This window comes from Symphodus melops, assembly GCF_947650265.1.
Source record: "Symphodus melops genome assembly, chromosome: 10".
NCBI classification, from domain to species: Eukaryota; Metazoa; Chordata; class Actinopteri; order Labriformes; family Labridae; genus Symphodus; species Symphodus melops.
The window spans coordinates 21,809,613-21,926,271 of NC_136700.1; the positions used below are offsets into that span (position 1 = coordinate 21,809,613).

General features: G+C 39.2%; 5 protein-coding genes across 7 annotated transcripts; 2 read left to right on the plus strand and 3 right to left on the minus strand.

Annotated features, from left to right (window-relative positions):
• Positions 1-974: 974 nt before the first annotated feature.
• On the plus strand, positions 975-5,526 carry atf5b (activating transcription factor 5b). 3 transcript variants are annotated; one of them, XM_079353546.1, is made up of 4 exons: positions 975-1,217; positions 1,915-2,139; positions 2,486-3,671; positions 4,266-5,526. In XM_079353546.1, the coding sequence occupies exons 2-4, from the start codon at positions 1,998-2,000 to the stop codon at positions 4,450-4,452; spliced, it is 1,515 nt and encodes a 504-aa protein (XP_079209672.1). In that variant the 5' UTR covers positions 975-1,217; positions 1,915-1,997; the 3' UTR covers positions 4,453-5,526. The 3 variants fall into 3 exon arrangements, with proteins under 3 accessions (XP_079209672.1, XP_079209674.1, XP_079209673.1); XM_079353548.1 differs by lacking the exons at positions 975-1,217; positions 1,915-2,139 and adding an exon at positions 2,181-2,220; XM_079353547.1 differs by lacking the exons at positions 975-1,217; positions 1,915-2,139 and adding an exon at positions 2,200-2,286.
• Positions 5,527-13,130: 7,604 nt separating this feature from the next.
• pou2af1 (POU class 2 homeobox associating factor 1) lies at positions 13,131-51,728 on the plus strand (the record flags this gene model as incomplete). Its single annotated transcript, XM_079353249.1, has 5 exons — positions 13,131-13,171; positions 44,747-44,874; positions 50,407-50,446; positions 50,551-50,843; positions 51,309-51,728. The coding sequence occupies exons 1-5, from the start codon at positions 13,153-13,155 to the stop codon at positions 51,726-51,728; spliced, it is 900 nt and encodes a 299-aa protein (XP_079209375.1). The 5' UTR covers positions 13,131-13,152.
• On the minus strand, positions 15,761-26,448 carry LOC306829920 (uncharacterized protein; the record flags this gene model as incomplete). The annotated part of the gene is made up of 11 exons (XM_079353138.1): positions 15,761-17,260; positions 18,819-18,982; positions 19,579-19,639; positions 22,633-22,779; positions 23,362-23,467; positions 23,598-23,910; positions 24,232-24,379; positions 24,508-24,554; positions 25,318-25,342; positions 25,806-25,927; positions 26,286-26,448. The coding sequence occupies 11 exons, from the start codon at positions 26,446-26,448 to the stop codon at positions 17,228-17,230; spliced, it is 1,329 nt and encodes a 442-aa protein (XP_079209264.1). The 3' UTR covers positions 15,761-17,227.
• A 15,097-nt stretch (positions 51,729-66,825) lies between the features above and the next one.
• Positions 66,826-71,675, minus strand: linc.pou2af1 (lnc RNA pou2af1; the record flags this gene model as incomplete). Its single annotated transcript, XM_079353250.1, has 5 exons — positions 66,826-67,455; positions 68,356-68,724; positions 69,284-69,352; positions 69,605-69,705; positions 71,669-71,675. The coding sequence occupies 5 exons, from the start codon at positions 71,673-71,675 to the stop codon at positions 67,099-67,101; spliced, it is 903 nt and encodes a 300-aa protein (XP_079209376.1). The 3' UTR covers positions 66,826-67,098.
• A 3,207-nt stretch (positions 71,676-74,882) lies between these two features.
• On the minus strand, positions 74,883-88,870 carry pou2af2 (POU class 2 homeobox associating factor 2; the record flags this gene model as incomplete). The annotated part of the gene is given in 7 exon segments (XM_079354452.1): positions 74,883-75,314; positions 77,527-77,828; positions 78,253-78,292; positions 87,145-87,245; positions 88,674-88,731; positions 88,734-88,817; positions 88,820-88,870. Coding segments are annotated over 7 exon segments (1,068 nt in total).
• Between the last annotated feature and the right edge of the window lie 27,789 nt (positions 88,871-116,659).

Sequence of the window (116,659 nt, forward strand, 5' to 3'; positions counted from 1 at the left end):
ATGGCCTCAGCTGCAGTTCATTCATGAGTTTATTTCCAGCCCACGTCTCTGCTTCGAACATACAGTAAACCGGTCCCAGGTCGGTGATAATGTGTAATGATTAGCAATCAGTGTGAGAATGATAGCAGGCCAATGGAAAAGGGAAAAGTTCCCCGGATAAACCAATGGTGTGGCCACATTGTTACGGCGCACAGCGAATCCCCTGCGGATCTGATGCAACAGGGCTGCAACTAAAGTTACACCTTCGAACTGCAACAGCGTGTCCTTCCGCCGATGCACTCCGAGAACTAGTGCCAGCTAGACCGTCTGTTGAGTTTTTACCAAAAAGCTACCGGCGATTTTGTTTTACAAAGCTATCTTGTGTTTTAATAACATTTTTTATTTGAATCATGTTAAATAAATGTTTTTCTGTCACTTACTTTCCTACATGTGTTAACTTTTTAGATGTAATATTTTATTTAATGTGTCAATTTCTGCAGCACCCCACTACAGCAGAAATGCTTCTTAAACGATTAAAGATTCAATTCTATTTTATTTGTTTGCTAAAAATAAGGCTCGTAATTTTAGTTTTAGAAGCCTATAAAAAAGTACGAGAATAACATTTTTTTCAAGACGGACTTTTCATCACAAAGTCTCTGAGTGCATCAGACAAATATGGAAAATGAAATTAATCTTAACAATTTTTGAATAGGCTATACATTGTTTTAAAATAAAATAATGAGCAAGTAACAGAAAGAGAAGAAAACTCTTAAACATAAGAGTTTTCTTTTAGAAGATATACTTTAGAAGATATACTGATGTGAGTTTTTATACTAAAATATATGAAAACATGACAGGTTCAATGAGCGTGTGCTGGTTTAACACACACCATCACACAAACACACACACACACACACACACGCGTGCGCTCTCAGGTCTCTGGATAATGGGAAAGTCCCCAGGTTCATGACGTAACGGCCGGCTGAACTCTGTAAACCGCGGAGTGATCTCGTCTGCTGTGATCCGGCACGGGCATTAAGAGTTGCAGAAGTAGCGGACTTTAAAACTTTCTGTCTGCAAGTCTGTTCGTCGCGAAATAACACTTCATGAAGAGTCCCTGACCGGCAAAAGGGGGAAATATGGCTTTTTAAATCAGTGACAGTCTCCGTCTTCTCCGTAAAGCTCCGTGTGCTTTGCTTCAGCAACGCACTTTTACCAGACTACTCAGAAACTATGGGGTAAGTAGAGCTGCTGTCTCCTGTTAAGTGAACTGTGTGGGATCAGAGGAAAGTTTATTTATTATTTTAAATGATAATAAAAAAAAACAGCAAAGAAAATGTTCAAACTAACGTAACCATGTAAAAAAAAATTTCTTCCTGCAAATGCTCTTTACTCCACATGTCCATCATGTGTTCAGTACTATTTATATCCTCCATGTGAAGATTACTTTCAATGTATAAAACTGTTTTTTTTACATTCTGTTTTTATTTTCAAGTTTCAAATGCAGAATTAGAGGGTTGCTTTTGACTTATTTTGTTTAATAATCATTTGTACATTTATGTATGTTAAGTCTGTAATTATGTAAGTTTTACATATGATATTATTATTGTTTACTTTCTATTTCAGTTTTCACATGGTTTATTTTTTGAGTTTACTTTCTGTTTTGGATTGTTATTGCTTGATAATTAATCTATGGTGACAATCAATAATTGCCTCTCTGGTAAGGTATAAGGTGACAGGAGAAGTGGAAGGTAATTTTTAAGTTAATGCAACTTTAAGATGAATTATTTTCATGAATTTCTACTTTTGAATATTAAAAACATGATGTATTTTTTCCCCCCAGAAAACTAGAGCCAATTGACACAAATGAGTTTGTGGATTTAAAGGCCATCTATAAATTTTGAGATTTTTTTATTATTTTTTTTTTTCCAAAAGGTCTTCAGGTGTTTTCACAACCTATTCATCCAGCCAGTGCGCCGTTTTTGCTTTTGAACAATTTAATCGGAGCAGAAGACACGATGGCGGCATCGATCCTTCGCAGGAAAATCCTTCCTCCAATTTCCACAGGCGAGCTCGGCGCTCCCCATCTCCGACAGGCTAGCCGTAGCCAATCACGGCCAAGGACAGGGGCGGAGCCAGCAGAGAGGCAGCACTTAATTGGTGAGTTTTGCCAAGACGCTTTTTTATTTTTCCACATCCCGAGGTCGGAGCCGCAGTGCAGCACGGGGCTAATGTCGTACAGTGAGTACAGCTAAGTGGATATTTATCGAATGCAGACGATGCTGTTCAATCATTTTCAGATGATCGGTTAGTTGTTCACTTGGATCTGTCCGATCTTTTGCTTGCTTTTAGCTTCTTTTTTTATGTATTTATATTCTCTTATCTTGCGTGAATTTTTTTTTTTTTGCTGAATTTCAAATTTTTTATTTGTAATTTTTCAAAAAAAGCTGAATGAAAAAAAGGATTGCTTAACTGAATATATGATGATTTTTTTGTATTTTCATAGGTGATGGTCATTCAGATTGGATGACAGAAAAAGTTGATTTGTCTTCGTTTGTGTCGACGACCGAGTCCTCTCCCAGCTCATCCCTTCCACCCTCGCCGTTAGAACAAGATGTCAAGGTGCCCTCGGATCTGGAGGTCATGACCTCTTTACTGCAGGAGGAGCTGGCTCAGCTGGAGGACTACTTCCGCTCCGAGTCCACATCCGCAAACAAGTTGGAGAAATCCTCAAAATGTGACAAGGGTGCTCAAGGCATGGGCTCCCAGTCTTATTACCAGTTACCCTATGGCTCATATGGGACCAGCCAATCAGAAACCAGCCCTGTGGTTGTTACCTTGGCAACAGGGGAACTGGACCTGGCCAGCTTCTGCGGTGGTCCCATCAGCAGATCCAAAATAGCGCGACCCGCTCCGTACAACTACCACCACCGCTACCACCACCACAACAATGGACGAAGAATCCTCAGCGAGTCGGTGAAAGTCAGCGAAGAAGTTGGGCTGGATTCGTGGGGCTCCAGGGGAAGTTACTCAGGAAGCACAGAGCTGTCTGTGAACCACTACTCCACGCTGAAGACTGTGAGCAAGAGCAGCCTAGGTGGCGTCAAGAAGGTGAGAGAATGTGCTTTATCGTTGAAGGAAGAGGAGAGTTACTGTTTCTCAGAGGGAATGTTTTGCAGCGAAGAGATTGCTCGAGGTTTTTGTCTTGGTGGCTCGTACGACAGCCACCACAAGCGAGAGGGACAATTGATGCACAATGTGAAGGTTAATGTAAGTTACGACAGTACGGGGCTGGAGGTCTTGCACTGCAGCAAAGATGGAGGACTTTCCGGGGGTATTCCCCAAGAGACAATGGTGGCCGGTGACGGCTACTTCCACCAGTCAATGGCCGGCACGGAGCCTTACCATAGCTTTATTGGAGACCTCGATCAGCCGACACAAGCACAGGCTGTAGAACCCCAACATGGCCACTACCTCTATCCAGAATGCCTTGCAGACCAAAGCTACGAATGTCTGTCCAGAGGGGAGGCAGAGGGGACACTGCTGGGCGCCCCCATCCACCGCCCAACCCAGAGGCTAAAGGATGACCACTGCTCCGTCAAACCGGCTCTGGTGATGGGCGCCTCTCTGGAGTCTGGCACTGGAGAGAGGAAGCAGAAGAAGAGAGACCAGAACAAAACTGCTGCTCACAGGTAGGCATTGAGCTCTTTCTTGATTCGCCCAGCTTAGACTTTCGAAATCCTTCTGAAATGAGTGTGACGATGGAACAAATATTGCATGAAAATAGTCAGATCGGATTCATAATAAATCGCAGCTAAGTAAGGTTTTTTCTTAAATCTCCAAAACTGGAGTGAATATGAACAGTGTAACCATTGCAGAAGTGTTACATAAAGCAGCCCCCCCCCCCCCCCCCCCAAGAGCTTTAAATGTCCTGCAGAGTGTATGAGGGAAATGGAAAGTCCCTCACACTCTGCCAAATTCAGCCCCACCTAACCTCTGTACGTCTGTGGGTTTTTTTTTTTGTCTAGGCATTTGTGTCAGAAAAATCTGAAAGTGAGGGAAAATAAAAGTAAGAAAATTCTAAAGGATTGAGTGACGCAGGAGTGGAAGTCAACATCATGTAATCTCAGGGGAGGGTTGACTGAGTCGTGTGTGTAATCCACCCAATGCAGCTCAAAGGTCACACTCGCTTTGACTTATAAATAAAGATGCAAGGCAGCAAAAAAAAACAAAAAAACCTGCGAACCTACACACCTTTTTTTAACCTGCGCCTTTTTTAATCACAGGTACAGGCTGCGTAAGAGGGCGGAGCTGGACTCTCTGGAGGAGGAGCTGCATGGCCTGGAGGGACAGAACCGGGAGCTCCGTGACAAGGCGGAGTCGGTAGAGCGAGAAATCCAGTACGTCAAAGACTTACTGATTGAGGTGTACAAGGCTCGCAGTCAGCGGCTCAAACAAGACGGCAGTGCCTAAAAGAAAGGGGGAAAAAAAAAAAAAACACCCATCTCCAAAAACTGACAGCACCGAGAGAAACATCAAGTCAAGAGCACCAACTGGTTTTTGTCTCACAAAAATGAAATGGTAGTTGCATGATTTTGGTAGTTCTTTTCTAAAAAAAAAAAAGAAAGAAAAATATATTTGTTCCCAGAGGATGGCCGAACAAAAACACGCTTTTCCTCCCGATTCCGAACAAGGGTGACTAAACTCTAACCAGCCTTAGCGAGGTGGCTTCCAGAGGAGATGCTGAACTTGTCCGTGACCACTGTGATCCGAACTGCACTCACAGCCTTGTGATGACTGCGCTTTTGACGATTGATCGTTTACAAAATGCTCTTTGAATTACTAGTAGTGATTGAATTTTTGCTTGTGGTTTTTGTGACACACTCTCACACACACACGCACACACCGAGGCAGATCCATAACTAAATATATATTTTATTTTATATTTGTATTTTTACTTAATATATTCATTTATTATCATTTTGCTTTAAATCGAATGAATAAAGGGATTGCTGGAAAAAAAACCGTGTGTAACATGCTCTACGAAATATTCGTTATCAGACACATTTAGAAGATTTGTATTGCTAAAAATGTCGACTATTTACACTTCTTTACCCCCACTGAGATACCCAATGCATGTTTGATTTTGGAATAAAGCATGTGCGAGTGTTATTTGAAGGCAATATTCTGTTAAATGCATGGCTTCAAGATATCCTCCAAGTTATTCTTCATACAGCCGGCGACATCTCCCCCCCCCTTGCCGCCGGTTAGACTCATGCTCAGGATTTGGTTTTCTGCTCTGACAAATACAGAAACATTGCTTCTTTTCTTCTTCTCTCTCGGCTGTATTTTTGCGAACAAACAATCATCTTGTTGACACGACAATAAATCATTGTTGGGTAACGGTACGACTTCATGGGAATTTTCTTTTCAACTGATCAATTTGATGTATCTGAAATTCAGGTCCTTTGAATAATGGATGTCAATGTCAGGAAATTATTACATCAGGAAAATCACAGCCAAATAAAACACTTCTGTAGAATCCTTCATCTCTGCCGTTTCGATTGTTTTTCACTGCATGCTTCACATTTTAAAGATGCCTTTTACACCAAATTTCATGAGCTGCTGTCAGAGAAGCACACACACAGAATAAGAAGAGGGTGGGATTAAGAGATAAAGAAGGATAAAGAATCTGCCCCTCCTTTTCTATTCTGCGCCCAACCCCAAAACTCCTGCACAGTCCAGCCCTCTTCTTTTGGCTGCAATGCAGTCAGAGTACGAGTTCTTTCCCAGGATCCACCACAGGACAGAAGCTTTGATTGACTCCTTTGAAATTGAATAACTTATTTCACTTTAATTTCAAAAGCCTAAAATCAGTCAACATCCGCTGCACCAAAAGGGAAGGAGTTAAGTAAAACACTAATTGGCACATCTTGTTATTTTTTAAATTTTCTTCCTGCTTTGTGTCCGATCCTCAGGGCGGAAAGCTGAGTGATATCAAGCTCCAGCAGTCAACAACACACAACATAAGTTGACTATCTCATCTCTCAGCTTGTGCGTGCGCGTGTATTGAAGCGTGTGCGTTTGTGTATGTGTGTGTGAAATCTCTTGGTATCTCTCCTAGCAGTTGTAGGCCTTTCAAGTGCATGAGGCAATATCCCACAATACTTGCAGGAGGAGAAGGAGGAGGAGAGAGATGCAAGTGAACTATCAGAATAAAAAAGTAGTTGGTTGACAGAGAATGCTGTTAAGCGTATTGATTCAGTTTCTTGTTTGTTTTGATACGGATGCAATGAAAAAATGGATTGTAACGCTGATTTTTGCAGTGTGTTCAATAAAGTTCTTCCATATGACATATTTATTTATCCGACATGTTTCCATTGGTCCAAATAATGATACATCCCTTCACTCTATGCTGCTTATATTGATCACTAATTTAGAACAGGTTATTAAACTCTAAAATAAGGTCAGAGTACAATTAAACATGGCAAATCAATACACATAATGAATACAAATACAGTGTTAACCCAATGATTGAACATGTCAGTGTTCAGAACATGTTAGGTGCAAGAATGATTTCAAACAACATTTTTAAAAACCTGATTATTACACTTTTATAAGTCCAGAAAGCATATTTGCACAATTTACACACCATCAACAATCTGACCTAGATCATATGATGATTTCACAAGTACCAAGGCTAATATGAGGCTAAAAGCACTAAGCTAAATGTTGGCTAAAATCTATATTTTTACATTTAGTTTTGTACAATATATAAGCTGGAAATGTACATTTCTATCGTTGTCACATGAAAGGCCCTACGATGAGCAATACAATGACACTGTGTACGTTGAAAGTGAATCCATTTCTCGTGAGTGTAGAATATTCCAGTAAGACTAATCCACACAGATCTGCTTCACCACCAGGTGTCCCTCCAAGACCAGAAACAGACGACACAGGAATGACACACGGTTGTGTTTTAAAATCAGATTCATCATCATGAATCCACTTTTGATAACTGGTTAGGCGTTGTGCAAAGCATAGGCCTACAATGTTTGATTTCTAAAAGGAGAACAACAAGGCCCTTAAAATAAGATAGATGCTAATATTCTCATGCAGGCACTGAAAATAGGCAGGGCAGAAATCATAGAAAAATATAAGAACACCATGATGCAATAGCCCAACTCATACAGCCTCTATCGTTTTACTCTAAAGAAACAGAAGACCTCTAGTTTAGGAAGAATAATCACACTATTTATTTGATGGTACAGTCATGTTTTTAAAGGTTCTCATTAAATCGGATTAAGGTAAAAGTACACAACATGACAGTTTATCTACTCTCCGACGTTTAGTTGGGTTTGAATCCTTGAACCATTTTTAATGTCTACAAATCATTTTACAGCTTTGCTGAAGCATCTTTAAAATCATTCATTCAGAGGTGGATTTGTCTTCACCAGAGTGCATGTTAAACTTCCCATGTGTCTTAAACAGCAAAGCAGTATGTGAAACAATGCGAAAATAAATTAAAGGGAGTATGAATGCACACAGATCGCCCTCAAATATAGATGATCATTTGGAAAAGTTAAGACATAAAGAGAGATAATTCTACCCTTGGTAGTAATTTTTGGGATTAAAGGGTGTGTGTGACTTTAAGAAGTGTTTAATAATGTATGTTTTTGACTCCGAAGGTGACTTTCAGGAGGATTTGGGGTTTTTTTGTTGCATGAAGATAGCTTTTTGTGTTTTGAAATGAATGCTATGAAGGTGAGAAAATTATCACACCAATTTCAAAGGTTTTTTTTTTTTTTTTTTTTTTAACATATATTGAACTTCTTCAATCATTTGTCTAAAATTCTGACTTTGCAAAGACAACATGGTTCTCAATCAGTGTAATGAACATTAAGGTAGTATATAATTGCCCAAAACCCTTGAAGGATACCATAGATTATCTCTTTATTCAAGGACTAAAAAATGTTAAAGAGTAATTCTTGGTTGAAGAAGAAGGGGAAATGAATTGAATTTCAAATTTGGGGGAACTAGAGAAATGCTGCTTAAAGCAAAGAGAGAGAGAGAAAAAAAAAAAAACAACAACAAATACACAACATTACAGCCCATAACAGCGTTCATTTACATTTCTTTAAGTGAAAATGTGCAGAAAAAGTTGTTCCAGTAGTGCACTTTTTTTTAACTTCTCCTGACACCTACCCCGTGGCAGCGGTTTCAGGCATGATTTAAAACAATATAGGAATCATTATTCTTGTTGTTAATGTTCTCGTTTGCTTTTGTAGGTCATAAAGAGACATCAGTTTCAATTTCAGTCTGTCACATAACCAGTTAAAAACTCCTCATAGGAGCTTTAAAAAAATGTAATGGCAGACATTGTAACAGGCATGTCTCAAATAACTTCAAGTACTGAAAGGAAAGTCCCAAAGGACCCTTTTAGCTTATTTTATGTTTTTTTTTCTACTGACAGTGATGCCAAACTCCTTTTAGAAACCAGTCCATTTAGATGAGACTTTGAAGAAAACTTCTCGGGCCATTAACAACTGACAGTTTCTTTACAGATGCCACGTTAGCTCTGTTTTCAAACAGATCATAGCTCAATTAAGCATTCACTAAACTACTGTAGGCTAAAACTAGTGTTATACTTTAGTTAATCATGCATACAGAGTTTGGCATGATTGCGAAATAGAGAGGTAAAAATCGAAATAAATTTAGACTTAGTCACTGACTGCATTGAGTCGCAAACTAATAAACATAATTGGCTGTTTGAATACTGTTGTAAAGTAGCAAAGTACAAAAGTAAGAATGTGTTTTGTTAATGTGCTCTGAACCTGATCCGACAACATGCTTGTGTGTGTTTGTGTGTACGTCTGATGTTCCGTTGTCCTCGCATGACCTTGGGCGTTCACAATCCATCAGGTATGAAATGAAGCAGCCAAATGAGGCGTGTTGAGGAGCGTTAAAAAAATCAAACAGGAGGGAACGGAGAGGTTATCTAATGTAACATAAAGTTCTGCCAAAATGTTGCAGTCAACTGTCAGGCTGTTTAGTTGTGACTATTCACCATGTTCACAAGGACATTAGGTAACACTAAACCTAAATAAAACAGAAAACACTGAACTAGGAAACATGAAGATAAAGAAACAAGGAACAAGGGAAACGATCAACACCAGGGAAGAATGAACATGATTTCAGAGCAATGATCAAGCTTAAAAAAAAGAAGTTCTCAGTAAAATAAAAAAGTCATTAAAAGAGTCTGGATAAGCATCGCATTTCATGTTTTGAAAAACTCTGTCAGGAAACATTAAAATGAATGAATCATCATAGTGAAGATGGAATTGGTATTTTGACCTGATGGCAGCGCTTCTTCGACCTCTGAAATAAGCTTTTAAAAAAAAAAAAAGGAAAAAAACAAACAAACTTTTGTACCACAAAAATCACAGTCTGAACCTTATGGCTTATGTCATGGAATATTCATTTTAAAACAAGCCAATTAATATTATGTTTTGACTGAATTAAAATGATGCAATAAGTGCACATGGGGATGTAAATCTAAAAGTAACCTTCGAACAATACGACTAATTATACACCTGATTGGGAAAGGGTAAATAAAGCCTGACGAGTCTCTATTGACCTTGCAAACAGCAGGTGGTAAAACACTCACGGCCCGGTTTACTGAACTCACTTGATTCCGCGTGCAATCTTCATCAGGAGAGACGGCGTTTGATTTGGTTTAAGGGAACTCTGGCTGTTAAATATTTATATCATTCTGAGGCTCCTTTGTTCAGCTAACACTTCAAACAATCACACTTCTCAAGTCACTAGTCAGACGATGGCACAATGCGCCTGAAGCCCTGAAAAATTGGCCGATGGGTTCTGAGATTGGCTCAGCTCTATTGAATGTGAAATAAACAAATGTTTTCTTCTGACACGTGAATGCAAACAAAGGTTTTTCCGTCCTGAAAATAGCTCCTTGTTTTGTGTTTTGCACTGTAATTAAGATATCCTTCATAGCACTCTCAATCATCCAAACCAACAAACAAACGAGCAGCCAATAAATAAAAAGAGAGAGTAAAAGAAGTCGGCCACAGCACAAGCTATGTTCAATTATGTTGTTAATATTCCATAAATGAATAAAGACATGACAAAAAAAATCAAACATCACAAGCTGCAGCTTTGTGTTGATATTTTCAATAAGGTGTTGGCTCAATGAAATTTGAGTAAAGACAAGAGGCAACACAGGATCAAATCAGAGAATGCCAGAGAGGACGATGTGGGAGAGATATGATGCAAGATGGGGAGAAATAGGGGAGGTCGGAGGGGGGTTGAGGGACCGCAGTAAGACTGATGTGTTGGAGAGCAGATGAAGAGCTGGAGCTGAGTGATGCAGAATGGCCTGCAGCTCTGTTTCAGGCTGTGTGTACAAACCAGCGAGAAGCTTTTAAATTCATTATGAGCAGTTGTTGGGTGAGTTTGTGGGAAGAGGAAGGGGAGTGGGAGTGGGAAGGGGGGGATCCCAGGTGGCCAGACGGGATGAAATGCAGAAGACCACACACATAACATTGATCTTTGATTTCTAGGATTAGCTAAAACATGTTATTTCTAAGAAAATACAAGAACCTGCGAAGACATCTTGTGTGCAAAGGTGGTATTTCTGTCCTGAGGGCTGTAAGGAGGAAAATATGTAGAGAGAAAACATGTACAGCCTTGGCAGAATGAACTCAGTGGTTCAGAAAGGCATGGCCTGGATGTTCAAGGTGTTTTGATTGAATAACTTCTGTTTGGATTATTCAAACTAACTGTGTCGCTCAAAACTGAAAAAAAGCATTCATGGGTTTAAGTGGGATTGAAGTGGGTTCCAAACATTCTTGTTATTCGAAACTTTGAGAAGAATCAGGACAACTATGTTTTTAATTTTTTTAAACATGCCAGGCGTCACAAACTAAACGCTCAACTGGTCACACCATATAGCTCCTAATAATAGCTAAGCTAGCACATTCAGTCATCTTGTCTCCCTGTCTTTTATGTACAGTATCTAAATCGAAAACATATTGTTGTATGAGGATGAATAAGAATAATGAATGCATCTTTGCAGAGAGAGTGTCCGGTGTTGTATATTTTTAATGAGAAATAAATAAAGACCTGGAACAACTTGAGATATATTTTGAACGGCATGATTTAACAAGAGAGGCCTCTTGATTTATGGAACATTGTTTATTTATAAATCCTTCCTGTAAATACTTTATTGACGTTGTTTAAGTCAATAATATATTATTCACATGTTATCAGAGGACCTTTATGGTGAAGTCAGTCTTCTTGTGTTTAATGAAACTGTTCATACAACTTTCATGAAGATAAAACTTCACTTCATAAAACTTAACTTTCACTAAAATAAACCAAGAGCTGTGTCTTTTGAATGACACAGTGTCCTTTCTATGACTTCTTTCCTGTCCTGGATTTTCCTGAAACATAACATGAGGGTCGAAATTGAAAAAGTCAGAAATGGGCCAGAAATGCAGTACCTTGAGTGGCCACAGGAGGCTGGCTGCAAAAGGAGTCAATCCCTATTGGGATTACAAATTAACCAGCTTGATAGAGCTTTGTTTCTGTCGGGAAGATGTTATTGTTTTTGAATAAAATGCATTTTAATGCTGCACTTCACTGCAAAACTCCTGAAAATGTCCTAAAAATGTATTTTATTCAGAAGAGACTAAATTAACAATGAACAACTATAGGAGGAGGAGGGTCACAGCGATTACACTGAAATAACAAACTGAGTATGGGAGACAGAGAATAGGTTTTAAAATGTGACCGCGGCTGGATGATTGGTTTAGAAAGGTTATGACAGCGTCCAGTTGGATTATTACTTAAAGAGTAAACGCCCCAAATGATCACTATAGCAGGGAGATGGACAGAGTGGTAGAGAGGGAGTGTCTAAGTTGTTGAATAAAGAAACATAATAAATGTGTGAGAGCAGTGGTGGTGCCTAAAGAAGTGGGTCTAGAGGATAATCTGCCACTGTTATAAACAGTGACATGTAAGACTCCATTTGACTATTTAGAAAGTGTTTATCAGCCATAGAGATAGAGTAGTGATGAGCAAGAGATATCCATTAACCATCCTTGGAAAATTAGCATGAAAATTGTTATTCAATCATTTCTGTGAATCAGAGTAAATTTAGAAGTAGATGTACCCTATGGGGACTGAAAAGTAATTGGGTATACTCTGTATACCTGCACACACATGTCCCCTTCACTAAACCCCTGCTTGAGAGAATACAACCAGTCTTCCTGCTTGAACTTATACTGAGCTCCATGTGTGAACACAGCTGGAACTAGTCATGAAAATGAACCGCGATCAAGAGCAATGGGTTGATGATGTTTATATCCTGCGACCAGCTCACGAACAGAGACTGTCTGCAAATGGTCTTTATTTTGTGTCGTGTCATTCCTTTATATGATATCTTGGCATCTGAGATTTTTGTAATACTTTGGCTTGTTTAGTCACACAGTGAGATGTTGCGATTAGATTTTTATGCTGGTTGATGCTTGGGAGTCAGGATTGATGCCTCGCTCTCAACATGCGTCTTAAGGAAGGAAAAGGTGCAGCCTTGAGCTGCGTCACATCTCAGAGCACACCTACTTCTTTGACGTCCGGGAAGTATTTTTGATCAGCAAACATCATTCTCTTTGATCCATGGGCTGGGTGTGTTTAATAAACCCCCACTCACTTTGGTACGGCGCTCTGAATCAAACGGCTTGTGTTATACAGCATAAAAAAAGATTAAATGATAAACAACAGAAATGACAGACGGCATGGTACAAAAGCTTATACGAGAGTACAGTTCACAAAAACTTACATCAGTTTCACAGTCTGTCTCCTGGTCAATCCTCTCAGCCTTGGCTGTTCTCTTAGTCCTTAGGTGCAGTTCTCCACCTCTCCACCAGAGGCCCTCAGAGAACTTACCTCCTCACCCATCTCCACACCTGTTTGATATTCCAATCAATCCTGTTTTTGCTGACCTTTAGTGCCCACCTGTCTCCACTTCCCTCAGTATTCTAACTTAAAATCTCTTAAACAATTTCCTTTGTTTTTATTTCTATTTTATCTTTATTTTCATGTGTTTTTTGTTATAGTTTTGCTTTGTGCGTTAACCTTGGAATACCAAACATGCCTGCAGGTGCTGTCTGTAAGTTCTCTTTTTTCCCCCACATTTCACAGTATTCACACAGCATCTATCCCTTTTGACATCACACTCACAGTGTAAAGCTCAGATGCAGTCTAATGTTGTTTGGCTGTACTCCAGGTTTTCAAGTTGCACAGAAAGCCAAACAATTGCTGAACTTAAGTAACTCTCTATTGATCAACAACTGAAAAAATATAAGACTGTGGGAATCCAGAGTAACATGTTGGCCATAATTCTCTACTAAAAACAGCATAATTGATAAGACAAGAGTTAAGTAATCATTCAACCACTTTCTACCTTGCGTTGGAAATAGGAGGGAAAGGATTACAGTCAAACAAAACAGCAGTTCAATTGGATCAACTAGTTTCAAAGTCAATCCAAGTACAAAACTTTCAACAGGGAGAATGGTGTTTCTGTCATGCCCAGAGCCCCCCAGCTTGTTTTCCGCACTATCTAACTTTGGCAGTGCTTCCCAGTTTTCTCACAGGCGGTATGAGGCTTTCTCATAACAAGTCATTGCGATTTCTTTTCTCAAGAGCTTGGCCTATTATCTAGCAATTAGATTGGAAAGCACAATCTTTTCTTCACTGTGGCTGACGTTGTGATTGGCTGCTCCACATTGTGATGATTTATTCTTGCATGCATTTGGTAGCTGGCGCCACTGCCATAGACTGACAAGGAAAAAAAAAGTTAATTGAGGAAAGGCATGTTTGGTTTAACAGCGAGAGATATGTGTCATTTGCATGACTCATTTCACGTGAGCGTTGGCAGTCCTTCATTAGTTTCACCTTTTTTGTTTTTTTTTAAAGATCTCAACAATTTTTTCTTGTTATTTCAAGATAACAAAGCTGATTTTGTTGGAGTGATTACAAACATACTTGTCCACTTAGATCTTCTGTAAACCACATATATCACTGGTTTGGTTAAGGGATTAACATGTCAACCATGGTGACCTTTAAGCATTTTTAATGACATAGCATTTTGTATCCACCCTTTATTTTAAATTAATTTGTCTCCCTTAAAAAACCAAGCCGGGTGAAAGCAAAATGCAGAAGTCAAAGCATCAAAAAGACCGTTCAAAGAACATGGATGATGTTATATAGGTCACTTATAATATATTCATGTTAACCTTGGCAGACAGACTGACAAACTGGTTTTGAATTGATCATAAAAATGTAACGTTGATTTGTTATATTTAAAAATATATTGAAACCTTTCAGTTAAATTGATTTTTTTATTTTTTTTAAATGGTGGTATTGTTGTTGTTTTTTTCTGCGATATAAATGTTGTTCTTTCTTCTCAAGCTAAATGCAGTATCTTTACAGTACCTTTCATCAAAGTGAAATATGGAACCGGTCCGATGAGTCACAAACTATTTTCCCCTCCGGTAGTGATACTTTCTGCCCCACCTACTGTCTCTGTCTGTCAGAAAAACATGCAACAAAACATGCAGGAACTCGTGAAAACTCCTTCAACATGACTAAGATGTACTTAGCCAGTTTGTTTGAACAATATTATTGGTCTCAGGTCTGCAGTTCACCTCTACTTTTTGGTTTCTTTGTTTCAAACAGTGATCCAAGACTTTTGCTTATTGTGTTGTGAATCCATTAATACACCTGCCCTCACATGAGTCTGTACATTTTCTTGAGTCAACTGTTGGGGTTTTACTGCACTCTTTCCCAAGCAAACTGCTCACAGCTACTGCCGCTAGTTGTCTACCCACTCTGTCCCTGCAAGCTGCAACAAATCCCACTAATCCTTCAGAAATACATGAAAGAGGCTGTCAGCTCGAGGACTGTGCTCTTCCCCCACTTAAAGGGCTGTTATTCAAGTCAAAGAGATTGATATTTTAAATGATCACTTATGTTCACAGAGTTGTGTCAAATGTAAAACAAGAGTAGTCATCCTTAAGTCCTAATAGCATACTAACATATGGTCATTTAGTAAGATTGGTAAGTCTAAATAAGTACCTGAAGAAATGTAAAGAATTTACCATGGTATTATTGTGGTTATTACTATTGATGTAAGTGTCATGACTACGGAAGCCCTAAGTGGACATGCATATATTTTAAGAATGCTAGTTTTCATAATCGTGACAAGTTAATAAATGAGATCTAAAGAAAATGACTTTAGTATTCATGTTTTTATGGCAAAACCATCAATGTTATTCTGACTCAAGATACTGTACAGAGAGATATAAATTGCAATATTAGAAAAGGACTGAAATGTAAATGGACGGCTGCGGCTCAGTTCGTAGAGTTGATTGCCTTACTCAACTGGAAGATTGGGGGTTCGATCCCCAACTCCGCATTACCCCGAAATAATCCCTCTGCTTTTGTCAGCAGTGTATAGATGTGTATGAAAGGAATTGGTTACTTCTGATAGTGACTTTACTTCGCAGCATCTGCCATGAGGGTGTGAATGTGTAGGTGTGACTACACATTATGTGCTGTGTTAAAGCACTTTGAGTAATCACAAGACTAGAAAAGTACTTTACAAGCTCAAATCCAAAAAACAACAGAGTAAGATCAACAGAACAGATCAACAGAAGATCAATCAGAGTTTATTTATCTTAGTTTGATGCACTTAGTTTAGTACAAAAACATAACATGATGTGGACAACCAACACCCATTCCCAGTGTAAAAGATAATGCATTAAAAAAATAAAAGGTTCACCATAACATGCTCAAACAAATCTCTGTAACACTTCAATAAGCTAGCTGAAACTGTGTTATCATGTCAGCATTGACTTTGAACTCCTTAAAAATAAGAGAGCATGCTTACATAATGCAGACCCAGGGATATTTGAATGCTAGGACTTATACACACATGATTTCTTATCCTATTTGGTAGTGTCCTTATCATAAAAAGTCATCTTGTTGCATCACACTTAGCAACACCAATTTAGTGAGAAAAGTGAGACAAAAGGTGTCTCCCTTCTCTTTTGCCATGGGTAATCTCTTCACCCTTTTTGATGTATGCAAGCTAGCTACACTCAACACATGTTGAAAAGCCTCATTGTGATGCACACACAAAGTTTAAACTTAACTTGCCAAGGTTTTTATGGTAACAAACAAGAACAAAAAATAAAACAATTTAAAATATCAAAAATATTTTGGTTAACTGAAACTAAAATAAAAACAAGGCTTTACTAAAAAAAATAACTGAAACTGTATTATATATTTACAAAGTAACTTTAAAGAATTGTGTTTATCTTTGACCCACTCCTGCTCAGGCACATATAGCCTTTTATTACGATTAGTCTCAAGCACGTCAGTATCTGCTGACTGCACAAGTTCAAACTTTCTCCCCTTAAACAAACATTTGATAGAGTATTTAAAAAAGTCAAGAAAAAATCCTACACTTCTGTAAACTTGCTCCCTGTAGTCCTGGAGGAAGCAAACAAAGAGGAGTGTTTCTAGAACAGGTCTGTAAACAGGTCAAACAGAGCATGTGACATATGACTTGTCAATACATGAAAAGGTGATGCATAAAAAGAACAGAGCAAGCATAGGGTACGATCAAAACGTAGTTTACTCCCCATCACGACAAACATTTGCATGTCCTCTGGTACCAAAGTCTTTAAAGAGACCCAACATGTAAATCCTATGACTCTAACAGGAGGTTATGAACAGTGTTTGGTCTGTATGTAAACATTTATCCACATTTATAAAACCAAACTGGACTATTTACACTCCCATTAATAAACATACAGTTACATACAATAACTACTGTCATAGGGTTTCACATTGAGATCTCCACAGACACACTTACTGAGGACAACTTGTTACTGTAATGTAACAAACAATGGAAGTTTCATAGAAACCACCTAATGGGCACCTGATGTTTCTGTGCAGGCTTCAAAGAAAGTGTCCGGTTGCAAGTCAGACATTTCCACCACACACAGAACCTCAGATGCATTACATAAGAGGCCTCAGACGTCAAGAGAACAGTTACTGTTAACTATGGTCTCTGTCTCTGACAAACTGAAGCCTAAACCAACTCAGAACATTACTGTCGGGGTCCGGAAAGCCCTGCCGGGCCAAGGTGCCACAAAGGTCAGGCAAACCTGGGCTGCAGCACCTGACTTCCCTGAGAAGGAGACAGAACAGTGAGTAAGTTATTGGAGTCTGTGTGAAAATCAGAGTGTTGTTATGTTCCACTTCATATGAGATACATATTATGCTACAAATGAACAATATTGGAGGTTAAGTTATTGGAACTGTTAGTCAGTCTTCCATGAAGTCAGAAACAGTTTCCTCCCATCTCCACCGTCTGTGTTTTGGAACATGTTCATGCTGTTGACAGATCAGTAAAAAATCTTTGTGGAGTGATTACTGACAGAAATAACTTTAGCCTTAAGGAGTGTCCGATAAAATACTTTCATCTTTGATGCTTTCTTTTACTTTAAACAAGGCATTAACTTTCAGTTTGTTTTTCCCTGAAACGGTCGACCTCCATGATATGAGAAACATATGCATTTAATGCACAGGTTCTCTGTCAATCTGCTGTTCTTTATGTTATACCTCTGATGCCTAAATAAATACAATTAACAGTTTGTCTTTGCCACTTCCATAGCTTTATCTTCATCTGACTGCATCCGTTAGCAACCAAGCAACCAGAGCAAAATTAATAAATGATCAAACAAGTGTTTTGATTTCATAGGGTCTTTAAGGTCGTCCACTGTCAGACTCGGCTTACACTAGCATGGCTTATGTCAACACACGTATGTTTCACTTCTTATTAAAGCAAATATTAAATTCATCTGTAAGTTTATTTAAGGCTTCATTGAGTCTAATGGGCTCATGTTAGCAAAACAAAGTCAGGGTTGGTACTGGGGTGTAGTAATGGCAAAGTCAGCTCAAAAAGACAGTAATAATCTGTTCATCTAAACTGCTCATCCCAGAGAGACTCACAGGGGCTGGAACTGACCACAACTATTTTAGGAGGGGGTAAACCCTGGACTGGTCGCCAAGACTTATTCTGACATTGCAGAGTTCAGCACAAATAATTTCATGTAAGTTGTTTAATATAAAAAATAGCAAATTTGTCTGCAGCTCAGTCTCTTAGAAACCAGAACAGAGGTGTGACAAATAATTGAATGGAGTGCTTCTATGAGTTCAATCTGACTTTTGGGGTTTGAAATGAGAAGACAACCCTTCGCTTGTGTAACAATGGTGTGGGCTCTTGTGTTTCACTGGAGGGGACTAACTCGTGTTGACAGCCAGAACACCTAAAAAAAGATGCGTCAAATCAAAGCGAGTTACATGTCTCCAAAGTTAAACCGTTTGAGTCCACTCATCTTCATTTTGCAGAGTTGATGGCACAAATTGCTCTGTGTGACACTTGAAAAGCATACCAGCATTCTTTACAGTAGCTTGGTTTGTTAACTAGCTCTAAGGGAACAGGGAGGGATTTAGACCTACAGGTTCTTAAACACACCAGGAACATGTTTGTTTACAAAGATCTCAGTTAACATTGACTCATTATGAGTTCAGGATCTTTAGGACGTGGGATGAAGCCAACAAGCTGAACTGCAAACAAGGGACTTATCGTCTTTGAGACTGTTTGAATGTCACCAGGCAGTGAGTGTAACTGCACAAAGACCTTCTAGAATACAGAAGTTTAAAGCATTAACACGTTGCCATACCATTGTATGAAGATAGCTGCCCATCTGCAGCAGACACTCCAGGGTCTCCATCATCTGCTCCTGGTGCAGCGTGTGCAGTCTGGTGTAGTTGGGAGATGAACTGGTTTGTAGATCACACATTGTAGCTTTCAGAGCGACTGAAGCACACTGCAGCACACTCATCCCTGGAGACACACACAGACATGTCAAAGTCTAAGGTTCAGGGTATCTATGAGTCTCTAAAAAGTACATTAGTTGTGCAGATGGGAGATTACGGATTCCAAATGTATTTATAAGGAGAAATAAACATCTTGTGTGACTTCTACACCTTGACGAGCTATGAGATGGTGACCTATGAGGAAAATTAGCCAAACTAAATTAGACAACAGACATAAATACAAACAACAGCTGCATCAGCTTTTTACCTAATTCTGTGCAAATTGTATTATGGTTTAAATAATTCTCACAACAGATGCTGAAGGTCATTTAGATAAGTCACCCGGCTTCCTTAAACGCTTTAAATATGCAAATCATTTAGTCGCTTTTTTGAGATTTTTGACACATTATTATTATGCAAATAAAATGCTAATTTGATCTAAAGGAGACTTTTCTAGGTCAGCAATGGTTTGAGATTTCTGAGAGCAGAGCTCACGTATGCACTCACTATGTTTATACTTTTGTGCAGCATTTCTTTTCATAAGGATCATATATTTGTTGCATTTTGGCCTCTACATTAATTTATCATCATCATTCAAGAGATTTGGAACATCACATTACTCACCAGAGTTATCGGTGGCTTCAACGTCGACAAACACACCATCCATCATTGTTTGTTTCAGAACCTTCAGAAACAGAACAAACAGAAAGGTTAAAACAAGTCTAAATACCTACAGTTTGTGCAACACGATTGTAGAAGCAACCTATGTTCCTCTCATCTAGTCATACAGCATACACCCACATACAGAGAGATCAGCAACGACTATAGAGGTGATAAAAGCTGCAATACTTCCAATGGCCACTTGAGGCCAGCTCCACGTTTCAAATCTAAACATTACAGCAGTGTTTACAGCCTGGAACAAACTAACAGCTTCTGTTTTTATAGCTCGTTTTGTCATTCATAACTGTGCCGAATTCTTATACACATCTCATCTTTCAGACATATGAGCGTTAACATAACTAGGGTGGATTTTGCTTTGACTGACAAGTGAGGTAGGGCTGCTTTAGTCACTAAATGTAGCCGCTTGTCCGTGACTGTTAGCACAAATTAATTTGTGCAAATATATGAGAATCTGTATTCATTTTCTGTGCAGCTTAGGGACTGACAGTACTCCCATCAGATCAAAGAGAGAGTAAGGATGTGACTTTATATCTTTAAAATGACAGGATTAATTAGTAGGTGTCTCTGTTTGTTTCCACTGTATTGACATAGCTTGTTTGCTTATTCAGTCTTTGAACTCCTGTCAGCTACCAGAAACCGTGGGAAACTGGTCGGTTGGTTGATTTAAACAACAAAACGTTGCCAATGCAATTTCATGGCATGCAGACGTTGGCCTGGAATTTTTGAAAACAACAAATTACCCATTGTTTGGTGTTTAGGACTTGCTGTGGTATCGATATTGTTTTTACTAGATTCCTATCAAGGTTTTTAAATCTTGTGAGCACCCCTTTGTTGTACAAGGACAGAAGCAACAGGCAGATACAAAGTGGCAGTTCTTTGCTGTCCTGTGTACCATTTTCTAAGTGCCACACCTCGGGTGGTTGCACGCAATTTTAATTGCGTCACACCCGCTTCATTTGGCACGTTGAAGAATGCTTTTGATGTGAATGGAATTCAAAGCACACATACCTGCTGCCTTCAAACGCCTGAATCTAGACAGCTGAAGGTGTGCTCTGACTTTGTTCTCTGATGTGTCAACTGGATTAGAAACGTACAACTAGGGTCGAGTTAAGTACTTTGTATTCAATTGATTGTTTAGCGTGTCAAAGTCAAATACCCTTACAAGGGCGGCTGACCCCAAATTAGTTTGAAATATTTGACATTTTCATTTTAGCAAAGCTAAACGTTGAATCTTTCTAAAACATTGGCCTTTGTGAATATTTTGTAACTTTTTTAAAATGTTTATTTTCTATGAACATATAAAATGGAAAAAAAAATGATTCAGTATTAAAAAATGGATAAAAGTAACAGTATTGTGTCATAAATAAAGATATAAATTATTCCTCTGATTTTGCCAAATAAGCACCAATTAAAGCTTTTGAAATTTAGAAAATAAACAAAATATGTGTTCACAAAGCTACTCAACTACTGCACTATTTCACTTTGACAAAAGTGCTCATTTTTGTTTTTTTCACCCAATACAACATGGCTGCTGCAAAAAATAATCTGAAAATGATGTTTCATCTCCTGGATTGCACTCTTTGGAGCTTACCTTGTTCTTTGACATCCCTTTCTTTCTTGGGCTGCAGAACTAACTGCTCTTTTTCTTGCCTTTGAATGAATGTAATTTAATTGAAGGTACGCCAGGTAGTTTAGTTCTCAGAGTGCCAGCCCTACTGTATACAGCAACACAAGATGTGATAATTGGCCATTTGGTGTATGTCAGCCAAACCCTCTCCTCCCTGTTCATCCCAACTGTCTTTGGTTTTTAAATGAAATCAAGGAAAATATAACAAGAAATGTGTACAATGAGGTTAACTGCACAAAGTCAGGCAGATTTGAATCTGAGGCCAACAAAATGTTCAAAGGCAGATGGTGTAAAAAAAATGTGAAGAGCTAAATTCAATTGCACCGCTCGATTAGCCTTTAACGTCCTCATACTGTGCTTCCACTCTACTGTGACACATGGAGAGTCACAAAAACACACATGTTCTGAGAAACCCCACTGTGCCCTTACTGCTTCAGCCTTTCTAAGAAACACAGTCTGTGCGTGTTTTGACTGCAGCTCATTTCTCCCCAAACTCCAGAAAAACATCTCAGACATGTCAAACATCTGCTGCATGTGTTTACGCTGGGCTATTAAAGTTAAACCAGAAAACTTGGAAGCATAATAACAGGTTGCACAAGTTCAGCCTAACCTGTGAAAACTTGAACCAACAGCTATGTTTCTGCACAGTTATAGTACAAGACGGCCTCCAAAAAAAATAGACCGCCTCATCCCTGTAAATGGTACACAGTGTTCTGTAAAGATCTTATTTGTTTGTCTCTGACTGTATGCGTCACTCATCAGGGAATCATGAAACAAGGTCACTGAACACATAGATCACAGTGAAAAACCACAAACTGACAGTGAATGACACCCAACATGTTTACAAACCGGCTGTGGTGGTTCATGTCAGAGTTTATAATCCGGTTGGTTTGAACATTTAATTAGTTACTCTACCAAAGATAAAAATCCATACTGACATGAGAACTAAAACACAAAACTGAATAACCTGTTGGGTCTAAGCCAACTGTAGGAGCAGATATCTTGTGACGAATGGTTTTGTGTTTGTGTGATTTTTGAGCTACAGAAAAAATATCTGTCGTATGTAGGTAATAAAAAATAGAAGGAAAAGCAAACTGGCTGTCCTGGACGCCATCGTTTCCCGCAGAATCTTTATGTTTAACTTTTAGTCGTCTTTTGAAAATATTTCACATTGTCATCACCATTGCTGTGCCTCCTTTTACTGTTGGTAATTTCTAATTTCGTGCTTCACTGGTATATTTTTCTACAAATTGAAAAATATCATGAGCATTGGTCAGTGGTTTCCGTTACACCACGTGACGTCTAATAAAAACTTAAAAAAAAAAAAAAACCTTCTGTATCTTTAGATGAAGAAAAAAACCATCTCTAACCTCCAGGACTCTGACGTAGCCTTTCTCAGCGCTGAGGTGGAGGCACGACTTTCCTGAGTTGTTGGTCACATTGACGTCGGCCCCCAATCGGATCAGATCTGCCACCATCAGGTGGTGGTTGTACTTTGCTGCGTGGAGCAGGGCAGTCTGTGAACAGTCACGTTAACATTAATCAGGGGAGTCCAATAGTGAGAGATCATGCTAAATAAAAAAAACACGACTTTGAAGAGTTCATATGTTTTTGTAAATCTGTGATAAAAGAAGCAGAGGCTACACCTTTCAGACACTTCAGTACTAAATATTTCAAGATGTGTGTGATTGAAGACATGCTGATAATGAGTTGAGTTTTTAAATAAGAACTTAAGAATGCATTAATCTGATCCAAAAGAATATCTCCAGCAATCACACTGAAACTTCAAACAATTGCATCAAAAAAAACTTAATCAGACATAATAAAATAAGATCAAGCCAAAGAAGCAAATAGCAGACTGCTACAGTGATTGGTTGCTTGTCAGTATTTAATCTACTTTATTTACATGTTGTAATCACATCATTAGAAAAACATTATCTTTGGTCTAAACTTAATTCAAGAAATATACAAGTGATCATTTCAGTACTGTATGTCAGCCGACAACATCCCTTTTAAATCCCACAGATAATAATCACAGAATCTGTATATATAAAGAAACATCCCATGTATGTCTGAAAACTAAAAATGTGGATATTTACCATTCCTTCAGAGTCTTTGAGATCCAGGCTGTTAAGTGCCACCATCCTTTTAGCGATGGCGTATCCCAGCGCCCTCTTTCCAAGACATGCAACTTTGTGGAGAGCTCTGGAGGAACAAGAACCACCTGATGTTTTCAGACAATCTCATGAGATGCTAGTGTGTTTTTGTGTGTAGGTGGTAAAAAAAATACAGGGGGGTACAGAAGCATACAGCGTGATTTTTGCACTCGACTTACGTGCAGCCCTGGTCGTCGGTGGACAGCAGCACAGAGTCAGCGATCTGACTCAGCGCGCTCTCCTCTTTCTGCAGCTGGGTGAAGAAGAAAGCGGAACTGTCCAGGTTCCAGTCCTGGTTCAGGGACTCAAACCAGTCCTCCCCCTGTCCCCTGTCTCTCCCACTGTGACAGTAGCTGGGAGGCTGGAGGCTGGTGTGCATGAAGTCAGGGGGTGACAGGGCCTGTTGGTAGTCTGCTGAGCCAGGAGAGTAGCTCATGTAGGACTGGGGGCTCGGGATCATTTCATCAGACTCATCACTGTTGTATCCTGACCCTTAGGGAGAACATTTTAAATATGAGTGCTAGAACTTGATTCAAAAGTAAAATACATTGGCTAAATACAAGCAGACTATTCATGTATTTTAATGAAAGTTCTTTTGGGAACATGTTCTAAAGTATTGAATGATTATTCATTGTGTATGGGTACTTTAACGCTGCTTTGTCTTTCTCTGTTTGATGTTAGCGTGTCTATTGTTATCGTGCAGGTATCAGCTGGTGGCTGTGTATAACATCAGTCAGAAACTTAACATTCATAATAATACAGCCTGTTGTAGTCTTTCTCAATATAAATGTGGATGTGGTCAGCATGATTTACCGGCTGGGGACCACTCAGGAGACGCGGCAGAGTTAGGGGAGTACAGAGTCGTTGGAGAGGAGCAGTAGTTGTTTCCAGTCTTGAGGTCCTCTTCCAGAACCTCCACTATAATTGCCAACTCCTCCAGGCTTTTTGTGGGGCGTTTCCTCTGAAAGCCAAAGCAGAGTTATTTGAAAGCTGCTCATAACTGACGTGTGATTTACAGAGCTTCCGTGAAGCTACAAAGAGCTCATTAAACCTTCTGAAAGGACCCGGGGTCCGTTTTGAGAAACTCACCTTGGCGGTTCGGCATCCTTTGCGAGTTTTGACTCGTTTCTTTTCTCCTGTGGCAGACAATGTCAAGTTTAAGCTTCGTAGTATTTCCCAGCATATTTGCACTCAATGCAGAACCAGAGTAATTGCATGCTGGTGTGCTGCAGGATTTTAATCCTTCATGATGATTATTTGTTAGCAAAGAATCTACTTTTCCACCATGAATAAGGGCTGCACTGAATTCTGTCAAGCTATTCAATATGAAGCATTAACAAGAGACTGCTAATCTTTTTTTATTCAGCTTAGCATCAGACAATGTGTTAACTGTAAGAAGATCTTTAGTGGTTTTCAATAGTGCTGGTTGTTCTTTGGAAATTAAAACATTTCGTGCTGATGACTTCCTTCATGCTCACATTACATTTTTTAAGTACCCACAGGTGGGAAGGAAGTCCTTCCTGACATCCTACGTCTGCAAAAAGGCATTTGTAAAACTCAGGTTCTTCAAAAGAACCTGCTTGTTCACTGTTTCTACTGGTTTCAATTCTTGTTCTTTAAGTTTTGGTGAGGAAGATGGCTCATTTCATAATCCAGGTCATCCAACTCCTTGGGAATGATGAACACTGCAGAGTCATCATGGGACTGATTTTGTAAAGCTCACAGCTATAAATTCCTGCATTATTTCCGTGTTACTCTTTTCAAACAAAGCTCTTTGACTTTAAGGGTAGCAGCCCTTACATAAACTTTGCTCATTATCTATAAGAGAAGGAAAAAACTACATCACACCACAGACCACAACCACACCAAATGACCAACTTAAATCTGGTTGATACTGACCTGGGACTGTTTTGCCATACCTTTCCTGTTTCAAAAAAATCACACAGTTGCATCAGTGTGATGTGTCTTCATTATGTTGCAAGTATTTCAGACAAACATACATGTGTTACAAAAAGCTATAGGCATAAAAAAAGTTTGGGCTTAATTGATCTTGTTTGAACTGAAACAGCTCATTTAAGTCGGTGAAAACAATGCAGTACAAAATGTCGTATTAAATCTTTACAAAACACATCCTCATTCTTCTTCTGAGGTGCAATTTGTGCTGAGCAACAACTGTTATCAAACAGGAAGGACTGAGATTTGATCTGAATATGGATTAACACACAGATGACTTTTCATATCCAGCAGTTCATCTAACTAGTTTCTCTCTCTCTTATATTATAAGAAAAAAACCAAATATTTCCATGGTTGTTTGCACTATTTTTTTTCCATGTAAACAGTTTTTAATGGATTTTTTTTAAACACAAGTAGAAATATGAAACTGTCACCTTAGCATCTTTAGGATCCACGCCTTGGGCCAGGCGGATGTTTCTTAGAAGATCCCTTACTGGCATTTTAACACGGACTCCCAGGTAGACCTTTTCACCATCATAAATAGAACATCTGGAACCTGTGAAGAAACAAGGGATGATAAGCCATTAGTGATTTATACTATAACCATGTTAAAATAATTTCCACTATTAGAAATACCAGAATCTCTTTAATTGCCTAAATGTTATATTTGAGACTTATACTGGACTGTGGACTTCTAGGATTTATGTTGTGAGAGGTAATGATAACGGGCATCATTATGGCATTTAATAAAAAAATACTACACTTATCTGCACTGTAATAGCAAAAAGTTCCACTTTATATCTTCTTAAAGTCTTGTTAGGCTACAACATTATTTGGTGTTTGAACAACATGTTCCTAAAGAGTTAACAAACCATCACTCAAGTCCGAACACTTATCAGAACAAGTTGTCCTACCTTGTTTACCCCCGCCTACATCCTGGAGAGTTGAAGCCGGAACAGGTGTACATGCATCGGCCAAGGTCGGCGCTGTTTCACCGGACAGAGAAGAGAGTCCGTCAGCCCCGAGATAGGTCGTTTCCTCTCCTCTTTCCCTCTGGTCTCGTCGTTGTCCTCTCATTGTATACTCCTAATGTAACTGTGAAATACAATGTTAAAATGAGCGAAAAGGAGTTTAGCCCTCCAATATAAACAGTGAGAAACTAAATACCAACCCAATGTCAATGGCTGGATGTGAACTCGTCAGGCTCCTCCGCTGTAGAGCTGAGTCGCAGCACTAGTCTGGTTCTCCAGGTGATCACTGACAGCTCTGTCTGTGCCTTATGTTGTATTTGGGTAATGTGACACTGACTGTACCAAAGATGAGCACTACCACGCCTCTGGCTCCAGGTGTTTTTTTTTTGTCAACGCCCACAATGAAGAACAAGACAACTATGCCGAAGTATGCATGTCAACCTTCAGTTCCTATGATGACCTTGGTTAAAGTGTGGAACTAAGCACCATTTTTTTGGCCTCATCTCTGGGGCATAAGACACAAAAAACAGATGGGGTGCCCCCTTTTTCTATTTTGTCTCACACTAAGTCATCAATTAACAATGTAAGCTGTGTCAATAGGCTTTACAAGCTCCTGAAATAAATACAACATTCATATTACTTACAATTATGTCATAAATTTCCTGAATTTCCCTCGGAATCAATAAAGTATCTATCTAAATAAACTATAAATGATTTGTTAAACTTGTTGTTGCAGCTGGCAAAGTATAATGTTTCGTATTGCCACTTTAAAGATAATTAGCAACAATGTCGAATAATGCATTTAGTGTTTTTTTTTTTAATAACAATATTTATATCTGACTTCATAATCAACTTTATATTTGTTTTAACCCCCCCACCAAAGAAAAAATAGTGCTTACCTTGCTCCAGTTCCTAATTTGTCCCCACACATGTTTCTCCTAACCACCCTGTATCATCTCTCTCTCTTCTTCGTCCACACTGTGAAGGCCTTGGAGTAGTTTACTCCTATTGGAGTTCAACACAACTGGAGTTTAAATTAGTTTTCACCACAACCTGTTACAGCTGAGAAGTGTAAGGATGCTTGATACAGTAAGTGGTTTATCAAAACTGTCAAAATCGACGTGGCAACTTCACAGAATTACAAACAGACAAATGCAGGTTTGTCTGTATATAAATATAGCCATTTAACTGGACTTAAAAGAAGCAGCCCTCTAACTCTGAAACCTCTCCATTAATGCAAGTCCATAGAACCGGTTTGTGAATGTGTGCATTTCGGCATATGAGAGTGTAGCATGTTCATTAAACAGAGTGTAAAAACGAATTTCCCCTCAGGGGACATGGGGTGTTTTTAACCAGTTCGAGCACTTCTGCAGACATGTTCAATGTGTCCTTAAGCAAGACATTTAACCCCAAGTTGCTCCTGCTGCTTCATCAACAACGTATGAATGTGTATGGATGGGATTAGTTGATACTGATGGTCACTTTACACAGCATCAGACACACATCAGTTTGTGAATGAGTGTAACCTGCAGCGTAAAAGTACTTTAGTCAGAAGACTAGAAAAGCGCTGTGGAAGCTCAAGTCCTTTTACCTTATTAGTAGTGTGTGACAGTGAACAGATGGACTGACAATTGATTGATCAGAGAGGAAGTCTCTTTGAAAATAACTGAATAGGGTACATGTAGCCCGATTGACCAGTAATAGCCTACCTGGTGACGCACAGGTTAAGTTCATGTGTGGAAAATGCTGCTCATTACCTTGGAATGCTTTTCATGTTGCTGACACAGCGCTTGTTCTGTGGCTGCATCCTGGTTCTCTTATTTGAATTGAGTGTCCTCCAATTTGTCTCCTCCACTTGCGTCTTGTAGCTCTCGTGTCTCTTCGGTCATCGCTCCTCAGATCTCCTTCCTCTCTCCTCGATCCTCTCTCCTCCATTCAGTATAAGAGCTTTAGGATGATCCTTAACATGGAGGGTCTGGAACTAGTTCAGATTCTGCCGAGGACCGAAGTCCTGCAGTAAGATAAATATGAACTCCCTTTTTATTGTACAGTATAAAGGGCCTTAGATATCCTTGTCAACATACATTTCTTTACTTGGAAAACCAAAATAAACTAATTATAGATCCAACCAAAGCCAATGCATTTGTTTTCTATGAGCTAGGAAAGTTTGTATTTATGTGGTATACATTTTGTTAGGTTTCTACTGCTAAAAATATGCAGTTTCCTGATATGAATGTTTCATAATAAAAACACATCAACGAAACATAAACTAGGAACTTGTTTGAATTGGACTAGGTTTATCATTAAATTAACTCAGCTATGGTGGAGCTATACTAAGCAGTTATGTTGAGAACGCTGTCCAGAGTAACAGTGTTTACAGCCGCTCCTTTGCAAGTTTCTTTTAATTTTCAATTTAAACACACTTTCAGCAGGTCTGCTGTGATGATGCAACATTTGTTGGGTGGTGTGCTTAGACGATGGTGTGATGGTATCCATTGCAAATCACTGTAGAAATGATTTATTCTAACAGCCTTACTCCTGAGTGTTAGTCAGGTGTCTCTGATCACCAAAGAGGCACCTGGTCATTCATTTACAAAACCTAATGAAATCAGCCAGTTGAATATCAGAAGGTTTTTTTTTTTTTTTTTTTGTTCCAAATGATTTTGAAAGGACTTTTTTTTAAATAAAGTTTGATGATAGTTAGCAGTGGTTAACATCACCTGTGACAACTATTTTGATTTGACTATTGAACACCAAAGTGGTTTTTCATCTGCAAATATCCTTTACCAGCAGCTGTGTATAATGCAATATGTTAGGAGTTGAAGAATCAGTTGGATCAGTTTCAATATGTTTTTCACAGTGGAATATTAGGGAAGCTAGACGCACCAAAATCAAGTGTGCTCACTCAATCAATCAGAATTCACCTTCAGAGCACATTCAGTTAGTTCAATTCCTTTCAGGACATTGCAGTGTTTTGTTTGTGGCTGTGAATGCTGAATAAACCAATCATGATTTTTTAGTATACATATTGCTGTGTAACAAAAGGCATCATTTAGAAGTCCAGTTGAGCCATCCATAGTCTGTGTGTGTGTGTGTGTGTGTGTGTGTGTGTGTGTGTGTGTGTGTGTGTGTGTGTGTGTGTGTGTGTGTGTGTGTGTGTGTGTGTGTGTGTGTGTGTGTGTGTGTGTGTGTGTGTGTGTGTCATTACTTTTTTTGGTTATAAAACAAATTGACATATGGAGCATGTTGATTGAAACACAACTAAAGAGATAATTTTCTGAATGATGTTTCGCTGGGGACCAGAGTGAAGTTGAAGCCTCTAATCATCAGACGTGTCCATCTATCCACACCGAGACAACTTGTCAGGGAATCTTTAACAGGGGAACTGTTGATTTTAGGAGGCACAGATAAGGTATCACCCTTATGTAATATCATAGGTTACATGAAAGACATGCATTCTTAACATTTACCTGCAGGGGGCGTCTCCCCTCCTTAAAAAGTTTGTTCTTAGACTTGTCTATGTCAAATCATGAACAAAACATTTCTTTAGCCTCCATCATTATTTGAACTCTGGATCGCTTAAAGATATTTTAAATTCTCGGGCCTTCATTTTAGTTTTTCTTAATATGGCAATATAATAATATTCATAACCATTCAAATCTGTACTGAAATGTTACGCAGTGCTCTGACTTCTGTGCCCTTTGTTAGATTATATAAACAGGATTATGCAAACAAGGATCTTCTAAGAGAGGTCTGTTTTTATTTAGTTAAGACAATAATCGCACACCCTGATGTGCAATGGAGGTATTTGTGGTCACTGTAATTGTTTGTCCTTTTCATAAGAGCTGCAGAGAGACAACTTCAGTAAACAAAACACTTGTCATGTCCATCACAGATCTATGATGAGACACATTTAATTATTTTTTGTGGCATTGTAAAGAATGTAGGCATGGAGGTATGTTTTTTTTTTAAATCTTATGAAAACACTTTGTCTGAATGTCTTTTATTGAGTCCATTTTCTTTAAAGGTGTACTCATTATCGAATGTTATGACTCTGTATCATCTGTGTCGTGATGAGCGAAAGCAGACTTGATCGCACGTCACTTTCATTATTTTTCTAAATTCATTTTCATATTGTATTTATTTACTTAAAGCCCTGAGTGTGTGGTATTGGCACGTTTTGTACAAGAGGTGACCATACTCAGTCCTGTCAGTCCTGGAGCAATGTGATTGCAGGCCAGCCGGCGAATGTGGAGGCGTCACAACCAAGCACGGTACAGGATAACTTTGCGAGAGTGAGTGCGCCCTCAGAGAGATTTTTTGCTCCCAGTATGTTGTAGCCTACTGCGGGTTTCCAGCATTGCAAATTAAATGGAAGTACAGAGTAGGCCTACACAATACAGAGACCCGCAGTTCAAACTGAACTCGTTTGTGTCCACCGTTTTTACTGTTACGTTTACTTCTGCTGTCAGAATGGATATTATGCGACCTGATTTGGTTCCAACTCATCCATGAGTGGACACTCCAGGAACTGCAGTTTAGTGTATTTCTGCACTGGCTTCATTTTTTAACACAGATGTTGTCATGTGGTTATAAAATAATGGATGGAGGAGGGGCAATACTATTGGTTTGGCCTCATTTTTAACTATCTATTATTTTTATAGTTTCTGATAACTGAAAGATGAAAGCATTTCATTTCCCAAACTGAGCTTGACATCACAGTACCGCCTGTGTATTTCTTAAAATACAAAGACTTTGAAACATGTTTGTAACTACTTTAAGATTTGGCACTAATCCTCTTCCATAATTATACTTTGATAGACTTCCTTAGACTTTAAAGCTCCTCATATTTAAGCTCTCACTCACTGACTTAAAAATGTGCAAACGTATTTGCCATTTGTCCCTGTTTCTTAATTTCTCATTTCCTTCTCTGCTGTACAATTGACATAAAGACGCAACTTCCAACAGCTTTAAAAGATGTGCTATTAGTCTCTTTGTTGTTAATTAGGCAACACACTGAAACTTAAATCATTCTCCGAGCTGCTCTTATTTCGCTGATCTTTTGAGACCCCTGCATTAAAACGTTGCCTCCACAGGCTGCCTGAACCAAACTTTCAGCCTCACTTGCATCATCTTATTCATATAGAGAGCGGTTAGGCCCTTTGCTGCAGTTTGTTACGAGCTCTCTGGCGCCATCTAGAGCATGAAGATCTCCCTACAAGATGATTATTTGTGTGACTTGTTGTGAGTATTGTCCACCAGGTGGCAGCAGTGTATAAGAATGAAGCCCCACTTCACAGCTGGGATTGGCCTCTGCTCGAGTTTCCCCTTAGATGTCTTGGTTTGTTTCGACTTTTGCAACTTGTTCGTTTATTCTGCATCGGTTTGTGTTCATTTGTCTCTTCCTAACTTTATAATCCAACAAAGAGCTTCCAATTGGTGTAAAAAGATAGTCAGAGGCTTATTTTCAATGAGCCTCATCAAACATTTCTACCACACTGACTTATTAGCCAAACAGATGCCATTTCTCATGCCTTTATTGTAAAAAGGGAACATTGTGTGCACAACTGTGGACTTAAGTAATAGACGTAACCTCAGGGAGAGGGTGTGTGTGGAGAATGAAACCACGGTTCACTTTGTTTCCTACTGTAGAAACTGTACATGCCCTCACTTGCAAAGGTGCAGTCAGGGTTCATGAAAAAAGGTTTCTGTGTAGCTGATGAACACTTTCAATGTTTCTGAGTGGAACACTGGGTAAAAAAGAGAGAGCCAAGATAATTATGGACTCATGGTGTCTCATATCCCCCAAATAAGAAAGAAAAAGGGGTTTGATTGTGTGAAAGCTCTTACACTAATCCTAAACTACTAAATACTGTATCAACCCGGAAATGTCCTCTGAAAAATGAACGCAGTAGCGTTAAGTTACAAAGTTCAGGCTGGAAAACACAACCTATTTCTATTTTAATTGCTCCCCACCCATTTGGTAAATTGTTTTTTAATAGTGATTGTTTGTGTTAATTCCTTAATAAAATGAAGAATATCGAAAATATAAACAAAAAAAGAGGATCAGTTAGATTGACCAGAGAGCATGCACATACTTCTCTTCCAGATCATAAACCAGCCTCTATTGACCTATGAGTCACTTTTACATAAGAAACCTCAATGATTTTCTGTGGCATCTTGTTTCAACATCATGAATGTATGAATCATGTTAAGTTTAATCCATATCCTTCCTCACCTGATGTGACCCGACTGGTAAATCATCTACATTTTTGTTCCAAAATTCCCCCCAATTCTTTTTTTTTTCTCTTATAATAAGATAGCAGGACAGTTTTTTTTTTCTGTGTTAGGACAACATGTGAGTCCGCCCTATTTAATGTGAATGGTTAGTTGCTCTGAGGAAAGCTGATGTTTAACTAAGATAAACTGTAAAAGCACCTGGCACAGTTACCCGCGGCCCTACTTAGAAACTAAAAAGGGAAGTTCCCGAACTTCCTGGTTATCAAAGCTGCAACACTGAGGGAGATTTTTGCAGGATCACTAACTTTGAATTAAATACTATTCTTTGTATTTAAATCTTAATCCTTCAGGTATTGTGTTTCACGAAGCGTAACTTCAGTTTGGCAAAAATGCTTCAGTCGGACAGATGTTGTTTCTGATCCATGTGGCCTGCTGAGATTATTTAGACTCATCACATCTGCAGGACTGACACTATGTGACAATAGGACAATGACTAGTGATGAGGGAGTTATTCAGATCATTAACTCATAAGTAAGACTGTCAGCAATTCAGAGGAATAATCAATTACAAGTAAAAGTGCTGACATCAAAACAACAATAAAAAATAGACTGTTGTTCCTCAGGAGAACCCTTGAAGTCTGGAGAGGTGCTCTTTAAGAACAGAAATATAACCACATTAATTCATTGAAAAGTAAAAGAACACAAATGCTTAAACAAGTGTGTTAAACACATCTTCATGTAATTAAAAATGGGAACATGTGAGTGGGACATTCATCAAGCGTAGAAAACCTTTGAGCTGTCAAGTTCTACATGTCCACAGTCATGAGTACATTCTCCATTTTAACATTAAGATGTTTAACCTTGGGGTAAAATATAACACATATGCGGAATGAAAAACGTTTTAACATCACGTTTAATTGATTTCATTTTACAATGGATTGCTTAGTGTAGCTGAAGTAGCCTGATATTATGGAGTGAGGAAAATCATATTGTTACTCTTTTTTTGATTCTATTGACTGACCTTTAAATATCCAGGAAGTGCCTTATCATTCTCTAAGTTAATATTTGCAGCCAGAAGAGAAAGCCTCGGACCCAGATCTCGGGTTGGAAACCAAAGTAATAAATATAATTTAATGTTTTAAATATTCCTTGAGGGATGCTCTAATAAGTGATCACATGATTATAGTTTTTAGATATTTTTTCAAAGTTATTTAGCAGGAATTCAATATGATACATCATGCATGACGTAAGCATGAAATCACTATAATTAATGCAGTATTAAAACATTATGTAAGTTCACGATTATTACCCTGTAGTAGAGATTGTTCTTTTTAAGAATCTGTTTTTACTTAATTCTTCTCTACATTTTCCATAAACTCAAACAGGAAAGAAGACTCTGTCCATGAATGATTTAATATCAAAAGTTAGAGATCACCTTTTTTTATTATATCTCACTCTACACACCTCATTCTTTCAGTTTGAAGTTATCCTTCAGACAAAACAATCTACAGAAAGCTGGGGTTCATAGTGTTGTTAATATGAACTGTTTTCTGTTAATTACACTTGTGAACTCACAGACTTTCACACTGAGTATGAGGACAGAATGCTAACTTAAGCTGCTTGGTTTTCTCTCACTGTTTGTACACTTATTCAGCAGGAGCAGCTGTGCAAGCACTCTGCAGCTCTCCCCCTTTCTTGCTGTTTATTTCTGACCCTCTGAGCTCAGGTATGGAGCCTCTACACAGGAGAAAGTGCCGGCTCCGTCCTCCCAGCTGACATGCAGGATACACATGTGAAGGTGTGTTTGTGAGAGAAAGTGAGAGTCAGTGAGTGAAAGGTGAAAGTGTAGCCAGAGCCCCCCCACCACCACCAAGCAGGATTTATTTGCACTGCAGGTTGAGGCGTGTTTCAGGCCCATTGCAGCTCGACATGTACACACAGGTCAAGACCAAGCAGCGCTGTTGTCTCACACGCACACAACTACTCAATCATTTTACTCACCCCCTCTTGTAGACTTTTGGGATTACTGAGGTTATCTACCATCACATTCTTTCATTTGAATGTAACAGTGCTTTAATCACAAATTTTCATTGACATTCAAATACACACACACACACACACACACACACACACACGCACACACGCACACACGCACACACACACACACACACACAAAAGCACATCTCAGGACGCCTAGGAACTGTATGAGGGGTCTCACAGGTCGCAGCCACAAGGAGATGCACTGAGGCCATGAGTCCTCGTCGTTCCTCTTAGATAAAATAGAGGTGACCCTAGCCCTCTACATGATGCATAACAGAACATTATGACTACACAGAAGCTGCCGTAATTCAATTTAAATACCCTTTTAATCTCTCCACGAGGAGTTTGTACATAATGTAAGTGCAGGGCCACTGAACTAGATATTGATGGGTTTGTGTCCTTAAACTCAGGGACCTCTAGAGGCTCCCAGGGGAACTGCAGTGTCCTTGCAGTGTCTTTTCTTATTCATACAAAGAGATGTTATCTGACCTGACTCGTTTGCTTTTAAAAGGAATTAGCAATTCCTTTTGTCTTTCCTGAATTGAGTGATGTTCTAGAATGACTCCATTTCGATGTGGAATGTCTGCTATGAAACTCATTTGTTTTGAACATGAAGTTTCAGAGAGCCACAAAGAAGTCAATCCATTAATCTTAAAAGATAAGATAATACGGCTATGTTGGGGATCCTTGGGGCCTTGCAGACACTTGCAGTTGATACAAGACTCCGATAGTTATCTAGTGTTTGTGTGGGTCAGAAGCTTCTGATGGAGTGAAGTGAATGCAGGAGATATGATCAGTGCTGAGACTCAGCTCACAGACTTAATGAGGCTCAGTGTGACAAATGGCTCCTCTGCCTTCATAGGCAAATGTCGGCTTCTCTCTGGTTCTCTCCCTTATTTTGAAAGTTTTTTCTTGCATGCTCTCTTTAGCTCCAAAAGGGGAAGGCATCCAAGCACAGATATGTCAATAGTGTACTTAAAGCTCTCATGAGGAGGTTTTAGCTGGATATCACACATAGTGGAGTATTTGTGCTTACGCCTCTATAAACATCTTCTTCTTTGGACGTCCCTGCTGAAAGGAAATCCATGCTCCCACTGTTTGAACAATAATGTTTCAAAGTAATAAACTAACAGCCAAAGCAAAGACGTGAAACCTTGTGCGTATCTACCATCGGCAATGCTTTCAAACTCTCACTGCTCATATTCAAAGTCCATCCCCACATGTAGCTGGCTCACAGTTAGGAGAACTGTTGCCGGGAATTACCACGAGGCCCCTGTAAAGATGAAAGTGTGGACTTTTTCTCCGCCTTATTGTCAGCTTTTGTCACCTGGTCCACTTTCATCTCCCATCAGGCAGGAATGCCAAGCAGAGGCTTTACTTCTAAGGACGGCTCAACTCCCACAACACCTGCTGATGAACTTTTATTAGACCACTTTTATTTTTAATTAACTTTTTTTGTAGTATAAGCTGCAGAGCTCAGGACAAGATAAAATGACAGCGGGTAGTGCTCATATTCAGGGCCCTGCAGGTAACCAGCTGTATTAAAAGATGGACCCCTCCTACCCTGTAAATGTTCTATTCTACTCCCTTACTGGATACCGGACAACATACAGATATAAATTTGTATCTTTTTTTACTGTTGTGGTGTGTCAGTGTTGCAACTGCCAACTGCTAAACTTTTTCATTAAATATTTTTTTGACAATGACCATAAAGCTCTATCTCAAAAAGCTCAGTGGGTAGCTGTCTGGGGTGATACCACACATTTCTTTCAGACTAACTTAATCTATGTATATATATATGACAAAAAAAAATCCTTTTGACGCTGAAAGATGGAGACGAGATTCTGCTTGTGGTTTTTGTGCATTGCTGGTCAGTGAACCTTGACGCACATGCAGGTGTTTCCCCCCTGCACATCCACAGAGACCAACTCAGGCCAGTTTCAGGCTCAGAATTACAGCCAATCACTGAACTTCGACTACACGTCTGTTGGCTTTGCAGTCGGAATGATAAACAACTGTTTTTGTCTTAAGAGAATGATGCAGCTTAAATAGCTTGCTGAGGTGACAGCTAGCAGCTACAACCTGTTTCTCATAGTGGCCAAACCCTTTTTTTGCCACCAACCATTTCACACTACAAGTCATAGATAATTCACCCTCATTCTTTGTGAATCCAATTTGCTGTTAAGGTGTCGGGGTTAGTGACCCAAACCAGGCTGACATATGTTACTGTGGGCTCAGAGCGCTACTAGAGAACTTGTAGCTAGCAGTATTACATTAGATGAATAGCAAAATATCAGCAATGCAAAACTAGATCAACCTAATTTATATTTAATGTCAATCAACTTGTTTCTGTGCATTTCTTTCTTTAAAGGATAATTGGAGGAGTCTATGTGATTTAATAAAGCCACCCATAGACTACCGAACCCCCAGTTTGTAATCTGTGCTGTGCCTAGCAAAACTGTAAATTCAATTTAATTCCCTTTGGCACTCTGTTATCGTTTGCACTCTGTTAATTTAAGCCAATCAGAGAGCATTGACCAGCATGTGAACCTGCACAAACAAAGTTCACTCTCCTTAATTTTCCCAGCTGAAATATGAAACCAAAGAAAAGCCTGTTTTCTCTTATCAAGATGGTCTGATCAGGCACCATGAAAATGGCGATCTGGATTAATTCTCTCCTTACAAGCCTGAACAGGACGACCCTGGCACACCCTTTTGTTTAAAATGCCACAGCCAGGTATGGCAGCCAGGCAGACCTGCATGGTTGTAAGATATATATCATGCTGGTCTTCCTCTTCAGTGGTGAACAAATTTAAAGGTGGGTTTTAATATAAGATTATTTAATTTTGAATACATTAGGGAGCTTTGAAATCCTATGCAAATGTAGCCTGACATGGTGGCCTGATTTGCACCATCTCTCAAACAAAGGTTTACAAGGCTTTGACATTTGGAACAACCAATCAATAACAAAACCCCCAACAGAACCCAAACAAAAACGCAACCAGAATTCTAGCAACATAATAATACACACATGTCACTGTGTGTCAAAACGATGAAGACTGAAGATGAAGACTTTGATCCATGTTGTGGTATCTAATTGTAGCTTTTCCGGTATCTTTACCATATTAAAAATTCTGCAAAAGGACAAAAGCTACAACGCCATACATTAGCTCATAAATCTCCAAAATTAGCGATATAACTTGCACAAAAATCATCATAAATTCTTATTGCAATGCAAATCAAATCAAATAAAAATACAAATAAGATCAGTTGGCGATGACATCTTATAACTATATATTATTGCACAAGAGGTAGGAGTGAATTGTCCAGTTTATAGGTGTGTTTTGCAATCTACTGGGAGCAGGCTTGGTTAAACAGTCCATAAAGAGCTGTTCCAGATCCCAAACATGAACAGCTGCAGTAATGGATTGATAAAGAAAAGGACCAGCTGCTTTTGTTGCTGTCTTTTTTCTGGCAGCTGATGGTACAATCACACTATGCAATACCAAGCACGGAATGGAAGAATGCAGAGGCCCCTGGCCACAAATACTTGGAGCCCCTCCCCTGCTGTTGACTTCAGCAGGAAGGAAGGACATGAGGTATCTCTTCTTCAGACACTGCAGGTGGCGAAGCCTGTCACTGAAGGAGCTGCCCAGTGCTGTTACAGTACCATGCAGGGGTTGGGAGACATTCTCCATCAGGGATGATAGATTTTTTTCATCCTCCTCCCATCACCTCAACAGGGTCCAGGGGGCAGCCCAGGACAGATCTATGCAGACACACCAACAATCAAGTACAGTCCAGTATGTCCTCACAACGGCATAGACCCCTACCCCGCAGCTAAAGCATAGATTCAATATAAAACAGCTTTAAGAACCTTCTATCCTTTATTTTTTAAGTAAAATCATAGACTGTACAGTCCATAATTAAAATATAGGCTATATAGCCTCTTGTTTTTTCATTGATAGTCACTGCAGTGGTTTCACCTTAAAGTGTTTTGTAGTGGTTCTCAACTTATCCCACCTACAGAAACTCCCTCATTAAAAATTGTGACCTAAATGTACAATGCTTCTTAACCAATCACATGTTTTAGTTACATGTTTTTCCTTCAGACGTTACAAAATGTGACACAACTAAGAGACTGCACAAAAATAGTTTAGAAATTGCTTCTTTTTCATATCCAGATACCCACTGAAAACAGCTCCACGACCCACATTTGGGTCCCAGCTCACTTGTTAACAATCGCTGCCTTAAGCTATTGTTTTCTTCTTTTTTTTTTGTGAATTAAAAACATTTGGCAAAGAGCTTTTCTATGCTTGTTAGTGAATGTGATACATGTGAGTGTGTTTGTAGAAGTCAGGTCACAAAGCCGAACATTTCACTCAGAGGACTTTCATTGAATTTTAATAAAGGTCATTCTGTCTCAACTGGCTACAGAAAACATGTTTTCTATGATTGGAATTTCAATTGAATTGTACATTTTTTTCAATGTTAGAAAACAATAAGATTCTTATTCTTGTAGTTCTTGCCTCTTTATCTCTTCTTGCTGTTCATTAACACTTTAATAGTTTCTCTTCTTCATGCCTTTTATCTCTTGTAGTTATGATTCAGCTCAAGTATACTGAAACTAGCTGCAGGAGGGAGATTTGTGGTTCAAGAACCTGTCACATCTCAAGGGGATATTTAACTGACTTCAGGCCCTTATAAAGAACGTCACTCAGCCCGCCACTTTGATTTGGCTTACTTTGACTATATGAGACAATCCAAATGAGAAATATGCAGTGGGAGAAATGTAAGTACAACACATCTTTTATTTACATGAAGCAGCGTAACTCTAAAATCATGTGGGATTTGCTTACATATCGCAGAAATATGTTGTAAAAGCCAAATGGTTGATTCAAATCTGACTTTTGCATGGAGAAAAGGAACTGCACAGAGGTTTGAAATGAACAATACTTATTTTTATTTATTAATTTTTTTTAAAAGAGTTTTCAACTGTTTTCAATCTTTTGTCAGCTTGGGGAGGAAAAAACGCATTATGGAGACAATATTATGATCACTACAGAGCAATAGAAGAAAATAAGAACAGAACTTTATTTGTCTACAGTGTAAATTGTCTTTGGTGTCACGAGCAAAAATAGGAACATGATGACAAACGAGACAAAACTTCAGCAAGAGATTAGACGAGCGCTCGGAGTCCTCAACAACATCAGCGTCCACTTGGTTAGTTATAAGTTAGTTTAATTTTATTTTTTTTGTATTGTTAGTGCTTTTAAAACAAAACAGGCATTTCATCTAGTTAGAGCCTTTGAAACAGGCATTTTGTATAATCAGAGCTTTTAAAAGTGGGTCAGACCTTGTGGGGCAAGGGAATTTGTTTTGAACTTCAAGAATTTTAAGAAGAATTTAATTGCACTAGGGACAAATATTTCAAAAAAAAAAAAATTGTGACTCATGGCAGTTTGAAGCTTTGACCTGATGGAAGCACTTCAAACTGGGAGTGCAATGGATGGGAGAGGTCACTTGCATGTCGGCCATCTTGGTTATGGTCAACAGTAAATGGACTTGAGCTTGTATAGCACTACCCATTCACATGCTGATTTAAGCAGTTACTATGGAATCATGGTCAATTTATGTGAATTTATGTACATTATGAACATAAGTGAGTTCACCAAGAAATGCTTACATTATCATCTTAAGCAAAGGACAGTTTTGTCTGCTACATGCGCTTAGTGGTGCTTGGAGGTGTGCTGCTCGAGGTGATCGGAGGCTTCCGAATAGCAGAGGTGTCGACAAACAGCAGTTTGTTTTTTGTTTAAAGCTGGTTTATTCCTGCAACAAAACAAGCTCAAGAGCAAACAAAAAATGATTTAATAATATTTAAAGAAATTGAGAAACCTCATCATTAACTTTCATTTGCTCATCAGAAATGGAAAACTAACAGTTGCACCCAGTGCTTACTTAATTTAATTCACAAAGTGATTGTGTTCGGAGTGAGGGTTTTTTTTTCCTTCCAAAACTTCCATAGAAATATTCCAAAGCTTTTCCTGTTTTATTGTTTGTCAAAATCTTTACCGAAGCTGTTGAAAGAGGAAGGTGATCATTTGATAGTTGGCTGAATTTTGCGATCTGGTATCTTAATCTTGATATGCAAAATGGTTTAAGGCCTGCACCACAGTAAAACACTGCACAGCTGGACTGCTTCCTCTTTTCTGTTGTGTCGATGCTGATTGTCTGTCTGTGTGTGTGCTCATGTGTGATTGCTTTGAACAACATCTGCAGCTCATTTGAGTTTCAGTTCAAAGATCTCAGCTGGAGCATTTTTTTTTTCAGGGTTTTTTTTTTACACAGTTTATTTCCTGGTGTTTTGCACTGAGCACAACAAAGTAAGAACAGTTTTTCTATCAAGTGTTTCCTCATATAATGAGACAATGTGAGACAGAAATTCTATCTTATACCCCTGAAATAGTTTTTTTAGTCTCTACATATTTGCACAGGCTCTTCATAGAGTTATACAGATCTGCTTGTCAGTGTAAATAATTACTGAAAAAGGATGAACTGAACTCATTGAAAGGCCACATAGCAGCTCTCTGCTCTATTGCTTTTATAAATCACTTTTAGTGATAAGCACCACGCCTGTGTTTGCTGCACACTTTTCCACATCTTCGCCAGGAGTCTTTATGAATCTTTTTTTTTTTTTAAACTGTTGGCTTTGTAACAACCATTCCCAGCTGCTGCAACGTTCAAGGTGCTCTTCTATATCTTGTACGTACAATGTAAATCAAGGTCAAAGTCTTGACCACTGCCGAAACAATTCACCTGAGGAAAAACTGTGCAGCATCGTTAGAACAATGCAAAATTAAAAGCATGCCAGTAACACGCATGAAAAAAAAAAAAAAACAGTCCCTCAAAAAAGCCAAAATGTGCATTAACATCAAACCTACCATGTTAACAGAGATGGGAGGCCTGGCTGCACAACAATTTAGTACAACTTGAAGATGACTGCAACTTCACTAACCTTGTCGCTTATCTTAATTGGTGTTGGTCACATATGACCATCTCATATTTTCCATTTATTTTACATGTTTATTAAAAAAGAGACGATGCACATTATTGATAATCTGGCACATTTCAATATGCCAGATTATGGCCAGAGTCTAATTTGCATCTATAGTCCCTTGGTAGTTTGATTGTACAAATGTAAACAAAATTACATAAAATCACGATGACAAGCAACACCAATAGAAATAGCAACACAATAACATACTGTACATTAGTTAACAGGACAAACCAGTAAAGTCATCAAAGTGATTTAAGTGCTGCTCAGGGAGGGAACGTGTCAGAGTGCTGCGGAGTATTGCACATAATTAAGAGGTATTGTTGTAAATTGCACCTTTGCCCTCGAGCCTGTAATTGCAGTTGCACATGGCATTATACTGAGTTTGCATACACCTGTACATTTCTACTATCGTCCAGGATTTACAGTTTATGATAGTATATGCATTCACACTTCTGTGTATCCTGTTTGAGCTACAGGTGTTTAACAGCAATGATAGACTACTGAATTGTTTGTGCGTGTGTGTGTGTGTGTGTGTGTGGGGGGGGGGGGATGTTTGGGATCCGGAACGTCTCTTTATGGCCATGAAGAAAAGGCAACTGTTGAGTCCTTTAGGATTTTTTAAACCCCCTGTTGTCGGAGCCCTGCCTGAGGGAGGGGGCGCTTATCAAACAGTCATCTGCTTCCAGTCCCTGTTTTTGTTTCTGTTAAGCATCATTGACCTCTGTTCAGTTAGTCTGTAGACAGACACTTGGCCTGCCTGACCAATAAACAGATCTATCAGCTTCAGATAGTAATCTGGGACAGGGACAGCAGCAGTGTGGACCACAGAGCTCCTTCCCTCCAGTTCAGTGTAGTCCTAATAGCAGACTGGTGCTGGAGGGAACAGTTATTGTGGAGAAAGAGGCAGAGCTCCTCCTGGTTCACTGGAATATATTTGTGTGTGATAAAAGGTCCTTCGCCATTGATTTCACCAAACACGCAGGGCCCATTCAGATAAACAAACTATTAAATTATGTGTGCCAGTCTGATTTTGGACTATAACAGGGAGAGTGAAAATGTTTTTGTTTTGTTTTTTTCTCAATAAAACCTTGTGCAGCTAGGGTGTCATAGTTCAGCACAGATTGATGAGCAAATGGCTATCACTCTACTGAACTCTTGACCTTTATTTTTTATGATTTCTCCTCATGTTCATACTTGCAGGTTCAGTCGAATCTGTCAGGACATTCAATCAACATTCATGTACTGGATGTACTGGAAATAGTATATGATTCAATCAATTCAATAATGTTCTATTTAATGAAACTATTAAATCATTAAAAATGTTTCAGTCACGACATAAAAAAGACTCACAATCACTTTTTTTAGATTTTTACAAAAACACTACTTGGTTAAAGAGAACAGAGCAAATTTAGACAGACCTCTATTTGGTAATACAGATTTTTCTCAATTCCTACCACTCTTTTCCAAATAGAAAAATAATTTCTAATACAGCTACTTCACGTTGGAGGTCATGTGGAATGGAAAAGGTTCATCACCATCATATCTTTTGGAGCTGCCCTAAAGTGTCCCAATTTTGAGAGGAAATTAATCGTAGTTAATCATAATCGGGGTGGGGATTCCTTTGACTTTTGAAACTATGTTCTATGGTAAAAGGCCAGATTGTATGAACATATTTTGTAAAGTGGATCGCTGGAATACTATGCTGACAGCTTGCAAAAAAGTGATCACAAGGATGTCTGATAAACTACCCACACAGGAAGAATGGGTAGAGCTGGTTCAAGAAATTGCTCAGATGGAAAAACTCACATTTACATTGAGCCTTGACCATGATAAATTTGAAGATTGCCGGAAACCTTGGATGGACTTTATAAACGCTTGAAGGTGATTCCACATGTGACACTCTATGTTAGGGAGCTACTCAAATGTTCTTGGCAAAACTGGCAAAACACCCTTTACAGAAAAAATAAACATGTTTACAGCCTGGTACAAAAAACAAAACAGCTGTAATTGTTTTTCGTCATCACTGGCACACACAGGGTCATTTAAAAAAAAAAAAAAAAAAGAGCCTCTGTTTTGATTTTATAAATGATTCTTGTCATCTAGGCACGTAGCTGACATGATTTGCTGGTTGGTGCAATGTAACAGTTTTTCAAGAGGCTTAAAACCCACCTCAGCTCCAGCTCTCAGCCCGTCATTAGGTTGACTGAAAGTGAGGATAAGACAGTATTATCATCATGGTTGCAAGATTCAAGATTCAAGATTTCTTTATTTAGTCCCGAAGGAAATTTGCCTTGAACGTACAGGCAGCGAGCCTCCGGAGCCCCTTGCTGTAACAGATGGCTGACATCACTCAGGCTTCACCCATTAATATTTACAGTCCGGTTTAAGTGCAAAAAACCTCTTTTCTCTGATGACAGCCCTTCTTATCGAATTGACAAAATCACAGCTTGTGAAATGGCATGATTGATTTTTTTTATCACACAAATATCAGTCTTACATTTCAGATGTGCATGCAACTTTAAAACGCATGCAAAGCAGCAATCAGCTCACACAGAGGATGGCTAGAAACTAATATGTAATACTTTCATGATAATAAACATTCAGATGTAGCACAGTGGCTGATAATGAGTATGGTTATGAGATCAGCTGCTGTCCGACTATACACAATTTGGTTAGCGTAGAACAGGTTTTTTTTTTTAAATGAATGCACAATAATGATGTTAATTGTATTTCAAAATAGATTTAAAAAAGCATAGAACAGAATTGTTTTTATTTTTTTATTTTTGCACAACTGAACTTTTTGATATGCATGCATTTTACCTCAAATTAGTGTTATGAACTTGTATTAAAGATGATAATCAAAATAGATACAAATGCAATGAAAAATTCACAGCAAGGAAAAATCCTTCTGAGCCAATGTTCATGAACTCTGTGAACTCATCAGAAAGAACATGTTTTCCTGAAATTTAAGGGGAAATGAAAAAAAATGAGCCTCTCTATTTCTAACACACTTTCTCTCTTTCTCACTCACTCCCTCAGTTAAACTCAATTTTTGTTATCTCTAGCGCCTCCAGCAGCACTGGCCCGGTCCAGGCCGTACCAGGGAGTGAGAGTCAAAGACCCGGTCAAAGAGCTGCTGAGGAGGAAAAGAAGTCTGGAGCCACACAGCACCAAGACAGCAAACCCCACTGTGGTGAGGATCAATAACGGGACAGTTACTTCATGCATTTTAGGAAGAAATTTAAATGAGTCATATGTTTTGTTAACAATTGCACATTTATGAACAGACACATTTGTAAAGAATTTCGCAAAAGTTTTGAGAATAGACGTTGACCCTAAACTGTTTCCAAAGAAATGCCTGTTCCAAAGAGCTTTGCAAAAACTGTCCACATTCCTCCCTTGTATTTATCACAATAGCATTAGTCATTGAATAAATAATGGGTGAAGGATTTCCTGTAGCAGGAGTTGCAGTTTGGAGCAATGTTTTCTCAAGATTATTTTGTTGACTGACTGTTAAACATGTTAAATATCTGAAAGGTTAGAGTCTGCAGAAACATAGAAAAGGACAAATGATTAGTTCTGAAAGCAATATTTCTTGTCAGATTAGTGACAGACAGCTTGCTATTTACATAGAAACTTTTTTGGGGGAAAATGGTTTCCATGACGAAAACAACATGAACAGGTTTCCCTTTGATGTTCATTCACATTAACACGTCCTTTGTCATGCCCAAATGATTTATCGATTAAACTGCAGGCTGACATTTGTCACTCATCGGATCTGTGGTTTAGGAAAAGGGAGTTGATGATCTTCCTAATTTCTGCAGCAGAGAGGCATCTGCAGAGATCAAAAGAGACACACACACGACTGTGCCTCCCCATGCACTATGCAGTGATGGCCATTAAAAAGCTGCTCTGTTGGGAGTCCTGCTGCCAACTATAAAAATTTTCAGCAAATTATAGAGGACAATCCCAGAACCAAGAGGGGGATTTTGTCCTTATATAATCCAGGTGTTTTTCCATGACAGTTACAGCCATTTCGTGCATAGCTCCAGGGCTGGGCACATAGCCCTATGCAAAATAACATGCCGCTTTGCCAAAGAGCCCTCCCACTTGCTATTTATTAACGCCTGCAGAGCAGGAGAGGAGACACACAGCACGTGCTGACACACAACATGTGGAAAGAGCTTTTGAAAATAACAAGTGATCATTATTTTCTCTGCTTGCCTCAGACAGTATGGCCAGACAATAGTTCTCTTCCCTCTTTGGATCTTCAAGTGATCCTCTTGCCTTACATCGAGAGGTTTAAAATCCACTGTACTCAACAATCAAAACAGTTTTTACATTCATCGTTTCACCTTTAAGGAATAATGCACTTCTCAAAATACCTCTTTCCCCTTAAAAGATAGATTTTAATCTTCTTAGTATACTCTACCAAAAGCAGAGTGAAGTGTTTAAACAGAAAGTGGTGGTTTTAATGTGGACAGTTTTTGTGAGATGACACCAGAAACACGGTTGTCTCTCAACTGCACAGTTGCGACAGAACTCCTGGAAGTTATCAGCCCATCCAGGAAAAGAGTTACTGCATGTATCCAAGTAAAGCTCAGCCTATTGTTTTTGCACTTTAGATTAAACAACATAAATCATGTAGCAGGTTCATGGCAGCTTTAGGGATGCTGGCAGGAAAATGTTTTACCTTTGATGCAGCTGTCTGACAGCTTGTTTCATAACTCTGATAATATAGGACTGAAGAAACGCTTCTCTTTACAATCGGCAATGCAAGTTGATTCTAAAAATGAATGATTGCTGACCCATCTTATGTTTTGAGAAACAATTCATGTATTTAGGCTATTATATCACTGTCAGTGCAAATATGAATTGTCACTATGAGAGAGGATCCGTTCAAAGTGTTAAAAAAGCTGTATTCCAGCTCAGCACTGTCACAAACATTAGCAAACAAGAAGAATGGTGCATTTGGACATGCATGATTGAAATATAGATGGGCGCTTATTGTAATTGTATTTAACAGAACAAAACTTTGTAGAAGTTTTTCTTATAGTCTTTTTCCAGGTGTTGTTGAGCCCAGCCCTTCTTCCTTCCACTCCATCACGTCAGTCATAATTATTGGTCTGGTGAATTTATGGCTCTGTGATCACCTATTTTGACACCAGTGACCATCATAACAGATCTAAAAAAGATTGTGTCTGACCTTGGCCTTAGACAGTGTATTGAGCCTGTTTCTCTGGTTAATCTACAGACCTCCCTCTGACAATGTCCATCTTGAACAGGCTCTGGTTACTGTGAGTCATACCAGCTTAATTCCATGCACGGTCATTGTGTTGGAGTGAAGACAGACATTTCAGAAATCTAAAACTAAGCAGGACAAATCATCTGCATGGCCTTTATTTGACCAAACAGTTGTCACTCTTGACTCCTCAAAAACAGCTGCTAGACATGATGCTGTGGGTACCACTCTGGCGATATCTTCTGACCCTAGTGTCTGTTTTGTAATTCATTTGATTTAAAAGAGCTATGGAGACATCACAAGTCTGGTTTGCAGCATCACAAGGTTTGTGCCTACAAAAGAGACGCTAGTGCAGTTTCTCAATTCCTAAACTAACTAACTTGTTGGGTTATTTTGATACGAAAACATAATTACACTGCAACTATTTCACAGCAGGAAGCCCTTATGATAACTACTGCATTTACAAACTATTGGAGATAAAATGTTGCTTGAAAAGCTTTTTAACCTAATTTGTTGTTTGTTTGTTTTTTGTTACTGTATATTTATAATTGCTCCATACTTGCAAAACACATCATATAACTTGTAGTGAGCATGTCTTGGTTTTGGGCTTTTAATTTTCAACATTGTCTTACACAAAATCTAATTTATACTTTTGCAGATGTAATAAGCCTGTGATGTGAAGTGCAGCAGCCTATTGCACAAAGGATTATTGTTTAAACAGAGAGCTTTGGCGGCTTTATGTTTGCACAGTTCCTTGTTACAACGCACATACCTTACAGTTAAACACACCCAGTCAACACTTACTTTAGCAGCACAATTGGTGAAAGCTTTGTTGATATTATTAAGCCCAAACCTACTCTCAGCAGCCAGAGGCAGCACAAGTTACCTGCTGTCCTTTCTTCAACCAAGTCAACAGGATTAAAAGGGATACGTTTCAAAGAAAAAAAACTCTGAGCATTTACAAAATCTGCAGGCTTTTTTTTTTTTACCACCTGTCATGTCATGCTTTTCAAGTTTTGTGAAGAGAAAATAATGTTATTGCCCTTTTTCAATCCACGAAAAACAAATGTTTTGAACAATTTTTGTCTTAATGATACAGTGACATATTCTGCACAACTACTTCAAAATTGTGCTGTTCAATGGATTTTTCACATGTTTTGTTATTTGCCAAGAAATTGACTTATTTCCCCACTTAATGAAATTATGTCTTATAGAGCAAAGCAGTCTGGGAGTTCTCTTATAATTGTTTGGAACATAGGCTGTTTTCAACACTATGTCATCAACCGATTTGGTTTGAATAAATGCCAATAGATTGGCTAAGGAGTGCTGCTTCACTAATGAAGGGATCAAAGACTGGTGCTCTTTGAATACAAGGAAAAATCCTTGTTCGACTCATGTTCTGCTTTATAGGGGGAGCCGGTGACCTTACTGACCTAGCAGTTAGGCCACAATTCAAATACAGAGGCTATCGTCCTCCAAGTGGGTTGTAAAAATTAGTTAGTCTGTAATCTTTTAGCAATCAGTCAACAAAATGAAACAGTTAAACTGAACAAGTGAAAGGTCTGCTACGTTGCATAAGCTGAAAAGCTGGCTCAACATAGCAGAGCTAGCCAAGCATGTTGAAATAATTAAGATTCTTACTGAGGCATAATCCTGACTCCTACTCATGGACAAATCAATATACTGTATGACAAACACTGATAAGCAAACACGACAAAGACACCTGCCTACGAGTACTGACTCATAAATAAAACCACACAAAGATCTCACTTACTGAAACGGTTAAGCAACGGTTTATACATTTAAACGCACAACAAGCTACACAATTGGTCTGAGCACAGTTATTATTCCAAAAATTAAGAACATCTTTAAATAAGCTTTAGAGACCAACATCGATAAGTCTGAAACACGTTTTATTTATTCTATGATGGGGATTTGCTCACTTGCTACTTTAGCATTGTGTGGTTGTTTGAGGAACTGCAGTTTTGGCTCAATTCCTCGGCTACTGCTGCCTTTAATTGTGCCCTGCAGCCTGTCTGCAGGACACAGCTTCTCGCGGCTCTCTCGTGTAGAGGCACCTAAACACTGACAGAAGCTGTCAGTACTGTTACCTTCACTGCATACATTTTAACTGGTATTCTTTCATCATACTTTGGGTATTTCACGCTTCTGATCATGCACTCCTCCATATTGGGACTATAGGCCTACAAGTCAATACATTTCCCCCGTTGAGCACAAAAGGGACACAATGTATGTGGATTTTACACAGTAGACTTTAGGTTCTGCACTTTTAGCCTATAAAGAGGTAACACAGTTAATCCTTAAATGTGAAAATCATCATACTATTGTCAAACTTTAACAAGACGTGTTTTGATACAAGGCAGAGTGACAGATAAGTTAACATTTACGCTAACTGAACTTTGTGGTTAAACGTAATGGTTGCTGTAATTACAATTTGCATACTCTCTGCAGATGCAACATAAAAAGAATATAGCAATATAAAAGATGGCTGACAAAATCCAAAAGTACCATAACATCCTGAATTTTAAGTCTCACTGGTATATAGGAAGCAGTCTGTTTTTGTTTCCCAAATGGAAAAAGTTTTAACTGTCTTCCTGTGTGTTAATTTCTATCATGTTCTGCACATCCTGCAGTTTCTGTGCAGCTGTGTAGCTCTTTCAGTACCAATAGTGTAATCCTGATTGTTGAGCCCTTAGCAAACCAACGGTATATGACCAATTTGTCTGCAGTCATGTTGCTCACCACCTCTGGTCAGTTGTTGTCTTTTGGGGTGTATTTTTTATCAAACCAGCACCTGAAACAGTTTGTTTTCCAAAAAGTACACCATTGCTTTCTCTGAATGCAGGACTATGACCCAATGAGGGAGAAAACATGTTAAAAAGTAACGCCTCCAACCTGGTCAATGTCCCTTTAAGCATCAAAGCACACACTGCAGAGCTTTTTTGGCACAGAGTTTCTGTTATTTCATCCAGAAATGAATAATTTCCCTCTCACCTCTCTCTCACACTCCCTAGTTTCCTTCTCTATCCACTGACATGTCTGAATGAAGGCTGTAAAGCTCAAAGACAGATCTTTAGATGAATGACTAACTGTGGAAGGTTCTTACTTGCACTTTGTGCAGATGTCTTAAATTGCTGAAAATATACAAACAAATGTGTCTATTTTTCACACACACACACACACACACACACACACACACACACACACACACACACACACACACACACACACACACACACACACACACACCTACACACACACACACACAGTTATAGTTATAACCTCCACTCAGCTGCTGTTGACACTTGGACTTGATCGGTACAAGTGTAAATACTTCATATTTAGGTATAAACATTACATGATATGTGCACCATGCGTTTATGATTCTACTGCAAATTACTGACACCTCTTTCGTTTCTTATATTTTCTTTTGTTTCATTGTCGTAATGTGTTTTGTATTAGGATGCGGACGCACACAGCAACCAGTCGTCGTACACTCAAGGTAAGTGTGTATATTCCTGACTGAAACCTCAGTGTCACCACAAACATTTAAGAAACTGATTCCTGTCACGAAAGCCTTTGTCTCTGCATGTCTTTAAAATTCAGGCACCTTCACCTCTGACATTGTTCCATCTGAGATGCCTGCTGTCAGTGATGCAGGGCAGCAGTTTGCGGGTTGGAAAGCTGCAGCTTCTGCGACTACCACCAGCAGCGCCGGCCTGCAGACAGCCGTTAACCCCTGGACTTCATCTGACTTCAACCAGCAGGACCGCTCAGCAGCTCAGACTTTGGCCTATACCTCCACTCCTGCCCTCCCTGCTGATGTGTACATGCAGACTCTGTGTCCCAGCTACACCATGCTGACCTACACACACACACCACTGCTCACTAACTTTGGGGTGAGCTGGAACAAAACTTGTAACAACCTGTTGCAGCACAGCCAAAATAATTAATTTTAACAAAAGTAGCGCCTCTGTCAAGACTAATAGCAAATAATATTTTAGGACCCTGGGGTGACCAAACAGATTTGAACATATCAGGGCCTGAATGTCCTGAAAATGTCAGGAGTTCATGTTGTGAAAAGAGTTAAGGGTGGCTTTGGTAACCTTCAGGGTAAATCTACTCCAAAAAAAAACATTTTCTGACATACTTTGAGTCACATGAAAATGTTTATCCATTTCAGTAGTATGCTGATATACAGAGACACAATGCTATCTTTGATGACTAGAAGAAAACAGTACCGAAGAAAGCTGAAACTGTAGGCACTGTAAGCAGGATGCCATCTGTCCCCTGTGTAATCATAACAATAGCAGTTTGGGGAAAGTAGGTATTATGTTTAACATGGACATTTGTTTTCATTTCAGAACATACCTATGGCTCCATCTCCAGCTGCCCTCCCTCAGATTGAGCTCCAAGACTCTGGGTTGACCTACCTGCCCTGGGCCCCGCCCCTCACCACCATCTCTACCATGCCCAACACAGGGGTCCAGTATGCCTCTGGCCATGCAGCTCTGCCTGGGTCTTCTCTTGTCCACTTGCCCATGTCCATGTCTCTGGCCACCATGATCCCTCATGTTGTAGATCCTCAGTTACAGGTACTGGACCCCCCTCAGCGTCCGGAGCCCCTGGACCCTGAGTCAAATGATCCGTGTCTCGATGAAGATCCAGATGTGGAGTCTGAACCCCCAAGCCTTTTGGATAAACTTCTAGAAGATCAAAAGAATGATGGTGAAGAGGAGAACAAGAACTCATACAGCAGCTCATTTTTTGTTCCTAATAATTGAAAGTATTTTCGCTCATTAAAGTGCGTTTTCTCATTTAGCTAATAGCCTGTAATTGACTGCGACAGCACTAAACTCAGATCATTTGTTAAATTCTTACCTGTTTCTGTGTACATAAAACACACTTTAATGCTTTAAATATTTCAGATGATTTTATGTCATTAGAGAATGCATGTACGTTCACACTAAGGAGAATTGGTAAGGTGGCCACCTTCTGTGTGAACAGTGAAGCCGATGCAGATGTTCAAAAACTGCAGTTCCTCTTGTGTCCACCTGATGCTGACTATAAAATCTCTCTCAACCCTTTTAACATTAATTTTAAAATGTCAGTTTTTAGAGCAGAAATAATCTCGTATTCAGCCTGGTTCAAACAACTCATTAGGTATTAATAGCTCATTGGTTTATTGGATCACTCTGTACCAGGTTCAGAAACCAAGGTTCAAAGTTCAAGGTTTTCAAGTTTCAACGGGTGACATCCCGGATTATACAGAACAAAATCCAGAAGTTTCTGTTCTTCTGTTGCCCTGGAAACTTGGGGGTTTGTTTTGTGCTGATGAGTTGGTGTTTTAAGGAGTACATGTAATCCACAATAGCAAAATAATCTTCAGAAGGTTAATGATCAAGCCAGCCTTTGAAGGAAGCGTTATAATGGATGTTAATGATTAAACTTAGTTAAGTCTATCCCTGTAGGGATCCCTTGATCGTGACAGTCTTTAGATATTTGCCTTGGCAAAATAATCTGTTGTCAAAGATGTCAGTTCCAAAGAGCTGGCAAAGAATCTGTGTGTCCAGCTCTTCCTGTTATCATCTCTTTTACTGGCTGAGGAGTTGTAACACAGCAGAGGAAGAGCCGGACTCCACGGGTTAAGCAGCAGATTGGATTTATTAACCTGTACCATCTGTGCTTTTGTGTCATGACCTTAAAGAAGGATGTTTTGATAGATTTTACAAAAGATAACTGTGCTCTGAAACAATGTGTGTGAAGTGTGGTCCTCTGTTTTTCTGAGAGTGCCATCTCATGCCAGTGAGTATATGTGCAAAGTCTGCATTATACTTTTTTTATTTGAGTTTATTATGAGGTCATCGTTTAAGAGTTTTTCCAAATGCTTTATAGTCAGATATTGTACAGATATGCAAGAAGAGTATGTGGGGCACAAATTAATAATGAAAAATATGTATCACATTTTTCAAAACCTCTCGTAAAAAACTTTTTTAAACCCTCAAAAGTTTTTACTTATTTGGATATGCAAAGCTTGTAATGACAGAAAAGTCTACCAAAGTGATAATAACACATTTAGTTCTCAAAGACCTGAGGGAGGTAAGGGACAAGGTGGTGTTCAAAGACAATGAAGGGAAACGGAAATGTCAACAGACCCTCACAGTGACGAGGCAGAGAAACTGAATCAGCGACTGTGCTGATTAATGAGGACAGGTTCACCCCGCCTTACTTCATCAGTGGAAGTAAGCATTTAATGTGATAACAGCTAGTTCAGCTTGATTTAAGAAGTAATTATTGTTGCTCTAGATCCCAACAGCTATTTGTTTAGCAGAGAAATAAATTACTGTCAAATCACTAAAATCTTTTCCAAATCAAGAACTGTTTCGAGTGGTTGATATAGGTAACAGTGCAATAAGTGTGATAATGTTAAGTGAGCAGGCCTTTATCATGGAGGAACCCCTTCAGGGGGAGACTTGAACTAAACGCAAAGCTCTGACTTTCGCACGTTCCACTCCGCAATCACAACCAGCTCACTGTGCATCATCCGTATTAGACAAATATTATTCATTCTGGTGTGTGATTTGTAAAGTTATGAGCAACAGCATGTATTTGAGAAACCACAGTTACAATTAAACATCACCATCATCGTAATCGACTCCAACTGGTATGGGTGAACAGACGGGCAACTCAAATCATGTTCATCAGTTCATCCTTTGAAACATGTCGGTGAAATTAAATAATTTGTCTCTGAATGTAACTGCAACATCTGACTGGAAAATTAAACCAATTAGCAAGAGCAAAAAACTACCATTTCTAAAGTGGCCACTAGAGAGTGTATTTTAGGTGTACAGAGGCTAATCTTGTGATTGACAGGTGAGAGCTACTATCTTCCATCAACAAAAAAGGAAGTTCTTTTTAGAAAGCATAGATTGCTATGAACCTTCTGAGTCTGTAGTGTAGGATGTAAGATGGGGAATTGTTGCGCTTCCTCTTGGCAGTGAGGGCCCTCTCAACTAAACTATGGGGTTTTCCCCCAGGGTTAAACTGACATCGTGAGAGGTGCTTCAACTCTTCTGTCAGATCCCCACACCTGGTAACACCTGAGATCGTATCAGAGAGGGGAAAAAAACGTGCCCCGCCTGCTCATGTGAAGGGAACATGTGAAGAGAAGTTGGCTTTGGTTTTGTTCTCCAGGCAGATCCGAGAAAGCAAAACAACAGTGAGGAGAATTTGTGATCCTTTAATGAGTGTCGAGAGGTGAAAAAAAAACCTGGAAAGTGACACTGACAGTTAAGAAATAGTCTGGAGGGTTAGACAAGTTAGCAAGTAGTGAACAATATGCAATTAAAGGAAGAACTTCATGGTCCATTAGTTGCCCTTTAGCTCCGCTCTCCTCCAGCAGCACACCTCCAACCCCTCTCCACTGGTGTTCCCTCTGGAGTTTTGAATAAGAAAGCACCCTAATTAAGCACCATTAAGCACAAGGACATAATTATCCTTTGCGCAAGCTCTCATTGGTGAATTGTTTTTAGCACACTCATGGTTAACTCATAGCTTCATATTGCACTTAAAGTCACACAGTCGGACTGTGATATAAAGACACTTATGTGACATCCAAATAAGCAGTGTTGTTGTCGAATAATCTATTGTTTGCCATCTGGAAGTTCAACAACATGAAAGTTGCAAGTGACACAGTTGATTTACTTTATTTGCTTTTTTTTAATGATGCTAAAAAGTGAAACTTTTAAAATAACATTCAACCACATCGTAATGGAAGGAGTGGAATGATTTTCTTTAACTTTTAGTGTTACGCCGCTTTCACACACGCATACACATTACCATTATTGCACAAGATCTGCATAAAAAATACATACATGCCATACAACACAACATTTATAGTTGGATAATGTTTGATATCATGTTTTATAAGAATATATTTGATGCTCATGTTCCATTTGACTGACATTTGTTTTTATACATAGCACTACTTTTTCTCAATAGTTAGATCTGTTCCATGACCCATTCAACTAACATCTTCTTCTTTTTTATCAGTTCATCGAAACTGAACTGAAGCTCCCTGGTAGATCAAAGACAGGGCAGATGGCGCTCTGCCTTCTTGCTGACACAGCTTACATATCCTCAGGGTCCTTTAGAAAGATAAACAGTGTTGAAAGGTAACGTCACGTGGAACACTTCAGTGTAAATTGCCTTCAGCCTCTCACTCCACTCTTTCAATGCATCTGCCTAACTGTTTATTCTGTCCCACAGGCAGGCTCAGGGCGAGGGCTGCATGTGGGGAATCAGAGAAAGTCCCTTTAAATTGCTATGTGCCAAGAGGCATTGCAGAAACATGCCTGAGCAGCACCTTTGATAGCAGGGGCGGAATAAATGCAGGAATAACCAGAGCTTATCAGGGAAAGAGTCAGAAACCTGGCACCCCAAAAAGGCACCAATACACATAAGTGCCAATTAGTCTTTTATCTTCATTCTGCTGTTGTAAAGGAATGCTTCCATCACATACTTGTATCTTGGTACCATTGTCTTACAATCAACTCTTTATACACTTATCAATACAAATAATGCTTTTTATTTATTACTAGTAAGAATAAAAATAAAACAAACTGACATCCAGATGAAGACTGACATGAACTACTAAGAACAAAAACTCAGCTTCTCTTAACATTTACAAAACCCACAAGTTAAAAAACGATTACTTAAAAATAAGATTTGTATGATGCCATTTCTAACCCAGCTTTGATAAAATTAAAGAAAAATTGTTCAAACACTACAATGCTATTCTTCAGCTAACATCTGCTACTTTCTATGGCAGATCATTGGTTTCTGTGAGGGCACACTCACGAGCTTCTCACTGAGGCTGCTGATTGAATCGCCTCAGTGCAGAGTCAGGTGTGTTTGTGGCTGATTGGCCTTGATTTAATAGCAGGTGTGGGGAGCTCGCACGCACTGTTGGACTTCAGCGCTCTGTGCTGACTCATTATCTCACCTTCAGAGGTAGTGAGCGCTTCTCCCTGCGTTGGCGCTTATTCTCTATGTGTTCATAAACACAAATGAACAACTTTCTGTGAATTTGGGTCCATAGTGTGTTTGTGGGAGTGTTAAGGCCTCTTATACAGCTTAGTTTCAAGTCAGCTGCTTGGCAGCAGGGGTTTTATTAAATATTTTTGGTGGGAACATTTAGGTTAGAAGGATGTTTTGGCTCTATGCCTTTGTTCGCTCCCCCCTCTCCAGTCTATTACTTGTGATTTTAGTGATTATCCTTCTTGGATAACTTCAAGAAACCGCTCAGTCTGCAACTCTGTCCCATGTCCCCCCCTATCCTGACACTTAAAAACCTTTGCTCATGTAGCAGCAGGACAAACTGTCATCACATCAATCCTCTGAAACAAGTCCTAGAAATTTGACGTTGAACTGTTTAATGTTGTGTAAAACAGATCGGGATAGTCTGTTGCTGTGAGGGAAGTGTGATAAAAAATATTAGGAAGATTTCAGGGGCAACCCTTCTAAAAAAAATTAAAAAAAAAAATTGCAACATGAAGAGCAGGAGTGAGGAGTTGATGCAGTGCATGCTGAGACATGTTTTCACTCACAAATCACTCAGTTATGAAGCTTGTGCTTGCATGAGAGAAGAATCCTCAGATCAAGATAGAAAACCACAATAATGAAAGGTGGTCTGCTTGAACCTGCGTACTATTATTCATTGCACTTTATGATTTTTTTTTTAAACCACTGTATCTTGACAGTTATCTCTTTAGAGAGAACCGAGAGGTGGTTTGTTATTGTTAGGAATTTTGTGGTTCAATAGAGATGGTGTATATGATTATCTCCCACTGGCTACAGATTTATCCGTTGAATCACTTCATAAGTCGCTTTTATAGACTTGTGTCATTACGCTTTACCAGCACATCTCAATGGGGCAGCATTATTTGATGAAACTTCGACAGTAGAGTGCATCTTGTATGATTTCACAAATTGTACCTGAAATATAACGTCTAAAAACCTTCATACAAGTCACAATGAACTATAGGAGCAAGGCACTAGTCTTGTTGAAAAAAGTGAGTTTGTAATCTGGTGCACTAACGGTGTTTAAAGCCTTGATTTGCACCCTCACAATCAACAATTTTATTCTTTCTCTGTCAGCGTTTCCTGCATTTTGCAAATGTCAGTCCGTGGCCGCCTATTTGTTTTACCTTGTAACTTTTTCTGATGTCAAAGTTTGCTCTGAGTTTGTAAAATGTGAGGGCACTCACTATTTCGGCTCCATGATGGTGAAAGAATCAACTCACTGCAGTCAGGTGTTTGTTTCACTGATGTGTTCACAGGTGTGGGGTGGTTTTATCTAACCTGAGCCTCCATGTGTAGCTTCTCTGTGTGTATTCTCAAGCTGTTGGTGTGTCCATATAAACACTACTTAAAATCGTTGAGTGTATTATTTGCCTGTCGTCCACTGGCAACCTTTCCCTTTCGTTTCCTATTTTCTGGGTCTCCTTGACAATTTTGGGTTTTATTTCAGCTGCTTGGCAGAAGTGGTTTAGTTAATCATTTTCTGTGCATTATTAACTTTAGGAAGCCTGCTGTAGCTCTATACCATTCATGGTTTTTCTCCCACTCTTCCAGTCTATCGCTTGCAATTTTGTGGTTATCCTTATGGGACAACTTTGAGACACCCCTAGGTCTGCACTTGCGTCCGAATTCCAAAATTTCATTTTAAACATGATGTAAAATTTTGTTATTGGGGAAAATATTAGCTTCATCATCAAATAATGCATGGTGAATAAGTGCAAACAAGCCAAATAATCGGAGAGAAAAGCAAGCACTGTTGTCGATTGAAGAACGGTTTGGAAGCCAGAGGAGTCTGATTTTTGCTTACAATTCAAATAATAGCTCACAAAAAGGGTCATGACTCCCCCATCACGGAGGACATTTTCCAGAAATGTTTGTTCAAGTCAATCTATTTCCTCTCACGTGACTATCAGTAACCCTTATTTTTTTTAAAAAAAAGGTCCATACACTGACTCACTTTATTATTCGTGTGCAGCCTTTTATTTATATGAAAACTACATTTCACAGTGTGGACAACCCTACTGTACGACCTACATCAGCCTCCACTTAGTGTCTGTTTGATGTGTAAATATACTCTCCTGCCACTCTCTCTGTTCGGCTGTGTGTGCATGCGTCTGTGTGTCTGTTATCAGGGCAGGGTGTGTGTCGAGGGTTTGTGCTGAAAACATGAATGAGTGTAAACAGCCTTTGATTTACTCAATAAAGAAACAGCCTCAGATATGAACACACATAACACTCACTCAACGGTTGTTGTGAAGCACAGAGACTTCTTGTCATATATCTTTACTTCAGGCCTCATAACATTTCCTTTCGCTATGCCAAAGTTTAATGTTACTCTGACATGTTTTTTCTTGCCTTTGAAACAACAGAAACATTGATCTTGTTGCTTAATTTTTAACAAGAACAAATGTGACGCAGTGTCCAGACACAAAGGATTCTATTCAATGACTGATCATAAAAGTTCAAAGGAACCGATGTGATAAACTTGTTGGTTGCTTGTTGGTTGCTGGTTGTGCTATATGTGTGTTTCAGGTGACCGTGTAGATGTAGCTGGGTCATCATGGATTTAGAACATCTCGGCCCGGTGTTCCCAATCCACAAGAACAGGCCCCTCTCCCCCATTGTTAGGAGACAGGGGCAAAGAGAGGACAGAGAGACACGACTCCCCTCTGAGCAATGCACATTGATTTTGTTTTATTATCTCCAGATCGTAACTTTGTTTACTTCCTGTCTCAGTACCTTCCTGTAGCATTGTAGTCAAGACCACACAAACTGAGACCCAAACATACCTGCGACGTGAGCGATCTGAGACCAAGTCAAGACCAACACTTTAAATATCAATTAAATCATCTTGTGTGCACCGGCGTGTCACTCACTTAAATCTTACAACAGGAAGTTTGCGGCCGTAACAGGGAATTTAAATTAAACTACGAATGAATTGAAACGTTTGTTCTTTTAGAAAGGGGAGTTTTCCTTCTAACCACAGTAGTGACACGAGACAGAAGCCTATCAGTGATGGTCTTGACCGGTCAGCCGGTTCTGAGATCATTTAAGGCCGAGTTTTTGATTCTGAGACGATATCTTCAGAAAGTTGTCTGGAGACCAGGACAAATGTTAACTTGGAACACTTTATAAGAAGCACTTAGAAGACTTTAATCTGTTACATCATCTAAGAAAAGTCAAGGCTAAAGAGTCAGAAATCTTGAGCAAAACCAGACTCGAGATGAACAGCCAGCTGCTGAAAACTTGGAACATGGGATAGAGGGTGGATAGATGGAGCACCACTGTAACTACTCTTGATGGTCAGACACCATCATAAAGCTCAGTAGAAAGTCTGCTCATCATGAGCTCTGGCTCTGGCTGATAAAAGGAAGTTTCCCTTGTCACTCTTGCCTGTCAAATATAAAAAGAAAATGTTGCGACTTTCAGATAGATGCATTGATGCATTGATTAATCATAATCCTTTTTTTTTTTTTTTTAAAGAGATGGATTCAAGCCTGAAGCAACAAAGTTCATACCAATGTTTTCTTATGGTTAGGCATTAAAAAGCTTGATTACATGTTGCCCAATTTATTATAGATACTGTGTTGAGGCTGCGTCCCCACAAGGTTTCATATACTGATCTCTCCTAAAGGGTTAACCACTGAATGGACATTTTACCCATGGAAATTTCCAGGTGAATGAATAAACGATAATACTTTATGCAGACAAAAGTAAGAAAGAGGGAAAAAAAGTCATAAAAAAATGTTGGTGTCTGTGTGGACATGTAAAAAGGTCGATACAGGCAAATAAAAATGAAGAGGAGCTCTGCTGAGGCCTGTTCGGCTCTCACTGATTGTAAACTGCAGGCTGAGCCTCTGCAGGGGGATTTCCACGTGTTGCTTCAGCAGGAGCATGAGAGGAGTCACAAACAGGATCTGTGGATCACACACACACACACACACACACACACACACACACACACACACACACACACACACACACACCAATCCCTTTAACCTTGACTCTCTGCATCCAGTTCCAGGAAGAAGAGTGAGCTGTGAGGAGCAGCAGGGAGGGTGGGGGGAATAAAAGCTCTTCAGATTGCTGATTTTCTGTTGGATAGCTTCGTTCAGACTTGGCACACACTGCTGTGACACAGGTGGAGTATGTGGTGTGGTCACTGCTGTGGACAGCTGTTAATAAGTATTTTTCTGCTAAATGCATCATGGGTTTGATGGAATGGTTTCACATCAGCTACTTCAGTTGACAGTAGCAAATCATCCCGTACGCTGCCCCCCACTGGCCAGAAGTAGGAAGTATACCAAAATGTTTTCAAAATTGAGACAGGCGATGGGAAGTCATACATTCATTCGCTCAGGAATATCTTACAAATCCTGCTTTTCAAGAACACCTTGCAGGTGAAGCTCTTATCTTAACATCAGCCATAAAAATATTATTGTTAAAGTTTCTAAGTAGTGATTTCAGGTTTTTATCATATTATGATTTATCACCTGTCCACTTAACTGCTGTCTTCATTTCAATACATCAGATACTGATACTGAGACTTGGCTTTTTTTCTTGAAAATATTCAAGGTTGAGTAACTTTTCTTTCTGTCAAATGTTTTAATCTATTAACTGTAACTTTCATTTCCAAGTTATTCTGTCAGTATCATTTAATGTGTTACTATGGAAAAAGGCTGAAGAAAGAATTCAACCCCCCCATGCTCTGCCATAATATTTTCTCATTAAATGCCTGCTGTTGTTCTGTTCTGGCAGCCTCCAGAATATGTGGAGGTACTGAGTACTCTACAGGGAAAACCTTCAAAACTCACATTCAAGAACTCATACCAATCATCTTGCATCCTAAAAAGAGACAAACTGTTACAAGAAATTACAATAATTTTCCTTCTTCATTTACAAAACTTTATTTTTGTATTGCAGGAAGTCCACTTAACTGGACACTTGTGTAACTTCTCAAAAAAGAAAAAAAAACATGTAAATAATCTTTGTCTTAATAATAATGCATGAAAGGGTTAACTTCTTTGGCACATGAGCCCATTTTGACACCCGTTTTGACATCAGGTACAACTTCACACACTTGGCACTTCATAAATGTGAAGAATGAGAACGTGCCTGAGTTTTCAAAGGTTGATCCAACTTGTTGTTTTAATGATATAATGAAGGCACCACATTTCCATATTCTTCTTTCTTTTGTCTATATCTGACTTTGAAGCTCACTGCCAAGTTACCGAAAACATGCCCAGATTTTTTTTAAAACTCAGGAAAGCTATTTATTAACTTTGGATAGAAACCTCATAACACAAACAGACCCTGGCTAACCTTTACTAAAACCACACCATACTGTTCTCTGGATAATGGCTGTAATTAAATATAGATACACTTGTATAATTAAGAGTGTTGTTTCTTAATACAGTGTCCCTTTTTTAAGTAGGCCTAATAGTTTGAACAAAAAAAAACCTTTTTAACAAGGCACTTTTATTTATGAGTGGGCGGCTGTGTCTCAGTTGGTAGAGTTGGATCTTCTCAATGGGAAGGTAGGTGTTGGATCCCCAGTTCCTGCAGCAACATGTCCAATGTGTCCTTGGGCAAGACACATAGCCCCAATCTACTCCCACTGCTTTATCGGTGGCGTATAAATGTGTGTTACTCGGATTAGTTAGTTCATATGGTCACTATAGCAACCTCTACCATCAGTGTGTGAATGAGTATGGTGTGACCTGCAGTGTAAAAGCGCTTTGAGTAGTCTGAAGAGAACTAGAAAATAGGATACAAGCTCAAGTCCATTTACCATTTAAGGAGCAACATACAAACAGAGTGCTTAACAAAGTTAAAACATTCACAGCATGAGGTGCATTAAAAGAGATCTGACATCAGTCAAAATAGATGCATTAAAATGAAGATCCAAAAGAGAGAAATGAGACATTAAAAATCATCAAAATTAGCATAAATATTTGTTTAATTTAAAGAAATAGGTGACGGTTGAATAAAGGGGGCATTGGAAACACAGCAGATTAAACATAATAATAATAATAAAGTTGATAATGTATTTAGAAGTGAATATAACACCATGAGTTGGACTCTAGTCAACGATTAATCTGTTTTTTGTGCCAACAAGAAGTGACCACGAGTGCCTGTCAATCAATGTAAGCCATGCCCTCAAGCACATAACTTGCATGATTGCATAAAACTACATAAAATGAGTATGCAATGAGGTGTAGGTGAGGGTGGCCTTCAGCCTCCAGACATCTCCACTCCCCTAAGTATGCACATTTTTAAATAACTCTCCAGCTCAAAAATTAAAACAGATGAGTTGTGAAAAAAAGCAACCCATATATAAGGTGAGTAAGTGTAAAGAAAAGAGATCAAATAGACCAAATTCAGCTGTTAACCTTTTAATTTCTGCTTTAAAGAGACAGACAAGTCTGCACATTAAATGTCCTTAAAAGTATAAACATTTTATCTGCGTAGAGCAGCACTCGTGTGTTCTTTTCTGATTACCTTTTTGCAATTATGCACTTGAAAAATGATATTATGGTGTGTGTACTTTCACATTTTAGTATGGGACCCAATGGAAATTGTTTTTGCAGCCAGCCTCAAGTGAACCCTTGAAGAACTGCAGTTTAAAGGTACTCTAAAGTTTTGGGCTGCAGGTGAGTTGTTGTTATTAGGGTAAGCCATGTGTATATGCACAGTGATTCAATCAATTGAATTGTTTTTATTTTCATTTTGTGTGAATAGATTGGCCTTAAATGGAAAAACAAATTTTACCAATTTTTTTTTCCTTTTTTTAAAAATCATTGCTTCTCTATTGTATCTGTCTTTGTAGTAATATTGATCTTGTCTTAAATCCAACCCTCAACCAGTATTGCTGTAGTCCCTTTCCAGTCTGAATTGGAACTTTGAAACACTTTGAAAAGAAATCAAAATTGCTTCACTCACACTGATGAACATTAAGATTCACATGGTCAGTTTATTGTTATCATAAAATCAACTGAAATAAAACCAATATATGTACAATGAAATAGAATATAATAACTCTTTATTGTCCATAGAGAAAATTTACCTTACGCTCTCCAGATAAATAAAACAGTCTAAACAATCAGACTGTCAGTAACGCTACATTTACACATTGAAAACAGTTCATGTCATGGTTCGGATCTCATCAGTCATGATGTGTACTTTGAATAAATGACTTCTTAAAGACATGTTTAGTTGCTAGAGGGACTCGTAAGCCCCTTTTAGAGCTCAATGGCTCAAACTGGAAGAAGAGAGGATGGGAGTTATCCTCTAGGATACTCCTCACTTTCTGCCTCGTCCTGTCAGTAAATCATTGAGACAGAGGTTTTTTGTGGTTAGGGTATGAAGTGAGGACATTAAGAAGAAGACTGATTTATTTCTATTTGGTAGTTTTTAAATTCATGATTGTGCTGCCACCAAGATGAAAGAAGGAAGTTAACTAGTTTACCTCACTTAACTTTCCAATTTTCCCTTTAACACTTATCTGTCACAGGGGAAAACAATGGATTTTCCGATTTATGTCAAACTCAGATGTTTAGGACTTCACAGTTCCCAGATCAGGAAATGTTCTCTTAACCCCTTAATCAACTGTTTTTTTATTGTTAAACTGGAACTTGCAGTTTTTTTTTGGGTTGTATTTTTTTGATGATGTGCAGCAGGAAAGGACTGGCACACAGACAGTCTTATGTGTTATAATGAGAGGTCGTTCTCATTATAACACAATGGTACAAAAGTAATTGGTTGCAGATATTTTAGTCTATCCTTGATACAAAATATTTTGCATTTTATTAGTCAGTTTCACCTCACTGAGCTTTCAAATTTCTTGATCTGCCACAGCGGGAAACAGTGGATTTTCGGATGTACCATTATGTAAAACTTACATGCTTTTGTAACCACAGCTCTGTTCCCAGAACAAGAATTTAAACTCCCAAATTTAAAGAATCCCTTTGATTTGTTTTAAACAGATTAGAGTTATTTGCTAATCCTTTGTAGCCCCCAGCTCTGAGATAACAGTGTGATGGAGACGCATGGATTCAGAACAAAACGGGAATAAACTTCACACCAGGCTGAGCCACCAATTATTCGCTTTCTCATCAGAGGCTTTTAGAGACTTATCAAACACCTTGAGGGATTAAGCATGTTAACACACACACACACACACACACACACACACACACCTCTTGTTCAGCCTTGTTCAATCCTTAACAATGCTGCAGTGCTGGATGACCCTGCAGGTAAATGGAGGGGTCCGAGGCTTGTTTGCGATTAGTGATCAGTGTGAGGGGCATCAGACGGATCAGGTTCACTTGGATCACATCTTGATCTCCTCAGACTCTGCTGGTTTCAGTCAAGACCCCCATCCTTTCACTTAGACGCCTGAGAGCTTGAACCTTGTCTCTGTCTGCAGCAGTTTACTGTGCGTCTTGCACGGGATTAAAACTCTGACGTTCAGCCTCAGGCTCAAGGGGGAGAAAGCATGTCAAGAGAAGATGTTTTTGGCAGTTTATAAGGCTTAAGTCAGATATGAGATGACAGAAAAACACACTCGGTCAGGTTTAGACAGAGATGTTTAAATTCAGCCCGGATAAGGATCAGGATTTCACACCCAGGTAAACCTGGACAGGTGATAAGCATCTGCTGGGGCGTCTTTCAAGCACAAACACTGACGATGCTTTTCTTAAAATAGAAACAATTATAAACTCTATGCAGCATCTCAGAAGTTTGAAGAGGTTAAATACAATAATTTAGGTGCTTATTTCTAATCTTAAATTGTGTGTGAATATTAACTTTTCCCACAACTTGTCCTGAACACTGCTAAATTTAACCTTAAGATATCACTTACTTGTAGTCCTAAGATTTTAAAAACATGCAAGATAGGAAAATGGACGATGCAGCTTTAAGCTACAAAATACAATTTATAACTCAAATATTAATTTTACTTCCCATCTTAGATCGCAGGTTTACTGAGAAGTGAGTAACTGACATGAAGGAGCAGATAGATTTTCCTTGTTGTCTTTATTTCTGTTTTTGTTATATTTACATTGTAATGTAATTTATAACATTGATCATATGACATATACATTGACTGGTCTATAATGTGATTTGGGAAGCTTCTTTTCATAGCCATGCAAACTTTTCTCATGTTGTGATGAACGGATGCAGACTGTAGCCACACTGCTGAAGAGGGGAAGGGTAGGAGAGTGAGGTGTCTGTGTTGTCCTATGGCCTCACCCTGACCTCCACATTGAATGTGCTAACATAGACTTTAGTGTACTGGTTTTTATCTGTTTTTTAAGTATCCTGTTTTTGTGTTTGTGCATGTACACATTATATCATATCGATTTCAGGAAACAGGGATAAGCCATTACCTTAATTTGAGAAACCGGATTTTTCCACCTGGAGACATTAGGAAGAAACATGATAATGTAGCTTGTATACCCCTTGGCCCAGTTTCTAAAAGCTGCAACATACTTTGCCAGGCGAGGCCCCAGGCAAGCCACATATAAATCAAACAACAACAGAGTCTTACCTCAGGAGCACCAAAGAAACTAAGAATTAAAAAATATAATATGCAAGAATTAAAAACCAGGATAAAGTATTTATCAGGCATATATAGGAATATGAATCACCAGGGTGCACGTTGACCGCATTGTCATACGGTGAATATGATCAACACCAGACGCCATCTGTTCTCGTAACAGATTTAATTGATCCCATTCATAAACATTTATATGCAGACAAAGCAGATGGAGCAATTCAGGGTTAAGTGTCTTATTGTGCTGTGGAACAGTATACAGCTAAATGTGGCGTGCAGACAGTATGCTTACACATAAAAATAAAAAAAAACTTTTAAATCTCTCAAATTTTGCAAAAAGAAACCGTCCCAGTTTAAAGATTTCCAGTAAGCCATCTGCCAAGCTCTGTACATTTATTCATCATGTTCGGTGAAGTACTTTTTATTAATTATAGTTTAATAGGTTCTCTAAACAGTATATGTCAATCCTAATCTTGCATATTTTTGAAAACGTTTGACCATTATTTACTTCATGATGCATCATGCATTCTATTGAATCTTTTTGACATTTAGTATTTTTCTGTGTTTAAGTGACTTTTTCAGCCTGGTCTTAAAGTAATATGACTTGTCTACTGTTAATCTGTTGTACCTTTTGTAACCTTATTATTAGACTGATTTAAGGTTGAATGTTTTCAAGAGTCAGGCAGACATGTGGACATCACAGAAACTAAGAAGCCCCTTAGATGTGTATGTTTTTATCTGCTGCTCTGTCAAGCTTGTAGAGTTGTAGTTTTGGCTTCTTTTTATGGAGGAAAAAAAAGTTTCCTCAGTATTTGTCAAGAATGGATTTCATAAGGTGATGGATTCATCATGTTTAAATAATTTCGACTTCCTCTGCACTTGAACGTATCATTTAACTGCCAGTGACCTTTCTTCTTGCAGGTTGAGTCAAATCTATGAGATTCCTTCATTTCAGTGCAAAGGGTTGCATTACAGTTCAGCCCTGACATGTTATCAGCCTGTGTTATGTGTTTTAACACCGCCTCCCACATTTTTCTATTTCTGTGATAGATGGACAGCAAATTTACGAAACCTGGAGTTAAGCAACAAAGAAGATAAGTGTAGCGACTCGTTTGGGGAGTCAACTGTGAACTTCACCAGGCTGATCGGGAAAGCAACTGACACTAACACATTCACATTTGCTTGTCCTGTCTGTTTGCGTTTCATAGACATCAGGCTATAAAGACAAATGCATGTAAAGCATGTTGGTAAATTAAGCACATATTTATTTAAAACAGCTACAAATCTGTAAGACATGTAAGAAAATAAATCTGAATACTAAAAAAGTAGTTCATATAAAAATATCATTCTTTTTTTCCCCATGCAATCAATCATCATATTCCACAAAGGGAACTGTCAACGCACAACGCATGTGGAACGCATACACACATTGAAATGCAAAGCCAACCATCAAGCTCACTGAATGGATTCGTATTTACAGTCCAGAGACAAAAACAACAACACTGCTGCTGGTCGCATCATAGAGCATTGTAACACATTTCCGAGCTCATCTGCAAATCCCTCCTGAAGTAGTTCTCCTCCACAGGACAGGCGTAGGTAAAATCTGTTGGGTTGTAGTGAGGTGCACATTCAGGGGCAGAGAAGCTCTCCTGCTGACTGGGCCAGCAGTGGGGCAGGCAGTAACAGTCCTGGAGGCTGCAGTTCTGATAGTGGAAGTGCTCTGAGTTGAAGCCGACATGGTAGCTGGATTCCATCCTTGTGGGTGAGTCGTAGCAGGAGGAAGAGGAGGAGGAGGAGAAGGAGTCCTGTGGTGAGTAGCTGTTTGGATCCATGGGGTTGCAGTGCTTCAAATACTCCGGTGAGGAGCAGGGAGCCTGGAGGAAAGAGGAGGAAATGATTGTTCATGAAATTGACACAAGTCTGCAGGAACGTTTTAAAAATGTATCAAGTGAAAAAATATCTTGATTCCACCCTCGCATATTGAGCTCCTCTGAAGGCCAGGCATGAAGACACACACACTTCAATAAAGACTTAAGTGCAGGTCTCTGCTTAAAGGGAATCAAGCATGTCAATCTTTTTTTCTGAAACTGTTCAACTAAATGTTGCCTGTGGTGTTAGAAGTCATTCAAAGCGTTCGGAAGGTAAACTATAAACTTTCCTTTGTGTGAGTTCACCTTTTAAGTGCTTGTGTGATCCCTCCCTGCTCTTTTTGCACTTTATCTGCAATTGGCACACCTCCACTTTGCAAGAATTTTGGTATGAGCTCTCGGCTGATTTTAATGGGATTTAAAATATTTTTGTATATTTTGTTGTGTTATCTGATTATTTAACTGTTTTGATTTTAAATAAAGTTCCCCCATGTGGAAGAATTTGAATCTGAATGCCTTCTTTTATTCATTGTATTGCTCTTAATCTTTTCATCCAATCCTTCTTCTAGCATTTCAGCCATTTGATCCTTTCCTGTATTCATTTGACTGTTCTCAGTCTTTAACCCATTCCTGCTCCTTCTTTTAATGCTTTACTCTTCACTCCTCTTTTACTTTTGCACATTTACAACTATTTCTCCTCTTATATTCTTCCTTTGTTATCGTGTCACTTTGTGCAAGGTGCTATATGAGCAAAGTAATTTTTAGAATGATTATTTATTAATTTATTATTCTGAATATTCTTCAGTAAAAATACATAGACATGCGTTATCATACAAAAAACAACAACAAAATAACACTCACATCTTTTTAAATAAGGTTTACTTTGTCTCAGTGGGTAGAACCTACCATCTCCTGACCATAGTAGTCCGTGTCAGATGAGAGTCCATGGCACCAGGGTAGCGGGAGTGTGGACAGGGGAGGCAGGGAAGCGGTGCAGCCGCCACCACCGACGGTGCTGCTGTGGATATTGCTACAACTGTCTCCGTTGCTGGGGAACATCATGTCCCCAAGTTGCTGATGGATGTCGTCAAATGTGCTTTCCTGCATCTGGATGTTGCAGGAGCTGTCAGGGAAAGGGAACGAGGCGGTGCGCAGCTGGATGGTTCGTGCGGCTGCATGTGGAACGGCAGGGGGAGGGTTCACACAGCGATCTGACGGAGAGGAAAATGAAAATGTTGATTTAAAATGTTGATCTCGCGTCCCAATGTTTAATTCCTGACATAAATAGCCTTACATTGTTTTAATGTAAAAAAAAAAAGAGAGATAAAATACACCCAAATAGAACATAAATAGAGAAACTATCTTCGAGAGCGCATTCAAACAGAGTGCAGTGTCTGTACAGATCACAGGAAGACATTTAAATAGGGCCTACAAGTTCAGAGTGATGTCATGACACCATCAGCCAACACATTTGAGTGTAGGCTTAGTTTATAAGAAGGGACCCTGCTCATTTGCTATGGGGCCGTCAGTATTGACTAAAATATTCCAGGTATAGACTTTTCTGAGTAAACTGGTCATGACTGAAGGGTTCATGTGAGTATTTTGTTCCTGGTTTATTGATCAGGGAAGGTTGTTGTTTATTATATAGTAGATGTGTTTGGATTAATGGAATCACAGCTTCCGATTGAGCTGTCTTTAAGCAAACACACACTCTGTTTTCTTTTAGATCTACACATATAACACTAAACAGTTTACTAAACAACTGGATAATAGTGTTGATTATTGCGCACTTTGACTTCCGAACATCCTTTTCATTGCTTCCTAAATATTGGACCTGGATGCTAAGCTTACTTGGTAAAGATGACGGGCAAAGATCCGGGATATCCAAGCAAGCCTGGGATGTCTGTTCATCGGGAAGAAAGGTGAAACGAAAGACGATTATTTGCCATGATATTTTTTAGGTAACTTCTTTTCACTGTAAGTAGGTGAGAGTGTGGTGTGTGTGTGTACGTGCATATGCATGCTAAATGGCTCAGGGACAAATTTTATGGTAGGTAGTCAGTCATTAGTAGTTTATGAGAGAGAGAGAGAGAGAGAGAGAGAGAGAGAGCGAGAGAGAGAGAGAGAGAGAGAGAGAGAGAGAGAGAGAGATTACCGTTTTAACTTTGCTGCTGTCGGCCTCGCGGGCCCGGTGCCTCTGTAGCAGCTCTTTGACCGTGGTCTTCACGCGAACGCCTTGATAGACCCTGGGCTTATCTGCATGAAGATAACAGCGTCTCACTCATGTTTACTGAACAACCTCCATTAGCGAGGACAAAAGCTCATACTCACTCTGCTCAACTCCACCTAACCCTGCAGACCCCCCCCCCCAAACACGCACACACATACACACACCACCATAAACTTCCCTCCCCAGTCAGTTACCATTTATATTCCTTCCTCTCATGTTTGAAATAACACATGAATTTCACACATTACCCTGAAATACCCCTTCCTTCCACATTCCTGTGCCCATATTTTCCGTGTGTCATAAACTACATGAAGTAAGTTTTGTTATAGAAACCGTGTGCAAGTCATTTGGATGTTAGATGATAATAAACAACTAACTGCAGTTTTAACAGTGTGTTAGTCTCTGAAATAAAAGCTCTGTCCACATTACGCGCTGCGTAAAGTTGTATTTTGAACGCTCAATGCTCGCTGTGGCTTCGGCTGTTTTTCCCTCCATTGTCCCGGTCTCGCAGCCCAATAATGCTGCTTGACAGAGCCCCCACTTTACGGCACAACACGGCTCTGCGTTTCCTTTTACGCCGTCAGCAGACTCCCTTCTCTGCAGCCTGTGTGTGTTATCCGCGTACCCGATCCACCTCTCCCAAACCAGGAACAAAGGAAAGCGGCACAAAATACTCCACAGTAAGTATATTTCTAATCAGAAATGCTGAATGACATGGAGTACCATACGGCATGTGAAACTCGTAATGATCTGAACCTTAGAATTCGTATTTGATAGATCGGTAAAGTTAGATATATGTGCTCCTCACAACTGCGTTAAACGCACGAAACAAAGAGCTCAGAGGAGTCTGTGTAACGATCCGTAGCTCAAACTTTAAATTCTTGGCTGTAAACACGTTGGAATCAATATTCGGGACTATATGTGCCTAATGTAAGACAAATAAGTTAAGTTTTAATCGTTAAAGTATTGTAATAACGATGCATGAAAACACGATCTATTCTTTACGCATTCCAGCTCCATATTACCTGCTCCCGATTATTTAAAACATCAGTTTGGGCTTCAGTTTGATCAGAATGTATTTTTTTATGGAAAAAAAGTTCAACAACAGCCTCTGATAATAATTCAAATCTACGCTCTAGTTACTCCAATCTCTGTATCTTTATTCAAATCACCCTGCCCCCATCAGTGGCTATGTAATAGTGAAATGCTGTGACTTTTACACGGACAGTAATTGGCAGTATTTTTCCTGATATTGAAGCCTGATTTTAAAAGCCCAAAGAACGCTTCGTACATGTGCAGGTAATTCAGGCCTAAAGGCGTAATTTAATGCACACAGGAGTGGCGAGGCGTTTGGAGAAAGAGCCGATTTGATAACGAGACTAAGCCTATGCTGCGAAACATCATCTGATAAATATTCATACGGCTAAATGCTACTTCATGATTTGTCTTAAATGTGACAAATAGTGGGCCAAAATCACGCAACAGACACATCCCACTCCAACGCGGTTCCTCATAACGACCTGTTACGCACAAGCAGTCCGCGCACAGAAGCTTCTAGTTGTAATCTACAATTTAAAAAAGCGTCTTAAAATGATTATCTATATGTATTGTACTGGCTTTTACTAACACTCGGTGGTCATAGAAGTGTAACAAACAACAACTCATTTAAGTCGCTAAAGCTCTGTGGGCTGTTTGAATGAAAAACATTGACACATCTGATACACACAGTTTAAACAGTATTAAATAACAACAACAAAAAAGATGTATAGTTTTAATTTATTTTTTTTTCCCGTTGGTGATTTCACATTTTATTTAAATCTCTTAACAAAAAGATCATCTGAAGGAAAACATGCTCATTTTGCACGTGACTATGTTGTGCTTCTAACTGTGCCACTAAACTTTACCCTCTTTTTCTCTCTCTTCCTTTTTTTCAACAGAACAAAACACCAAAAAATGGTTTTCCAAATGAAAAACCGACATAAAACTTACCAGACATGATGGCTGGGATGAAGAGAGGCTCCTTGGAGAAAGACCCGTGGGACTCAACAACGTCCTTTTCTGCCTCAGCAAAATGGCCAAGAACGAAATTTGTGCAAAAGTATCCAAAAATCTCAACACAAATGTCTTACAACAGAGTCAGAGCATACAACAATATTGTAATATAGCTGGGGACATATTAGTTTGAGATTTTCTGCCTCCATGCCTACTATTTAAAACCCCTAGAACTCAATGATTTGACAATACTTTGATTGCGCGTTACTTTCAATTTGAATATTCAGAGGCAACTGAGTTTTATCGATTTTTGAATGAAAATCACCACGCATGGACATCACACAAGCCCCACTATAATATAATATATTGTAATTTTACACTTTGACCGAAAAAAACCCATACTTTTATAATTTTTTTCCTCCTTTTCCAATATTAGAGCATCACACCCCCTCATTAGGCACTGCAGCCTTGGATGCTCTTCCTGCAACATAAGCACCGCAATTCAACTTTTATCTGAGCCCACATGATTATTGCGAGCATTGAAAAAAACAATGAGGTATCTAAACACATTTATACACTTTATTTCAGGCAAAAATGCATAAAAGTGGAGAATAAGTGGGCGTGGCAAAGGGCAGCAGCCATCTTTGGAATCGCAGGCCTGCAAGGTGCTCTGAGCGCTTCTCACTTGCTGAGGGTTTATGAAAACATTCAGTGGCTCTGTTTTCTTTTAGATCTATATATGTAACAGTTTATTTTATACATTTATATCTAAAAAAAGTTTACTCCACGATACTTAATATTCCTGAGGAATAATTCGGTGTATTTCAATCTCCTTATAATCCCTTTTTAATTTAGCACCAACTCACGTCCATCCGATCTCTCCATAGTCTGTTAAACTTCGTTACAATCTGTAATAAGTGATTTATATCTGTTTTATTTCAGATAATGCAAACTATGATTGCGCTCCAGACAGCAGGGATAGTAAATATTACACCAGCCTGTATTAACAGTTTCAACACTTTTTTTCCTTTTTTTTTTTTTTTTTTACAAAAAGATGTTTGGCGAAAATGATGCATAAAGACTTTATAAAACATGACAGTGGAAATGTAAAACTGTCCTAAATGATGTCCTCTTTAGCCAGCTGCAAACATCTGCAGTCTCCAAAACTGGACAAACCTTATTTAATGAAAACCGGTATCATATTATCAGCGTCACTTCCAGACTAATGTTATCATATTTTAGTGTCATTATCTTTCCATTAATATATATTTATGATCACAAGATGTAGTGGTAATTAATCAATTTACAAAGAAAATGTAGGATGGACCAGTTTGCATATTTGTGTTAAAGAAAGTGCACATAATGTGTGTACGTTTCCCCTCTTCAATATCTTTCTTTTATCATCTGAAACACTCTTTATAAACTCCTCTCTTCAGTGCATGACCACTTCTACATCCCTCTCCTCGGGCCTATACAGCCATAGCCTCTCCTGTCCTGCATTACGTTGGTGCAGTGAAGGAGCAGCGCCATCTAGTGGCTAAAGAACTTCTTTCTAGCGGACATACCTTTACAGCCTGAGTGTTTCGCTGTTTGTTTTTGCATAACACGACACGAACAACCTCGTTTAGGTCTGTCATGATGACTAAGTATAACTGAGGCTGACGTTTTGGTGTTCGTGAACTAGAGTTATAACATTGAGAATAGGACATGTGAAGGGCTCTTTAGAATACCATAATGTGCCAGGATCACGCTCCAAGATCTCCATAATAGATACATAGAAATGATGTCCTGTCAGAGTTTAGTGTGTTTGTCTCATTCGCTCTCTCTTCATGTAAGCCCAAACAAAGTTTCTAAAGACATTTGGTCAACAGTCTGTTTCTGCTCGATGTTTTGTTTTTTTTCCTACTAATGTGACTTTGCTAAATGTGGCCTAATGTTGCTTGCGAAGTAATCCATCAGATAATGTAACAAAGAGTAAAGTCTTTTACCTGCTCTTTTGAAAAGTGTTTTCAGAAAAACGTGTTTTGAATTGGCACTGGACAAAAAGAACAATTGATTGATAAATGATATTTTTTTTCTTTGAAATGCAGCACAAGTTCTATTATTTGCATTTTCACTTCAAGCTGCATTTTTTAAAAATTGTTAGCAAGTTTCTGTTGTTTTGGACCTTGTTTTGTGCTTTAAAGTTTAGATCCTCATTTTGTGGCTCTTTTTGCCCCCTGCAAATACAGAGGTCATTGTACTTTGCAGTCTAAGTTGTTACTTGCTGAAAAAACTCAGTAATGATCAGCAACACAACATTTTGAAATTCTGCAGGATTGTTTATTCTCACGAAACACAAAATGTGAATGTACATTAGAGTATCTACTCTGAAATCCAACCCTTTCCCGTATAACAGAAAATGGACAACAGGCCTTCTGGACAGAATTAACAAAGTTACACGCAGACCTTTGGAAAGCATTATGCATTGCACCAAGTTATCACAGAGATGTCATATTTTTCAACAAAATATGAAATAGAATATTTGTAATAAATTGTTTTTTTCTCTGAAATTATCTGTTTGTTTTTTCTAGACAGAAATATTATGATTATGCTCCAAACCTATGAGTTACCTTTTATCTCTGATTGAAGGAGCGACACAACCTCCAACTGTAAGTTATTTTGTGTAGGACAGAATTAACTTTAATTTAGTATTTAGCATATAGCCTATTGTTGTCCAAAGAAAACATACATCACATTAAACAACAGTACTGTCAACCTTTTAAATTGCTGTTAGTCTTTTCAAGATTGACCTTATTTCTAGAATTACATCTGTTTGCAATTCATCCTCTACTTCAAGATGATTCTCCAGACGTTCGTACTTAGAGTATGTGATACGCCAGAAAGCCTCTTTTAGGTTGATCCATCAATCCTTTAATCTTTTTTCCTATGCAGTTGTTTTTCAGTCCATATTGGTCACACTATCTCATTAATGTCAAACAAAAGCACATATATTATACACTGAAAAGTGACATCTCCCATTAGATAAGGGTTTAAAACAGGTAACTTAGTCAACATAGTTGAACACATCCTTTAAACATATCAAAATGTACATTTTGTTTTTGTAAAGGTTCTGAAATTGTCTTATCAAACACTTTACAGCTGTTTGACGGAGCTGTTCTGTTGAGTTCATTCTCTGATTGTCTGTGACATATCTGCTTTTAATTTCTGCTCAGTAAGCCCTCCTGATCTCGTAGGGTGACCATGAGCTCACGCCGTCCTCTTTGGCCCAGCAAGAGTGACCCTCGCTGTTAGAGGGGAGGCTGGCGTGGCTGTCTGCGGCCTCCTCCGTCACCATTTTGGACACCAAGTCGCTGACGGTGCTGCTCATGTAGGGGGGGCAGGAAAAGGAGGTGGAGGGCAGCGGGTAGGAGCTGCTGGTGGTCAGGGGGTGGTAGTGGGTGTCATCCAGGGGGTGCAGGGTGTAGGGCTGACTGCTGGAGACCATGGCTGAGCCTCGACTAGGGGAGCGGTAATGAGAGGGGCTCCCCGGGGGGTCAGGGCTGGGCATGGAGGGTGGGACACTGACAGAAGCCAAGCTGTCGGGACACAGAGACTCCATCTGGGACACGGGCTCTGGAACTGACTGCTCCCATGAGTCTCTCTGAGGCAGGAAGAGAACAGAAGAGCAGAATTGGTTTTATTGCCAAGTACATTTACATATACAAGGAATTTATCTTGTTGTATTGGTGCAAAAGAAAAAAAAAACAAGGCTAAAATAACAAGTACTTAAATTAAATTAAATATGAGAAGCAATCACCAACTAATAACATATAATTTAAAAAATGTAAAGAATAATAATAAACACAAAATTTAATAAAAAAACACAAAATGTACAAAGGGTGCATGAGAGAAAAGAAATTTAAAGTCGAGGGTCAACTATCCATTATTTTCCTCGACAAAGTAAAAAAGCAGCACATGTTATTTCTCAGTCAGACAGCTCAATGATGTAATGATCACAGTGTATTTCAAATGTTAAAAAGGAAACAAATTGCCTTATTTCAGTTTACTATGGTGATGTCAAGTTGCATATTTGGTTTGATTGATTTTATTTGTTGTACGTTTGTTCTGTGCATTTTTTTATTTTTGTATCTCCACCTCACATTAAAGATTATTTCCAATTTTTTTTTGACATTTGCAACTGTTTTTGAATGAAATATAGTTGGCTGAATTTGCTGCATCTTTCCTTATGCACTTCCTTTTGGCTGTTGCAGGTTGGTTCCCATTGTAGACCACACTACAAGGTGCCTTATACTGGTGTTCCTCCTTATAGCCAGTAGGGGGCGACTCTACTGCTTACAAACAAAGGAAAGACAATCTGATTGTATGAGAGCCTTTATATTAACCTTTTCTGACTTGGTAGATTTCCTCAATTTAATAAAGTAATATTTTATTTGACTTCTTTTAACCCTATATTGAGAGGCAACATACAAGTCATGAGGAGATTCTTTGTTCCCAAATATGTATTCCAAAGTTCAACTTAAGTTTGACGGATCTGTCTAATAAATCAATCGGGTAAATCAAAGTTAAAGGCTGTCTTTATAAACGTTTCTTTAAGGATGTATAGTCAGAAATAGTGGGAGAAGCGTTCTGACTAAAGGCTGATGGGCTCCTAAGTCTAACTTAATTTGAATGTGTGAGGACTGTGCATGTTTTACTTCATCCGCAACACTCGTACCTCCTGCAGTTCCTGTCCTGTAGGACTCTTTTCACGCAGGAGGGATGTGGTGAGTTCTAATGAGGACGTAATGGATGGGCCAGGTGTGAGGAATACAATAAGAAGAGGAAGATTTGTTGTTTTTGTAATTTTTTTTAGAAAAAGTAGAAGTGTACAGAATAAAGAATTTATCATTTTAATTATAAATGTCATAAACAATCAAAGAAAGGAGGAGGATGTTTTTATAGATTATTCTCACTAACTTTACTCTTTTCTCAATGCAGAAGAACAAAGTCTAGACCCTTAATTATTTGAACTTTTTTCTTGTAAGTATTAACAGTTGTGACATAATCCAAACATCACCATCATAAAACTTGATATCATCAAATTTGATATCACAGAAATGCATAAATGTAGACCTTTCTGACTTGATTAGACCTCAAACTAGATTTTTTGGTAATATTTCTGTCAACACGTGCCCGTATTGCCTGTAACAGAGTAGTCTTAAATGTCCTCCTGAAAAGTTCTCAGGCCTGAAGTGGGCAAACCACAAAACCCTCTGTCTGAACTATTTATTTATTTACTAATAGGACTGTGAAGAAAGCCAGGAGTGTCCGAGCAAATAACTCCCATCCTCTCTTCTGATTGAGCCACTGACGTGCGAGGCGCTATAGAGTCCATTTGGCAACTAAAAATGTCTTTAAGAAGTCATTTATCCCACGTGCAGTACACATCCTTAATCTTGCAACATGACTGATGAGATCAGAACCATGACATGAACTGTTTTTAATGTATAAATGTAGCTGCTACCCTGCCTGTGTCTGTTCTATCTGGATAGCCCGAGGCAAATGTTCACCTCTGGTCAACAATAAAGACTTATTCTATAGTCTGTTCTATAGTCCTCATTACAGAGGCCGTGAGGCTTTAGGTTCGAGTCTGACCTCAGCCTTTTGCTGCCTTAAATATCTCCTCCACATATTTCCTGTCTCTCTTCTGTTGTGTTATTCAAAAAAATGAAATAACCCCCATCCGAAAAAAACATAAACATAAAACACCTGTGGGTTAAACTCGGTTACAGAGTGTGGTTCACTTCATCTCTATGAATGATAACAAATCTCCAGCCTCGCCTCAGTCATCTCTGACAAAGACCCCATCATACCAGAAATAAATGCGAAGACTCTCCACCGAAGGGAGGCAGCAAAGAGGAGAGGGCCGATGAGGGCAAGAAGGACCCCCCGGAGCTGGAGAAGGCGGCGGCACTGCGGTAGTCACCGAAGGTCTCAGGGTAGTAGCTGTCAATGAGGGAGGAGTAGCTGCTCATGGAGGAGGGATCGCAGCCCAGCGGTTTCCCCCCCAGCGTGGATGAGTAGACGTCCGGGGAGAACTGCTTGGACTGGCAGAAGTCTGAATCTGACATGAAGGGACGCCTCATGCCGTAGTAGCTGGGCAGCATGTGGGACCCTGCAGAGAGCAATGTCAGATGTTACATTACATTCGCAGACGACACAATAAAAATACAGTTTGAGTCATGTAGTTATTGGGAACAAATGTAGTATTTAATTGAGTGCAATGTATGAGAGTGTATTGCCAGATTTGTTTTGCATTAAGAAACATTTAATGTGCAATAACATTCAGTTAGCATAAACATGAAATGTGAACTGATATCTTTATAAAGTGCAGTTTAAAGGTTAAGATCACACACTCTAACTCTTATGGATGTACACATGGGCTGAATGTCATTCTTTGTGTTAGCGAAGCACGGAAAGATTTTTTTTAAAATCATGTGCAAGTACAATGAAGCCATTCTTTTCTATTCTAGTGTTTTGCATTCTTTAAACTGACTGTCTAAGATCTCTGCTGTTGTGTTTGATTCAAAAAGTCTCACCTGGCATCTGGACATATGAAGGTGGAGTGGTGGATCCTCCCTGTGAAACAGAAAATACAACCAGAATGAGATATGGATCAGACAACACAGGTTGAAACTTTGTTTTTACAGAATTTCTTTCAAAAGCCATTAATACATTTTTAAGATAAAATCATTTTAAAATGTTGCCTCAAAAGTAGCTGTATTCTTGGGAACCTTTGCCCTCCTCCTTGCGTGTTATACATTCTGGTGAGGTGAGAGTGACAGAGCGCCTCTTCTTGTTTTCAGGACCAAATAGCCAAATGTTTACATAGAATATTTCCTGCCAGCTCCATGGAACAATTGTGGCTTTCAAGTAGGGTGGACTGAAAATGCAGCAGAAAACACTCCTTGTGGGCGATTAGAAGGTGCTGATGACTTCTCTATCCTGCAACTAACACACAGCTACAGAACGTATGCATGGCACCAGTTGGATCCCTTTCTACTCTGATCATTTGTTGACATTGTGAATGTGTTGAGCTCCCTTCTCTGCCACTTCACCATTGTTCATTTTATGTTATGTTTTGCCCCCCACAAATGTGTGACCTCCTTTTGATGCTTCAAACACATTTTCAGTATCTTACTGAGTTTTCATGCATATGTGTTTGCTCGTGGCCTGTGTGGGGAGTTTACATCACAACGTTTTATAATGTGGCTGAAATGCAAATGAATCCCACACTGGCTGCAGTCACACACTTCCAGTATAGAAGAAGGTCCGTACACTACACAAAATATTCTAAACACTGAGTAAGAGAGTGGATACATTATTAAATCAAACCTTTATATATGGACTTTTTTGTATGAACATGTCTGTAACAAATAAAATCAGGCTCTGCTTCAAAAGTCTTTCACGCAATATGACTCAAACTTTGAGCCAAAGGTTTTTCCTTTTTCTCTAATTACACCAAATATATATAATTATGTGAACAAAAAGGAGCCAGACTGTAGAAGCTGTAGGCAAAAACAAACAAATTGGCTACAACAATAATGATGAAAGAATAGTTTCTAGAACAAAGCAGGGCTCTAATGACAGAATATTAAAAGGACAAAAATAAAGTGGCGTTTCAGAGGTGTTGCATAGCTCTTTGGTTTGATTAAAGCCAACGAACGGAGTCACCTCACCTTGTTTTATAGTTCAGGACTTGACTAAAAGTCATTCACTATTTTATTCTCTGTCTTTGACATTTCAAATGAATGTTGAAATCCACATGACAACACACCAATTCACAGATTTCTGTAGTTTGGAACTGTAAAAATATTATCTTATATATATATCTCTTCTGTCTGTTTTTCAAATGCGTATATTTCTCTAGAATTCAGCCCGACACGTTACCAACATAATTTGAAATTGAAAGTGGAAAAAAAATAGTCAGATTGATAAACGATACCAGGAAGGAAGTATTCATGCAGTCATAAAAGACAGAAAGGGTTTTATTATTGTTATGTTTCCCTGGAAGATTATCAATGTGTCATCATCAGACGCATGTTTCAGGAATCAGCATGAGCTCATCAGCGCAAACACGAACCTACACTGTGTTTAGAAACGACTTGTTTGACTAAAAAAAAAACATGAAATTTGTTTTCACAAAAGCACTCTGGGCTTTGGTAATATATCTTTAAAGAAACTTCTGTTTGTATTAAACCCTTGAAAGTACAGTTGCAAAGCTGGCTCTACTAAAAGCTGATACTTTGACGTGTCCTGTAACATATCCAGAATTACTTTTAGTAATAAGTGTACAGAAACATTAATAACGTCAGAGTCCAAGACTGCATGAGATTGAGCTGCAGGGTGCAGGCTGAAGAGGACTTTTATTGTCTTATCTGGTATTGTGGGATATCTCTTAAAACTCTTTACATACAAAGCATGAATTTCATGTGCTGGAGAGTTTAAACAGTTCTTACTCACTTTAACCCACTATATACTTTTTTTTATTATTATTGTGATATGATATAGTGCTGTACTGTAACGGGAAAAAAACAAACTGTTAATGCATGTCCTCTGTCCAGAGTTACAACAACAATGGCGAAGCAAAAAGCAAAAACAAACAAAAAGCAAAACTGAACCAAGCTTTAGAAGGGTTCAGCTGAGGCAGAGTGGAGGGCTTTCAAAACACAATGCACTGTGGGTATGAAGGCTATGGGTAAATACAGGACAGAGACCGAGGTAAAGTTTGTTATAAAAAACTAGACAAGTGTTAGAATAGCTGACTTCAGTGGCAAATCATTGTCCAGGTCACGAGCTGGTACCAGTTCAATGACTAATCAGAAGTCATGAAGCTTAGTCAAGGATTGAGAGACAGAGGGAGGGCTTTCAAAGCGCAATGCACTGTGGGTAAGGAGGCAAAAACTAGGGATGTGCGTGTCTAAATGACTTAAGTGGCTAACCATCGTCAACTTCACAAGCTAACACCAGAATTACTAGTGTGTTAAACAAATGAATATTAGATACTGTAATGCAGCCAGCATGGTGATACTTGTATCATGACACAAAGGTTATCAATCAATCAATCAATCAATCTTTATTTATATAGCGTCAATTCATTACAGGCGTTATCTCGAGACACTTTACAAAAGCAGGTAAAGGACCTTACAGGTTACTGCTCAACAAATGGATATATGTAATGCAAATTTGGAAACAAGACATAGTATTAAAAACATCTGTTCCATAAAAAATTCTTAAAGTTATTTGCCTTTTTACATGATAACAAGAGTTGGAGTAACATTAGTGTTCATACCAGACCCTGTATCATCCAACATAAGAGCATTACTTTTTCCTGCAAAGAAATGAATCAACGTGTCTCTTCATCTGCAAAAAATAATGAAATGTTTAGAAGGAAAACTGTTTATAAAAAATACGCTGGATACACAGAACATAACAAAGTACTTATGTGTTTCAATATTTCTTTAATTCCCACTGTAAGTCTGTCATATAGATCTGCCATTCCTTGTTGAATGTTACTGTTTTTTCCATCCTAAGTTTTCCAAGAGGGCAGAACATGGATGTGATTTATTAGACATATTTGTATTGCTGTCTTTTTCATTGTGAGCATACATGTAAGTCTGTTGTAGTTTTTTGTTGATGTCTGTCTTTAATCATCTCTCTCTTTCTTCCTCTCCCTCTTATCCTCTCTTTCAAACCACTGACCGCTGCTCACCATGAGGTTTCTGCCTGAAGTGTGTTTTTGACACTGTTACCATCACTTTGATGTGAATTTTAGGTCTCTTTGAATAAAATAATAAAGAGTACAGCCGAGACCTTGAGATAACTTTTGGAACTCTAAGGATTAAAAACGAGGTGATTTTGTGAATGGAGCGCTGCATCCTCCTCCTGCATCCTTTAAATTATCGTGTATTATGCCTTTTTTAAAACTTTGGTTTTTGACTTTGGTCAGCTGTGGTTGTTTTAAAGTGCTTAATTAAATAAAGTTGGATTGGATCCTCCTATACCTTAATTATTCAGTCATAGTAAATCCTCTTTTTTTTTCTCTTACAGCTGTACATGTTTTTGTTCTAATAACATTTCCGTGCAGTCTGAGCCATCAGAGCAGGGATGCACACACAGGGTTTGACATGATAGACTCACTTCTTTGCATATTGCCAACATGAAAGAGTTGATATTAAGCCAGTGTTGGCTGGGAGGCAAGCAAATTTTGAGGGCAGAATTTGAATGTAATTTGACAGTGCCAAGACTTCCTCATGTGGCCCTGGTACGGCTCAGTGCATCTCTGAAGGCTGCGTATGGAAATCAGCTCGCTCAAGCTCCCATCATCCCCACCGGCCCCTCTGTGTGTGTGTGTGTGTGTGTGTGTGTGTGTGTGTGTGTGTGTGTGTGTGTGTGTGTGTGTGTGTGTGTGTGTGTGTGTGTGTGTGAGTGGAGGAGGGGGGCAGTAATGGAAGTTATTTATCTCTCCTTAACAATAAAACTTCTTCCTTCCTTTGCCACACACGCAACTCAAATTACATGTTTTCAAACTGAAACCTCTTTGGCACATGTTCATTTAGAGGGAAACTAAATGAGTAGGACTTTATGTAACATGATTTATATTATTAAAACAACCCATACAGTATATTTTGTTCCTCATCTGTTATGTGGTGTTTCATCTGGTCATATGTTCTCCTGAGGTACCAAGACTTCCCATACAGAGATCATTTAAGTTCACTCTGATCTTGTTTGTCGTCTGATACAGAAACACATCATACAAAGTCTCTTTAGTGGTACAACAATGTCACTCGCTGACTTCATTTCTCACTGTCCTCGATCATTTATGTAACAGCTGCGTGTTTGGGCGCAGCACCACCTCAATAGAAACACTCTCAGAGAAGAGAAGCACATAAAGTGCAATGATGTTAGAAGCTTTGTATCTCTCTCTCTCTCTCTCTCTCTCTCTCAGCTGGGTTAGGTGGAGTTGAGCAGAGTGAGTATGAGCTTTTGTCCTCCCTAATGGAGGTTGATCAGGAATCATGAGTGAGACGCTGTTATCTTCATGCAGATAAGCTCAGGGTCTCTCAAGGCGTTCGGTCAAAGAGCTGCTACAGAGGCACCGGGCCTGCGAGGCCGACGGCAACAAAGTTAAAACGGTAATATCTCCCCCCCCCCCCCCGCTCCAACAAGAGGACTTTGAGTCTGTGGTCAGAGTTTGCTTGGTGCTCTCAATGGCCTTTTATTCTCTGAGATAAAAGGTGGCATTAGCTAACATAAGGATGGGGATGGCTTTAGTGAGTGACTGTTATAAATGTTCACATTGAAAAGGTGCTGAAATTTACAACCCATGACTGCCTACCTGCAGTGAGCCTTGACTTTATTAAAGTTAAAGAATACAATGTAAAAAATATTGCAAACTAGATGACTTGTTGACTCAAAATAAACAATTTGTCTTTGGAAATACAACAACTTCCAGTGAGACTATTGGATGTCCTACCATAAGTAGTTAGATGGGATATACTTCCTAATAGTGTCACAGTTGCCTGAGCAAAAAAGTCTTAATAGATGAATTTAGAATTATTTTAAGAGGGTTGTTTTTCTGTTTTGATATCCTGTACATAATAATGATAACCAAGGATGACGTTTTTACAATTTATCCAGTCAACGATTTAAAGCACAATCTCAGTATGTTAGCCTCCTTAACACAACACACTTAGAAAAGTTGTTTCAGTTTTAAAGGTAACAAAGGCGGCTGTGAGCTGCTTATGGAGATGTTGTTTTTTTTAATCCTCTGTGGACTCTCTGACCCCTGACAGGGACACTTCAACACGCTGCAGCCTCCACATGCTCTCATGATTTAAAGTCTTCTCCATAAATGATCTGCCTTTTTTTTGGTCTGAATTTTAACATAGTATCTAGATTGTTCATAACACTCAGTAACTATGTGAATCTACTCACAACACCACAAATAAGTTATTTCCAAACAGAAGTCAGTCATTTATTACAAATGTTACTATGATACACGTGTTGTTTGCTCAGGTCTTTTAATTAGACGTTAAACAACAGCTGATAAGATATTTGAATTGGGCACGGGATAGACTCCTAAAGACAGATATGCACAGATAGAGTCCTAAAACCAGGAAGTGAGTGAGCATTTTAGCGCCATGGGTTCCTAACTCTAAAAGTCAACGGGGATTTTGAATGGGTTTGTGGTTAGACGCCTGAAATAAGGTCTGTGGTAAACACAGGCTTAAGAGATGTTGACGTTTTGCTAGACGAGATAAACTACGTTAGCTACGACCCAGACTTGTGAATTTGAAAGTTTCAACTTGTACTTTAAACGGCGGTTGCAAACGAGTAGCTAACTGAAACTACAGTGGTTGTCGCAGACATTAAACGTCATCACACCGGGAATGCTTTCATTAATCCTTTCAGCCTGCAGTCAGGTTTTTCAGTGCTCTTGTAAATATTAGGTTCATAAACAACTTATTAAGCTACGGTTTCTCTCGCTTGTTGAAGCATAATGGTTGTTACATCATAACAAATTGACCGCGCAGTGTAGTTCGCTAGAGCATGACGTTAGCTTTTTACTTCTCTGCATTAACGCTTCAACCTTCATATGGTGTTCATCTGTAAATATTATCCAGCTGAATAAAACAGCTACACATCAGAAATGTGTGTTTGACACAGGGCTTATTTTCTGCAATGATCCAAAATCCACTGTAAAAATCCCATAGGCTAATTCTTGTAGTAACCACTGGCATAGTCACTTCCTGGTTGGCCGACAAAAATACGTCATCACTATACCAGTCAATAGATACAAAACAAATTTTTTGGAAAATGAAAACAAAATTGGAATGCTGATATTTGTCTCAGTCCGTATTTCTTTATGTTTGGGTCCGGATTTGGACCGAAGTCCGCCAATTGAGGACCCCAAATAAAGCCATCGCAAATCCACATTTCTTCTAATGGCCAGCAGGAGGCAACTCAGCTTACCACATAAATGAGTTTTTGGCTGAATTAAAGCAAACGAGAAAATTATCTTCACCCTTTTTGTTTCATATTATTAAATATTTCGATAATATAAATAAGTTTTGGGTCTCCTACAGCATGATGTCTATTTAGTATAAATGCACCTTTTCGACACAGAGACCGTTTTGGTGAGAACATAGAATAATATGAGAAATAGACGCTATCATAACAACAACAACAACAACAAAACTTTTCAGTGGACACCGGCCTTAAACATTTTTTATTGTGCAGGACATGACTTCCTCTGATTGCCAAGTTGCTGAGGGAGTGTCTTTATTAAAAGATACCTGCAGAGGAACGAAATAATTCTTTCTTTGACAGGTACATTTCAATCAAAGCGTTTCTTGCTTGCCAGTGTTAGCATCCTAATAACAGTCACAGTACTGTGTATTGGGGCTTAACCCTGCTAACCAAGCCAGTGTTCGTTTTGAAAATGCTGAAAATATCAATTTCCAAAGACCTTCGCAATAGCTCCTACACCATCTCCAAATATGGTCATGCCTGACTTTTAAAACCCCAACACCAAACCCGAGACTTAAAAACAGGAGTCCAGAAAACCACTGGGTGACATCCTAATGGTTGTGTGAACCTCTTCAATAAAGGCTGTGGACAGTAACAAATGCTTAAATGAAGAACACCTAAACTCAAAGGAAAAAATTGGAATAGTAGTGACTTCATTTTTTCATATAAATTAATAATGAGGCTCTAAGTGCTCTAATAATTACCTGCATATTAAACACTATATGTTTGTCTTTCTGAACTGAAGCTAAACTTCACAACACGCACTTTGTCTTTCAGAGTAGGTCTCTAAAAGATAAAGTACATAAAACTCCAATCTGTCACCTGCACAGGCAAGTATTGCTGTTGTCCTCCCACTCACAGCTCCCCCACAGACTGGCAGCTGTGACCTCTTTGTTACATCAATTAATTTACAAAACGTTGCATAAAAGTACAAGCTGATCAGTTTTTCTGTTGAAGGAGATCTTGGACATGTGTTCTTATGTGTCAATCTGTCTTAGAAATCCCTCATTATGTTAGTCATTAGTCCTTTACATATCTATTAGGGTTATTATGAGAGCAGAATTGTTGTCTTTGATATGAAACTTAATCGAAAAATAGTGGTACCTGCTTTACACCACAGCAAGAAAAACCTTGACACCCAACATGTTTTCAGTCATCAAATTAGCAGGTTAACTCCTGAACACTCTCTTAATTGCACAAATACATTGACAGTGTGTTTCTGTGATTCAGAGTGATTTTGTGTCTAAGAGTATTGCAAGTCTAAAAGGCTTCATTGCTCCACTACGAAGCTGAAAAAAGATTGAGTTTTGAAAAAGCCTTCAGACTTTTAAATCCTATTGATCATTAGAATAACAGAGATCGGTTCAAATTAAAACAATACACAACACAGTATTGAGCATTTTGATAACAGTAATATTTATAGAGCGGAAATGCTGCCGCTTAAAATTAATGATGCACGATTTAACTACGGTTTGAACCTCAACTCCATCTTATCTGCAGCAACACCGCTCAGTCGCTCGTCTGAATGGAGCTTTAAAGGACAATGAGGTTTTAGCTGGTAAGTTCCTACTTCAAATGTTACACTGGAGTTGGTCGATTGTTTGCCTTGTCTCTTTTTTTCGTTGTATCTTCTCTTTTGTCTCTTACTCAATCCCCCTATTATGCGAGACATTAGCAGTCTGCATATCCATGGAGTGGACATGCCGATGCTAAACAGAAAGCAAACAGTGAATGGTGTCCTGGAAAAGCCTTTTGACAGACGGTTTGTGAAAACTGAAAAGCCAGTCTTGCTCGTGCATGCAGATGTCTAAAGCGGAATCTGTGACTATGTGTGAGAGTGTGTGCTGGCGTGTGTTCCTGTGACAACAATAGGAGGCTTGTCTGTGGCCTGTACATGGCATAGGACAATGTTGGCTGGCAGGTGTGCGGGGATCAAACTTTGCATAGGCAGCCTCCTTCACTGGCCCCTTTTCTGCCTTTCTGTGTTACCTGTCCACCTCAGGCTTCCCACCGCACCCCTGCCTCCACCTCAGGGGACTTTTTTTGGAGATCATGGCTGCTACCTCTGAGTATTGTGTCAGTATTCTTTTGTGAGGTCGGGATGGGACTCTTTGTGCCCCTCTCTACACACAGATATTTACAGAATGGCTTTGCGAGCGCCGGAGGGGAGAAGGGAGACAGAGGGGGAGGTTACAGGTGGTCAATGGATCAACCATGGATCGTTGGTCCACAATACAAGCCAAATGTAAACAAGGACAGAAGATTTTTAAAAGGCGACCTCTTAATTGTGCCACCAGCAGAATGTCAACTGTGGCCGTATTGTTTGGTTTGGGAGAAAAATGAAGTGGGGAGAGACAGGAGGGACAAAAGCAGAGCGGTTTAGAGGAGGTTGTGCTTACACTGTATCTGGGCCCGGTTGTCTGTCGGGATCGCTTCTCCGCCAGCAGGTCTTTGACTGTGTGCTTGACTCTAACGCCTTGGTACACCCTCTTAGAATATTCTAGATGGAGCAGAAATACAGTTTAGAAATCTACCTTTAAAACAAATCCAGAAACTATTTGACTTCATACACATTTTCATCTATCCCCACAAATGTGTACTCATTTGAATCGTTGACAGTTTCATTCATATAGGTGAATGGTTCTTTGGGATTGGTGTGTAAATGTCATGGAAATGGCCTTTGGTTTGGTCGATGCAAATTGACTGCTAAAAAAGAGGCAATTTACTCCAAGCACTCACTTTCAAAACACAGACTGTAACTATATTCTTAAAATCCATTAAATAACTTTACACTAATATAACTTAAATCTTCCAAATCTCAAATGTGAGCTTGTTGTGATTTGAGGACATTCCTGGGAAGCAGATGCATAAACTCAATGAAAATGCAAACATTATTACGCAAACGGAAATTGCATGCAAAAAACTCCATGTAAGAGGTCCTAGGTTTTTGAATGCATATTTTAGATAAACCAAAACCTTGTTAAGCCGATGAGATTCTTGAAAATATTTAATTTATTCTGACTTTATCAAAATAAAAACTATCTCTTCATTTGTTGCCTGAAAAATAAATATCAGTAAAGTATCTTCTGTACAATTCTAGTAACTACCTAACAATAGTAATACCTTTTTATTATTACCATGGCAACTTAAATACAAGTCCTACTGTAAGCAATATGAACTGGGTAATTTTGTTTTCCAGAAAATGGAGACAAACTCGAATACAATACAAATGCAATGTTTAAAAAAACTTCTCTAATTTAGGAAGCAAACAATCAAAATAATGAAGATTGTATCATTTTAAAAGATGTAGTGTTGAAAGATGTCAAGGTATCAAATCGTTAGGCAAACTCACGCTAAGGTACTGCTCCATTTTAAAACATATTTCATAATGTGAATCTTGTAAGTGACCTTGCAAGTGTTTTTCATTAAAGAAGATTTCAATTTAACAACATGGAGTAAAACATTGAGTGACATGTTCATTTCTTCTTGCAGCAACATTTCTAATATTATTTCTGCAAAGTAATGAATATTATTCTTAAAATTAATATCAGAGGGGGAAACTATCAACTGAATTATAACAATATGACTTATCAAAAAAGCCACAACACTCTTTTTTAAACCAGATTTAAAGATGCCTTAAAAGATTAAATAACAGTAAATTGCTGCATTATTTTAACATAAAAAAGGCGATTTATACCAATCTCGCACAGTAAACATCATACAACATGAAAACAATCAGGCAGTACACAAATTAATGTGTCACACATAAAAGAAACATTCTAATAGAAGTCTTCCCCCACGCTTCAACAAAAAGAATCACGTTTAAAAAGATAATAAAAAATCTATTTGTGCAGCTAAAAGACATTATTTGTCTAAGACTAAGAAGAGAGCAGGAGCAGCTGGCAGCCTGTATAAGAATGAGTCTCACCTGTGTCCATGATGCTGTGGAGCAGTCTGACACACACACACACAAACACACACACACATATACACACACACAGGCCTCTGTGTTCTCCCTCTGTTGTATTTGCCTACAGTAGCTAAATCCCAGTGAGAAGCACCATACTGTGTGTGGCGTGCCACGGCAGGGGCTTTAACTATGCTGACAGGAGGGCAGGGACACATGGAACATGCCACCTCACACTGCAGTCGTGAGGAGGTAGCTTTTCAAAATGACCTTTATCCATTTGTTTAAATGCAAATGTTTGGTAGGGACGTTTTTTAGACTATTTGCATCTGCAGTCAAGATTAGGGGTTGGAAGCATCAGGAGCATGGATGAGAGAGACTGGGAGGAGAGTGTGTCATCCTTCCTGAGCCCAAACACTCACACATCAGCCATTTAAAAGGATATATTGTTTCCACATTTTGATTTGTAGTTGCAGGACTCTTCCTGCCACTGGTTTGTGGGATCGTCTCTGTTTTTGTTCCTCTTAGAGCTTTGGCATCTCTGGAGTAAATAAAAAGCTGAACCAAGCAGCACTGAAGTCAACAAAGCATCATCCTTTTTTTTTCAATTTGAGCTCAGTCATCTCAGGTCGGACAGCTCACAACAGACTTTCAGGCTTCCTGCTTGAAACTGTTATTTTACAGAAAAATAAAATACTTTTTCTTCACCATTCTGCAAGTACATGATGTGTTGACATTTCTATGAAAGGCTTTGAGTAAACGGAAAACAAATGAATCATCTCAACGTTTCTTTTTAAAGGAGAGGGCACAAAAGCTGGAGGCATGCTTTGCTAAACAATGTATTATCCGTCTGGCGTTAAAATGAAGTCTGTGTCTGACTTTTTAATTGTTTCCTGGCTGAAGCTGACACTCTTTTCTCCTGACTCTGAATATTGAAGTAAATAGTGTCAACCAAAATTTACATGAGCATCCTATTCAGTATGATGCAGACATGATAAAGGCTGGAGCTGGTTACACACATGATTTCTTAACAACAGTGACCCAAGGACGATTAACTCACTAAACATTATAGAGAGACAGTTTATACATACTTGGATTTGCATGCAATTCAGTGTAATCTCCAGAACAACCTATCACGACTCTCATCACTATGCTATAGAAAACTATACTGGTTAGACTGGTGAAAATGACACAATGTTCACACATTTCAGTTAGAGGTATATTTTCAGCCTAAGACTGAAAACGTTCAGTCAGTCAGTCATTGCTACATGAGCCTCTTTCCACACATGCCCGTCTGAAAATGTCGAGAACATTTCCGGGGAGTCTGCCCTGTCTGTGTGTTGCTGGAGCTTTTTGACCTCTTACGGACTTCACGCTTCATGCACATTGGTAGTTGGTGAAACTGTGTCAGATAAATCCTCTGCTTCTTCAGGGGAGTCTGCCCTCGAAATCTTCACGAGTCCCTCTTTTAAACACCTCCCTAACGGTCTAAGATTTGCCCTGTCAGATATATGAGAGAGGATTCTCTGGAGGCAGCATATGGCGTCAAACGCTCCCTGTTGAAGTCAGTGCAATGTTTTTAAAAAATCAAAGATGGTGGTCGAAGCAACAGTCTAATGCTATGGGGTGATTTTTCCCCCCTTTATATAAATGCTATGTGTGATATTAATTATTCAACTGTATAATACTGTGCTGTCCTCACAATATGTGTCTGTATACTGTTAGACAGCCAGCGAACCAAAAAGAAAAACTCCAGAGACAAGGCTTGCTTTTCTCACTTCGGTGAAGCTTTCTTGTAATCACTTACATGAGTGTGGTAAATAAGTGTGCGAGCGTGTGTGTGTGAACTGTAACATACAGAAAAAAGGACAATCACCATCTATTCTTACATGTAACATGCTAACACAATTAGCCGGTCAATGCACATTAAACAGTGACTGCAACATCAAGTGGCAAACATAATAAAGTAACATTTAACAACAATTTGTGACACCTAGGTAAGTGCTTTGGACACGTAGATACTTACAAAGACGAAAATTTCCCAAGGCTCAAACGTTTAGAACAACACAGCGTGTTTATGAGACCTTTTCATACTGTTTCTGCGGTGAGCAGGCTAACTTGCGTCTACCGCGAGAAAAAACACCAAAGATTGTCTATGCACGAAAAGAGCGCTCACTCTGGAGTAACCAAAAACAATCCTCACTGGAGAAGATGTATCACTCTGATAATTTTTCCAAATATCTTTTTAACACTTATGAAATAGCTTTTTAACTAACTTAACCCTTATGACATTATAAATGTCTTTAACCGAAGACATGACACTCCCCGCTTGACATAACCACATTATATCACTTCAATACAACATCAACACAACAAAACATTACAATGTTTCATAGCGTCAAAATATTACTCAGTCTCTGAAAGTAGGACAACAACCTCTGAGATAAGTCTGAGGAATACTTTAGCAGTCCCATCTTTTATGATCCGCACTTCAACTTTACAGACCTTTCTGTCACTGCTGGGCAAAGTTTTTACAAGTCCCATGGGCCATTCATTCCTGTTTACTTGAGCATCCTTTAACAGGACGATGTCTCCCGTCTTGACATTTGGTTCCTCGTCAGACCATTTTGACCGTTTCTGCAAAGTTGACAAATATTCTCCTTTCCATCTTTTCCAAAATGTATCCGCAAGAAGTTGTACTTGTTTCCACTGTTTCCCAAACAACTGTCCTGCAGAGAAGTTTCCAGATGGTGCAGAAACTGCGCTCGACTTTTGTGTGAGTAACATCGCTGGAGTAAGTATTTTTGGACAGTCTGGGTCGGTCGATATTGGAACCAGAGGCCTAGCATTTATAATAGCCATTACCTCGGCCATAAACGTGCTTAACACCTCATGAGTGAGACATATCTGAGCATTCTTTAACAAGATTGCATCTAGGATACGCCTGGCTACACCTATGAGACGTTCCCAGGACCCTCCCATATGCAAAGCGTGTGGGGGGTTAAAAGTCCAAGAGCACCCCCTCTCCTGGAGGTACTTTACAACCGCTGAGTTGTCGGTATCTAAACCCAGTTCCTTGCAAGCTCCTACAAAATTTGTCCCTCTGTCTGAGCGCAAGAGCTTAGCTGGGCCTCGAATAGAAGAGAATCTTCTTAACGCATTTATAAAACTATCTGCAGACATGGTTTCAATCAGTTCGATGTGTACAGCTCTGGTTGACATACACATAAAGAGAACTGCCCATCTTTTGCTCTGAGCACTACCTCCCCTAGTACGGCGCGTAGCAACAGTCCATGGTCCGAACACATCTAGACCGACCGTAGTAAAGGGGGGTTCAGGATTTACACGGTCTGCGAGCAAGTCTGCCATTTTCTGAGCTTGCATTTTGCCTCTCAGTTTGCGACAAGTGACACAGTTATGCATGATAGAAGACACTAGTCGTTTACCTCCAATTATCCAGAACCCAGCACCACGGACAGCTCCTTCCGTAATGTGACGTCCTTGATGAGCTGAGCGTTCGTGGAAATGCTGTACAAGAAGCGTGGCAACGTGGCTGGTAGAAGGGATAATCAGAGGGTGCTTTTCCTTGTCTGTGAGATCAGCAGAGGAGAGACGTCCACCGATTCACAACAATCCATCCTTGCCCACAAGTGGATTGAGCTTTTTGAGTATATCGTTTTTGGAGTTTATCTGTTTTCCTTCTTTTATCTTTTTGAATGTTTCTTTGTATGCTTCCTGCTGAACTAAGTGAATGATGAGGTTTTCTGCTCGAGTAAGTTCTGTCACTTTTATACTCTCTTTGAGACTTTCCCATCCCTTTCCTCTGTCTGACCTTTGTTTGAAAGATACAGCAACATGAACAAGTTTGGATACTGCTCTGCACAGTGTCGTCCAACTTGAGAATCTTTTGAAGCGATCGGTACTTAGCTGTGACTCTGATACTGTAGTTAACAGTGTTTTGACTTCCGAACGTATTTCTTTGTCTTTTTCAGGTTCGACCAGATAGATAGATACTTTATTGATCCCGAAGGAAATTCAAGGTTGGTACAAGAGACCGGTTCTGCAGCGATACATTCTCGCGCTTATTTGGCTTCATCTCGGACCTTGGGAAGGGTAAGGGGGAGGGCATGTTACAGGTAGGATGCAGGGGAGGGGAGGCATAAAAAACACTACTTCCATGCTGTGCCTCTAGAGGGAGGCACAGATTGAATGCAGGGAAAATACATTGCCCTTGACACAAAGATACAGTGGCACATTATGTAAGGGTGGAAGACCGTGTGTGCCAGGAGAAATGCGTCATATGTTTGTGTGTGCGTGTGTGCCTGGCTTCTCCGGGCTCGCTCAGGTCAGGATGTTCTCACTCGCGATAACCGGCGAATAACACCACGTGTGCTGTGGAGACAGCCTTGATGCCTCCCAAAGTTCGCTGATAACAATAGCAAAAACACAGTCCACACTCAGCGGAGAATGTCCTTGGCCTGGGCTCCTCCGGCAGAAACAGCAGGTGCGTGTGGAGGGGGGGGGGGGGGGGAGCGTGTCTCACTCCTTGTCCATCCGTGGAGGAGGGGACACGTTTTGTCTGTCCCCCCTAAGGTTTTTCAAGTCCGGCTCTCAACAGGTTCAACTCGCCTTGCATCGCAGTGAGCTTACCCCAGATTCCATCCATCCTTCGGCCTAGCTCAGCCAGTGCCACAGTCTGTGCTCCAACAGCTTTGCCAATCTCGATCATCATGACCGCCAGCTTCGGTGCTCCCGCCAGAGCTGCCGTCTTCCCAATTTTCTGGTGCACCAGGGCTATGCCAAGGCCAATCAGCACAAGCCCGGTGAACATGAAGCCGAATATGTACACATCCTCAACATCTTCCACCGAAAGCACGTCCAGGCACATGACTCTCCATGTATCCCATGGATCCATCACGTAACCAGCCGCGTTCGTTCCACCCGGGCATTTGGACTCCCCCGGTCCAGTTGATCTTGTAGAAAAGATCTTGTCAATTGCGTTGAGAGACCAGCTTATTAATTCCATATTAGCAAAAATTTCAGAGCGACAGAGAGAGGAAACACTCCAGTGTCAGACGAGACAGAAGCAAAAGGAACACACACAAGGACGAGATAAGGACCAGTCTTTGTGAATAAAGAGCGTTATTTGGGCCGTTGATCTGTTCAAGTACCTTGTGTACCCTGAGAATTTCTCTTCCCAGGAGTAAGAGGATTGGAGCGTGGTGGTTGATTGGTTGGATTTTGTTTGCTATGGGAAGCAGGTGAGGATGGTGCTGAGCAATCTCGGGTGAGGGTATTTCAGTTCTGTCGTCAGGCACTGAATCGCACTCAATCAAAGGAGGCATCTGGATATCTGTTTTTCCGTCCATAGATTGTATGAAGAAGTTTGCGGCTCTCCTGTCGGTAGTTTGAGCTTTTCCAGAGCGAGTTTATAGAGTGTACGGTGCAGGCGTGGCTTTGATTTGAAAAAGGTTGAAGAACTCTGTCCTGGCCAGGGACCTATTGCTTTGTTCATCAATCACTGCATACATATTGATTGCCCTATCTTTTTGACCTTCTGGATAGGCTTTCACCAAACAAATCTTGGAGCAAGAGCGCGGGCTATTACTCTGACCACACACCTCTGTGCACTTGGAGACAACTGAAGGCAATCTCTCAGTTTGCTCTTCACCTTTGTTTTGTTCATCACCTTCTAACGTGACGCCTTTGGGAGCAGGACTAGGACCTGGATGAAGTGCTGATATGTGCTTGGGACTGTCGCACTCACTACACTTGACTGACACTTTACAATCACTTGACAATCTTTCACCATATGCTGAACTGAACCACAAATGCGGTGCTCTTTAAGAAAGGCTTTACGCTCTTCTATCGATTTCTCTCTGAACGCCTTACACTTTTTAAGCGGATGTGGCTTTTTGTGGATCGGGCACTGACGATCTGGTTCCTCTATTTTCTTTGTCTCAGAACCACTTGTTTTGTGTACTGACACAGTAGATTTGCGGTTGTATGAAGTAGGCCTTTCTGAGCGTGAGGGAGCTTGGCTGTTACAGTTAGGTGTAGCAAAGCTAGGGTCATTTCTCATTTTAGCTTGTTGCTGAACAAACTGCATAAAAACTGGGAAAGGAGGAAACGACACACCATGACTCTCTTTGTATTGCGTCCCTACAGCTGTCCACCTTTCTTGTAGGTTGAAGAGCAGTTTTTCAACTATTTGTCTGACCCCTCGAGCTGTGTCTAGGTAGGCAAGTCCTGGTAGTCTGCCATCCGCTCTAGCACATTGTAACTCCAAAAGGAGGTCACCAAGTTCTCTTAGCCTAACGTTGTCCTTGTTTGTCAGTCTTGGAAAGTCCTCTACCGTTTTCAGCAGTGCGTCTTCTATGACCTCTGCGGAGCCATAGCACTCCTCTAGGCGCTGCCCGATCATGTTTACGCATGCAGCAGGATTGAGGGCATGCGCCGCGCGCATCCTTTTTGCCTGTTCTGTGGATTTTGGCCCCAACCACTTAGCAAGCAGATCTAGTTCTTCTCTAGCTGACAGCTGTAAGTCTCTGGTTGCACTAATGAACGAGGCTTTCCATGCCCAATAGTTCTCAGGCTTGTCATTGAAATGTAATAAACCTGCACTCACAAGTTCTTTACGGATGAGGTATTTGGAAAATTCTTCTGCTCCACTGTACTCAACTGAGTTATTGTTTGGAGGTTGAAAGGTGTGAGCTAGAGGGTTTAGCAGGTGGGTGTTTGTGGGACCCTTGGTTACCTTTGCTTCTTGTTTTATGTCTGCATTCAATGGAGGTGGCTTATACTGAGTAGCATTAGTTAGCTGGCCAACTGACTGATTAGCGATTTGCATCTCTACTGCAATATCTCTTATTTCTAGGCACTTTTGTGACCCGTCAGCAGCTACTGAAACAACTGACTCACATTGTTGTGCGACATACTCTCTGGTGCGCTGCCCTGAATCAATAGGCTCTGCATCACAAAATGGCTGTATGCTTCTCTCCCCGCTCTGATTCTCTATTTCTTCAAAGGCTGCAACTTCTGCTTCAGCTGCTGCTATCGCCCTTTGACATTTTAGGATGTGGAGGCTAGCGTCTTAAGTCAGCCGTCTGTTTCATCATCTTAGCCTCTTTTTCAGCAAAGGCTAGTTGAGCTTTAGCCGCCTGTGCCTTGGCGTAGGCCTTTGAAGCTGAAGATCCTACCGATGATGAGTCCTACTGGTTGCCTTGGACCTGTTGCCAAGTGATGGTGGCGGTAGTGGCGTGCCCGTAGGTTGGTCCATGGCGTCCTCTGGTGGCTGCTTCGTGTTGTCATCTGGTAGCTCTGTCCCTGCATTTTGCAGTTCATAATTATTCAAATAGATTTTCTCTGAACGTAAGCTCATGTCTGCTTATGTTGCTCTGAGTTGCTTGAACCCTCTGAGAAAATGTCTTCGATCGTCATTTTACTGTGCTGTCCTCACGCGAACCAAAAAGAAAAACTCCAGAGACAAGGCTTGCTTTTCTTGCTTCGGTGAAGCTTTCTTGTAATCATTAATCAAATGAGTGTGGTAAATGAGTGTGTGAGCGTGTGTGAACTGTAACATACAGAAAAAAGGACATTCACCATCTATTCTTACATGTAACATGCTAACACAATTGGCCGGTCAATGAACATTAAACAGTGACTGCAACATCAAGTGGCAAACATAATAAAGTAACATTTAACAACAATTTGTGACATCTAGGTAAGTGCTTTGGACACGTAGATACTTACAAAGACGAAAATTTCCCAAGGCTCAAACGTTTAGAACAACACAGCGTGTTTATGAGACCTTTTCATACTGTTTCTGCGGTGAGCAGGCTAACTTGCGTCTACCGCGAGAAAAAACACCAAAGATTGTCTATGCACGAAAAGAGCGCTCACTCTGGAGTAACCAAAAACAATCCTCACTGGAGAAGATGTATCACTCTGATAATTTTTCCAAATATCTTTTTAACACTTATGAAATAGCTTTTTAACTAACTTAACCCTTATGAAATTATAAATGTCTTTACCCGAAGACATGACATATACTGATGTGTCGTGAGCAAAAGATGCTGCTCTGAGACAGCAAAAGATGCGTGCTCACAGTTTTTTTTTCCATTTGTTGCTTAGCTTTGACAGTGGGTTAGCAAAAGACCATTAAACCATTAATTTTTGCAAAGTAAAGCAAATAAATGAGGCTACAAAAGACCCTATATTAACAGCCGTTTGGGAGCTGAGCCAAAAGAGCAGACTCTCTGAAAAGAGCCGAACTTCCCATCACTAGTGTATAAACAAGGGACAGTAATAGCACACACATCCAAGAAGAAAAACAAAAGATGCAGCTTCATCAAGTGGACAAAGATTTGCAGGATATCACCCTTTTCACTTAGGTCAATGTGAATAGTCCTGGAGATTTTTTGTTGTACTCACCCTGACATCTTGCAGATATTTTACGAGGGAGCTGCAGGAAAGAAATCTAGAAAAAGTTGGAGTGATGTTTGCGTTCACACATGCAGCTCAGCTTGAAAATATCCGGGCATTTCCAGGTGTTTTGTCCATGTGTGAATTATGAGCTTATGCTTGGATGTGACAAGAGTGCAGCAAGTGGTGAGATATGTCTAAATCTGTGACATATGTGTCACATACACATATGTCACATATGTGTATGCATATGTGCAGAAAATACACTGATAACATGTCAGAAACTCATGTCAGTGTAAGTTTAATCAAACATTTGTTTTCTTTTTGTTTGCCAGCCAGTTTGATGCTGTCTGCTCTTATGTGTGAACAATAACAAGCACACATTCATAAAGCTAGCTTATAGAAGTCCTTTATATTTGACTGAGTGACTGTGACCCAAGAACTCTTTTGTTCCGATGAGAAAGAGTCAAAATTAAACAGTTATTCCTTATGTATCTGTGTGTGTATGTGTATAGAGCAGTTTAAAGTCTCACTTTAATGAGGATAAATGTAGTGCATTCATAAGATCCGTTCTACAAACATTCAGTGTAACTTTTTTTTGTTGTCCATCTGGATTATACCAAGGGACAATAAAACGTTACAGACTTTATTTGCACAGATCCGCCTGTTACAACATTTGCTGTGCAATAGGTTTTTTATTTTTGTTTTGTTCATTTAGGTTTTTTTAAAAAAAATAAAGTAACAAGGTGTTTGTCTGAACGTCCTTCATGCCTGCACAGTGCATGGACAGCTCAGTTTGTTACAGTAACAGCTAGTGCTCCATTAGACAATGCTGATGATGTCTGATTACCCAAGTGTCTTTTTAGTTTCAGTGGATCTTCCCTCTTGTTGTCAGTTCATTTAGTCACATAATGAATTTCAAAAAGGAGAAAGACCCAAATGCAGTCCTACAAAAGTTACTCATTTACCAAAAAGACCAACAAAGAAAATCCACAAAAAGCAAAATAACAACTCTCAGGGAGCCACAAAGAGAAAAACACAAACTAACGACCTTTTGGAGGAGAAAGTTTCCATTGATTTCACATATATTTTTTGCTCACAATGTTTGTTTTTCCTTCATTTTCATTAAAGGCTGAACCCAGTTTTGAATTTCACAGAAGTGACCAAGGATGACCCAGGAGCCTTTTGTATCTCAGCAAACCAGGGATAAAATATCAATAATGTTTTGCTGGCTTGTGTGATATCAGTGTCATTTGTTACCAAATACAGGTATTTTAACGTCTCTCAACCTGCCAAATTGACACATTGTGATTGAACCACTTCATGACTTGTCTTGGTGCTGTTTTTTTCTTTTGTTACAGATATTTTTGGGGCATTTTTGCCTTTATTAGATTGGACAGCTGTAGAGAGACAGAAAATGCTGTTAGGAGAGGTGGGGAGTCACATGGATCAAGGGGCAGAATTCAGACTCGAACATACAGCTGTGGCAATGAAGACTCTTTAATGTACATGGGCCACGCAAAGCAAAATAACAACTCTCAGGGAGCCACAAAGAGAAAAACACAAACTAATGACCTTTTGGAGGAGAAAGTTTCCATTGATTTCACATATATTTTTTCACTCGATTAATAATGTATTGAACAAGGTTTGCGTCTTTTAGACTTTTGAATGCTTTAACATTGTGACAGTTATCACTTCCAGAGAAACAAATTCACGCAAAACTACATATAAATACACAATTACATATGTAATTATCTAAAGCCCAATATTAACCCTATCTTCACTGGGTAGTCAGTACTTCTTCATCCCCATTATTACAATACCTATTCCTTTTCAACTCTCTGCATAAGCAACTTGTTTATCATGCACACACTTAAAGCATCATTTGCTCATAATGCAATGCAGCTCACATCAATAACCTGGTGGTTATGTCCTGTGGTCCATGTGCAGATGCTGCAGTCCTCTTTGCAGCGATTGTAAGTTCTAATCCGACCTGAGCTCTTTACTGCATGTCATCTTCCACTTTCTCCTCCCAACATTTCCTGACTTCCTAGGAAAAACAACATCAATTGTTTACATCTATAAGCCTAAAAAAGTACCTTTATGAAGCATCACTTCAAAACCAATGGTGAATTGGAGGTTTTTAAACATTATTCCTTTGTTTAAACCCAACAAATTTACCTCCAACAAATCCACATCAAAAACCCAGAACTACCCCTTTAATGGGTCCATCCATGTGGTAAAGTTTTGACAGAGTCGATGACTAACCTCATTGCAGTTTTATCCAGCTGTTATAGTTTTTTCAATAAAAAGTCTGACAGACACTGAAGAACATGTAATATGTGTTCCTGTGAGCACGTTGGAGAAAGAAGATTATTTTCTGTGCACACTTTGCATACACATGACAAAAACAAGTAGGACTCCCTTAATGCAGGCTATTTTTTTTTTTTTTCCCCACTGGCACACCTATGTGTTCATAATTTTTTTCCGCTGAACTTATTTTACATTTTACAAGGGAAAGGAAAGGGGATTTTTGTATACCCAGGGCTACTTGTGTGCAGTATGTAAGACAAGGATTTGGCACCTTTGGGTTAGGCTCTGTGTTTATTTTATTATTTTTTTATCAGTTATTGACCCACAGATAAGGGCGACGCACAGCTCTCCTCTGCAACGGACACCAGGGTCAGAAGAGGAAGGAAAAGCTCCAGCTGTGCTATAAGATATATTCTCTCTGGCCAACACTTAATGACTTTCTTCCTGCTTAAAGTTTGTTCTGACAAAGCATGAAAATGATACTTTTCTAAGGGCTTAACAGGTTAAAGACAAAAACAAAAAAGATAAAGCTGGAGTGGCTTTAAAATCAGGAAAATGTGCTCACAATGTTTGTTTTTCCTTCATTTTCATTAAAGGCTGAACCCAGTTTTGAATTTCACAGAAGTGACCAAGGATGACCCAGGAGCCTTTTGTATCTCAGCAAACCAGGGATAAAATATCAATAATGTTTTGCTGGCTTGTGTGATATCAGTGTCATTTGTTACCAAATACAGGTATTTTAATGTCTCTCAACCTGCCAAATTGACACATTGTGATTGAACCACTTTATGACTTGTCTTGGTGCTGTTTTTTTCTTTTGTTACAGATATTTTTGGGGCATTTTTGCCTTTATTAGATTGGACAGCTGTAGAGAGTAGAAAATGCTGTTAGGAGAGGTGGGGAGTCACATGGATCAAGGGGCAGAATTCAGACTCGAACATACAGCTGTGGCAATGAAGACTCTTTAATGTACATGGGCCACGCAATATAACCGCTGTCCTATCTGAATCCCTTGGTTGCACCTTTGACATGAAAGATTGTTACATAAACAGAAGTTAGATGGCGTTGAAAAAGATGACAGCAGGATGAGAGAGCAGAATGTCGAGCAGAAAAGGAGGAATCATAACAGTTAAAACTGAGACTAAATTACAGTGAATAATAAAGAATAATAATAAATTAATTAATCCTCCTCTTCACCTTTTTAATCCTCCACATCATCAGATATCATGTGGTATCATGTTATCATTTTCTTACAACAAACAGATTTTTGCAGAGTTGCTGAACTGTGACATAATTGTTATCGTTGGCTATGAATTCATACCGCATCGTGATTCACACTACAATCCTCACAATCCCCACTCCTGTTTTGGACAGAGTTGATCTGGAAACATCTTGATATTTCTATTGTTATATTATATATTTTCTCCATTATTGCAGTTCTAACTGTGTTGAAGAGTACTCTTCACTTTTTTAATTCTTTGTGCCAGCCCTTGGACAATTACGTTCTCTCTTAAACTAAACTACAAATAATGATCACAAAACTTTTTTATAAAATTGTATTTTACAACTGAATAGACACTTTTAATGTGTATCCATTGCAACAAATTCCAAATAGTGAATGTGTAACTGCAGCGCCCCTTAGTGGACGACTGCTCACACATTTTAAACAATCACTACGCTTTGCATCAGAATCTTAAAATGTCATTTAAAGTATATTACGCCATAATGCCGTGACATTTTGGAGAGCAGGAAAGTTATGTTACAGTCTCTGTGGCGAGGCCAAATGATGGTTGCATTTGATATCATGGCCAGTGATAACGGCAGCACCAAATGCAACGTATAAAAGAAATTAAAAAAAATCTTTAGAAATAGTTAAACTGAAGGAAAATCTAGGAATTAAGAGAGTCATATTTGTTAAATGAGTAAAGAACATGCTTTTGATTTATATTAAGAATAACAAACATGAATGTAGATTCAGAAGTAATGTTGACTCTTTTGACACGTTTTTTTTTTGGGAAGGGTGCAGGAAGGACTTTAAGCTCAATGTTAAAGCTCAGCTTTAACTCTGCAGAAGCATAAAGTAACAAATGGCAAAACATTGCAAGGCAAACTGCAGTTGCATACACTCCATGATTTTGAAAGTAGCTCCATGGTTAGGGATGATTTGTTCATCAACTCGGTTCCTCGTGGCAGACAGTGGTCAACATGGTACTGCTACAAATGACTAATTGTCTTCGTTCCTTTTATCAGAGGACATGAATTATTAATTTCTGTCACGTTAAAAAGACAATTTCAACCACAATCTTAATATAAGATAAAAATATATTTTTTGGTAATTTTATTAACAGTTCAGGAATGTAAATTGTAAAAAAAGAATTTGAAAGTTGTGCAAAGTTGGGACTGAAGATGCAGATTGTTATATTATCCAGCCATTGGCATTTAAATGTAATAAGGAACATTTTAAGAAAAAAGATAATCACTTGAATATTATCGTGTATCATTAACAAGTGTTTGTAAACTGACCTCTGGTGGAATCTTTTTGTCACATCAACTGCAGCAGTATGCAGTGTGTCCGCTAGAGGGCAGTAAGACACAACTAAACACAGGAAGCCTGACCTACCACACAAAGGTGTCAGCCAGGTGACAGAAGGTTTAGAATAACACAGGACAGAAACATAAAATCAATCACAGAGGTGTCAGGAATAAAACATGGATGAAAACAGTAAACAACAGAGACGTGCAGGCAGACAGGTGGGAGGAAGACGACGACATCTCTCTGTCATGCAGACTTGTTCAAACAGCCTTTGCTTATCATTTTACTGTGCTGAGTCATGATTAAGCACAGGCTGGGTCTGATCTCACATCTCCTGTGCTGCTGTTAGGCTCCACTGTCAACAAAGAACACACTGTGCTCGGGTCAACCTGATATATCCAGCTGAGCCTTTTATTGGAAAGTGGACATCAGCCAGTCACCGCATACTCATACAACTTCTTTTAGTACTGTTGTTAAACTTGTTGATTTGAACTTGTTAATATATCCCTACTGTCACTGCAACTGAGCATGATGCACATAACCATGTCAAGAGTGTACAATTAACAGTTGAAACCAAGATGATACCACTCACTGGTTAATTGACAACTTTTTCTGAAAACACAAGTTCTTTTTGTGCTATGTCAATGTGATTGCAAGTCACGATTAAACTGCAACAACAGAGTAGCTTCAAACAATCGCTTATCTCTTTGGTCAGTTGTTTTCTTTGAGTGAAAGCAAACTGCAAGTTCGATTACTATGCAGGATCCAAAATAAATCATAGTAAGGATGCAACAACACCTCACAATGCAAGTAGAAATCAGTACAAATATGGAAAATTCAAAACGATGAGACAAAGAAATATCTTGCAATATCGCATTTGTACCAACAGAGGGCTTTATCAACTTTTGGATTCTTTTGTTCAGTGTAAACAATTGAAGGGACTGACGAGTTTTGCTGTTGCAATGCACCGTCTTGTTACAAAGCTGGAGTGCAGAAGAGAGGTGAGCAGACAGGAACATAAAAGAATGTGCAAATCTTGTAAGAGAGTCTTGTTAGATCAGAACATGATGTAGTTCATATTTCTAGAGATGTCTTGTTAATATAAGAAAAAAGCGGAAACCATATTATTTGTTTGATATTGACATATAATAAACAGCAAGAGACCCCCACCTGTCGTAAAAAGTTAGCAACCCCTCATATATCTATGAAATGAATGCATGATACGTTTAATGATAAACAGATAAAGACAGCTGTATATGGATATTTTACATGGAAAACTGTAAATTACTGTGAGGGCATTTTGAGTTTGTGGGGAAGTCGATTACTAAACTTAATAATTTTTTATATTTTTAACTATTTGAACAACTGGGTCCACCTTATCCAGATACAAGCTCTTAAGAATGACCAGATTCAGATAACAAGAACTCTTAATGATTCTTTTTACAACTTATTTTGTTCACAGGGGGCAGAAAAACCTCTGCTAGGATGAGAAAAATCTGGATTTTTAAAAATCTAAATTATCCCAATACTACATGATCTAACCAAATTAAATATCTTTACTTTTGGATTATTTTTAAATTAAATATTTTTAAACCTCTCATGCCCTCTGTGTGCACCAGCAGAGTTCAGACAACAAGACAGACAGGAAATGGTGGATGCTGTGGCCGAAAACTGCGGCAGAGAGCAGCGACAGTGAACCTTCGCTGTAAACCTCATTGACATCATTCACACCAAAACAATGAAAAGAAAGAGGATAAAAATGTAATGTAGATTAGAGACATGCAGCCATTACATAGAAGCTGCTTTCAGTAACAATTTTGAAATTCTGTTTCACAGCAATGAGGTGACTGAGTTCTTCTTCACCAACTGGGACATAATCATAGGATTGATAAGATTTTTCCAGCATTATTCATACCACCTACGTTTGAACGCTTCACTGTCTACATTCTTTTGTCTCTTGTTAGAGAGAGATGCTCCCGAGTGTCCTCCCGTTTCCATTGCTTCCTGTTACATAAGACAGAGTCCATGTTGAGGAACAGCAGTCCTCCCTTTTGTCTACAAAGGTATTTTTTTATTTCTAAGAATAAGAATAATTTTCCTACAAGGCAATCTCTTTGAAAAATTTGAATTTACAAATAATTGACAACCTATAAAGGCAACAATCAAGACTAAACTGAGCACATGGAGTTTGTCTCGCCAGGTTGGAAACGTTTGCAGCTGGACAGACATTTTATTATGACCCATCAGGAAAAACATGTTTCTTATCGCAGGACATGCTCTTGGATCAATCCGTGGAACTTTCCACAGGACTGTGTACTTTTTCTCAGGTGGAGGAGGAAGCTGTGCGTATCATGCTCAAATATGGAGTATTCCCATAAAAATATAAACCCAGAGCTTATAAACTTTAGCTATGTCTGGCCAGCCCTGGCCACTTAGGCTTTCTTGGAAATTATAAAGTGTTTCGTCACACTCAAAAGAAATATTTTGAATTCTTCAGAGAGTCTGGTGGATGTGTTTTGCTGAGTGGGGTAATATAACTGTTTATTCAAACCCTGCCTGCACAGCTACTCCCATCACTTTGGCACATGGGGGACAACTCGTGAAGCTGTCCCTCTGAGGAATACTAGATTTTAGAGTACGTAGTTATTTCCACAGTCAATCACTTGAAGATCTTTGCGTTATTTATTCAAGCTTGTTGCTCCCAGAATATCGGAGAGAGTAAGAATCCGGCTAGCTCCAGAGACAGCCTAAGTCTCAATAACAAATTATGTCACCTAACAGTAAAATGGAAATGTTCAAATGAATATACCCAAACCAATGAATCTAAGTAAGCAAAGACAGCCAGTGTACTCTTACATAAAAGTAGTGATATATTACAGTACCCAGCTCTTGGACAAGAAGGTGGAAACATGTTACGCTAAAGGGAATCTAACCCTTTCCTTCAGCACTTTTATACATTTCTCCCTTTGAATGTGCAGGAGTGAAAGTGAGCAATAAGGAGATTGAAATATGAGGTAAAGCAGACTGCAGACGATAATAAACTCCTTATCAAAGAGGTGAGGTAATGTTCTCGAGTTCTTCTTGTTTACTTTAGTTTTGAATTGTATTCATTGATCAGAAATCATTTGTCCTCCACACTTCCTGCTGGTATTGTGACCATATGTCACTTGAATAGACAAATGGAGATGGTTTGTTTAAGGTTTCAGTCCTTGAGTGTCCTCAATTCAGCTTGTTGTTTTTCGTGATACTGCGGCTGCGCCACAATGTTGATGATGATTTTCCACCATAACTTCAATTTCTCTCCTTTCATCTTCTACATCAGCTTTGTTGTAATTTGTTTTTTACTTGTTATTGAGTTGCTTTAATTGTAAACGTTGACACCCTGCAGCAGATCAGATTTCATGCTACGAATACTGACTGGTGATAACTTCAGCAGGCGACGTGACGTAAATACTCAATCAACCATGATCTCTGAAGCAATTCAATAACGTCAGCAAGCCTGAGGCAGTGCACAGAGGTTCTGTGAGGCCAAACCGTCTGTGGTCTGAGTGCAGGTGCATCGTCTAATTTAAAAACAAATAAAAATGTGATCATGTGTTCATATGTCGAGGAGAAGGGTCTGCGTCACAGAAGCTGCGTGTAATTCAGTCTTATATGACTGGCTTCTGCAGCTGTGTTTTCTATGTTGATTCAGTTAGATTAAAGTTAAATTCTTGACATAGATTGAGCCTGGTCCTGCACGCTTCTCATAGAAAATATCAGCAAAGTGCCTGCGTAGCTCCTTAGTACAGTTGGCAAATCAAGTTAGCACTAAAACATTATGCTACAATAGGTTCGTAAAATCTGACAGACTGCCTGTCTGCACTACAGACTGTAGAAAAGCATGCATGTAGTCTCACCATTGGATAATGTTCTGCGTTTTTATTGTTGTCCACACAGACTGTTTCACACCAAAGCCTGCTGACACATGACTGATCAATACAGCTCGCACTACAAATATACTGATCTACCAAACCAGAACACTTCCCCTGCTGAAAATCAGATTTGCTATTTCATTGTATCTGAAAATAGAGATTAACTACATCCTCATCTCTGTGATCAGGAGTCTGCATGAAGATTTTTGGTGTTGAAAGCAGTTTTGTTTTTGTGGGTAGAGTTGGATGAGAATTACCATCCACCAGTTACGAAACTCGCGTTCATCTGGCAACAATTTAGGTTTTTATTATTCTCTTATTAATTATTATTAATTATTATTAATTTCTCTGATATTAATCTGTGTTTTGACCTTATTTCTCAACTCCAACACCATTATTGTTTCTTATAATGCAGATGCACTTTATGGCTAACCTAAAAAGTTTGCTGTTGCTTGTGAAATTAAACACAATCAGACTTTTTTTTTTTTTTTTTTTTAAACCAGTAGTGTTGCCCCCTGCTGGAGGAAGAATAAAAGAATGCAGGTTCAAGGCGCTAACATATTTTTTGAAAACAGGAGGCCAAATTGACTTGTTCAGTCGGTTTGCCCTACTCACGAACATTACTCTGACCAGACAAGATCATCAGATTCTCTTACACCCAATTTGGCCGAATTAGGGGATTAAGGGCAGAAGCAAATGTTTACATTCACCCCATGACTCTTCCAGTCTGGATCACTCTTTAAAGAACCAGCAGACCCAGCTCACAGACAGCAGCTGCCATCAGTTCACAGACAGGCCAATGTGCCAGTCGGCTGAGAGGTCGGCATGTGGTGCGGCTAGACGTCAGCAGACATTGCAGGTTCAGCAAATGACACAAGCAGAAGTAATATAAGAGCTGTAGAAATGTGTTTAGGGATGAGAAGTTGTGTATTGTGTCAGGAGTGTGTGTGTGTGTGTGGGTATAAGAGAGAGGCACAGAGAAGGAGAGGTGCAGTAAGCCGTGTTCTCACGCCATAAATATTGCCTTTGCACTTCAATTGTAACTGTTTGCCTATTTCACACAGTTTCTGCAGCACCGACAGTTTCAATCTCCTTAAATAAAATGAAACATTCTTTGTGTAGGCCTTAGACATTTGTGTGCATGCACAGAGCTGTGGAGTTCAACAGCAGCTTGAATAGATTATTTTATTTATTCATCAGGATGAAGTCTTTAGCATTTAAGATCCCCAACTAATGAACTGATCAGAAGGTCTTTGTGTAATAAAGTCATCAGTGTTCCTGAGGTGCCCCAATTTAAGGAAGATTATTCACCAACAGTTGCAAGCTTACATTAGCAACATTGCATGTCACATTTTTTATGCAATTTCACCAGTCTCAACTCTGCTGTCACCTCTTCTGCCCTTTGTTTGAAAGAGATATAGATGTAAGTTTTGCATTTTAATGAAAAACTAAAAGGACTTGAGAAACGTCATTATTTGCTGTTAAAACTTTAGAGACTTCAAAGCTTTGGTACTTTCCGGTACTATTGAGCTTTAAAATAACAAGACAGTGTGTCTCTTTAAATGTGGTATTGAACAGTATCAAAGTAACATATATTTTGTAGCACTTTCAGCTTATTGTGTGTGATGTAAAAGCCACCATCAATTATTACTCTATAACTAATTTAAACAAAATTTAAATTACTCATCCCAACCACAGACTGTATAAACATTGACGCATTCCAAGGGATGACACCAATTGGTTTGTGGAGCTGAATGAATAGTGAAGCTTTTAATGCCATCATTTTGAGCTTCATTGTTCGTACAGTGTGCATCCATAAAAAGCTATTGATACCGAACTTCTTTTTAGAATCAGGCTGTAAACATTTTTACTTCTGCTGTAACAATTGAACGTTAAAAATAGTAACTAATGGGAATTCCTCAAGTTTTGCATCCAGTCTCAAGTAGACACTTGGGGAAACTTCAGTATTTTCCACTGATGCACCAACTTCATTTAATGGGGACTTTACCAGAATGATTCTTAAAGGTTTTATGCGTTCTGTGCGGCAAACGGTTATCAATTTTTCTATACACTTGTCATTGTTTTACAGTCAGACAAGAAACTTTTTAATACACATTTTTATTTTACATACATTTAATTCCTTAGTGAAATTCACGTGTCACGCATAGCACATGGACATGCATTAGTAGTAAGATTGTTGTTGGAGCGGTTCTGTACCTTGCCCTTACCTTAAGCTATGTACCAAACCTTGGTAGTACTCAGGAAGTAACCTGGCACCTCTCAACCAAACCAACTTTCATATTTTGGACCGCACCAGGACTTGAACCAGCAGCCCAAGTCCCTTCAGACTGAGCTACTGCTGCCCAAGTTGGACTGCCCAAGTTAGACTGGAAAAATATAATTTCTCGAAATGAACCTTTTTCTGTCCTCATATGCAAATGTTTGCATTTGAAGATCAATGCTTAACTGCCGTTAGACAATAGCTGAGGGTTTTACTATAGCAGTCAACACAGTCTGTTTTCCTGCATATACAGGGAATGCTAACAGAAGAGCTAGTTGTAATACAAAAAGAAACCGCAGCGAGTGTCAAAATACATTTATGGAGATTAGGGCTCAAATAAAAAATCAATATTGACTTCTGCTTTCACTCAAAAAAACCCAAAAAAAAACTTGATTTCAGTCTTTCTATTCAATATTTAATGTTAAGTGTTGGAACACCTGAGGCAATGTTAAAGTAAATAGTCTGTCGTCAGCAGCTGATGAGGTTTAGCTCATTTGATGCTGTGCAGAACAGCTGGCGAGGACAGAAATCAAATGAGGAAAGCAATGACAGATGAAGTGAGGCCTGCGAGATTGAAAAAGAATATGTCCAAACCAAATTGATGTACAACGTGTGGTCCATTCCTGCAGCCTGTTTGCCATGGGCACTCTGAGGCCTGATGTTGGACGAGCTGATTTCCAGATGTGTCTTCAGGCCCTGACTTATGTAAGGTGAGGAGTCTGCACAGTGGGGGCAGGCGTTGGCTGTCTGCTCTCGTGATTGAAGGAGTTCAAATGTTGATTCAGTCTCAGTACACTAAGTATTTCTCTTTTCACTGCAGCAAGCATCATTAACCCTCTCCTTAGTCATTCCTCTTGTTCAGGAGCTTGCAGCTTTTCAATACGCTGAACATTGAGTGTTTGCTTTTCGAACTGACCTCATGAATGAAAACATGTCGGCCCATAATGACTGGATTTCATAACGTTTTGGCCAACAGAAGCAGGACTGACAACATCAATTCATTTTTTGTGCAAAAACGCAGAAAGGTGGGCCTGTCAATCGCCTTTTCTCTTCACATGAGTTGACACGAAGGATTGAAAGAAAAGCAGAACTCAACGTTGGCCTGAATCACTCCTGTATGTACAGTGTCATCCCTGAGAGAACACATTTGTGTGTTTGGTTTACTCACCTGCGCGGACCTGCTAGTGCTCCTCAACAGGTGCTTTTGTGGACCAGGGTTGTGGTTGGTACAGTGTGTGAATAAATCTGTTTACTTAAACAACAGCAGTTTGTGTGTGTTTGGTTAGAGTGTGTTTGTTAAGCAGGTGGAGCTGCTTGGCTGAGATGACATCATTGGTGCATTGATTGAGTTGAAAGAGCTGCCACTTTGCTGAAACTCTGCCTGAACAGATGCTATTTAATGATGGAATAAGTTTATTGCAAATGCTAAACAAGTTTGAAATGGCGATCAAGTCCTTGGTCCTTTGGAAATTTTCCACATAAAGACAGGACAGAGAAAGTTGGCATGATGAGAAGTATTACGCCTTCAATACTTGAATCTTTGAAACCTGCAAGGACACGTTCTTGGCAGCTTCAGAGCAGTGAAAACAACCAGTGCAGACTTTGCGCGATTAGCCGACTAAATGATTGCATGTTGTTACCCTTGATAGCCAGCATCAAAATAACAAGTAGATGAAACAAATGTTTAATATTTGATATTTCGATAGGCCCACAATGAATATTATATGTTGTCTAAGCTGAAAAGAAACCACTTGCATCTAGCTTGGGCTGTAGCTCTGATTCATGGGCTTGCTCTCCCTGCTCTGACATATAACCACTCTACTGAAGTAATGTGTAAGCACATTTAGCATAGCATGTGAATGTTAAACTTGTAAGGATGACCTGGTCCTAGGAACTTGATTGAGTTTGTCTCATGCCCTACTTTTTAACATGCAGGAGGCGGGCTTATGACCTATACATCCGCCAGTCAGCAGATGGAGTACGAAATATTTTGACCTCACTTTGGTCAATCTTTTTAAACACTATGGTTTGGGTAGCAACACAGGTCCATGTACAGAGGTAGAAGATGAATACTAGCCCTTATAAAGATCTATAAAGAATAACCCCACATGAACCTTTCAGCAGAAAATAGTAATTAATGAAAACTGTTACCTTAGGCTGAGAATTCGGGAATTCTGGGAGCAGCGACGAGGTGACAAAAAAAATACAAGTAGAAAGAAATTACACACTTGTACGGCTGAGTATGCAAACAAGACAAGTGAGGACACTTATCTCCTGATGTGTATATATCATTAAATATAGTTCCAAACACATGTAGTTCTATAAAGTCCGAATACATTGACTTTTATCTTACAGGAACAACAGTAAATGTCATCTGTTGATTTGCTGCTCCATTTAAAGCTGCTATAAAAGAGGCTGACATTTAAAGCTATTGTTCAGGCCTGTAATAAATGAACTCATGATATAATGCCTCAGTGAAGCACCCTTTATTTACACTAAGAGTCCATTAAAGGGTGAACAAATGTTGTTTTCAAACTGTACAAATTACTTTGCTTTGGTGGACAAATGCAAACTGAACTCTTCAGCGCATGAGCCATTTAGCACAACCTGCTGCTCGTTGTTTCTTTTCTCTCTCTTTTTTTTTTTTATAAACTGGCTGTTTTTAATCCAAGGCCACTCCAGACGTCAGCACTTTTGGAGAGGAACCCACATGCATTCCTGAGATGAGGAGGGATCCAGACCCAGAATCATTCCCCTCCTTCTCCTCCTCCCCTCACTCCCTACCCCCAACACTTGTCAGCCAGCGCAACAACAGGCAGAGCGCTCTGCTGACGGGCAGATTGATGAATCAATTTGAGCAGACTTGTACATCTTTTTCTTTTACTCCAAACTGCCAGATGATGACACAGTTTTGTTAAACATATCTACGTATGTTACTTTTTGTTGTACAGCATAGTGACCTAAACATGCCACGTGAGGAATACAAACTTTTTTATTTGTTAATCTGCTGACCCACAAACCCAGAAACAAATTTGCAAAAATTATGTTAGCACAAAAAATTTCAAAAACTTTCTCTTTCGGCAAAAAATGTTCACTCAGTAAACTCATAGGATGGCTGTCTTGGCAAATAGAGGCGTCTTTGCCATCCTCTTCTTTTCTAACAGTTTGTATCCTTCATAGTTTGTAGCTACAGCTAAACGTTTCTTCCACCTTTTCCCCACAAATCACTGGGAGGTGCTGTATTTACAGGGAGGGAAACCATAGCCGTTTGCTCAAAAACACATAATAGTTTGAATTAACATACCTCTCCACCACTGCTCAGCTGCATCCCTCTTGAACATGTTCCATACTGGGTTCAGGAACATAAACTTTAATTGTGCTTATTAACAGGACTTGTAAATCTGCAAGTAAATACTTTCAGAAAGCCCCTTCCACAAGCCCCTGCTATCTGGGTAAGCTGGGAAACATGCCTCACAAACCTTGTGCTAAAATGAGAAAGACCTATCTTTATCTGGTTGTAACTTTTAAATATCAAGCACTTTTTAAAATCAAGTTAGTTAATCCGTTTTAGTCCAACTCCATGATGAGAATAACGAATAGAAACAAAAAGATTAAGAAGCATCATTCTGACCTCATTTTGGCCAGCTTGGCTTAAGTCAAGTTAAGCGTGAAAGCCAGAAAAGGTTTACATTTTGGCGGGATGCTGAAAATGACGCTGTAACACTTGAAAATGTTTCAAAAAGTCGATTGTTTGCATGTGAGATGTTGAATGGGAGTTGCAGTTTGAGCAATTAGATCAGTTAAACTGTCACTTGAAATTGAATCACTGAATTGAATAAAAGGTTTTCAAGTTTTGGCTCTGGAAGCAGCTCAGTTTGTATGTTAACACTAAGAGAAGTTGAACAGTGAAGTCCTCTATACTCTTACAAACACAAAGGTTGTTGGTGTCATACTACACTGTTAGAGAACTTCCATGTAGTTACTTTTTTTTTTTACTTTCTTTGTTATTGTTTTGAACATTGCCTTTGGTGGGCCATTAAATGTTAAGATTTTTAAATCCTATTGGTGCTAACGTAATGTTTATCTCTCGTATGAGCCATGTAGCTGAAATGTGTGATTCAAATAAATTTGCCATGCCTTTCATTACAAATTATAGAGAGCAGATGACACCTTAATTGAAAAAAGACTTGGGCAACTTTATATATTTGCACAAATGTGTTGCCCTTGTGCTTGTGCTACTTAAATACAGCAGTATGCAGGAGTTTGCTTTCCATTTTACAAGACATTTTTCATGCCTGTAAGTCCAAACTCTGCTAATGTGACAGCCCTGCTATTTGAAGTATAAATGACAGCACTCATGCAAAGGAGTGTGAAAAATGGGACTGATTATACAAGTCCCTTATGTGAAAAGCATTGGCAAATAAATGAAGAGTCATGGATGCAGGTAGGGGCCTTAAGAATAAGATAAGGTATACAACAAGTGGTTGAAAAAACGGCAGTCTTTTTTCAACTTTAGATACCTTGTAATTTTAAAGAAGTTAATGTATTGAAATGTTTTAAAAGAGAATAGGGCATAAATATGATTTATAAAGACATTAATAACCATAAGAAAATATATAAAATAATACCAACTTACTGACCTCATTAAACTCTGAATGATCTGTTCAAGAAAAAAGTTTCCCTTGATCTCTAAAGCAGATTTCAATCAATCAAGTTAATCTGGAAAATTAGCTGAAAAATCATTTACTTCAGATTTTGTTTCACTTAGTCATGAGTTCTGTTTGCATAGTAACTGCTCACACATTTTCATGATGATAAAAATCCCTCCATGTTCCGTGAAACTCATATGCAGGTTCAGGCCTCCCAAAATTGGCCACATGTGCTGGCTGACACCGGGGCTCCTGGAAAATGTCACAGGTGTCACAGGCGTTTTACTGTCACTGCTGTCAGGTCGGCTTTTCCATGACTTCCCAGCAATGCAATGGAAAGACTTTGCCATGAACAAATGGAAAAAACTGCTCCAGACCCTTTCCTGATGGTCGGTCGGTTGGTTAGAAATCACAGAAATCTCTCATGAGCTCCAAATATTGGTCCTATTTGTCAGATATAAATTTCACCCTTTCCTTTAAATGAAACAAAGGCTGCAGGCTAATGAGGGAAAAAGTGAAAGCATGCTTTTAATATCTTCAGCACGTGCCTAATGTCACAAATCTATCATTTTAAGAGCCTCCTTTCAACACATACAGGCAGGTTGAATTACTCACAGCGTGTGCAAGTAAACGCTACACAGAATATGAATGAATAGATGATCCCACAGAGTGAAAAAACAGCCCTTTACTCTGCTCTATAGCTGACTAAACCGTTCAGGCAGCACCTGGAGGATTGTTTGGGAAGATGACACCATAGTTTGACGTCAGGTTCATGTGTCAGGGTGAGATAGTGTCCTTAGCAACAGTGGAAAACAACAGATCACAAAGACCCATATGAGAGCAGCGCAGTAAAGAATTTCATCACAGGATTGTCATAAGAATAACACGTTCTTGGAAATTACTTTGAATAGCTCAGTAATGAAAAATTAAACTCATTTGTGCCCCGCCCCCTTCTGCTGATCAGAGAAAAATGCAACATGTTCTACTCTAGTGAAATTTTGATTTTTTTAGAGCTTGTTTTGAAGTCATTTAGTCTAACTTTCAATAACAGCTCACTGCCTCTGACCTCAAACCTGCTGCTTCTGTAAAAGAATGCATTGAGAGAACGTCTTCTGATTGGATCTTAAATGAAAGGTTGGGATGTGAAGATTACCTTTTTGTTCTACTATACAATAAACATAAGTCATCACAGGACTGATACATTAAAGTGCATTGTGTGTTTAATATAGCTCTAGTCAATTCCACGAGCCCATTCACACTAGAAAATCCACAGATACCCGAGAACGTTGGACCCACAAAGTCCAGTTTGTTTGACTCGTGGGTGCTCCATATACCGTGCACAGGCCCTGTATACTTCCTTGACCCAGGCATGGCTGGAAGAAGTTGGCTCTGGCACGCTACATTTGCTCATGCATGTACATGTTGAATTATGACCGTTTCCCTTTCTTTTTAACATTAGCGGTAAATGGTTCTGATAGGTCCAATGCAGAGGGTTAGTGTCCACTAGAAATTTGGGCAGATGAAACTATCCATCAGCTAAACTTGGAGGTCTTCATTTAATCTTCGACAATCCAGCATTATGACATCATGACTTACACATAGAGGTAACCGTGCTCAGGCCTGTTGTGCCTTGAGCAATGTGAGTGCAGGCCAGCTGGGGACAATGGTGCTGGAGCACAGTACAAAGAGATTTTGTTGAATCTAAGCATCAGCACAGATGTTATTGTGGTTCGCTTAATTTTTGTAGTGTGGTTGACTAAGAGACATTGATTGCTGGTGTGTGTGTCTGTGCGTGTATGTGTGTGTGTGTGTGTGTGTGTGTGTGTGTGTGTGTGTGTGTGTGCGCGCGTGTGTGTGTTGGGGGGATTATTAATAACTTCAGACAAAAGTTTCTGGGTAGCCTAAGCGGGAAACACACAAGAAGATAATGTTGAAGATTTGGGGGAGCATTCCCATCTTCTGACCTCAAAGGTTGCCGCTTGGCTCGCACAATAGCCACTTTGGAACCGAGCTTACAGAAAAAGGAAGCTTAACGATCGCAGTAAATACTTTTTTGCTCTTTTCCAGCTCGTACTATCACATATACAACCTATAGGTTTATGCAATACAGAAGATATCAATAGTTCTGTATTTTTGTGTAATTCATTTTTCAGTCAAAAGAAGTTTAAAAAATGTTCCTTTTGGTTTGTTGTTCATCTGTTATTTTCTTCTTGGTCTAAAGTCATGTTTATCCTCCTATCCTTTGTTGGTAAATGAATCTGTTAGTCTGTGGTCTGCTGTTTAGGTCTTATCTTTGCTCTCATCACATTAGAGCAATCAACCAGTTTGGTCTATCATTATTTGTCTTCATGTGTGGGTTTCAACATCTGTTTAGATTTTTTTAAATCTGTCAGTGTGGGCCAGGTTTAAGAAAAGCCAGAGCAGTCTGAAAGGAATACATGAAACCACCATGACTTAAGCTTCCCATTTGTCACGAACATGTTTTTATGATGGTAATAAGCCATTATCTGGCTCCACAATGACAACACTTTTCTAGGTATTCTTAAAGGAATCTTTTGAGTTTGTCATTTCCAGAATTACAAAAAAAAAATAATAATAATTCCTCTTGCACTCAGGGGCAATCACCAAATGTGTGTAGGCTTCTCTAAAGGTTCATGTGCCTCCACCATGACTATTAAATCTGGCAGCTTGAAACTTACCTCTATAAGCCAAGCTCTGGACTCCAGAAATAGAGTTACAGTGTATTGAGCCAGTGCTCCTAGTAGTCAGTCCAGGTACTAATTGATCAAAAGAAATAGAAACAAAAACAACAATCTGTTCACATATGTGGAAAATTATTTGATGGAAAGCAAGAAAGTTTCAGCAAAATCTGTAAATAAAGCTCTGAAGTTTTGTTTCTGCACAGATATCAGTGCCTCACTGCTAACAACGCTGAACTCAAATGCTTATTTTTCTAATGTACATTGACCTCGACCCAGTGTTGTAGTCAGGTCATGACAGTGGTACCTGTACAGGCTTGGAGAGTTGATTCTTCAAGAAACTAAAAAATCCTAAAATGCCTGTGCCAACAATGACAGAGTCACTAGTTTTGTTCGGTAAGCTTCCACACAGCAGAAATATGTGACGCACAGAAGGAACACATTCAGGTGTGTTTATGTGCATTGTTTGTGCGGCTAATGAAACAGACTTTCCATTCACACCAAGAGGTCTGATCACTGAAAGGAGGCAGGTATGAGCAGATGCTTGAAAGAGCATGAAGTGAAACAGTGAAACTTTTATGCTCCTCTATATAGCCTGCAGCCTTTCCTCCTCAGCTTATGTAACATTGTGTTATTACCTGCTTGCTCACACCCTCAGAAATTTGCTCTCCTCACCACTTATAACAGGATCCAGGTACTGATGAAGGTTTTCATTTCCTTTATATTCGACTTTTTATTTGAAGTCGTTTACTTAATTTTGCATCTGGAGACATGGCTCCTGGCAATTTTGCAGATATTATCAACACCCGTGCTGTAGGTACTGGTATTCGTTTTTGAAATGTTAACTTCTCCAATTGGATTTTTGTTTTATTTTGCATTGCAATGATGTGATCAAATACAAGAAAAGCTTGCTCACATGGACAGACAAATGCCAAATATATCTTGTGGCAACGACACATGACTCATACTCTCCAAAATGCATTAAGTTACTGTGACTGCGCTCGAGCTGCATCAAATAAGTAGGGTGTGTACGCCTGTCAAACAGTAAATCTAATAAAACAACATCAAACAGTTGGCATCGCTTACATAAATACATTCACTGTAAGAGAGAATAAATGTAGCAGTAGTTTCAGATACCATAACACAGAGTATCAATCAAATGACCATTGATGCCTGTTTCAATACCACCACAAC

Bases quoted from the DNA above. Each gene is read 5' to 3' on its own strand.
- atf5b (XM_079353546.1), top strand. From the start codon at position 1,998: ATGGCGGCATCGATCCTTCGCAGGAAAATCCTTCCTCCAATTTCCACA. The intron at 2,140-2,485 runs GTGAGTTTTGCC...GTATTTTCATAG, and splicing joins AGAGAGGCAGCACTTAATTG to GTGATGGTCATTCAGATTGG. The intron at 3,672-4,265 runs GTAGGCATTGAG...TTTTAATCACAG, and splicing joins AACAAAACTGCTGCTCACAG to GTACAGGCTGCGTAAGAGGG.